This window comes from Manacus vitellinus, unplaced genomic scaffold (assembly GCF_001715985.3).
Source record: "Manacus vitellinus isolate BGI_N305 unplaced genomic scaffold, ASM171598v3 scaffold_18_pilon, whole genome shotgun sequence".
Taxonomy (NCBI): domain Eukaryota; kingdom Metazoa; phylum Chordata; class Aves; order Passeriformes; family Pipridae; genus Manacus; species Manacus vitellinus.
Genome location: NW_021939324.1, coordinates 11063242 through 11207420, shown reverse-complemented (window position 1 = coordinate 11207420; position 144179 = coordinate 11063242). Strand labels below are relative to the sequence as shown.

General features: G+C 38.7%; 2 protein-coding genes and 1 pseudogene across 2 annotated transcripts; 2 read left to right on the top strand and 1 right to left on the bottom strand.

The window, feature by feature from the left end:
• Positions 1-25826: 25826 nt before the first annotated feature.
• On the top strand, positions 25827-104694 carry LHFPL2 (LHFPL tetraspan subfamily member 2). Its single transcript, XM_008924713.3, has 4 exons — positions 25827-25886; positions 42494-42545; positions 88486-89271; positions 104043-104694. Exons 3-4 carry the CDS (start codon positions 88842-88844, stop codon positions 104297-104299), a joined length of 687 nt encoding a protein of 228 aa, XP_008922961.1. The 5' UTR covers positions 25827-25886; positions 42494-42545; positions 88486-88841; the 3' UTR covers positions 104300-104694.
• LOC103758473 lies at positions 104351-105536 on the top strand (annotated as a pseudogene).
• Positions 105537-111382: 5846 nt separating this feature from the next.
• Positions 111383-139512, bottom strand: SCAMP1 (secretory carrier membrane protein 1). Its single transcript, XM_008924714.2, has 9 exons — positions 139423-139512; positions 133832-133909; positions 129300-129398; positions 128918-129029; positions 122835-122963; positions 119883-120042; positions 118091-118192; positions 116292-116409; positions 111383-114859 (listed from the first exon to the last, which is right to left on the bottom strand). The coding sequence occupies exons 1-9, from the start codon at positions 139495-139497 to the stop codon at positions 114695-114697; spliced, it is 1038 nt and encodes a 345-aa protein (XP_008922962.2). The 5' UTR covers positions 139498-139512; the 3' UTR covers positions 111383-114694.
• Positions 139513-144179: the final 4667 nt, after the last annotated feature.

Genomic DNA, 144179 nt, shown 5'->3' with positions numbered 1-144179 from the left:
TGAAGATGCAAAATTAGATTTCAAATTGGAATTTCCTGTGTTTAGACAGGAACAAAACAGCAAAAAATTGAGCCACCTTGACTGGGTGGTGTCAGTTTCTTGATAAAATGTCAAGTATTGATTTTTATATTGAAAATATACCTGTTAAGGGGAACCTATCTGTCTTGTTTCAGCTGAAATAAAAATACTTGCTTCAAAGGTGTGCACGTTCACTTTGGTACCTTGAATTTTTTTATCTCCTATGTCTGGCAGTTCTTCAGACCCTGTATTTATTATTCTTTTAGTCAATTAATAAAGCTAATATTGAGCATTTGAGAAAAAAAAGAGTGCAGATAATAGTGAAAGGAGAGAGATATTTACTTAAGAGATCTATTGCTGTTTTCAAGGAAACATAAGCTGACCTATGTGCTGTGTATGTTAGTGCGTTTTTCATATGCACTTCATGTTTCTACATTTCCGCATTCTGAGCATTTGATCCCATTTTGTGGCACTTTTGATTAGCTTTTGGCATCAAGATCACATAAGTCTCCCATGTGCAATGGAGAACTCTTGAAATTTTATTCTTTTCCCATCCTGAAACACAAGTTTGCCTATAGGAATGTGATCACTGACCAAGAAATTGTCGTGCTTAAATTGGTGCTTCTTGCAGATACAGCACAGTGTTATCCTTTTTTTTTTTTTTAAGGTCAGTCTGACTTTGATAGAAGAAGAATGTTCTGAGACTGCCTGTCAGCAGCTTTGTAGAGGGCATCCAGCACAGGGAGGTAGTCATGAACAGGGCACATTTTCAATCACTTAACAAAGCCTAATTCCATTTATTTATTTTATTTACTTATTTATTTAATGGAGCATTGAAGGCACAAATGCCAATTCTTAAAACATGGTAAGTCTATATAACAGTTACACCATGAATTGTCTGTGATATACTTTCAGGTGTTTTCAGGAGACCTGTAATTGCTAGTGTGATAGGACACAGTTTTAATTTTGGGGTTTAAAAAACAAATAAAAGGAACTGGAATATGTTAAGTGTTGCTATGAGCATTCTGTCTACTTTTCTTTCTCTTCAGTAGGGATTGCTGTTTAAGGTTGTCTGGAGCTTATTTTTTTTAAGGCCGTAACAGTGTTCTTGTTGATGAGAGTTTGGGGTTTTTTTAAAGTTACCTCAGAAGTTGACTGGCATTTAAGAGATGCAATCTTCTTTTCCTTTATAAAACTCTGCCTACTGACTATAGAGGAAAATACCAGCATCAATTATAACAGGAACTGATGCTAGAAATTTAAGTAACTAGGAATAGCTATAGGCAACCTTTAGCTATATATTGATATTTCAAGTTTATATGAATCTGTTGATCTAAAATGGAAGAAAATTACTTTTCTCAAAGGTGTTGAAAGACAGATGACCCATATGGCAGTGATGGTGTTCCAATACCATAGATATCTGATTTCAGTTTATAGAGGGATTATGCAGGGTAAAAGGAAGTGAATTGAAATGTATGATTTCCACCTATCAAGATTATACAGGATATATATACTTAGGATCACATAGATGAGAAGAAATTAGTTCTGCATGTGCAGAAATGGAGATGGTAAGCTGGAAATTTGATTAAAAACCCCAATCCAGCATAGCCATTGTAGTCACTGTTAAAGCCCTTTTCCAGCAGCAGCTGCTCCATGCGGGTTTTCAGTTGTCTTAAAATTCTGAAAGAACATCCAGGCACTTTCTTGATGAATACTTTGAGAGCACAGAATTGCTAGAGGGCCTCTGAGTCCCAAAGTCTGGCCTTCAGCTGCTGAATGCAGCTATACAGTAGATTTTTAATTTTAAGAGATTTGCAGAGTATCTTTGCTCACCTTGACACACATCTCAGAATGCTTCCCAGTGCCACCTATTAAACTTTAGACGTCTGCTCATTTCTAGGATACACAGTGTATCTGTATTAAATCTGAAATACACAAGAAGTTTGATTTTTGCATTAATTCTTTAGTTCATTAGGGTAGGATAATAACCAGTGTTCTCAGAACTCAATTTCCTCCTATTTCACCTCACAGGTGACTTCAGTATTTGGACAGTGATGAGAAGTCAGCTACAAATCTTGTTTAGAAGAAGTCAAGACTCTGCCCCATAGGTGTGATTATCCTGACCGCTGTATTGAGGGCTGTTGAGTTTTTGGTATAAGGACTGAATCTAACTGCAGCATTACAGTTGGAGCATTACTCAATAGGAAAGGAATAACTATAAATGAGAGTGCAAAACCAACCTGTTTTCACAAGTCTATAACAAAACTGATTCCAATCCAGTAACTCCAGCCGTAACAGCATCCTTTAAAATCACCAAGGCCAAAGAAAGTATGTCCAGAAAACTTGGAAAAGCTGAGCAGTCAGTTCTCTGCTCTGTTAATGCTATTTACATCCCCATCCTCACCACTTTTCCTACAAATTTATTGAATTTTTTTCTTCTGGAGAAGTTTCAGAGACTAGAGCATGACACAAGTGTTCTGTCTCTAGTTTATTAGATAACGTGCGATGAGTTAGTGTATGACAGACTTGTGGGCTGGATCTGTGTTTTGTTATGAGCTGCTGGGGAGGAGAGGCTAGGAAGACAGCTGAATGTACAGATGTGTGAGTGATCTGTGCTGTCAGCCCTGAACAGTCGGAATGCTGTTGCTGCCTGAGAAGGTAAGAGTAGTTGACGGTGGCAGGCAGTGATACACCAGAAATGGTCACTGGCTCCCATCACCAGTAGTTTCAACCTGACCTTCTGCATCAAGTTGTGGTAGGCAGCAATATTTTGCTCCTCAAGGAGTGGGTGCTACCTGGAAGCCACACTCTTCTTCCTCCAAGGTGCTGGGTGGACTGGATAGAAATGCTGGAAAAACCAGATAGGGGGGAGACTGGGTTGTCTATGATGAGATGTAGGCACTGGAATAAGTGTATAAAACTGATACTAACTGTTACTGTTTGGGGAACATTTGTCTGATGAAATTAACTTGGTATTTTTTTCATGTGAAGTGACAAGTTCAGTTGATGAATAAAGGTGTAATAGGCTTAGGTGAAGTACTTAACATTTCAACAGCCTTTTGTGTTCACAAAGTAAATCAAAGCAAAATCAAAGTATCAGTTTTGACCTGGCTAACTGACAGATGTAATGCAACTGTAACTATGGAGCTGTTTGTTTACCTGGGTTTGCAGATAAGCTGCTAGCTCTTTGCTTATTGTTTTACTGGTGACATAAAACAAAAAATCACATTACTTGTGCGAGCCTCTGAAGAGTCACAAAACCAGAGATTGCAAGACCCTAAAGGACCCCTGTGGTCAGGCAGCCTGACTTTTAGGCGGCGGAGGCATTGGAATATTTCTGGATTAATTCTTGTTTAAAATGCAATATAAAAAGAGCATTCAAAAATTACCAGTGATGGAAAAAAAATCAACTCTTTCCCTGCCAGTGACAGAGCATTTAGTGGAATGACAAGGGAAAGAGATGGTGATGTGGACACGTTGATAAGCTGAATCTGGTTAATGACAATTCTGAAGTTAGTCATCCTGATGGGAAATATAAGTAGCTGCCATGGGTTACTCATGTCATGTGGAGATGTGGCACATGTTGAGGGTCACAGCAGATAATCAGCTCAACCTAAGTTCTCAGTACAGCAGGATGTGAGAAAACAACTGTCACAATTCCTGGGTATAAAAATGCGGTGCTCTGCCTGGGAGTAGAGATAATATCATGTATTTGGCACTGGTACAGCTGCTACTGGAATAACCTGCTAATGTCTATGAATCAAAGATGATGTTGACTGTGATCATAGAAGAGCAAGAAAAACCTATACAGTGGTTTGAGGTAAGGTGTCAGAAAGTTAGGGGCAATTCTAGAATCAAGATTACACTTTTTTTCCGCCTGAAAAATAAACTGTAATTCAACAATGAATTGTTTCAGGAAAGTCATATGGCTTGGGTTACGTGGCAGTCCTTCCTTTCTAGTTCTATAAGGTATGAATCTGGTCCACAGAATTGTAGAATAGTTTGGTTGGAAATTACCTTTAAAGGTCATCTAGTCCAAGCTCCCTACAATGGGCTGGGACATCTTCAACTAGATCAAGTTGCTCAGAGCCCTGTCCAACCTGACATTGAACATTTCCAGGAATGGGGCATCCACCACTCTCTGGACAACATGTCCCATTGTTTCACCACCCTCATTGTAAAAAACTTCTTCCTTATATCTAATCTGAATCTGCCCTCTTTTAGTTTAAAGTGATTACCCCTAGTAAATGGATATTTTACAAGAGCATGTCACTATATGCCCTTGTAGAAGTCCCCCTCCAGCTTTATTCTAGGCCCCCTTTAGGTACTGGAAGGCTGCTATAAGCTCTCCCTGGAGCATTCTCTTCTCTAGGCTGAAAAACCCCAACTCTCTCAGGCTATCCTCACAGGGGTGGTGCTCCAGCCCTCTCATCATTTCTGTGGCCTCCTGAGGACCCGTTCCAACAGGTCGATGTCCTTCCTGTCCTATCCTGTGAGGAACCCCATAGCTGGATGCAGTATTCCAGGTGGGGTATCATGAGAATGGAGTAGAATCACCTCCCTCAACCTGCTGGCCACACTATGTTTCTAGCTCTCTGTATTTGCATAGGGAACATAAACCAATGGTTTTCATGTGTCAGATTCTTGGCTTATCTGTACACCAGCACACTCATGAACACTTAAATCCCTCAAGGGCTTACTCTTCGGGAATTTGTCCTGATTAAAAAAAAAAAATGCTGCTGAAGTTGATTGAGCTACAGCACTGTTGTTATGTCAGTCAGGATCATCTGTGTTTTCTACCTGGCTGTGCTTTCTACCCTGGTTAGCTCTTCCACTGTGGATAGTCCCTCCTGCAGTGCAGTCACCTACATATCAATGCAGTTATTGACACATTTAGCTGGCCAGATGGACCCTACTAGTGCTTAACCTTGACAGCAACTGGTGGCCTAGAGTTTTTCCCCCATCACAAGCTTGAACACTTTTTTGGAGACATCTCCCGTGTGAAATAATTCATTCTTGAAAAGCTGAATGTAATTGAGAATGTCCATAAATCCAGATGATTTCTATAGGTATATTAGTCTTTGATAATAAATCGTGGCAGCTGGGGGATTGCATTATTTATACCTTCAATGTCATATTTCCAGGCTGAAATGCTACATAGGTATTTGATTTCTTTAGAAACAAAAAGATGTCTTCCCAGCTGCAATGCACAACTCCTTCAGACTGAAAGAAAGATAACTTTTTTTGAGCTTTTGTCATTGTCATTCTATTGTATGTCAATGATAGGTGCTAGTTTTGGCATGATCTCATTAGCTGAGCACTTCCCAGCTCTATTTGAATTTTAAGCCTTCTCTTTCTAGCATGACTTCTGCTGTTTCACACACACACACAAATAAATCACACAAATAAAAAAAGTAAGTAAAATTTTTGTCCTTTTTTGCCCTTCCCAGACAAATTATTTTAGTTTGAGATCATTTGTGGTATAGTAAAATAAAACCAAACCTTGATCTGATGAATGTTTTGAAGAAAATTCTGTGTACTGAGTTATGCTGTGAAATAAAGCCTTCATAATTCACTGATTTAAATATAAACTTCTAGAGACACATCTGGATATTTAGTTTTAAAATAGATACTTTATTAGCTGATGTAACCCATTTCACATGTCAAAAAAACTCCAAAACCCATGCCTTAACAATGTAGACTTACTATTATTTTCCAAAAATTGTAGTTCAAAAATGGGGTAAAAATGCAAAATTAAGTTAAAATGCTAGAAGTATAAAGCTGAACTGTTTTCAGTTCATGTTATGATTTTTCAGTGTGAGTGTGCAGTGGCTTTTACCTAATGAGAAAAGGAGTAATAAGGAGAAAAAGAGGAATAGTCAGTTCTTTCTAGCAATTAACTGATATGTCTGCAGGATGATAATTAAAATGAGTCATGGATGTAAAGGGAAACTGAATCTTTCCCTTGACTCATTTTTCTTCCATAAGTTTATTTTCAGAATGTCTTGCTTTCAAATTCTGCCAGAAATTGATATACAAGTATATTAAGTCGTAAAAGTGCTGGGTGCAGCTTCAAAGCAACTCTGTGTTCGAATCCTATGTAGCACTGAAAAATTTGCCACTGATTTATGTTACTTGATCTTAGAGCATGCAATGTTTGTAGAGTCGGTGGAGAAAACCAGAGATCTCCAAGGGAATGGTGAAGGTTGCAGAATTAGCCCATGGAAACAGTTGCTGCTTGTTGCCTGCCTACCTTTGGAGTGGAAGTACCTGGCTAGTTGGTGCTGGTCATCTCTGCCAGCATGGGATCCTCTCCTGAGGATGTGTAGGTAAAAGATCTGTGCCTGCCCCATAGTCCTACAGCATATTGGTTAAAGATGTAGTGCCATAACCTCCCTTGGTCTGCCAGTTTGGATGCTTGCACTGAAAATGGATGGAGCTGTATTCACATCTTTTTGCAGGCTGGGGGACCCACAGGCAGTCACCACCTGCAAGTGCTGTGTCTTCACCATCTCAGGTCACAGAATTGTCAGAAGGAGAGCAGTTGGGGAATTCTCCCATCTTAGTAAAGCTGACCCACTCATTTTGAGAATAAGAAAGCAATGAGGAAGGAAAAAATGGTCGAAAGAACCCCATTTTGTGGGACTTTTTAGGTGTTACCTGCAATTGGGAGTGGGAAGTTACCATTTCTCATCTCTATGCATAGGAGAATGACTGGTTTTAAGTGACTTCTTAAAAATATAAAAAACATAAAATGTCCAGTGGGTCTGGGGAATGTGAAGCATCACATCCATCTCATGATCTAATCAGAATTTCATGTTGTTACCTGTGACTGCTGATGATGGATGCTGTTAGGCTTCTGATACAGGAAAAAAATGCATGTGAAAAGCACCCACGTTTTGGCACCAGTGAAAGAAGCTCTCCAGCCCAACAAAGAGCTGCCTGCTGAGCTGTCAGTGCCCTGGGGGAGGCTGGCAGGCTGGCTGCTGCACCGTTGTCTCCTTAGATGTGTATTTCAGAAACAAACTTCCTCCCAGTTCTAGTTTTAGGCGTCAGCACGAGCAACTTGATTTTAACTTTGCAACTCTAACTGTCAACTCTGTTGAAAATTTCACTCACAGTATCATCAGAAAAACAGACTTAACTGCTGTTGGCTAGTATATTTTGGAAGTGTATCATGTGATGTGTCCTTTGTTTATCACTTAGATACATTCTCATAGTAAAGGCTTGATTATTTTCAAGGAGCTGAAAAACAGTGGATCCAGTGGCTTGCTATGCCTGACTGCTTTCTATTAAAGATCAAAGGGAAATAACCTTGGTTTACTTTAACATGCTAGGATTAAAAGTAAAATTCAGCAATTGTTTTGCTTTTGGTGCTTGCTTAAAAATCTTTACTTGGAGCTGTGCTAATATATGTTAGTTTTTTCAGAGAGCTTGACAGAAATAGATTTTTTTATTTTTAAGTTTTGCTTTCTAAAATTGATGTTCCTCTTCTGAAGGAATATAAGAAAAAAGCTCTGCTTTCTGTTTCTTGGAAAAATGAGATTTGTCCAGCAGTTGAGTTCAGATGTTTGACCGGGTGAATTTTTCAGAGATTGTTTTCTTGCTAGGTAAGATTGTAAAGACTTTATTTGAGAAAATTGGTTTAAATTAAATTCTTGGACCATAAAGAGTCAGAAATAGCAGACCACCAGGTTCCTAGTTATAATTAAAGTAAATATTAAAAAAGTTACTTTGTGTGTAAATGTTGCCATTTGCTAGTGGCTGTTGTGTTTATTTCCACATCAAAGCAAGTGAGCTGCAAATAGGGTTTTTTTAAGTAACTTTCTGCACACTGTAAATGTTAAAGTTTAAACACATGGAATCAAGGGGTTAACTTCTCTTTGGTTATTCAGACTGGTTAAATATTTTGTCAATTAAGAAGCAGCAGATTTTATCTGACCCACTGGAGTGGGGTGGGATTTTTAACGCTTAATCATTTATAAGCTACATTTGATGTAAGGGGCTAATGTTTATTGACTGAACTCTTGGGTTTAACAGAATTTTTTTCTGAAATACAGTGGAATCTAATTTAATGTTGTCAGAGAAGCATTGTGGGGTGTTTTGTGTGGGTTTTTTTGCTTTGCAAAACATTGAAAATACTCCAAGGTTACTGGTGCAGTTAACTAAATGTCTGTGAACCTTTGCTTACTAGAGATACAGATGGCAGATGCACACACAGAGAAATACATATGTCTTGGAAGTGCATTAATTTGATTTAAAGGCTGGTCTTCTGTGGATGGGTTTAAAATTTGAAATATCTTGAAGACTGTTTTGAATTTTCCTGTATTCATTGAGAACTGAAATTCACTGTATGTAGTATGTAAATAGTATACTGGCCACATGAGAATTAATTAAAAGTATGGGCCTGTCAGATTGCATCTACAACACCTGTAATAGGAGTTTGACATGGAGAGGAAAGCTAGAAGGAAAGGATCAGGTTACTTTTTTTTTTTTAATTTTGTAAGGAGGCTGGTTGTATCCAGAAAGAAAGAAAAAAACCATTTTCCTGGGAAGGTAGGTCTTGCTGGGGCTGGGTAGGAGCAAAGAAGTGGGGCTTTGCTAAACACATACAGAATGGATTTTTCTTGAGTGTTTTTTTTCCCTTTTATTTGGGCTATTGATCAAATTAAAGGAATATAACTGCAGAATGCCTTCAAGTGAACTAAAACGCCTTCCAAGTGAACTAAAACATCCCTTTATTTCCAAAAGGATCCAGTGCAGACAGGTTTCAGGAAGCTTGATGTGGTCAGCAAAGAGCCACTGACCTATTCCTTGATGAGCTGTGGCCACTGCTTTGTTCATGGCATGTATGCTGCTGGACTGAAAGCAACTTACACTGGTTATCCTACTTACACTGGTTTTATTAATATGCCTGTTTTTCTGTGCAGTTAACTTCATACATTTTTGCTACTCCCAGAATTACAGGAATCTTTGTGTCTTTTATTGCGTCTAGCAGAAGAACTATAGGATCTCTATTACCAACTTGTGCTAAATTTGTGATAACTAGGTGCTGTTCTTGAAAACTGGAAAATTCTCTATTAAAGGAAATTTTGTTAATTTGAGTTGTTGCGTTTTTTCCCCTAAGCTCTCCACCATCTTAAGATATGAGCTTGCCAGTTCTCTTACTACAAAAGAAGGATGCAAATGAAATCTTATCTGAAAAAAGATTTCTTTATCTAGATTGTAACAGGATGTTCACAATTTACCTTGTTACCACTAGAAAGATAAACATTTTTTTTCTGTAATGTCCAGCTCTTGATATGTTTATCAGGAGACAATTTGGCTTCGGAGAGTATTCACTATTGCAAATAATGAAATTTGGGTATCAGGTTTATCCTGACATTATTTTAGCACTCTCTTTTAAGTAGGCATATTCAGATGGTATGAGGCAAATAATTTTTTTGTTTGCTTTTTTGGTCAATTGACCATTGAAGACCTTCTGCTGGTGTTCAAAACAGTGGTGATAGGGCAGATTTTTTTAAGATCACCGTCTCTCTATATTTAAAAATCACAGGAAGGAAGTGCTATGTCACTTGGTGCACACTTCAAGTGATCAAATGTGTGTTCAGATATGGTCAGATAAATTAGTTTGTTAACTGAAAGATAAATTTAAGACATATAAATTCCTGTTCTTTAATTAAGCTTGTAATTCTAAACCACTGTTTAAAATACAAGTAGTATTCTAGGAGATCCTGAATGCTTGCATAGTGGAAGTAAAGCTGAAGGTTTGTGTTTTGTTGTAACATTAAGTATCCTTTAAAAGGTAGGTCAGTATATCATTAGCATTTATTATGTTATACTTTAAAATTAGTTTTCTCAAAACTAGTTTTCTCAAACAAGTGAAGATAGCTGTCAGGCACTAGGCATATTATTCTGTGGAAGAGAACTGAACTAACTGAACTGAACTGTGAAATGTGCATTTGACGCTGAAGTTGGATAATTTTATGCACACATTTTTTAAATACATCCATTTGTAGGTTACCCCACAAAATACTGCGAATACGTCTATGTAGAAATACTTAGAACACACAATGCTAGCCCTATTACTTAATTTACAGATGTTTTATTTTAATGAAATAGTGGGCTACAAACTTAACCGTCTTTGTGTTAATAAGAAAATGGTTTTGTTTATGTTAAACAATTGTACCCTTCAGTCAGTTAAAACAAACCAACAAGCTAATAACATTGTTAGGTAGGTCTCTCCTAAATCTGAAGAAGTTTCTGTTTATCTTCTGCCATGACTGAAGAAAGTTTTAGCATGAGCAATTACCAAGGCTGAGTATTTGTGCAGTACTGCAGTCCTAATAGAAAGCAGAGATGTCTGGAATAATCAGAAAAAAAGTGTGTGGGCCTGACTCTGGTCAAATGATATAAAAAAATATTACAGATGAGGCAAATTAAAGGTGTTCTAAGATCCCACAGATGAGCAACCTTTCCAATGGTTCTCAAAGAGGGCAGTCTTGGGAGCAACCCAGTGTCTAAATCCCCCAGAACTGAAGGGGGGCATAGATTGGCTCTTCTTCTGACGAGCCCTGTTCTTCCCCTCTCCCAAACTAACTCAAGAGAAAAAGTACCAGGCTTTTAAATGCACTGTCTTGTTAGGGTGGCCTGTCGTACACTCATGTAAGGGTGGGATGGAGATTGAACTGAATGGCCCTGTGCAAGGCAGAGGGAAGGGAGGGCAGGAGGCGAAGCCCTCTGCCATGTTTCTCTTCAGGTGGCAAAAAAAATTCAAAGTGGTTTGGCTGTTCCTGAAGCCGCAGCTTTGGGGTTACAGGCAGGCCTCTTTTTTCTAAGAGATGCTTTCATTTTGTGTGCAAAAGGGGCAACTCATCATTTTGATCAAAGGAGGTCAGTGAATACAGGAGACTATAAAATGTATGAGAGTTTTAGGAACAGATTTCAGGCTTGGCTGCCTGTAAGGCCATGACATGAATGATATCACAGAACTGGCCTTGCTCTGCTTCAGATCAAAGCTTTGCAATCTTCTCCCCATTTTACTTCTACTTCCAGATAATTGTGGACAAGCACAGCAGGGCACTGTCTGTCTGACACGTCTAAATAAATTCTTGATGCGGAAATTCCTGTTCAAAGCATTGCCCCATTACCCTCCTCAGCGGTTGTGTTTTGTAGATGGAAGGAAGCCATTTTGTTTTCACAACTTCTGTTGTTACTGTTTGATTCTCCCCTGGGTATCTCTTTTTCCAGGATTACAGTAGCAGTATGTTAGTTTTGGAAAGAGTAAAATAAACTGGTCTGTTCCTGGAAATCAAAGTAATGCTTTATGCAATGAAGAGAGACATGGTGCTGCAGCCCCTGTACGTAGTACTCTGGATTGAGGAGTGACTGGGAGACGTGGCACTGGCCATGCTGAGTGTTTCCAGGTACAAGGCTATGCCCAAAAAAACATAAATGTGTGAGAAAATTCTCTTCTATCAATTTATAGAAACGGCAAAAAAACTTTCGCAGGACAAGGAAACTTACAGAAAAGGATCCTTTATTTGCAGCGCTGGGTGCAGTCCCAAGCCGCCCGCCTGGAAAAGCACACCCCTCCCCGAGCCCGTGTCTTTCTTATACTCTTCAGTTACCCAATATCTTGAATATTCAGCAAGTAACAAGTATTTTACCTTAAAAGGGTACTTTTCAAACTGGCGGGTGGGTGTCACCCTCCCACCTGATTGGCTCCTCACTTGATTGGTCCCACCTGATTGGATCAGGGCATACCCCCTGTACAGCTTGATTGATTGGTGACGTACCCCTCTGTACATGTACAGGGGGACCCCCTTGTACAAAAAAGACACGTGGCTGATATTGTATCCTACCTCGGCCGCAATATTCCCTTGGTGTACAGCCCTGACGGGGCCTTTCACCTTACAATCTTCGCGAGACGCCTGAAATAAAATTAAATGGGAGGTAAGAAGGAAGTCCCAACACCCCGTTTCCCACTTACATAACTTTACTTATAATAAAACCAGATTATTTTATTTCTCATAAATGGAAGACACAGTTGTCAGCAGTGAGGATTTAAGTGATATCACAGAAACAAAGCCTAGCTGCTCCTGATACTTGTCGAAGTATTTGCTGTCTTGCAGAGGCAGATTGGTTGAGTTACAGTGGTTGAGTTACTTATCTGGTGGCTCTGGATGTCTCCTTTCTATGACCTCATCTGCTGTGAGGATCATGCACTTCCATATCTTTTTGCAGTAAAGAGCAATTTCTGTTTGAAGGAATCTTCCTGATTTGGCTGAGGCAAAGGGCATTTGAGGGTCTGCTCCATTTACATGCCGCTCCCTCAGGTGTCGCACTGCTCCTGCCTGCATAAATAGCCAGCATGTGCTGGTGAGTACATCTGTATTTGTTATGAAAGCTGTTCTTATGCCTGACCTGCAGAACGATTCCCCTGTTCCAGGGGAATAAGAGTTTCCCGTTGCTTTGTGAACTGTCCGTGGACTTCTTGTGTTTACATGAAGGAAGATGGACCAGCGCTTGTGTGACCATGCTGGCAGGCTCTCACAGCTCGGAGGAAATGCGTAGCAGTTCATGAGTCCTGCCAGTGGGTTTGTGATCTGTCTCTTTACATCTGGAAACTAGCAGTAAAACTCCCATTCTGCCAGCCAATATGTGAGGACACAGTGGGAATTGCTAGGGTTTTTTGGTGGGTTTTTTTGTTTGTTTGCTTTAAGGATGCATTTGGGTGGGTTTTTTTAATTTTACTTGTAATTTCAGTGATCACCCATAATGGAAAAAAAGATAGGACTGAGAGAGTGGCCCTGACACTTTTTTTATACATTTCTATCTGGAAAACTGCTGGCTCTTTGGTTTGTTTAACAAAACTCGAAAGCTTTGCAAATGCACCTTGGCAGAGGGAGTTTCCTGGTGAATAGCAGGCTTGCGTCTGGGTTTGTGTGGAATTAAAAGGAGTGTTTTGATGATGTGGTACATTGCTGAGCTAGGCTTCAGAAAGATGTCAGCAAGTGTTGTACTGGTGTATGTAAAATCCAGCAGTTAAATATCATCTTAAACATGTGAAGTATAACCTTAATGGCTTTTTGTGCAAGTTTGGGCAAAAGTTTATGATGGCATTATATTGATGATATTAACACATGTCGGAGAAGTATTCTCTGCAAGGTTCCTAGCATTAAATGGTTCTTTAAGGTACAAATTTTATTTCATCCCTGCAGTTTACAGATTGTGACTTCATTTCTCCCAACACTATATTAAAATGTCTTGCTGTATCTTGAGGTTTACTGAGTCTGCACTGGGAGATTTTATTTGAATTTAAGAACTTTCTTAGGAAAAATAATTGTTTCTGTATCATGAAACCATTCCCTATAACTGTCATGGCCATTAACTCTTCTGTATGTATTTCAAAATTGTTTCTCCTTCGTTTTAATATTTAGTCCTTTAGGAATTTTCAACCCTGAACAGTTGTACACTTCAAGTAAATTGTCTGTCAAGTGCTAGTTGAATACTGTGTGCTTTTATTTTTTTATGTTGGTCCTTATTTATTGCAGATGTTACCAGTATATCAAATATCTGAGGGAGCACAGGAGAATGAGAAAAGCAGAGGTGAAAAGAGCACATGAAGGAGAGGAATGCTCCATTACAGTGTACTGTATATCCACACTGGAACACTCTGCTCTGTTTCCTGGAGAAGCAGACTCTTCCTGACTCTGATCTGCTTCCTGGAAGCAGAAGTCCTATTCTAATGGATCTGTGGACCTTGATGTAAGGAAAAAAAAGAAAGAAAACTTTAATGTTTACCAGAAATTTTATTTTCTTTACAGGATCAACTAAGTCAGCTTAGCTAATCTTGCTAAGAAATGGAAATTGACACTTTAGAGTTTGAATTGCTACTACATAGAATATAGCCTATTTTGCAGAATGAGAAATTAATTGATATGTGTTTAAAATAATCTGTTATTTAGGAAAGCACTACTTACTGGAAAATACAAGGGTAATGTAGTATAACAACTTCAGAAAAAGTGGTGATATACAAGGAAAATGACCAGCCATGTTAACAGATCTGGATGCAAGTGAAAAGCAGGTATTTCAGACTTAATTTTCCTTTGTGGCAGGTTTAACTCTTCTTACATTGCTTAATGGTGAGGAATTCAATTCGATGTTACCTTTTGACTTTTCCAGCTGCACTCTTACTCTTGCTTAATTTGTGTTCTTCGTGGCTTCAGGCTATTCCAAGCTTCAATACACATGAGAAAACAAACAACCCCTGCCATCCAAAAACTAACCTAGAACAAAGCCCCTCTAAAAGAGTTTTCCTTGCCTTTTTTTCCCCTGCTGTGACATACATAATCTATCTTGATATTTAAGATATCATTATTTAAGTTTTATGTACTGTTTCTATCCAGCAAACTTTAAAGGACTAAGAGCTGATGCATGCTTAATTGCCCTTGCCAGTTAGGTGAGACTGAACTGCATCTTTGTGAAAAATTATAAGAAAAAGAGTTTGCTTTATAGTTTGAAAAAGGGTATTGATTATGGTAAGGAGAACTTTACATCCAGTGCCTGTAAAATTTCCAGAAATATTTGAAAGACACAGATAAATTTTGAAATGAAACTTTGGAATTCAAGTGTAGTATTCACAGTAGGACATAGGCACTATTCTGTTGTTTAAAATGAACCATTTGTTTACTTCTGGAAAATGTAAGAACTGTAAAGGAGCCAGTGTTGCAAATTTGCTGTAATCAAAACCCAATGAGACTCACTGGGAAAAAAACTCACCATATACTAGTGGAACAGAAGTTTAACAGATGGGCCTAGGAAGATTATTTTTAGACATGTAAATTCGTTGAGTGTTATCAGTAACACTTTCTCTTACTTGAACTGCAACCAATGGTTTGTCAGTTTTTTCTGCCTCGCCCCTCAAAGGTTAGGTTAGTGTTTTACTAATGATTCCTTTTCTGTCTATAACTTTTGTTTTCAAGATCTACAGATATTAAATAAATAATGAAAAAAATCAAAGTGGATTTTTTTCGACAGTAGAAAAGCAATGCAATATGCTGTTAAACAGATCCGTGGTGAAGATAATTGAAAGCTGTTGAGCAAAGCTCTAGAAAATCATTATACAAATACAATCACAGTCTTTTTCAAGCTTTATGGATAACCTACTTTTAAAATGGGCCCCAAGAGTAGAAAAATTTCAGATTAAAGAATAGTGTACTGTATGCTTCTATGTCTTTGGTTCTGTCTTCTGAAATCTGATTTTCCCAAAGCTCTGTAGAGATTTCAAGGAGTATACTGACTGTATTTTGGTTGCTATAAAAAAAAGCCCGAGGAATTTGAAAATACAGAAACAAGAAAGCGGCAATTGATCCTGGTGTTACACAGGAACATCTGTCTGGAGTTTCAAAGGCAGCTGGCTATCAGCTATGGCAGATTTTCTGGCTGGCTGTGCAAGGACTGTATGAGCTTGTTGTGTCTATATTAAAACTGCTATTGTTCTCCTGCTGTGAAATGACAGATGGACATGTCTATCCTGAGAGATCTGTGACTTTTGGCTGACTTGTAGTTTCTGAATCCATTCATAATAGAGCTTGCCCTAGTCCTTCAAGAGGGAAGAAGAACATAAATAGAAAAAAAAATGAAATTTATGGTGCCAGGCTATATTGTGAAATCATCAAAAGTAAATTCCTTTCTTCTTTTTGAAGGCAAATGGGTTGTTTTTCTAAATGGGAGCTATCAGGTTTTAGTTTATTTTTCTAGGGATATAACATATATACATACATATGTAGTGGATATTTTTCTTTGCCTTAGATAAAACAAGTTAGTGTAGTCACATAGAAAACCAGTACAAAGACATGGAATCCTGAAAAGTATGGAGATTCTGAGACTGAATTGGTTGAGATGTTGGGAGGGGAAGGTATCCAATTCACAAAGACATGATGTGAATTAATATGTCATCAGAAACACGTTAATTAGTTTTTTAATTATGTGGGCGCGTCTTAATATGTAGCATAAATATATGTTCATTGGGTAATAAATATATCTTATGTTTTTATTTCAACCAGTGTCTTTCTTTTTCTTAAACTATGAGACTGTCCAATCCAGTTCCTTCAACTGCCATGTTCTGTGAAAATTGATTTCTTTCTGCTAATATGTAACTTTATAAATCAAAAAGAATTAGTTCAATTCAACACAGTGTATTTGACGTCCAGTATTCAGTATAATTTTGATCCACATCCCTAAGGAAGGATTGCTGCTTACCTAAATTGATGATTGCCAGTGTCGATCAAGAATCCTTGCCAGCTGTGTTTCTGGATGAGTCAGATGTCATGTTAAAGACAGAGTTGATTTCAGCCAAGTCTTTTTTAAGACTGAATGATAAGGTATAAATAGTTACCACTGACAAAAAAAAAACCAAAACAAGTATTTCAGTTCTGAATTTAATTAATGAAATGTGGACATTTGTCAGGAGTAAGGGTTAAGAAATGAGTCCTCCTTCATCCATATACATTATTGTGATTCTCTATAGCATGTTAATATTCATTTCAGTTCTTCTAAATGGATTTTGGATAAGTCTTTTAACTGCTCTATTGATCTACTGTCTGATGAGACACATCACTGTATAGCCAAATACAGAAGGTGTGAGGCCTTGTACTTGCTCAAGTCCCATGAACATAGCAAATTGAAATTTAGCAGTAACTGTGCACAATTGATATTACGGGCTCCAAGCTGATCAAGCTAAAAATATAAATATGGTTATTTTACTGATGAATTGGATACTGGTAAAAGTATTATACTTTCTGGCTACAAATAGATTTGGAGCTACAATATGTGTATTAATCTAATCCAGCATCTGTCATGGCAGCTAGCATCGATGTAGAATGGAACCGAAGTGCGTAAATGCCAGAAATTATATGTGTTAACTGAGGACCCACTTTTTTGATTGGTGTCTCTTGCTCTTGGTTTTATTTTTCTTTAAAAAGCTTCCTTCTTTTTAATTTTTTTATTAAAAAAAGGAGAGAGAGAGAGAGAGAGAGAGAGAGAAGCACTTTTTGATGTGCCTGGATTAGTGTGACCTTTTATAGTTAAATTATTTAAGCTAGTGCACACATGATAGTGTTTTTTCTGGCAGTACCAGCAGGCCGCTTTAACTGATCAGTGTGTAACAACACATATTAGTGGAGTCGTGTCTTCTTCATGTGCTGAATCCAGTCAGCCTACTTTCTAGGTAACCTTACATTTCCATTTACTTCAAGGCAGGTACAGAGAAAAAGATTGCCTTCTTGCTATTCCTCCTGTATTCCCCGTGCCAGAATGGCTTGTGTCTTTTCTGCCCATGACAGGGTGAGCTGCCTCCCAGTATTATGGAGAATTTCTTAACTACAGGCCTTTTTAGGCATTTACATTTTGGGAAAACTTGACAGGAAAGTTACAGTGCAGACTGCAATTGAGAGCCGGCCGGCGATTTCCATTCACAGCATAGACTCCTACCTAGCAATAAGGAGCACCTTGAACCAGAACAATGGAGGCATCGGCTTCCTGGACTTTACCAGCAGTGCAGCTGAAAGCAACACCTCAGTAGAACTCCACCTACCAAATTAGGCCAGAGGGCTTTGCTAAGTTGTACAGAAGTGTTTTGTTAAACTTCTATTGAACCAGTCTGTTTTATTGCCCCTGAATAGGCTATTGAAGCTAATCAATAAGGTTTGTGGCTTAGACTATTTATTTACTATCTTTATTTAAAAGAAAAAAAAAAACAGCCAACCACAAACATTTGCTGCCTGAGGGCCTATCAGTGGTTCAAACTAGTGTTGTTTGTTTGTTTGTCTGTTTTGGTTTGTTGTTGGGGGTTTTTTGTGTGGGGTTTTTTTTTGTGTGTGTGAGGGGGTTGTTTTGTTGTTTTTTTTTTTAATCTAGATGGCCAGGAGTCACTCTTAGTAAACTCCACTTCTCATTACTTTCCCCTCTCTCCTATTTCAGCTCCCATGTCATCTCCTTACCTTTTGCTTTCACTGATTTTAATAGCTTACTGTGCTGGGTAAGAACTGGAAGATTGCTAAACTGAAAACTCAGCATTATCATTCTTCTCTTTGTCAGGTACTTTAGTCTGAATCTTCAGAGAGTCTTTGGGAGAGCAGGAGGAGACTCTTCAGAAAGCTGGGGAAGGGCAAATGTAAACCAACACTCCCTACTTCTTTCCCTTTTCTTATATATATATATTATATATATATATATATATATTCTAAAGGTGCTGGAGAAAATGAAGGGAATTTTAAGCTAATCAATAAAACCTGAAGGAGGAAAGGAATTACAAGCTGGTCAATGAAACCTTAATCGCCTCACATTTTTTTAACAAGTTATTAAACAGTTGCTTTATAAGCACCTCTGGAATAATAAAATTGATAAGCAACCAGTATAGATTTATCAAGTGCCGACTGTGTCAGGCAATTTTAATTTCCTTGCTTGGCAGTACAGCTAGCCTAGTAGATAAAAAAATGTGCAGCAAACAGATGAGGTATCCCGACTTTGTTACTTTTTTCCTGCAGTGACTGTGTGTGATATTCTTGACTGTCTCGCGCATCACTCATAGAAAATGGTGGGGAACTCCACATTAAATAGTTGTAAAGTGAACACACAAGTGGTTGAGAAAAGCTCTCCAACTGACCTTAATGGTTTATTGACAACTGAGAAGGCATTTCAGAGGGGTCTGTATGTTCTGGTTTTGTTCTGTATTTTTATTAGGTACTTGGCTAGTGGAGTACAGAAAATGTAGTAAATGATTACTGGTTGCTTATAAGGAGTCATGATGGGTAACTAACAAAAGCAAGTGTATTATCACTAGGTCTAAATTCTCTACACAGGGTCCTGTGCCTCAACTGGAAAATTTAAGTGGGTCTCACATGGCAAAAAGGATGGTTGAAAAGCAGTTGTTTTGGCAATTTGGAGAGACAATCCAAACACAATGAGTTGAACTTCCAACTTGTGATGTTTTGCAGACTTGTTGGAAGAGGAATAAAAACCTAAAGTAGTCTAGCTAGTGAAAATCTGGGGTTTATAGTTAGTTGAAGGACAAATACATTTGTTTATACATCTGAGATGTATAGTTAAGGAATGTCTCATGTAAGAGGACATAGCTGTTATTTTCTGTTTAGCACTGCTGAGGTCTCAGGTAGAGGACTCTGTACAGCAGCTGCTATAAAGCACTTTCATACTATAACCTTAAAAAGATTATCAAGGATCGACTTCCTTTAGTCTCACAGGGAAAACCCAAGATTTGTGGGAGACATCTTACGAAAAGTGAAAAACTTTATAGGAGATATTGTCTTCCACTAGAGGAGGGCAGAAAAAAAATGGTAGTATGACTTCCGGTGGATAATAGAAAAATATTAGATATACTAGTTTCTGTGGCAGCTGCCTAATACCCTGTGTCTATTACGTGGTTTATCCCTCTACATTTTCTCAATAACTTATTTCATTTGGTTTAATAGAAGGGACAGGTTCTCACATGTCACGTAAATGGAGATCAGAGAATCTCAGTTGCTAGCCATAGGCATCTGAGTCACACTAGGTTTCCAGGCTGAAGTGCTATTGTCATTTTTGGTGGCTATTGAGCATAGCAGTGAATAGAATCTGGGCAGCAAGCTCTGTCTAAAAGAGCAAAATCCTATTTCGTTATGAATAGGTGATGACAAAATTATATCTTGATGGGTTTGTTGTTTTCCCCAGAGAAAAGACGTCAGATTTAATATCACCCTCATATTTAGAAGTTTTGAAAAGTTCCTCCACACCTGATTCTTCTTGCAGTATCTCTTATACAGTAAATAACCATACCGCTGAAGAAACCCTAACAAATCCCTAAAACACCCCCAAAGTCACCACATTCCTGCACTTGATTGGCTGATTTACAGATTTCTGGATAAATCTGAAGGGACTGTTGATCCTGATGGAAATTTAACAGGTAATTAGTTTGAAAGCAACATTTTAAACATGAAGGGAACAGAAATCTTGGCCTAAATGACTTCTTACTGCTTATTCTGGGATCTCTGTACTGTGCTTGCGCATTTCTCAGTGCAGGGTCACCTGTCCCCTCTTTTTTCCACTGAATTAGAAAAAGCTTTCTAAAAGTGGACTAACACTTAACTGCTTTGTAGAATACAGCCTTGGCTTTTAAAACTGAGTATACCTAATTTGTTTTCCTGTTTAATAGTTGGCTGTGGATCATGGCTTGTTTCCCAGCAGAAAATAAAATCACACATATTGGAGAAGAAAATTAATTTTTTTATTTGTAATTTTTATTTCTCACAATAATTACACATAACTGTCTAAATCTGTTGTGTCTTATATTATGCCATGCTGCTTGCAGGAGTAGTGATTAATGCTGTTTGTGAAGTGGGAGAGAATTAAGAGTCTAATGTCTGCATACATTTTGTTCGTGTTGCTTTGTCTGCCTTCATCTGGTATTTGGCATGTCTGCCTTTATTTCATGAGAACAGATGACTAGCTGTGTTCTAGTCAGGCCAAGTGTCCATTTAGTTCCATACTCTTTCCAAAGGCAGTTAGTAAAGATGCTTGGGGGGAAAAATGTAAGAAATGCCTGAAGTATATGTAGTAATTCTTTCCCATGGCTAGGTCCCTTAATTAGATGGTTTAGGGACCTCCTTAGCTAAAGGTTGAAGCCAGGCATTTGTGTTTTAAATAACCATCAGTGGGTCTGTCATTCAGGAATTTAGGGATTTCTTTTGTGTCCATTCGTGTGTGTTCAGTGTCTTGCTGCAATGATTCCATAATTCAGGTATACATTGTGAAGAAAAAGCATTTCCTCATTTATTACAGATCTGTAATAAATAAGGAGAAATGGTTTCTTGTTGACTTTTCCACACATCAGTCATTCTGCCAGCCTCTGCATTCTTCTCCTTGGTGATTTTTCTTCTTTGCTGAAGACTTCCAGTTGCTTTGGTCTTGGAAAGTTTGACAGTGTTCTGATGCAAGAGTCAATCTTACAACACTGCAAAAGCACCACCATCCACTTGGTGGGGAACACACTGATTTTTTTCTACTTTACTGTCACTAAAACTGAGTTAAGATTTCTTTAATTATTGTTAATGGTTCTATGAATTATGGGTTAAATTACATATATTAATTAAGGAGGAACCAGATTGTAGTTTGAAAATTATGATGATTTCCAAAGTAGTATAATACTGAAGTTCCTCCCTTTGTGTACATAGTCATTAATGGTGGCTACTGTTATTTAATAAAAAATATTTTCGCAGGCATTTTTGTTTGCTAAAAACACTTGTAATAGCTGCAGGGTTTTTTATGGTTTCTTCTTTTATTTTTATGTAAAAATTTCAGAATAATGAAGGCAATCTTACTATAGCATTTTACTTTGTTCAAAAAGCATGTAGACAAATAACTGTTGAGGCTGAGAAACAAATTCAGTTAGACAAATTTCAGTTAAATAGGTACAAAATTACTTTAGAATTAAAAAAACTCAAATGCTTTTCATTCCAAAGAAAACCATACATGATCCATACCTGATCATGTATTGGATCTGAACTGTGACCCAGTCTGCTGAACCTGTAAGTGGATTCTCTCCAAGTGCTCTGGCTGTCCCATTTTGTCTCTCTCATTGCCCATCACCAAGCCATATGTGTTTGTTTATCAAATGCCCTGTTATGGCATAAGCTGGGGGGTTAGCTGTGCTACACCTTTATGGCTTGCACAAAGGAGTGAGAGTGTATTGGCATACAATGGTGAAAAGGACAGTTTGGGTGTATGTTGTGGCAGGTTTGGTTTGTGTATTAGCACTATGCAGTATGGAGGATTAGGGAGCTGGGTGTAGTGGGAAGGGCTGGACATTGCAGTGCTGCTGAATGTGTATTGAGCATGAGGTGGTGGATGGTGGGAGAAGCTATTGAAGTACTTCTTATTTTCAAAAATAGGGGGCCAGTTGGAGGAGGGACTATAAAAGATCCTGTCAGAAATCTTGATCAACTGTGAAGCACAAATCTGACAAGAGTAAGCTTCATTAATAGCAGAGCTCATGGATCTGCTTGCTTTAATTAGTTTTCCATAGCTAAGGAATTCTTTACCATATAAGGGTTTATTTCAGATGCAAGTTTTCCATTAGCAGACAAACACAATAAATTTTAACTAAAATAATTCAGACTTCGCTCCTCCAAAACTTGATGCAATAGCTCTCTTTGTTTTGACTGATTTCTTCATATATTGTATTGGGAGCCTTAGTGGTGAGAAGGATTGGATGGATGACTCATCTGTCCTTACTGTGTGCTAGGCTACATGAAAGATACTATGTATGTGCTTGTCTACAACTCCATTGTACTGACCATGTAATCATCTTCAACTGTTGTCTTGGAGCTTCTTACCTTGAAGAACTTTAGGGAAAGACTGCCAGAGAGCAGAATAGACCAGATTGGCAGGCAAAAGGTGGGACAAATATGTGGCCTTCTATGAAATACTAAACTTAAAATTAAGGGGAAATGTTTTATTGGTCTTTCCTCTGCACATTTGTCAATGTTGTTTTGAGTTACAGAGGTCAAAAACAAACCATAGGTTTGGTTTAGGTAGGCTTATGCTTTCTAACCCAGTGATCATAAATGATGAGCTAAAACATGTTTTTTAAAAATAAATAGCTTGTACTATTATCTAATAATTCACACTATGTTTAAGTTAGATTATTACAATCCATTGGCTCTTCTCATTTTAAATTGTAAAAATGTTCCTTTTCTTTAGAAACAGAAAATTCTGACTGACAAGGCCCAGTAGATCAAATTCATTGTAGTACTAAAAAAGTATATAAATATTTTTTTGTGTTTCAGAATTCAGTCATTCAGTAATAACTTAAAGTTATTCACACTGACATAAACAGGAGGAGTTGAATTAAAGCACTACTTAGCACTTTTAAAACTTATTTAGAATATATAACATTTTTGTTGTTACTCTAGAGTTTGCGGGTTTTTTTGTGTAGCCAAGTGATTTCATATTCATAATTTTATATTTGCTTTGTGTTGATAAATACCAGTCAGCAGTGGTTTGGGTGGGGGGATCTTTGTAGTCTTGTTTCTAGGCATTGTTCCAAAATACACAGCTAAATGCTTCATAGGTTTTGTTTAGAGCAGGGTTTTTAATGGAAAGATCACTGCTGAGTCTTTTTGATGCAATTTGCAAATACTTGAGTCTCGTTCTTTTCTTCAAACTCAACGTGACATTGCAGTGGTGGAGTGTGGCTGTTAAAAATACATGTGATTGTCTTGCATACTGTGCTTTAAAGAGGATCAGAGAGCCTGTCAATTTTTTTCTGAATATGTGATGCTTTTGGAGAAGTCTGGTAATGACAGAAAGAGGAGAGTACATGAGAATTAATTGTATTGAAGGCTCAAGATATCATCTTGCTGCAATAAATGTGGAGAACTTCCTTTGGACTGTTTGGAGAAGGTTGTACCCTGATCTGCTCCTCAGTGCCCATGAATTAAATTTGTGATGCATGGTAGATGCCTTTCGGCACAGAATGAGCAGTCAGCTTTTCATTAATTTGTAACAGAGAGACTGGTGGGAACGTTGTTCCATGCTGTGGAAAGCTTGTAGTGAATTCCTTCAACGTTAAGCAAGCTAAAAATAATTCTCTAGAAAATGTATACTTTAGCTAAGCCCTTTGTTTTCTGAACATACATTTGAACATTTGAACAGATGCGATGAAAGTAAAGAGCAACATGTATCCTCCCTCTTTTTATAGTAATTGTGAAACTATTAAGATTTAAAATTGGTCAGTAAAGTTTACATATCATTAGGGTATTTGTCTATGTGCAATTTAAAGATTACATTAGAAAACTTTGTAACTATTTTTACATATGTTGATTCTGCGAGAGGACTGGGGTGGAAGTCTGCAAGTAGGTAAGTTGCTGAATCCAGCTGCTCCTAGTAGGCAGAACGAAGGAAGGATTGCACACTAGATAAAACTAGATTCCTTTGCTGCTGTTTGGAGGCATAGTTTCCCGAAATTTTAGTTTCCACAGGAAGGGGAACAAAGATAAGAGCCACTGGTACAGCCATTTAAAAATTGTGGTGGAGTGGGTTGTGGAGGAAGAGTTACCAGAGTGGAGAGACAGAACAGCTGTGGAGGGAGCAGAGATATTGTAACTGAGGGGTGAAACACAGATGAAGGAGACTGGTTGGAAAGCAAAATAAAAGCTTTGAAAAAGCAGGCAGTGGTTGCATGTGAGACATCTTTGCTGTGCATTAATTTCTTGATCGGATTCCCAGGTACATTCAGGTATCGGAGAACAAGAGGCAGCAAACTGTCTGGATAGTCTATAATATTTCTGTGAAAATAGAATGTGTTTATACTGTTTTAAAAGTAAATTTTTAAAATGTAGGTCTGTATGTCTCTTCCTTGCCTCAGAGTGCAAAGATGTTAAATGCTGGATGAAACTGCATAACTATGTTTCAGACACTGCATCTGCTTGAGGGGCAAATGGTCCATGGAAAGGATGTTCAGTGGTAGAAACCTGTCCCCCATGAAGGTCTCACACTTCAGTTGCTCAGGAGGGAAGCCTGAACAGGGACCCTTTCCTGGAGATAAATTATTGCTTTTTCTTTTTTTGCAAAGGGGAAAAAAAGTAATTAGTGGAGTATTAGGATGCTGTTCTGCTCCCTAACAAATCATTAGGGCACTTGGTTGTGAAGGTGACTTTCTGTCCTTGCTGCAAGGTGGTTCAAACCACCCCACCTCTCCTGGCCAGAGAGGCTGGAGCTGGCAGGTCCACCAGCATGTGGCCACCTTCTCTGGTCCTGCTGAAGCTATGCCACTGCACAGCTGGGAGTTCAGCCCTCTTTGTGCGATGGGAAAAGGGAGGTTGGCCCTGGCTTCATTATTTGCACTTAAGGAGAATGTGGAGATCTCACCTCTGGAACAGAGGCTGTTCTTATGGCCTAAAACACTGAACAGTGGCAGACCTCTCTTTGGATCTCATCTTGATTTAAACTTTGCTTTTTGTATTTGTGTTGAGGAAGGGGTTGTGAGACAGGAAATTGCTGCTGACCTAGTATCACTAATTTAACCTGCTATGTGTGTCCCTGAAAGGGTATGCATTAGATGCAAGTATTCTGTTTTTAAACCATTTTTACTTTGCTAGCCTAGTTTTCCAGGGCAAAGTGTAGTTTTGAAATCACTATGGTAGTTAGTTGTGATTGATTTTGGTGGCTGCAGTATAGTTTATGTGTCTGTGAATTTAGGAAGAAAGAAAATGAAAATATTTAGTGTGAGGTCCAACATCATAACACATAAAATTAACTATATGCACATCAGAATATCTCAGATGCATTTTCATGGTTAGGTGTGTGAATAGAGCTTCTGTTTACTCACATAGATGAGGGTCTGGCAAACGTAAATCCTTAACTTTTTTTGGGGTAATACTAAGAAATAACAAAGGTGCATTTATCAGAAAAACCCTTCCTTAAAATTCAAGCAGGAAACAAATGGAAATCCCATTGACATTGTATCGAACCAGGAAAATACTCTTAATTTGCAGATACTGTTTTTACTAAATACAGGAATTTCTTTGTTTTGTAAAAGTGTGTAGAAGTACAGAATTTAAAAGCTGTTTGGGGCAATGTAAGCATATTACTTATCCAAAACACTTCAAGGAAGGAAGTGTGTACTTCATGCTTTTCCTTAGGAATTAATGTTTTGCTTTTAAGTAGTAGTAATTTATGCAACCTATATTTACAATAAACAATACAGACTATAAGGTACTAAATGTTTTTTTTTTGTTTTTCCTCTTAAGGAGAGTCTTTCATCTCTTTACTGCACATAGGCTCAGAGACCTTCTACATGAAAAACACTAGTAGGAATTTCATGTTTTCTTACACTTAGGGAATAGCATTAAATATCAGTTCATAGTCTTTATAACTTACATTAATGATGGCATAAAAGTCATACTTACCTGCTGCATAAAGAAGCTGCAAGATGCCCTCAAAGCTTTTTTGTTTGTTTTGTAGGAATATTAAAAATTTATTTTGGCCTCATAGTTGCCTGCACAACTTCCCTGTGCAAATCTCAAAGTTGTTTTCTTTTTTGGCTGAAAGCATTAAGCGTAATTATCATCTTGTGTGGAGTTTTATAACACGGACTTCTGTTTTATAATCTAGTGCAAAACATTCCATTTGTTTTATACAGACATTCGCAAAATGGGGAATTAAAGAGAAATATTGTTGCTTCTCTTTACCTTTATGAATAATTAAAGCATATTCTCCCACCTCCACTGTATTTTTCCTTCCCATTCTATTCTTTTAAAAAATAATTTTCTAAATACTAACTTAGGTCATTTCCACTTCAGATAATCTGTACCACAAATTGAAAAAATATTAGTCCAAAGTTAATGTTTAAAAGACATTTTGAAAACGGTTATCCTTCATATAGAGAGAAAAATGGGAGCTGCATCCCTATCAGGCTAAGACAAGATTCCCAAAGAAATGGAGGTTTTCCACGAAGCTGAAAGGAAAAAAAAATGAATTTTTGTCTGCAGCCAGACTGTTAGTGTGGAGGTGAGGAATTGTTTGGTCACAGGCTCTTTAGTACTGCAGCTCAGATTTCACCTGTCTAAAAGGCATTTTTGCCTTCATATCCAACCACTTCATTCCTATCAAGAAGCTCTTTGGCTTATCCATATAGTGTTGGATCACTGTTCAGGTCTGAAGTTGCAGAATAGCTTCCAGGTTCGTCTTCAAACAGCACCAGTTGGGCTGTTTGTTGTTTTCGCTCTTCAGCAGTTTTTTGTCTAGGCAATTTAGTTCTTTGAATGTGAGCAGACACTAAACAAAACACTAAAAAAGTTCTCAATAAGCAGGACTTTGCCTTTCAGCCAGATTGTTATGCTGGAATAAAGTCTTTGACCAAAAAAGGCAGACCAGACTAATAGGTTTCCCTGATTAGGCTTTTAAAACTGCATATTAGTATTTTTGGAGCTTGATTGTAGTGTGATCACAGAATCATTATCTATTATTTAGAAAGAAAATAATGTTGATGATTAGAGAAAATGAAGTAGGATTTAATTAATCTTTGATTCTAGTCATTAAAAAATGCTGTTTCAGGAGCAAGGTGCTTTTGATTGACTCTGTGGGAAGCCGTTGTATTAGGCACAAAGATTTGAGAGCCAAGCTTAATGACATTATATGCTGTCATCTCATCCAAACCTGCTTGTCTTTCATTAAAAGCAAAGTGTTTAGGCTGTAGGAATTAAAAAAACCAAAACCACCACCACCACCACAGAACCCATCTTTTATAGACATATAGTCTTTTAGAAGAACATGCTTTACAGGTAACTATACATGTACTATATGTAAACTGATATACGAGATATTAGTTCATGTTAATATCCGAGAGGAATATTACCCCTAGAAATTAACAGTATGTAATATTAGTTTCCATGACTCTCTTTTTTAGTTCATTTGGACTTTGAGTTAAGAATAATCTTTCATCAATGTATTTATGAGTATTCTCTCTCTAAAATCAATTCAGCATGTGAAGTGTTTTTAACAGGAATATCATAGGATCATAGGATGGTTTGGGTTGGAAAGATCCTTTAAAGATCATCTATTTCCAACCACCCTGCCTTGGCCAGGGACACCTTTCACTAGACTAGGTTGCTCAAAGTCCCATCCAACCTGGAATGGGGCATCCATGACTTCTCTGGGCAACATGTCCTAATGCCTCACCACCGTCCCAGTAAAGAATTTCTTCCTTACATCTAATCTGAACTTCTCCTCTTTTAGTTTAAAACTGTACCCCTTGTCTTATCACTATGTGCCTATGTAAAAAGTCACTCTCCTTTTTTATAAGGCCCTTGTAAGTTCTGAACGACTGCAAATATACAGTACTCAGAAGACAAAAAAAGGACAGGTACTGTTAATTGACTGAATTTTTTAAAGCAGCATTTTCTCTAGATGACTTATAGTTTTGGAAGCTGGAACACTGTACCTGGGTGCACAATCCTGAATGGCCATAGCTGAATGAATGCTGTTCCAGACAATGCAAAAAAGTTGCAGAAACTTTAGTGTTTATTGTAACTTATTGGTATCCTTTCTGGCCACTCGGTGATTGTGAAGTAGACTATCCTGCCTGTGACTTGTAAAGACACATATTTTAGTGATAGTGGAAAGTATCTTCCTCTTACATACAGCTCGTGTTTCTGATGTTCATCCTTAGTATCCATCTTCCAGCAGAGGCCGCAAAGATGACAAGGGATCTGGAGCATCTCTCTTAGGAGGAGAGACTGCAGGAGCTGGGCCTGTTTAGTCAAGAGAACAGAAGACTGAGAGGGGATCTCATCAGTGCATATAAATATCTCAAGGGTGGGTGCCAAGAGGATGCTGCCAGACCCTTTTCAGTGGTGCCCAGTGACAGGACAAGGAGCAATGGCCATAAACTAAAACACAAGTTCCACCTCAACATGTCCTTCACACTGAGGGTGGCAGAGCACTGGAACAGGCTGCCCGGGGACATGTGGAGTCTCCCTCACTGGAGACATTCAAAACTAACCTGGATTAGTTCCTGTGTCACCTGCTCCAGGTAACCCTGCCTTGGCAGGAGGGTTGGACTAGATGATCTTCTAGAGGTTCCTTTCAATCCTAACAATTCTGTTATTCTGTGATTTTTGTGAATCCATCATTATATGTAAACTAAGGGGTTTGTCATACGATGAATTTATTTTCTGATATGCTTCTGGGTTACTCCCTATAACAACCTGCTTCTTGCTTATGTCAATATTTTTGATGAATAAAAGACTGAAATTTGTAAGTCCCAACTCTCTGAGATGTGTTTTTGACCTTGATTAATAATTTGGAAGATGAAAATGGATTTTAGGATCTTAACAGTGAGTGCCCTGGCAATTAAAAGCATGTCTAAGATTTTTTTTAACTTGATGTTATTTAAGACTGTATAGATGAAGAGCAGTTCTATCTGATTTCTAGTGACCAAAAAAAAAAAAAAAGAAAAAACATTAAAGAAATGCCTTTATCTAATCTTTACTCTTCTATTGCTTCTTTTCATCTTTGAAAGCTATCTTTTTCTTTAAATAACTGGAAGAAAACCCCAAGTAAACTTCTGATCTGTTTCAGAAAGGCTTGGATAAGGCTTTTTAGTATAAGTAAATTCCTTGTTTTGCACACTTGGACGCTTGGCGGATGAATGTTTTGAGTTTCAAAGTAACTGAAGATGCCATTTTGCACAAGCAAGCAATTTTTCAAAGACTGAGTACCAGCAAGCACAAAATAGTCCATTCTCAAAAAGAAAAATTTAGAATAACTAGTCTTGCTGTTGCTTAGTTTGCTTGTTGGTATAATAAAAGTGGAGGTGTTAAGCATTTGACAAATTCCTCAGTACATGTGATAGTATACTCTCCTTCTGTGTTTAGTACCTGTCATGTTGTTTAGTTATGAGAGGGGGAATCAGTTCAGCTTTGCACATCAATGCTCCTTTGATCCAAATTCTCCTTTGTTTTTTCTTCCTTGTTATCCAAGGTATTGATATACAGTAAAATTAAGTTACCAACCACTGTTCTCCCTCGTGTAAAGTAAAAATAAACTCTTTTTCCTTGGTTCCCATTTTATTTCTCTAATTTGCTCTCTATTGCTTTGTGTTCATTCTTCCTTATTTCATAGGATACATTAAATACCTGCTGTGATTTTCTTAAGAAGGTATGAAGGCACTCTAATAGGAATTTCTTTTCTGTCTCAATTTGGTGGCTGCCATGTTGTGATGCTGTTCCTCCCTCCCCCACTGATGGAAACATGAGTGGATTAATCTAGCCCCAAATTGCTGTATGGAAACCCTTTGCTCTTAAGTCAAAAAAGTCAGTGCAAGTCTGTGAATCGTTTTATGAAAATACTGGATCAAGTTTCAAGCTTCGAGTCCCTGCTGATACATTAAATTCTTCATGGTATTGGCAGGGAAGAAGCAGGGGACCTTTCTTTAGCTAGATAAATAAGAGAAGTGTCAACTCCAGATGCCTTGAGGGAGAGACTCCAGACAAGCTTTTAGTACAATTACAGAAGGACAAAGTGGAAGAGACCCATGGGACTCCTGTGTGTATTGAATGTCATTTAGCTTTTTAGTACAACAGAGAAAAGCTCTATAGCAGTGTTTAAAGTAGATATGTTTGTAGTCTTTTGTGTATAAATATAAGTATATGGCACTTTTTAAAAAATATATATACATATATGTGTATATGTATGCTGTGGTGTTGTAGGAAATGGTATTGGCAGAGGGTACTAAAGCTAAAAAAAAAATAGAAGTACCTTTCTTTCAATGCCCACAGCACATGGAAGAAAAGTCAAGACCCTTCCTTAGGACTTTCCTAACATTTGAAGTAAGTGGACTCATGTGGGACTGGTGCACAGCTCAGCAGCATGGATGCTTAGTTTCAGTGCTGTCCAGGCATCAGCAGGGTTGTATGTGCAGGAGGGAATTTTGTTTGTTCACCTAATTTTCTCTACAATTAATGATTTGTCTTATCTTCCCTTCCCTCAGGTATTCTTTACATAAAAACATATAAAATAACAGAATAAAATTCAAAGTCATTATTATTTCCAGTTTGTGGATGGGTATGGTAATTATATCTGCATAACCTTCCTACTTTCTTTGTAAAAAAAGGATATTTGTTGTATTTTAATTTTTAGCCGACCCATACTGCTTATCCTTTTAATATTTCAGTGACTTGAATTCAGATTTGTTAAGACCATTTCTTTCAAAGCACAGTGCTGTCTGATCACATACTCTGCATTATAAATCTTCCCTTTTTGATATTCTTTAAGTTACATAATGGAGTTGGAAATCCATTATTATCATATGCAGTGTATCCTCTCTGTGCCTTCTTATTTATGGAATTGGTTATACTATGCATTTTAAATGGAAGCCTTTATTAAGTAATGTCAGCAATTTTGCTGAGCAGAATACTTTTGGAACACTGTCCTTTTCTGTAGAGGTCAGACTTTTCTTTTCTTATCTGAATAGTTTCTTCTTACATAAACTATAAGCATTCTGTTATTTGGAATTTATTTCTTCTGCACCTTTTCTCCATTTTCATTCTAGGAAGTTTCTCTGGTTCTCATTCACGTTCTTCATCTGTTTCATCCAGGGCGACGCAGTGTTTCAGCGCTGGCCACATGGTACTACCTGGGTTTGACCTGGTTTCCACTGTTGCCCGTATCAAGGGATTGTGTATGTGTGCATATGCGTGTGTGTAACAGAACTGGACATACTGTAAATATTTATTTACATATAAAGTGTTTTGGTTTGGTGTGTGGTGTTTGAAAACACCTCTTTCAGTGTGAGATAATCACATGTCACAGGTGTCTGCCATTTTAAGAAAAACACCAAGTATTGGAAAGTTTGCAGTGCCAAATGCACTTGGCAGTAGTATTTGGTTTCTTTGACTGAGGCATCAGTTTGGTGTGACTGAACTGAAATTTTGGGCTTTCTTTGAGGCATCCTCATGTATGACTAATAGTTACTTTAATCCCAGAATTAATTGAAATAAAGTTTGTAAAAACAGTGTATTTTATCTACCCTGAGCCCTCCCTGTGAATTTTTCTCAGTCAGTGTAGATAATGTCATTCTTTCACTTCTTATGTGTGGAGGTCAAACGAAGGTCCAAGCCAATGTTATAGGGCCATAAATAAAACAGTTAACCAGAACTACCTGGTAATAGCCAGTGGCCTAAAATACAGAGCAAATTTGCACTGATGTTTTCATAGTTTCCACTGCTCTGCATCTAAAGGGTCAAAGGAGGCATTGTTTCATTTAAGGCTGTTTGTGGATTGTTTCTTCATTAATTTGTCCCATTATTTCTTGAGCAAATGTGGAATTTAGCATCCACAGCAAACTGTGGCAGATTTCCTGAACGTAACTGCATCTTGTGTGGCAAAAGTGTTTTTTAGAGCTTAACATATCCCAATATGCTTTGTTGCTGCCTGCACTTGCATTAGCAAATACAGTGAAGAATTACTATCTAGTCTTCCTTTCTGTGCTTATCAGCATTTTATAGAGATCAGAAGAAAATACATCCTTAACACTTAAATCTGCAATCCATTCAAAAGATGCTGTCATAACTGTTATAGCCTGGAACATTCTGTCACAAGCTCCATGACAAAACTATATTTTCTGTGTTGTAGTTCTGTGGGATGTTACGACTTCTGCATAACTTTTAAAAGTTACCTGACAGGCCATAAAATGGATTTTTGTTCTCTGAGCAAACTACTTGGACATGAAATGATGACCTTTAGGAAGAAAATCTGGGTATTGCTTTGCCTTTAGAGTTATAGTCTATGACTTCTTAAGCATTTATTAATCATTTCCATCTGTGAGAGCATCTTATTTTTTTATCTTACTTAGAAAAGAAACAAAAACATTCAGCAAATAAGCTTCTTAGACTCATGGTGTTTTCCCCTAGCACTTTGGGATACTATTACACATGCTTGCGATTATCTACTCTGCAAACAATTGTCAGGAAACTTCAGCTGTTTTCCAAGTCCCACAGAAGAACAGATGTGGAATTAAATTTCAAACAATGTACTGTTAATCACGTACATGTGGACACAAAATGAACTCAGTGAGAACTGATTGGATGCTTTGTTAGCTGAGCATAGAGTGGAGAATTTGCACTTTTCTTAGTCTTCATTATCTGAACAGTCCTTGAAAACAGTACTAATATATGGAAAGGATAAGGGTCTGGTTCAGATATTTAACTCCTTCTAGAGAGCCAAAACCACGGGGGACCACCTGAATGGAACTGAATTATATTATGTATATGAATACAAGTAATTGTATATGTATGTATAATTTTGTTTTATTTGAGAGCACTTTTGATGCTGTAAAGGATATTGAGGAATAAAGTAGCTGCATATCATCAGTGTGCTTTCAAAAACAATTATTTAAACCAGCCAGCTTTGCCTGCAAGAGATTTAAAGTCCATGTTCAATTGCTGGAAAACCATAAGAAAGTAATTATGTCAGAAAACCTACTCATGCTGTGTTCTAAACCTCAGCCTTCCCTGGAAAAATCACTTAAAAAGACAGTCCATACAATTTTGAAAAGCTGTTTTGGGGGGAGAATGGATTAGTATTTAGGGACTCTGGAACTTAGAGCTTCAACTTTACATAATAATTATTCTGAATGAGTGCATTTAGACAGTCATTGAGACTTAAGGAATTGTTGGATTCTTGTTCTTGGAAATCTTTTTTTTCATTGGTAAGGAAACTTATGGAAAAAGGGTTCTTGATACTTGTTCTGAGTGTGATTGCCCTCACTGAAGTATGTATAGGTCTTGAAAAATAGTGCCTACTAGTAGGAATCTGCATTTCCTGCTGCTGCAGAATTGAAACTGTTGTTAAAATATGTAGCTTATATACATGTGATTATTTTCAGTTATTTGATCCCATGTAGCCTGGAAATAATTTGCCTTCCTGAACCTACAAAATAAAAAAGGAGGGGGGGTGAAAAGAGAATATAATGAATTTACGGCTTCTTAAATTCGATGAACTTGATTAAGCAGACAAGATTATGTCTTGTTTCAGGGTTTATAGTAGTTCCTTGGAATTTTTTAAACCCCTTTAGAAGTCTTAAAATTAGCCCTATCGTATTATATTGAAAGCTGTAAACTTGGCCGCCTGTGGTTTTTGGCTTGAAAATAACACAGTTGCCCCACAAGCTTGAAATAGGGTATGAGGACATTAGTAGTGATGCATTTTCCTGCCTCCCAGGTTCTCCATCTAACTGCCTCACTGGCTGTTCCTTGACTTCTCACCTTGCACGTTCATTGTTATGTTTATTCTGGTAGTAAGCAAATGGCCAAAGCCAATTAAAATGTTAATTCCTACTAAAATAGCAAATACAGTGTTTTGAAAGATGGAGAGAACAGAAGGAACTTTCAGAAATCTTTATATGTTCCAGAGACATGTTGTCTCTTAGCTTGACTTCTGGAGAGATCTGTGAAGGTTATATCAGAGTTTATGTATTCTTTAAAAAAAAATCTTTCATATGGATTTCCTGGGGCTGTTTTGCTTGTGCTCTGTGAAGTGACCAATTTCTTCCTTTTCTTTGTTTTTGGGGAGGTCTGCTTGACCTTAGTTTTTCATGTTTTCTTTCAAAATAACTTTCTTTCATGGATATTACTTTGTTTATGTGCTTTGCCAAAGAAAAAAAGAGATAATAACATTCAAAATAAACATCTTTATACCCCCATGTCTTGTTTTTTAGCCTTCGTCTAGAATGACATAAGTGGCTAAGTATTTCATGTTCTTTAAAACATGACTGTGAATGTAAATGATATGGACATTGTGTGCTCTACCAAGACTTAATAAGTGCAGTTATCTTCTGCCCTTAATAATCAAAAGCATGGGATACAGACAGTAGTTCTGTATGGTGCTAGTTAAGAAGAAACTATTTTTTGATGTTTAATACTTTGAGAGTATTTTAAATGGGCTTAGAATGCGTGTTTTGATTTAAACAATGGGGTTTGGGATGGCTTTAAGCTGTTTAATATGTACTTTCTAAGGGGTGATTGGAAGGTATGCTAATATACTTTAATGTATAGATCTTTGGATGAGAAGGCCTTTGTAAGGGAGTTCATTCCCTTGTTATTGCAGGCAGTCAGGTTGTGTGCAACTTGTTTCATCACGTCATGAGCCTTTAACTTGAAATTAGAAAGCTTTTTTTACCTCTGCTTTTGTTCTCGAAAGGCTGTTGCAGACTCTTGCTCTTTCATATGGTTTAGAAACCCTCTCTTAAGCTGCATCTTAAGTGTGTTGACAGTCAGATCACTGTTATTTTGTTCTTGCTGCAGTGTTGACTTTCAATTTAAATATCTCTTCTCGCTAATTAGCTGCCTACAGTAATGGTAGGAAATAATTACACTTCATTTTTTGTCAGCATTTTGTTAGGCTAAAGAAGACAAGACCTTATATCTTTTCTTAGCTCTCTTCCCTCGATCGGTACCATATTCCTTTCATGTTCTTAATCCGGTTTGGATGTCCTACTCTTCCCATCACTTATGGATTATAAGAATTCTTTACAGTGTTCAAAGTAAAACCCCCTGCAGTCTTCAGTAACTGGTAAGACTATCCTTCGGGTTGATGATAACTGATATAATCCAAGATTATACTGCCATTCATCACCTCCGTGTCATGTTAGAGGTATTGCCCAACAGGCTCAAGGTAAGTTGTGAGATACTTCTGAAGGTTTTCCTCTTCTCAAAACAATATAAACATATTAAACAACCATTCTTTAGGAATTCAATCTACCAGTAAACTTTAAAACTGACTTTGGTGAAGAATACCACCTACACTGTAAGTATGGTGTCTGGGTTTTTTTTTTTTTTATTTCTAATGAATTGTTTTAATTTCGAAAGTTATTGTTTAATGAGAAAGAATTTGGTAGGAAACACAGGGGGTTTTTTTAAAGTTATAGAACAAGCCCAAGTTAAGCGAACTCATCCCTATCACCATCTCAGTTTCTCAACTGCAGACATAAGGAAAGCAAAGAATCTTCCTTCACTCCTACAGTTGTTGATAAAAGTTAAAGAAGACATCAAAAAGGTTTTGCAGCAGACTTAAAAGTTTGGGTGAGGCAAACACCCTCTCATGAGTTTCAGAAAATAATCTCAAAACTGATATGAACGGTCTTGTACAACCTACTTTTGGGAATGTGAAGGTTAGTGAGTGGTAGAAGCAGGAAGCTTAAGAATCCATATTCAGGGGAAATATTTCTGACTAAAAATTACATTCAGTTACTTGGAGTTAGAATTACTCAGGTTGGAAGAGACAACTGAAGGAAACAGTCATTTTTACCCTCAACTGAGGAAGAGGAATAAAAAAATTTGCGTACTCTTCTCTGCCTTGCACCAGCCATTCCTATTTGAACTGAATCCTTCATGGATTATTCTGTAAGCCCATTTTTTTGAGCCTGAAGTTGACCTATGACACTCCAGCCTTGCAAGTACCTTTATACAGGAAATGGTAAAGGTGACAATCAATATGTCTTTTTAAAGAATTAATATAATCTTGAAAGGGAGAGGAGAAGCAGAAACTGACTGCTCTTTTTGCCTTCTGAATCAGGAGACCCTTTTAAAAGTGATTCTTCTCTTTGTGTGTATCTATATGTGGAGACAATCTTTCATAATGTTCTTTTAGGTAGTAAAAAGAATAGGTCTAGGGAAAATAAAGTAAAATGTAATCACTAGGAGCTCATTCTTGTTGAGAATCTATATCTCAGTTTTACTCCAAATGGATTTTGAATAATAATTTAAACAATTAATGAGTTTAAAGAATATTTAGAACTTCTTACAAAATATGTGCTGTGACAGTCTTCAAAGAGGACATTATTAGCTTCAGGAAAAGCTAAACCTAGACTTTATACTCCTTGTATTACCAGGACATTTTCTTAAAAGATTGTTTCTCTAGCAGCTTTTAAGTAAATTTGCTCCAGAAAAAGCTTAAAACGAAAAAAATTAGAAAGGCAAAGGAAAGCATCTTTGTAGTATACAAAACCAAAATTAACATATTTCTTAGTTGCTGTTCAATTCCCACCATTCCTGGGGCTAGCTGAGTCTGCTTTTTAGCTCAGTCATTCCTGAGTCTGCTTTTTAGCTCTTACCAAGCACTGGGTAGCTCATTTCCTCTTCCTTGGGTTAGCATCAGAGGAGTGCCTCTTTGTGGGTTTGTGAGCTTGTGTTGGAGAAATGTCCTGGATGGAGATGCCTCAGGACTTTCAGAGCTCTGTAGAAACAGCAAGATGTACTCCAGAGCTGGAAAACTGAACAGATGAGACTTGAGTAAGGATTTTCATTTCTATAACATGATTTCACTGACATGCTCAACAAAGGCACATGGAAAGTTGCTCAGGGTCTCATCTTTATTGAATTTTACTTACAATGGTTTTGGATTTTGGATTTTGTTTCTTAAGACTGAAAATGGATTCTGAGACATGATCTGGAGAGGAACAGAATACAATTTAATGTGCTGTAAGTAGTAGTTCTAGCTTTGAATTAAGGTCTTGAGTGCATAATAGGCCTATTCATTGGATAATGTTCAGACAGACCATTTTCAGTAGAAGTAACTTTGCTTCGAGGCCAAATTGAATAGCCTAAGCTCAAGATTTTGTCACTTAGCAAAATCATTACATGGACCACTGAAGTGTTTCATGATTAAAAAGCAGCTTTTCACTGGTAGAAGGTCACAGGTGATACCTCTGGATGCTTTAATTAGATAAACTACTATTTATGTGTCTTCTTTTATTGCATTTGTAGAGATGAAAGCTGTGAGAAAGGTGTGGAAATTAGTTCAACATAGAAAATACATGTAAGGTGAACAATTTTGTTTTCCTGACACCGCAGAGAAGTCTGAATTTGTATTTTGAGGACTCTTAACAGCTTGTTAGTGTTTTGGTAGGTCAGTCCCTAGTTCTGGGTTTGGTTATTTTGTTAGATATCTTGTCTTAAATGTACAGGGAGTTTGAGTGATAAATCAGGTCTTCTTTTCTTTGGAAGGGAGAGGAGGATTGCGTTTAAGGCATTTTTTTTTGTTTAGGTTGAAACCACAAAACAAACAGGTTCCTAATTCAGTCCTGGTGCAGGATTACTGAAAAGTGCAGGAATGTTATCAGGCAATTTGGAGATTGTAGTGATTGTTTCATTGACTTGTAATAGTCACAGCTTTTGTCACCGGAATCATACTCTGACTGTAACTTTGGCCTGAGAAGGAGGTGTGGGATTGAAAACCAAACAAACCCTGCAGCTGTTGATTTAAAGAAACATTTGTGAGTGGGTAGAATAGAAGTCTTTTTTTTCTCCAGAACGGCATGATGGGATAGCTCTGCAGCTTTCTACAATGGGCTCAAGATGTCTACTGATTAAAGAAAACAGTGCATTAATTGCTTATGCCTTAACAAAACTCCACAGTTGACACCTCTAGACCTTCAGGAAAAGATAACTGAGCTGTCTCCCTTGGAGACATTTTCTTCCACTTCTGCCAGCAGATGGCTTTGTTTGTAAACTTAGCGTTTTGCAGGCCAGCATTTGGTAATCTGGGAGCAGTAGTTTGAATGCTAATAATACTCATCAGAAATTGTTATTTATTAAGCCATCTGACATTTATGAAGAATAGCCTGAGCTTGCCAAGTGTTTCTAGCTCATTGCTGAGGAGCATGCCATGAGTTAGAGCATTTAATTAGCAACCCCATGTCTGGGCCCCTGGGTATTAATGAGCCTCAGCCTCCCCTGGGTCCTGCTCCCACTCTTAGGTGGGCCCAGAAGCCTGTGTCAGACCAGCCTAGTGCTATCAGTCTGTGTGGGAGCTGTGTTACCAGTGTGCCTGTTCCAGTCCCAGCTGCTGTGGTGTTGACCTGGAGCCTACCTTTGTACCATGACTACCAGGCTGCTCATGGGACCTGCTTCTCTTACCACCCATGCAGGCAGCAGGTCACTGAGCAGTGCTGGTCCCAGGGTGAAGCTGCTTTCTCAAATCACTTCTTGTCTGGTTCCTCTCCATGGTGGCCAAGCTGCAGCCACCTAGAGCAGCTTTATGGCCAAACTGGAGCCAAGAAACAATTTCAGTAGCTGTAGATATACTTATTGGAGATGCTGCTGCAAAGCTTTGGCTGCCTTGAGTTGGCAGAGAGAAAGGGTTGATGAAGCAAGACCCGAGCACTGACTTTGGTGGAACTCCTGGTGCAGCTGTGGGAGAGGGACTTGCTGCTTTGCTTTACAGTCCCTGTGACACAGAGATGTGACTCAAGAAGCATGTTGTAAAGTGAACTTGTTAAGTGCTTTTACAATGCCTTTAAAGTAAACAATTTATGTCCTTTTATCCTCATGGATGACCCTAAAGAGCTCCCACTGATATCTGTGAAGGTGGGATCTAGCTCCTGGCTGATGTTCCATATTACTAACTTCAAATAAAGATTTATGCTTAGATAAAATAAACTTTAGAAGCCAAAACTAATTTTAGAGAGTAACTTTACTAAAAATAAATTTGCATATCTTTGGTTGGTAATAAATGGCTTGTTTAAGAAATGTAATTTGATTCATCTATGACTCAGGTGTTATTGTATTAGGTAACAGACTAAGAGGAATCTTTCATTCATACTGCAGGTCTCTTAATGCTTCTGTATTTATTCTGCTTAGTTTTGTGAGAATTGATAGGATTATAAAAGTGTAATATTTGCTTTAAACATTTTAATGATGCAGGTGCATTTGAGTAAAATATTTTTTGTAGTGTAAAAAAGTAAGTTTTTTTTCTTTTGTTCTCACTGAAATAGCTTGTAAATTAAGTTGCTCTATATGGCTCTTTTGAATTTACTTTAAAGTACATATGTACAGATATGAAGGATGACCTTCTAGATTGAACAAATTAGATATATAATACAAAAAACAAAACTGGAATTTTTGTCTCCTGTAGGTTTGCGAGAAACAGAGAATAATAAGTCTGAGAAGAAATTTTTAAAAAAATCTGGTTTATATCTTGAGCTGTTAGCTTCCTGTAGTGTTTAGCATTGTAATAAATTTAGAGGTTGGTTTCATTTGTTGGATTTTTTTAACCCACTAGAAGTATATCCCTAAAGAAAATACTTTCCTTTTCTTGTTTTGCTGTTATTTCTGAAGGTAGCCTGGATGACGTCTATGAAATACTACTTTTTTTTTTAACATTTTATTTTGTGTTGTTCTGCATTGATAGCAAAAGACAAAGAACCCATTGAATGCATTATTTCTATTCATAGTGACATAATTGGTCATACAAACCTTCCTGAAGTAAGTAAATATTTCTTTGATTTGGGTAATTGCTGTTATATAATACGTGGAAGTATCACGCAGTAGTATACTGAAGAAAAAGCTACTTGAAAAGGATGTTTTAAGATACAGCGGATATATCTGTATTCTTTTTTATATTTTATTTCTGCTGGGTAGCCTAAGTATACCTAATTCCTGTTGTCTACAAAGACAGAGTATGTGACGTGGGAATGTTATCAAACCAGTTGTGTTCTCTTATCAGTGTCCAGCCTATTTGATTCTACTGTTGACTGTAAATAAAAAGAAACTTGAAATCAATGGCTCTGCTTGGTATAGAGACTCTTTCTCCCTGAATTATACAAAACATTTCTCCCTTCTCTTGCAAATGAGAAGGGAGCTAAAACTAAAGAATGTAATGTTTTCACCTTTCCTTTGAGGGGTGGGGCTGATGCAACCAAATTTACAGCTGGTCGAGTAGAAAGAAAGAAAGAAAGAAACAGATTTTATGTATTTTTGCCAACTGTTGTAGAAATCCATCTGAGCTATTGCAAAATTTGTAAGAGTTCCTGAGAGAAAGAATGAGAGCATACATGTGTTTTTCTCATTCTGATTTGTTTGAAAGGATTTGGCCATCTGCAGCATACAGGAAGTGCGTACTGCCTATTGATGGTGGGATAGGGGAAGGCACGTAGAGTTTCTTCTTGTTAGTTTGGTCACTAATATGGTGCTAAAAGAGGATTTGTTTTTTAATATAATACATTCTCTCCTCTTTTTTGAATTTTTTCTTTAGTGTCTTGTGTGCAGGTGAAGAACATTGCTGTGCCTTTGGCAGGTGGATGTCTCTGTGAGAGAAGGCTTTTCTACAGCTTCAGCTGTGGGCTATTCCTGTCTTACCCAGCCTGTACTTCTCTTTCTTAGGGACCCCAGACTCCAAGCAAGGAAATTTTCCTTAAAAGCACCAGTTAATGGATTGCTCAGACAATTAGATTTGTTTACACATATTTAAAATTGATCCTTCATTTTTTGGTACTTCAGTTTTAAGAAAATAATTTGGCCTTTTTTGTTCTTAAAAGTAGTCTCTGTCTGTGCTAACACTGCTATATTTTCATTGCCATATTAACTTTTCGAGACAGAAAAGTTGGAGTAATCACAGCTAGTTGGTCCAGTCAGTTGGTTTTTTGGTGAGTTGTTTTTGTTGGTCTGCTTTTATTTTTTTCTGGAGTAATATTCTATGTGCCAAGAATTCAGAGGCTGTTTTAAGCTGTGCTTGACTTTGCAGTGCTCCTGATACACTTTCATCTGTCCTCAGCAGCACACTTTGTTAGAAGTTCTGCACCAGCTTTTCTGTTGTTAAACCATCTTCAGCAAGGCCAAATTATCTCTCTTTGTTAGAGTATACTGGCTTTCTGACTCACTTTGTTCTTTTATGTAAGGGGAGGTTCTTCATATATCCTATCCTGATGAATGTATAAAAATGCAGGATTTCTTTTTACTGTGAGAAATTCTGTATTTCAGCATTGGTGAATCAACCTCACCTTATTTTTATCACCTTAATTTATTACTTTTTGGTACTGGGGATCCAAAACTGGATTGCCTGTTCCAGATGCATATTCCTGGATTGATGGCTAAAGGCAAATAATAGGCTATTAGTGGAATCTTAGCCTGTAGATGTACTCCAGGATATTCTTGACACTCCTTACTGCCTTACTCATGTTTAGCCTACTTTCTGTCCAGACCCCCAGCTCCTTTTGGACAATGCTCTCAGGTACGTGGTGTGATTCTGTGGGTTGACCTGTGCAGAGCCAGGAGTAGGACTCAATGATCTTTGTGGATTCTTTCCAACTCAGGATAATCTGTGATTCTATGATGATATTTGTAGTCCTTCACTGGACCCTCTCCAGTAGTTCCTTGTGCCTGCTGCACTTCAGGCAGTGTGGCTGGAACACTTACTGGTGAAGACTGAGGCAAAAATGTCATAGAGTATGTCTGCCTTCTCCATGTCCTGGGTGGCCAAATCTCCCATTTCCTTCTGAAGGCCCACATTTTCCTTAGTCTTCCTTTTATCAATGAAATACCTATAGAAGCTTTTTTTGTTGCCCTTGACATCCCTGGCCAGGTTTAATTCTATCAGAGGTTTTGCTTTTGTAACCTGATTCACGGCTACTCGGACAATTCCTCTGTAATTCTTCCCAAGCTACCTGTCCTTGATTCCACCCTCTGTAGGTTTCACTTTGTTTGTGTCTGTCAAGGAGTTCCTTGTTCATCCATGCAGGCTTCCTAGCATTTCTACCTGACTTTCTTATTGTTGGAATGCATTGCTTCTGAGCTTGGAGGAGGTCATCCTTGAATATTAGTGAGTTTTCTTGGGCCTTTCTTCCATCCAGGACTTTATCCCATGGTACTTCACCAAACAGATCCCTAAAGACACCAAAGTCTGCTCTCCTCAAGACCGTGGTTTGTGGTTTTTCTTAGCTCCTTAGTGGTTGGAGTGATGTCTAGAATGCTGCATTTCTAGACAAGCAGAAGTGTCCTGGTAGCAAAATATTACTCATGTGCATGTAATCTCTTACAAGCAAAGTTTTTACCATTCCAGCCACCTATACTAATCTTAAATATTGTTTATCATATTTTTGGCTCTGTACCTTTCTTACATTTTACATCAATTATTTCTCTAGGTATTGCCAGGCATCTGAAGTGGTTGACCAAGCCTAAGGACTTGGAACAGTGGTAAGTAAATGAAATTCAGATTATATTATCTGTGTTTTCACGTGCTGTCTGACTCTGAAGTTTGACTGCTGCTTGAAGGATGGAAGATGTGCAGTAGGTTATGGCTTTTGAATGTTTTCTTCTGAGCATCAAGTTCCTTTTCAGAGCATTCACAGATTTTAAGAACAGGATGTAGTCTCAGTGATTGCTTTTGATAAGTGAAGCTTCCTCCCCACACCACCCTGACTTAGAAAAAACTTAAAATATTTTGGGTACATCAGTTCAGTCTATACTTGTTGAAGTGGTAACATGACCCATTATATTAAAAACTGTAGTGTTCTTTGTAAAATTAGATAATTTTCTTGATTCCCTGTGCTCATTGCTGATTTTTTGCATCTTAGGTGCTAATTATGTACCATTTTGACTAGAGAAGGATTCAGGAAGGATCTAAGGAAGAACTTTAAAAATTTCAAATACTTTAAAAAGGGAGTTTTATAATGCATTTATAAATATATTTTTTGTGCTTCCTTATCTGTAGGTATAGGCTGGCAAGGAGAGCCTTACACAGGCAGAGATAAACTCATCAACTCTTAATTGTATTTAATAATCATTGAATACAATAGAACAATAGAATCATTAAGGTAGGAAAAGACCTTCAAGATAATTGAGTCCAACCTTTGACCGAATACCATCATGTCAACTAAACCATGGCACCAAGTGCATGTCCAGTCAATTCTTGAACACTCCAGGAGTGGTGACTCCACCACCTCCCTGGGCAGGCTGTTCCAATGCTTAACCACCCTTTCAATGAAAAAATTGTTCTTGATATCCAACCTGAACCTCCCCTGGTGCAGTTTGAGGCCATTTCCTCTTGTCCTGTCACTAGTTGCCTGGGAGAAGAGGCTGATAGAAGAGGAGTATAATAATACTTTCAAAAAGCAATTGCATTTTCTTGCCAAGAGATAGGTATTTGGAATAATGTCATATTTCTGTTTCTCTAGTTTCCATAGTAGAGCCAGTTTATGTGAAAAATTTCATATTTATATTAGGAGATGTCATTTGATTTCAGTGCTGTTGGCAGCAAATATAAGTTTTTAGCACCTATGTATTTGGTTCTATGTGCTGTTGACTTTGGTGGCCAATACAGTGCAAATAAAAACAACCCTTGCCTTGTTTTTATTATTGTTTGCTTTAGTGACCTCTGAAAATCATGCTTGTTCTTCATTTCTAAAAATACCATTTAGTTAAAACTGAAGGAATTTGTCAGTTTAGAATATTAGCACTCATGTAGTTCTATATTTACTATGTCCTTTCTATTTGTGCTTGTATTTTGCCAGGAAAAGCAAATAAGTGAATTTGTCAGTTAGTTTTGGACAATTCCTTTTTGCCTACTGTTTATCTACCCCTGTGTCCCTATCCTCCAGTGCCTGACAATTGTCAGGACTGAAATACTGTATTCGTAGTGTCATTAGTGCACAACTGGAATGAAAGCATCATAGACAGTTTATATATCTTTATTCAACAAAAAATATGGGTATTCTTTCTTTCAAGTTCGATGCTGTTTAAGAAGTGGATAGTTAAGAATTAAAGAGACTTATTATTAATTTAAAATTGATTCTTGGCTAGTGTTACAGATAATGTAACTTATTTTAAGACAGTGTGTCTCAGACCAGTTAAGAGGGGAGTCCTGTAGCGCTTAGCAGTATAATAGAAACACTAGTACATGCATTAAGGTGAAGGTAACTTAAACAACAACTTGAGCAACTGTCAGCAGCAGTTGCAAGCCAACATAGAGAGTTAAGTGTAGTGGTGATTGATAAAATTGCACAGTTGATAAGATTAGTTCTGTGCAGATCTAATATGTTTGGAAAAAACCCTGAAATTATAACTTTTTCTTCATAATGAAATATGTAAATAATATAATTTCTCTCCAGATGCACTAATGAGCACAACAAAGGCTAGTTGTCTGGGTTTTCTTCAAAGGCTTTGCATAATTTGTGTTGGGGGAACATTTGAAAATATCTAAGCAGTTCATTCCCTAAAAATCTTCACTTCAATCGCAGTTAAATAATTCATAAAATTGTAACTGGAAGCAAGAAATAAACAACAAAGATAAAGATTTAAAGGATCAAATTACCTTCTGATAATCTCTTAAAGAAATCTTTGGTATTTTGATTACTCTTTCCTCTTCTTTTTCTCCCCAGTGTTTCAATGTAATTATAAGAACATTCCCATTCTTGCTGACTTGTATGTGTGCTCCTTTTGTTGCAATATGACTAGGGTAGAAGCTTATGATGCCTTTTCTAATAAACATGAAAGATAGACTGATATGGTATTACGCAAAAAAGGACCAGTTATTGTAGTTTTCCATATAATGCTACTAACCAAAACTTGATTGCTTAGTACGGGGCGGTTAAGATCCTTCCAGGACCTGCATATCACAGCTGATGGTAATCCATGCTCCAGTGAGATGCCTCAGCAAAGGCAGAGGCTGGTGTTGAACATCTCTGGAAAACAGCGGGTGCTTGGGGAGTGTTAGCCTCAGGACTCTGATGGGTGACTGTGAGACTTGTGTCTGAGGATTTGGAGGTTTGATCCTCTCTTTTAATAGCTGAAGTTTCATCAGCCACTTGCTAGTAATTTTGACAGAGGCTGATGCAAAGGTGCAGTTCTTGGACTGTGGACTTTTGTCATCCCAACTGCTCTGAAACCTACCAGATGATGTGACAAATATTCTTCTGCGTTACATGAAAATAAATGTTTTGACTATCTAGTCCTGTTCCTCTTTAGGTGATAATACTTATCTAACTTTCCTGGATAGGGTCCAGGTTGACACTGGAGGATGAGGGTTATGCTTTCTGGCCTTGGGAACAACTGAGAGAAACCAAGGTGAGAGAAAGCAATTAGAGTGCCTTTCTGAAGGTCTTTCCTCGTGTTGTGTTAACACTCAGAAGAAGGAATGCTGTGGTTTGCTCAAGCTTTTCTAGCTGTCATCTTATATATGTGCTGAACTTTGCCTCATGATGGTAACTTCAGGAATTACATTTTTTTGTTTCTGATAAAGTCATGCCATACTTTAGCTGGAAATAGAAAATTTGGTAATAGTTTTGAGGCACTAAAGGGTCTCTGTTAAACCCACACAGTTTACAACAGAATACAGATAGGGACAGGGAGTAGATTTTTGGGCTTTTTGTTTGGTTTGGGATATATGGCTTTGTTTATATCAGTACAGTTTTGTACTATGTACATAATGGCACAGAGACAGGGTGAGTTTTTACCTCTGGAATTGAAAAATAGTGTGTGGCCAGTATTCCTGATTTGACTTGGTTTTGTTAACAGCCAGAATAAATAGGAAGTTAAATACTTGTACTGCTTTTCCTCTTTGAATAATCTCCTTTCTGTGTTTGCGCTTTGCCTTTTCATTTTTATTTTTCATATAATTTATCTTTGTGTACTCCTTCTTTAGAGAACTTCGAGGTGATTTTAAAGCACTAATCACAAATTACACCCCACTTCTATTTAATAGAAACAATAGTAGTGGACTTTTTTTCCAATTTCTTTCCTTTTGTCTGTCATTAGAGGGAAGAAAGGACAAGTTACTGAGTCTGAAAAATATTGTGGTTTCAAGTTCTTTCCTTGGGAAGGCACTGGAAACTTTCAGATGCTGTAAACCACATTGAACTGATAATTTGCTTATGGAGTAGAAAAAACAATGGTTAATTTTAATGTTATTATTTCTGGAACTTAGTGCAGTTCCTGATGTGGAGATGCCATGCCACAAGCAGTGACTAAATAGCAGTTGCTGCTACAGGAAGAAGTGTGGTGTTGCAGATAGAACTGCCTGTCCTGACTCCTGCTTTCGACTTCTGCCTCTGTTGTTAACCTACTAAGTCATATTAGGAAAGGTAATTAATTTCTTACTCTTTTTTTTGGCTTAGATTGCAAGGCCTTTTGTCCAGGTACTGCGTCTCAGTTCATGTCACTGTACTTTGGTGCCTGTGGATTCCTTCAGTTGCTATAGTATTACTATTGTTACTTGCAGGGTTTCTCATTAGCTCTCAGGAGCTCACCCTGTGACATGGAATTCTGAAAACACTTGAATATTTGTTCTATGAGAAGAAAGCCAGTAATACTTTTCAGAGCCTTGTTTAATAGTGCATCTGGTCTTGCACAGCTGCAGGCTGATGCCAAAAGGGACAATATCACTTCAGCCTGTTCCTTCCCTCTTGCATCAGCCCCCAGTCCCAAGGTGAGCTTAAGGTAAGCAGCTAATTCAGAAAAAAAAAAGAACCTAACTGCCTGGGAAGGAAAACTAAACCAGATAACTAGCTGGCTTGGCTTGTCCTGTGGCTGAGAAATTACTAGATGTAACAAAAGGGACAAAGATGTAATAAGCAGCTGGAATTAGGTGGGGAGAGTAGTACTGTTTCTTTCAGCAACAGGTAATAAATATACCAGATGAGACATAGCATGGAAACCAAGGCTTATTAAGAGCTGCATTTTACAACCAGATTTTGAACACAGCAGAAGAATGTACTGTGTTCAATGCATGTGCACAATGGATGTGACACCCCAGCTTCAGTTCTGCTGATGTTAGCTGCCAATATTAGATGTTCTTCACAAAGTATTTTTTTCTAATACAGCTTTTAATTGTTTTTTTTTCCCCTCAAGTAACAGTCATCTTTGTGATCCACAGCATAATTTCAAGGCACATTTCTGATGCCTAAATATAACTTTTATTTAATTTTAATTGAAATTGAAATCCACTTAATCTTGCAAATTTAGCTGAGAGAAGTAGCTCTTGATGTGATACTTTCTAAAGACCTTGTATTCATAATTTCCCCTTTAAAGTCTGTCAAGAAACTTGATTTATCTTGAAAATGACTTATGTAATTGGAGTTGACTCTCTGAAGGACATTTTTCAACCACTGCCCTTTCTCTTAAAAATGTATACAACAGATTATATTGGTTTCTTTGATCTTACTTTCTTTGTGAGCCTTATGTAATAAGATCTTGTGTTGAAGGACCTGTGTTTTCTTTCCCACTCACCATAGGTTTCCATGAAATAAAGAGGGGTGAGCAGGACCAAGGATGAGAGAAGCAAAATGTTAAAATGATTTTGGAAAATGTAGTGACTAACTTTAATTGAAGAGCCTTTACATACAGCTCACACATGCTTATGAGGACATGAATATTTCTTGTCAATTGCATTCATGGATGAGGTTGCCCAGTAAATTAAGCCAAGCAAGAGCAACAACAGTTTAGCAGCAAAAAAAGCAAGTGTGTCTCTCAGAACACTGCAGCCCAGCAGGGACCTTGGCTCTCAGCTTAGCTGTCTGTACAACTGACCTAGGCAATGATGTTGCTGAAATTTCACATCTGTTATTTCTTACTGCCCACTTCTTTGGCAACAGCCAATCTTCATTTTTTCCGTTATAGGCAGCTGCTGGAACTAAAAAGAGCTTGAACTCATTTTCAGATGTGCTAAATAGACTATGTTTTACTTTTCTTTTTTCCCCCCTTTTTTCTACTACAGCACACTCACTTGTTTCAAAGGTGCGTGATCTGTGAGTTCCATGCTGTGTACATGTCCGAAGATAAGCAGATCTGTTAGCCTTATGCATGGAAATAATTCCTTAGAAATGGGGCCATCATAATGTCTGGGAAAAGAGATGTTAAAAAGAAGCTGTCAGTGAAAGAAGAAATCTGTATAGATTGAGAAGGACTGTGGTCAGGAGTCACCAATATTATCATTGAAACCCACTTTCTCCCCTGGCTGTGACTGACATTATGCAGAAAGTAGATCAGTGCTCAGAGCTCAATGGCGGAGCCAAGAACTTTATGACCAAGTAGAACTGGACTGCTTGAAATAAATAGTTCCTTTTGCATTTCTTGAGGCTGTCTTACTCTTTGCACTCAATGTCTCATAGAAGAATTCTCCTGTGTCCTTCTGGCCCTCTCTAGCTTAAGCTGTTGAAACTGTCAGACTATTTCCCAAAGCTATTAAATGGAGGGAGGTATTACAGCCTCTAAGCAAGCTTGCAAATAACCTGTTGAAGGCTGTTCAAACCCGTGTGTCTAAATACATTGTAGAATTGAACCATAAGAATATAGAATATTTTTTCCCAATAATTTATGCTGGCAGATCATGGAAAAAGCATTGAATGAGAGTTATGAACTGAGAACTGGCCAGCTTGGTGAGCAAAAGTTTCTGGCTGAACTTTTTTTGAATACCAGAGAACCACCAAAATCTCTATTGCACTGATTTTTAAACCAGCATGAGATATGACTTAATCAAGGACATGTACTAATACATGAAATCAGGAATCCCTGACAGTGGAGTGCAGCGATCTGATCATGCTGCTGCAGTTCTGCATAGGTGCAGTGCTTCCCTCAGTCTGGTAGTAAAAGATCACTGGAAGGTAATGCAGGACTTGGGACAAGGAGTAAACAGCAGAATATTACTGACTCTCAGTGCAATGGGAGGAATGGATGGGAGGAGGTGAGGTAACATCTGACCCAGAGGTGAGTATCTCCTAAAATACTTCAAGATGCCCATGAAAAATGCCTTTAAATTTAGTATCTTATTTTTCTGAATATTAGAATGGTATTCTGGTGAAATATTGGTAAAACTCCAGATAAAATTATATATTGTTGTAATTGAAAACAGAAAAGCTATACTAAATGTAGGCTGATTATTTTCTTTCATTTTGCAATTTTTATCTCTTTTAGTTTTTTTTTCTCTAAAGCAAAGTAGTTTTGTCTAGTTGGTAGAATGTTGCTATTGTCCTTTACAGTATGATTTTTAAATCCACCTCTTACAGAAATCATACAGGAAAATAAATATTTTCATAAAGATTGTTTTGGGAGTAAAATTTAATGCAGTAGACAAAGAAAAAAATTATAGTCTCTAAAGATTTATGGATTTTATTAAATGAGGAAAAAATCCTTCCCTGCAGATAATTTTTTTTCATGTATTGGAAAATTTGAAGCTGAGAAGAACAAAAAGAAATTCTATACTAGGGAGGTCGAAAACATCCCTTGAAATCCAACTAGTTTTCCAGATTGTGTTGAGCATATTTCTCTCTTGAAATTGGCTACTGTTCATATTCCTTCCTGAAACTGTCAAATCTGTTAGAAGTATGATAATAAAGTACTCTTGCATGCACATATGTCAAGACAACATTATACTCCATGAAATTAAAGCATTTTCTGGGTCTACCTTCCTGGCATTCTCACCAATCTGTCCGCTCATGGATGTTTTTCTTTGTTACGGAATTTTTTTTTAATGACTGTTTTCCTGGCAGCTGGAGGGACTCTACTTCAGAGGTACTCCTAGCATACTAATGATTCTGAAATATAGAGGGGATGATGCTTTTTCTGCATGTAGAATATCTAAGTGAATCAGAAGAAAATTGACCAGATGCCATGGCTCTTACTTAGGAAAGACCTTATCCTATTTATTTTTACTTCTTTTAATCAGCAATCTGTGTGTATAGCTCCTTCTTATTAAAGGCAATCTATGAATAGTAGTAGCACACTTTAATTTGTGCTACATTTCACCAAATTATTTCAAAAATTCATCACCTCTGTTTTAGGATGGTACTCAGCTAACAACAGTAAAATGGGAATTAGGATTACCTGTGCAAATTCATATTTTTTAGCATGTTTTGCAACAGTCTGAAAGATTGCTGTGTTGTTTTTTTCAAATGTGTCTTGAGACACAACTGAAAATTTTATACCTATGGAAAACCTGTTAGGAGTTGTGTGTGTTTCCAGGTATTTGAGCATCCTTAGAAGAAACCTGCTTACGTTGGCACACTGCTAATAATTTTACATGTTAGAGCATCAAATACCTCTACATACTGAATAACCTTCTAATGTTGCCTGAGTTTGATTAGAAATCATTATAAAGTGTAATTAAGATATTTGAAGTGTAGTGCAGTCATCAGAGAAAAGGAATTATATGACTGATGAATTCTTGGCTGATGTTATGGAATGTATTAAGTGTCTGTAGTTGTGATGGTCTAAGAAAACATCCAGAAACGGAAAAAATAAAAGGATTTTTACATCTATAGACCTTCTTCAGTAATACTCTGGAAAAATGAAAAGTTTCTGCTTTCACTTAAAAGTACCAAGTTTCAATTTCTCTGTTAAAAACGTTTCTGTTTAAAAAGTTGACTTTGTGGAATTTCACAAAGGTTGGTGAAAATTAGAGGAACATATTAAGAAAGGGATGAATAACAAACAAAGCTGTTAAAAAAATAAAAGATGGTGGCTAGAGAGTTCTTAAAAAACTAAGGTTGAAAGCTGTTAATTCGCTGACTCCCACAAAGTAAATAACACTTGTTGTTCCTCCCACACCCTAAGACAGGAGCTAGTAAATGAGGCACATTACCTGTTAGACTATTGCAAGAGATTGAGGAACTTCTGAGAGTTGTGGTGTCTGCTCAGTGTAGCACTCTGCTCAGCTTTGGGTGTAATGCTGTGGTAGAAGGTATAGCAGAGAACGCAGAGCAAAACCACTTTGAGAAGAGTTTTACTAAGTCATTCTAAAACTAGACTGTAGAAAGGATGAAAAATTAGCTGTAATTATCTGGTGCACTGGAAGAAAACTGCAGGGGCTTGCTTACTCAGTGTGAGATGTTTGGACTTAGATATCTACAAAACTTGTGATGAAGTCTTAATTCCTCTGCTTAATACAGTAGGCTGATGATACTGAGGATATTACAGCTCCTGGTCTGCAAGCTCTTATTCACATTGCTTAGTGGTATGAAAATTCCTTTTGAAGGTGACAGTCTGCTGTGAGTACACAGAGAGCTGTCCTTAAGTGTCTGCAGAAAAGGTCTGATGCTGAACTGGCTATTGCTTTGTTCCATTTTCACTTTTTCTTTAAGGAAGAAAAAAGGAGTTACTTCTACTTGAAATCTGCTGAAGTGTTTTGCATAAGTAAAGACCTCAGTTTGCTCAGCTGTTGCATTACTTCCCTTTTTGTGAAAATATTTTGAATCTAAACAGGGACTTTGATTCCACTTTTTTCCTTGTTATTACAGGCCTACTAAAAATTGTTGTCATAAGACATTATGCTACAATTCTATTTACACAGTTCTTAAATCCGTATTTGCCGTGAGTAGTCATACCTTCCACCAGGATTGTTAGGTTTGATGACTAGAGAAGTTCAGCAGCCTTTGGTCCCCCTTTATGACTGCTGTTGTGACAGAGCAGCTAAAAAGAGCATTGAGCTCAGCCCACTTGCTGAGGCCATCACCTTCATCTGGGGCTTGTTCTCACAGCTTAATAACTGGAGTTTGGTGAGAACTATTGAGTCAAATGCCATCCATTTGTTCTGCTAAGAGCCCAGCTGTGGATATATAAAATCCCCTTTCTCTGTTGCTTCTTGCAACAACAGATTTAATTGTTACGGGCTCATAGGAACCAATTAGATTAACAGATGTTGAAGGGAGCCAGTTTCAGGTCTTAGTGGGAAGCAGTAATTTGAGAAGCCTTGTGTAAGGGCTCGCTCACCGAGGTGATGAGTGTCTGGGTTTGAGGCTGTGGGTGCCATGGGTGGGAAATGAGAACAGAAGATTTTTTTCTTCTCTTGTTCCTCTACTGATTTAAACTGTTTTGGTCATTGCTGAATAGCAGTGTCTGCTCTCAACAGTGGTTAGAATTTACAGATGTTTATGTGGATATTGAAAGACAGTGTGTTTATGGCACTTGCTTTTCCTAAACTTATTAAGAGTTTCAAGGATATACAGAGGAGCTGAATTTTAAAATGTGTAAGCATGTTTATACTACAAGACTTTTATGCTTTTCCTCTCACTGTCTGATTTAGATAGTGTTGATTCTTGCATGCATTTTGAATAATATTTGAATGGTCTTGAAATTATAGAATAAAATAACAGCTTTTAGCAACAGAGGCCCAACCAGTGTTGTTTTCTTCCTGATAGTACTCATTAATTTTATTGGGTTGATAAAGGAAGAAAAAAACAAAAAACAAAACAAAACAAAACAAAACAAACACAAAAATCCCCAGACAATTTAGCTTTATCTATGTTCCTGCAGTTTTTGACTTGTTCCAGCCTATATGTGGGTGGAACGTCATACCATTGCTATTGTAAGCTGTCCAATAAATAAATACTTGTTTTTCTCTGAAAGGAAAAAAAAGGGAGTTCTCTCCTTAGGGAAAGTACACAAGAAAGATGACACTTTGGAATTTATGTATGTGGATCTTAGTGCACTGCCACTCAGAAATTATCATTAACAGATGAAAAACACCTTTGTGGCTGTCTCTTGGTTTTGTTGCAACAAAATCTGATACCAAATAGTCTGACATGTTACCAAGGGTGTCACCTGCATGCTTAGTGACTTGATGCATAGCAGATTCCTCTCCCCCTCACTACAGTAATGACATCGTACAATGTAATTTTGGACACCATGGCTGAGGCTCCTAAACGTATGACTCAAGGAAAACACTCATGATAAAATCACAAAAGCTGGAAATCATCTGAGCTCTCTTGGTTTCGATAGGTATCAGCTATAGTTGCACATTTCTTTACAGGATCATGCTTGTAGATTCACCTAACAGCATGTTTTTGTGGTATTATCCATGCTAATAAAAGTGAAATTAATAACACTGGGAACTGTGCAGTGGTGTTTTGAGGATGGAACTTTGTTTTCTGTGCCAACTGATGAAATAGTAAGTATTGATTTAAGTAATTATGCCCATACTTCACTAAGGGACTATATAAATTTGACTTCATATTCGCTAAACATAGTATATTAAATAATATGAATGGAACTTTACAGTTTAATTCATTGGAAGCTAATGTATTATAAAATATAATGCATTTAATAACAGGATCACTTTCCAAAATAGGTCCATAAAGCTGGGCTTTCAATATTCATATGAATATTTACAATCTTATGCATGAGAAACAGAAGTCAGAATAGCAGACTCCAAGGTGAAAAGAAAATGAGACCATTTTCCACTTGAGTTTAATCTGTAGATCAGTTCCATATGCTCAGCTGTTTGTGTGTGTTAGCCCTGTTTCCTAACTGGCAAAGGGTGCAATGATGCAGTGTCTATTGTACAGGTCCAGCAATTTGTAGCATGCCTAAATCAGTGAGCATTATATGAAGTTATGTATTTTGTCAGATTTTCCAACCAGGGTGGCCTAATCCACCCAGTTTTTTAAGACATTTTTAAAATGTTGGCGATGTTCAAACTTGGAATTACCAGCACAACTGTAAGAGTTGTTACATGATCCACCTGGATTTAATCCTTGCAGTGAGAAACAGCTGTGGCTTTTTCAAGAGCTATTCCTTTGTGTGCATGCAGTTAAGTTTAAACAAGGAAGGGTGTCTCCGTATCTGTAGGAACATAGGTACACATCTGTCCAGTGTTCGCTGAAGGTAGGTGAAAAACTCTGGTTGGCTTCAGTGAGCAGTAACTACACCTTTAACAGTGGAGTATATGTTGAAACACACTGAAACACATGCACGCTAAAAGGCTCATCTAGAACTTCACAGAATTTGGCATATTATTTGAAAAATCCTGCAAAAAGGTTGTTCCCAGAGCACTACTATGTAGCTTTGTTTCTTTCTCCTCATTATATTTGAGGCATTTTTGTCACCTCTAGAGTCTATAAATCGCAGGGTTAGAAGAGGCCTGGAGAGTAATGTAACAAATATTAGCCACAGACATTTTGAAAGTTTTGGAAAAGAGGAGAGCAACAGAGAACAGCACATAAAACATTGTACCTTTTGTCGGTGCCCTAATTATTTTGGAACAAAAATTGTTTTAATTCTGTGATTTAAGGAAGAAGGAAAAGACCTAGTCAGATTCAAATCTGTCTCTCAAAGCCTTAAGTCTGATATTTCTATGACATAGTCTAGAACAAAGTCTGTTGAGTAAAATATTTATTATTTGATCTAAATTTATTACAACAAAATAGATGTTTTTGCCATGAAAAAGTTATTTAAGCAGTGATGGAATTAAGTTGGTTTGCTGACTTGTGATCAAGTCCATACTCTAGTAAGGAACATATTATTTTAATGAAATGGATGCACAAGTCTTTGTGATCTTATTATTCTGATCATCACTTGATAAAGATCTAGACTGAGTTTTCCAGTTGCTAAAGCATTTTGATGACTTGTACATGATGGCTTACACAATAAGGGTTGATGGCTATGCTGATTAACGTCCTGCCTTTATAATTTCAAGAAAATAAGAGTCACTGTCACAGATCATTATTACCACCTTTAATTCTTAAATGTTAGCATTAGTGTTATCTAGTACTAGATAGTAGTCACATCTGTTAGTTATCACTGAGCGGAATTGTCTACTTGCTCCTTTCAAAAGGTAAATTGAATTGTGCCCCTTTGTTCCAAGGCAGAACAATTGCAGTTTTGGTACAGAGCAGTCCTTCACAGGCACTTGTCCTTTCTGAAGCACAAAAGGCTAAGGGGAGTTGTGGTTTTGCAGACGGAAAAAAGGAAAACTTGGGATGCTAAATCACACAGACATTTGGTAAGTTGTGTGCAGCATATTGAATACTAGTGAACCAAGAGCAGATTCCAGCCCTTTATTTGCTGAGTGGAAAGCCTTCCTGCAGCGATATTCAGAGAAAAGCATTGTGTTGCTTAACTTCTGCTCCTTTTTAGCCAGTGTTGTAGAAACTATAAATTATGGAGCTTCTGTCAGTGCAGTATTCTAGCACTGTATTTTGTTTACCCATAGTTACCACCTTTGAAATGCAGAGTTGCTTCATGCAGTTCTTTGTTGTTCTAAACTGACATTTATATGTTATAAAAAATAATCAGTATTCAAACATTAATTTTGGGTCTGAGGGACAATCTGTAATTCTTTCTCTAAAAAGAGGGTACTGTTATGCCTTTAGTGAGAGCAATAACTTTTATTCTGTAATGGTGTATGACTGGAGAGGGACCAGTGAAGTGTGATCTGTAAGTTAAAAGATGTTCTTCCTGAAAGTCAGCAATGGATTTGTTGTTTTATCTTATTCCAGGATTAATAAGAAAACATTAGTTCTTGCAGAGTCTGTGGTCTCAGGTTTGAAGTCTTACTGCTATTCTCACATTTTAAAGATGACTTTAGCTCAAAAAGGGAAGGAAAATAGAGAGCTGCTGAGCAGATGGGAGGCTCATCGGTAAGCTTCTATAGCAACAGTTTGAATGTTGCTATAACAGTAATAAGTACACCATGCTTGTTTGGAAAAGGATATTGGGCCAAGACACATTGAAATGTGCTTTCATGGAATCTCTTTCTAACTTAGTATATTCTCCAGAATAGTTTGCCATTGTTTCAACTTGCTGTCTCCCAGCTGACACTGCCTGATCTCAAGCTGGTGAGGAATTTTCTGTGAACTTTCTTAAAACCTGAAACTTTATGAAATCAGTATTTTTCACAGGCCTGTACTACAGACATTGCTGGAATTGCTGGCACAAACTAGAGACAGATTTGTTTGCTCTGAAACAGTGAACAAAAAAGTAGCTGGCCACATTTCAGCCGAAAGCCCTGTGGTGTGTCCTTGTTCAGTAATATTAGGTCAAGATCCTGAAAGTCTTGTCTGTGGTTGAGGTGATTAACTCTTGTCATGGTGGGAAGTTTGAATGATTTCTGTTTCTCATATAGAGAAATATATGTCTTTTATCTGTAGTGCATAGGAGTTTGTTGTTGTTTTGCTTTATTTTACATATTTTTGGGTTAGGTTTTGTTTTGGGGGGGATTTTTTTTTTTAACAAAGCAGAATTCAAACTTTTTTTCCAGGAGGGGAAAAAAGCTGTTTGACAGACTAAAATATATTGCATACTAATGTTAAAATTGCTAGAATACTTCCAAAAAATCTTCCTGCTATGTTGGTTAGAAAACTGAGTCATGCTTCAGAAAACTGAGTGTGCTTCATTGCTGTGGTTTGATTTATATTGCCTAATTGCAGCTAGATTTCCGGGGCTTTAGAAATGGTCATTTCATTAAGAAGAGCAGTAGTTCTTTATTTAAAGAAGAAGAAAAATTTCTGGCAGGAGGCAAGAGAGTCTGTAAATACAGATTGCATGGGACCTTTTTTGTGTGTGCGTATCTTTGTAAAATTGTCACTGAAAAATAAATGCCTATATCATAATCAAAGGCCATTGTGGGTTCCTGGCTGGAAACAATTTGAGTCCTTGGAAACCATTTGAATAAAATGCAGCAAACACTGAAGCTGAATTCCTCAGTACAATCTGTTTTGTTTGGGTTTATTTTAATATGTTTTTAAAATAAGAGTAGAATAGCCACATATTCATTCTTCAATAGGAATGGGATATTTGATAAAGAGTCTTGGCAGGGTTTCATTTTATAATAAAACATGATTTGAAAGTTTGGGGGGGGTGAGTCATATCTTTGTTTCTCTTTTGTGTTCAGATGACTTCTTTGGAAAATAAACTAGATGAGTTTGCTTGACGGCAGCGTAGGATAGAATAGACAGAAAAAAGTTGGTCAAGTTTATGCTGGGGTGAATTTTCACTGAATTTTAGGGTGTTGAGTTCTGTATCTCATTCATGCTGTCAGACCTTACAGATAATGTCTCCTCGAAGGTGATAGGCATTAATGTCAGACCAAGCCTTAGCTCCCCATTTTGGTGTGGGAGCTTGAACAGAATGCTTGGCGCTAGGAGGAGGCAATGTAGCCTAGTGGCTTGACCATTGCTGCTGAGTGTCAGGGGTTGTCTCTGGTATATGAGAGTGGTGATCTGGGGCCTTCTGCAGCACTTTTATTTGCTATGCTGTTGTTGTGCATTGTTTATGTTAGGGCAGCAAATCTGTTTTGTTGTGTACAATTCCTCTGCGGATATCAGAAAAAAGAATTGTGAGGAAAGAGAAATTTTTAGATCATCTTACTTCTGTAAACTTCCTGGTTGTTTGTATTAATTTTGGAGGAGACATCTGGAAACCCTGGCTCCAAAAATGTTAAAACTCAGCAGGCAGCAAATAGCAAATGTACAGAAGGGAACATCTGCAGCAGCCACAGGATGACTTTCTGTGCCTCTCCTCAAGACTTCCTCAATGACATCTTCACTGACAAGCTATCTAAGACTTTGATGTAGAAGAGAAGAGAAGCATATGTAAGATATGATCCTTCTGAGTTATTAGTGGGTATTACAAAGCAACAGAGATGCAAGTGGCTTAGCAGATGTTTCCAGTTAACCATGACTTCTTGTGTAACTGGTGGTGATGCTTTAATCCAGGGAGAGAACAGAATGGGTTACTCTTCCACTAATACAATGTAAATACTTGCACAGAATAAAAACAATTATGCAGAGCATTATTCTGTGAGGTTGTGGTTCTCAAACATAGAATCACACTGGTTATCTTTCTAAAAAAAAAAAATTGAAAATTTGGTAGGGCTAGGTGATTCCATCTCATATATACATGAGCTATCTTCATGATGTTTTCCAAGCCATTAATATCTCTATATTTCTTTATTTCATCCACTTTAATGCTTTGTTTTCACCATACATTCTCCCATCTTCAGATAAAGCTAACATATTGTCTCCATTTGTCTTGTTTTCCTCATCAGTTTGTCATAATTTTCCTTTGTTCTTCCAATGCCAGCCATAATGGAGACATTTGCTTCTTTTATCTATACCTAAATGTTATGGATCTCAACAGTGAAAGGGAAGTATGACAGGCAGGCTATGACAGGTGAGCTGTAGCTGCTCCAACCTGAGAGCATTCATGTGATGAGTTTTGCAAAAATTGGATTTGCCAGGAGCAGCAGAGCTTTTGTTTGGTACATGATTACAAAGAACTGACACCTTTGCTTAGAGATTGAGAAAGTATCACTGGTTTTCTAGAATTTAATGTAGGATCTCTTGGAGAGAGGGATCTTGAAGTGGAAGTTTGCTTCTTCCTAAGGATATGTTGCAGACGTGTTGATAGGGATCAGACAGATGACTGTCTGTGATACAAAGTGTTAAGGGCATGCACTGGCAAAACATTAACTACTTGTTTTGTCTTGCTACCATTGTGGTTCTATGGTCCATTTTATGATTATACTGGTAGACCAAGGTCAAATGCAGGCCTCCAAAATTGTATGATGACTTGTATGATCTGGTTTTTTAAGTACCTTTCCACTGGATCTACATTCTCCTGCTTTATTTATCTGTTAAAATGTTCTCATACTAGTTATCGAAGGAGGCAATTTAAAATTTTGACGAACGTGGCAAAGTTCTTCCTATTGTCAGAACTGACTTCTAGGCTTCAGATGCAATTTTCATCAACTCATAAAACAGCATAAGGAAAATTTAAATTAACCTTGCATCATTCCTACTTAAAACAGAAATCTGACTTGAAACATCAGCTTTTTGTGTAAGGAATTATGTTTGACTTGCCAAAAGATTGTCTTAAAAAGATATAAAAAGTTTTCCCTTGCTCTTAGGATGATACTAACAACAGTGATAAACTGAGAGCCTGTAGATTGCACTTTGTGGGGGAGAGGTGAGTGACAAGCAAGGGAGGGGTAAATACAAGTACTTTTCTTTTCCCCTAATATTATAACTCTATAGGAAAAAGCTATTTAGATGGGAATTGAAAAGTATAGATTAAAATGGCAATGAAACAGAACAGGAAAACCAATTCAGCCCACATCTGAGAAGCTCCATTATTTATCTTTTTAAAAGAAAGACAACTACCAACAGAATGAATTAATGTTGTGCTAAAAACATTAAAAAGTTATTCTCACTTAATAATATATCTCATAGCTGGATACAATTTACTACACTAGAGAAGAATTTCTTTTCAAACTACTGTACCTATTTTTTGTATGTTACTTTCTTTTAACTCTGTGAGATTAGAGAGTCTTCTCTATATGCTCAAATGCAAGCAGTGCAGTGACGCTTGTCTGAGGTGGTTAAATTTTGAAAATCATTTTCAAATTTGTTTCAAACAGTTGTCAGCTCTAGCCGATGGCTGCAGTTGGAGAATAACAGATTGTTTTCAGCTTTGTGAATGGTGTTTTTCAGCAAGCATTGAAATTCAATTTGCAAGAACTCTTCGTAGCAAGGAGAACCTTTCTCTAAAAATGGTTGTTTATGGTTGTTTTTGTTTTTTTTTCAAGTAGCCCACTATAATCTTTAATCCTGCAAAATAGAGATTCGTTGCTCTGTACACAAAACTCAGGCACATTTGTATGCTTATTATGTAAGTAACGACATTTAAAAAAGAAGCATATTTTTATAGGCTACTATGTGAATTATACATCCAGAACAAGTGGTGGACCGATCTAGCTGAAAAACTCAATTATGCACAGATACAGGTGATCACAAAGGTTTCTATGAGGCCTTGAAAACAGCATACGGGCCTACGTACCAGATACAAAGCCCTCTACTCAGCGCTGATGGTCAAACACTTCTGACAGATAAAACCTCCATTCTGAATCGATGATCTGAACACTTTCAGACTCTTTTCAGTACCAACCGTGTAGTCCAAGACTCAGCTATTCAGTCCATCACACAACAACCAGTAAAGTATGAATTGGATACTGCTCCCACTCCATCACACAACAACCAGTAAAGTATGAATTGGATACTGCTCCCACTTTAGGAGAAACCCTCAAGGCCATACAGCAGGTGAAAATCGGTAAGGCAGCTGGGGTTGATGGAATTCCACCCGAAGTCTGGAAACATGGGGGCCTTGCACTCCACACCAAATTTCATGAGTTCGTGGTGCGCTGTTGGGAACCAGGTGAACTACCATCAGACCTTCGTGATGCAGTCATCATCACTTTGTATAAGAAGAAAGGAATTAAATCTGACTGCTCAAATTACCGGGGTATTACTCTGCTCTCCATTGCTGGCAAAATCCTGGCAAGAATACTCTTGAACAGACTAATACCCACTATAGCAGAAGGAATCCTTCCTGAAAGTCAGTGTGGTTTCAGAGCCAACAGGAGCACCACAGACATGGTATTTGTTCTCAGACAACTGCAAGAGAAGTGTAGGGAACAGAACAAAGGTCTCTATGTAACCTTTGTCGACCTCACCAAGGCTTTCGATACTGTGAGCAGAAAAGGTCTATGGCAGATTTTGGAACACTTAGGTTGTCCCCTCAAGTTCCTTAAAATGATCATCTCACTCCATGAGGATCAACACGGCCAAGTCAGATATGGCAATGCACTTTCTGAGCCCTTTCTAATAACTAATGGTGTGAAACAAGGCTGCGTTCTCGCACCAACCCTATTCACAGTCTTTTTTAGCATGATGCTCCAAAGGGCCACGGCAGACCTCAATGATCAGGATTGTATTTACATTCGATACCGTACTGATGGAAGCCTTTTCAACCTAAGGCAACTGAAGGCCCACACCAAGACCTTAAACCATCTTGTCCAGGAGCTGCTTTATGCTGATGACGCCGCCCTTGTTGCCCACACAGAAGCAGCTCTGCAGCGTTTAACATCCTGCTTTGCAGATGCTGCTGAGCTCTTTGGGCTGGAAGTCAGCTTAAAGAAGACAGAGGTTCTCCATCAACCTGCACCTCAGGAAGTCCCCCATCATCCCCACATCACCATTGGCCAATCAGAGCTCAAATCAGTCCAGCAGTTTAATTACCTTGGTAGCCTCATCTCCTCAGATGGTAAGATTGACAGAGAGATAGACAACAGGTTAGCAAAGGCATATAGTGCCTTCAGAAAGCTTCATAAAAGAGTTTGGCAAAATAAACACTTGAAGAAAAGTACAAAGATCAGTGTTTACAGAGCCATTGTGCTGTCTACTCTTTTATATGGATCTGAATCATGGGTCATCTACCGCCACCACCTGCGTCTCCTAGAAGGCTTCCATCAACGCTGTCTCCGTTCAATCCTAAACATCCACTGGTCAGATTATGTGACCAATACGTCTGTTCTTGAACAAGCAGCAATCACAAGTATTGAGGCCATGTTGCTGAGAACACAGCTGTGCTGGGCAGGGCACGTCTCCAGGATGAAGGACCACTGCCTCCCTAAGATCCTGCTTTATGGTGAACTTGCCACCGGCTACTGCAAGAGAGGAGCCCCGAAGAGAAGACACAAGGACTCCCTGAAACAGCATCTCAGCCTGGGCCATATTGATCACCATAACTGGTCCACTCTGGCCTCCAGTCAGGAGGTGTGGAGACACACCATCTATAACGCAGCTGTCTCCTTCGAGAACACACGCAGGATCACTCTCGAGGAGAAAAGGCAACGCAGAAAGAACCGTGTTCTGCAGAATATATCATCTAAGGAGTCTTTCTGCTGTGCCTTTTGCAATCGGATATGTCTATCTCGTATTGGCCTCATAAGTCACCAACGTACCTTTAACAAATGTGGTTAGAGCCTTCCCAAATCTTCGTTCACGAAGCCCAGCCATGATGTGAATTATGTTTTCATTACAAAAATGAAAATAAGGAAGGCTATTGTACTTCTCATATTACTGTCAAAGGCTTCTGTTAAGGAGAATGAAGTGAATGGTTGAGAAAATATCCCAAATATACTGTGAAAACTTTAGGTTTCACTTAGGATCTTACTCTGTTTGGGCATGCTAATGCATTAACCTGGTAATTCGGGCATCAAATGGCAGTTTAACCCACCCCAGAGCATTTCCCGTGTTGTCATATCCTATGCACACTTCTTGCCTGTGAGAAATAAATAATTGTGATTTGTGAAACAAGTGGGTGATTACATCAAAATAAAACAAACAGATCGTAAAACTTAATTACACCCCCATAAAGAAATAAAAAGACCCTTACAAGGTCAAGGGGTCCTAAAACCTCCCTACTATCCTAAGAATAAAATATGGTAGAACTTTAAATCTTTAGGTACCTATTCGTCCAAGAATGCATGAATTGTGACCGGTTGTAGAGATAACCCTTTTAACTTTAGCTGTAAGAAAACCCATATATTAAATACTTAGCAAAAACCTGTAGAATGTATATGTATATGATATAATTAATATGCATGAAGTAGCGAAGATAAATACTAAATGTATCCTGTAGTAGGCGTGCAGATTTGGGAAACTGGTCCCCATTTCTGTCACCCAGCTGGCTGCTTGCTTTTACCATATAATAAACTCTTATTCAAAAACTTACAGAAACTCGAGACTTTGTTTATCACGTTGCCAATTAGCTCTACCCAACACATGCCCCTTCATTTCTTTCAAGGTTTTTTTGCAAATTTGATTCTTCAGCCTCTATTACATTGTGAAAGGCCCGGAAGGGCTTACTTCTGTCTTTTGCCTGGGTGACTAAAACCAGATTTCGGTTAGAGAACCTTAACATGTAGCTTAAGTAATAGAATATTCCATCAATGACTGCTTTTTTTCTATTTTGGCATTCTATTTTCAATCTCCATGGCTGAATAGTGCTAAAAGCTTTAACAAAATCTGCCTGGCAGTATAATTTATGATTAGACCTGAGGGGTGAAGGCTAACTCTGCAGTGTATTTCACATAAACAAGTCCTTAGAATTGTGAGTTGGAAAGGCAATTTCTCTGGCATATAGGTTATTTATGATATTTTCAAAACCTAGATAAACTGAGACAATGCAAAAAAAAAAAAAAAAGGAGGGAATATTTCATACTTTGACTTGTAATTTTAATTGTTTTGGTGCTTTTGTTGTTCTCACATGCCAAGTTAGCAGCAAAAGCTTACTGTTCTTTTAGCTACATTAGACGATCTTTTGTAATGCATCTGAATCCAAATTCGTAAAAAGAAATACTTGCTTTTGGACTGTCTGAACTCTTCTAGGAACAGAAGCAAATTTTTCATCTCAGAAACATGGTACAATAAGGGGGTCAAACCCAAATCTATCTCAGGTACTTCTTTTACAGCTTTGAAATCTGAAGAATGGCTGAATATGCTTCTCTCTATAAAGTATTTTGGGAAGTGGGTTGAATGGATTAAGTCTGCTTCTGGTGTAATTGAGTGTAAACTCTTACACGTCTTTCAAATCTATATTCACTAGTGTTAGATTAAGTATAAAACCTATTTTGATGGTAATGAGTACATTCAGTTTCCCCATGAAGAATGGGAATACTGTTGGTTGTCTGATCTCAGGAAAAGAATGGATCAGAAGGAATTTTCTGCTAAATTTCCATGTCCTTCCCTCTCTGACCTCCAATTTCTTTGTTGAAATAAATTAGGGGGAGGGGGGAAAATCATATATCATGGCTAGGCTTTGCAAATGGAGATTTGGGAAATAATTCCTTGGAATTTCAATTTTTGAATCAGCCTTCAGGGCATCTGGCTTAGAATATGGTAGGACTTACAAACTATCCAGGAAATACTTTCACATTAGAAAAATCTCGTCATCTAGCATGTGCTAATGAGTAATGAGTGCTGAAAATAAATGGCAGTTGAGCAGAAGAGGTTATTACATGAAATGGAACCATCTGACAAACATATCTGAAATGTGTATTTTGTACAACTATGCAGTGGAATCTCTACTTCAGACTCTTAACTGAAGTAATTTTTTCTTATCCTTTTACTTCTCCATCCAGCGCTTTCAAGGGACTTCATTTATTTCTCAGCTCACATTAAAACAATGGGGTTTTAGGTTGAAAATAATTGGGAAAGTGACTTCAGATATTTTACTAACAGATTAATGGGTAATAGCTTTACCTCAAATAGATTTTTATTCTGTGTTTCACAACTGAATCCATAAATAAACTTCCATAGTCTGCAATTTAATCAAGCCTAATCTTTCCCCCAGCACCCACAGGAACTGCCAGTGATGCAACCATTTGAGAATTGTAATCGAATATACAGTGTTACCTAAATCCTTTAATCTCTCTTGGGAAAATTCTTTCCTGTCTTTTATCTGACAACCAAATTACTGAAGTTAGTATCTGGTCTTCCTGAAGGGAAAAAAGAAAACAAAATTTCAAAAATACAAATTTATTAATGCTCATATTATTGGGAGGAAGTCTTGTTGATTTCTCTACTGTGTGCACTTATAGAAACCTTACAGATGCACTTTATTTTTATGTGATACACATTTGCAACATTTTTAAAGTAAATATTTATTGCAATTGGAACATTTAGATATAAATGTTAACACTGATTATTTAAAACTCTAAGAGGACAGGTTTTGTGTTTGGGATTGTGTCATGGTTTGAAAATTGCCCCCCTGGGATCTGGGGGGGCCTATAGGTGAGGTGATCGGATTCCAGGGCAGTCTTCCCTGGAGGGCCAATCACTGCTCGTTTTATTCATTCCTGTGAAAAATCAAATATACGCAACCGCCGGAAGTTGTTGGCAGTCGGTCTGTCTGTCTGCTGCTGTGTGGGTGTGTGGGTGTGAGAAGGCCAAGGGGTGGCAGGGCCCCCTTTTTTCCCCTCTGGAGAAGGGGGGGCTCTGCGGCCCACAACTCTGGCCTAAGCCAGGGTTGGAGGCAGCATTGGAGAGAGTGTGTGTTGTGAGGGAAGAGACTCACAGCACCTGAAGGTAAACGGGAGAGAGGAGCCAGGCCCTCTTCTCCCCCCCCCCCCTTCCAGCTGGGCTGCGGAGTGGGGGCTTCTTTCCCCTCTCACTGTAAAGTGGACGGGAGGCTCAGCATTGGAGCAGAGCCAAAGTGGATGGCTGAACACAGCCCGGCGCCAAGGACATAACCCCAGGTGAAACTGGACCAGAGAAAGGCCTGGAGGATGTCCTTGCAGTGATTTAAATGGAGGACAGCTGAAAACTCGGAGGAATGAAGATTCCAAGATGCGTACATGTGATAAGCCGACTGAACTACAGCAGCCTGTGGAACCGAGGTATGAGAGAGAGAATCACACAGCAGAGACTGACATGGAACCAAGGGAGCATGGACTCAAAACTATTTTCTTGGACTTCGTAAGGAAGAAGAGACTTCAGTAAACAACTGGAGGTTGGTGGTGGGAGTGAACCCTATCCCCTGAACACTCCCACGAGAGAAAGACTGGTTTACCTATCAGCCTGAAGGGCTTTTCCTGGACTGAATTGAGGGAGAAGCTTAAAGGGACTGATAGAAGTGTGTAAAATAAATGTATATACTTCCCCTTTTCCCCTATAGAAGCCTCTGGCCTGAAAGTTTCTCTTCGGTGTTGAGATAAATTGTGGGAAGGGGTGGGGGAAGCCCGGAAATTGGATTTTGGATTTTTGTGGTGGCTCAAACCACCACAGATTGGTATACCCAACTCTAATGATTGTGTGTAAAGATATTTTCATTTATGTGTGTAATAGGAAAAGCATTTGGCAGTTGACAGTCTAGAAAGAGATGGAGTTCCTCAAAAAGTGTATTGCACCTTCCAAGAGCCCAGAGAAGCCTCCAGCAGAGGCCTCCTGTCATTAATCCTATGTTGGGATGTCGTGTCTGTAATCCTGTGTTGGAATGTTCTGGTTTCAAAAGCATCCTGCAATAAAATAAATGTATTTAAGATAAGAGTAACAGGCTGAAACAAAGTAGGTTGCTGAAACTGGGTAATTAAACCAACTGGGAGCTCATTCTTTGAGAATTTACTTGGACAGTCCGTGTAAGTTTCAGTTTTTTAATGTGCATTTGTAGCTGCTGTTTCTAACTGTTGAGTTCCCATGAGGAAATGAGCTTTGAGATGGAACTTGGAGGGTGGTCATGGTAGATGAGGTCAGGAAGAGAGTTCAGGCCAAAAAGGCCCTGAATGCATCACAAGAAGAGTGTGATGCAATAATCTTTGATTCTTGCTGCAGACTGCTCAGTGTGTGGTGGAGGTTTGGTTGCTTTTCCTTCTTTTCTCCAGTGCACAAGTCTGATCTGTCAGCTGGTGTGATGAATGGTGCTAGTCTGTAGCTGGAGGGTGGTGTGGCAATCCCTTCCCCACTCCAGGGCACTTCATGCTGCAGATATGTGATGCAGACCCAGCTCTGTCCAGAAGGACTGTGGAGTGGGAGAGGCCACAGGCAGGTCTGTCTGTTTGTGAAAAAAGGATTGACCTGCAGGGAACCATTTGGAGAGCTAAGCTGTGCATGTCTTTCAGCATGCTTAGGACATGTCAGTAGCTTCACATTTACAATTAGCATCCTTCCTCTGAGCCCATGGCACGAGGGAAGCTGCCCTCCCTGGGTCTCTCTGAAACTTCGTGGGGTCTTGCCAGCACTTTCCTATGGATGTCTTGGGGCTGGTGAGACCACAAGGCTTCTTGTGTGCGAGCAGCAGGGTCACTCTCTCTGGTCGCAGCAGCCGACCTGGTCAGTGTCAGAGCCAAACAAAGGCTGGGCTGTTTAGTGCAGAGTCAGAGGTACTGCTTCCCACTGCTGTTATTTTCAAACACAAGTATTACAACTGGGAGCTGGATCAATGACCCCTTTTTTGAGATGGGTTTAGATGTATATTTTTGCAAGAATTCTCAGGATTTGGGGTTGTGGTAGGGTCAGCAGGCTGTTGTTTAGGAAAAAGTTGGTAGAAAGGAAACTCCTCAAAACTTTGTCTGGAGTGTAGTGTGTGAATGTGAGTTGAGTTGTAATGTGTGTAAAGGAGGAACTTTTAAGGAAAACAGAAGAATTATTTTTCTAGTTTTAATCTTGAAGTGGGCCTGGTGCCCCTGGATACAACTGGACCAGTGTGACTGAACTACAGAAAAATGAGAGCGACTAAAAAAACTTTATTGTTTTTAAACTGCATAGATATGAGTTAAACAATAAAACTGAGTTCCTTATGGGTAATATACTGCACACCAGCCTGTGAGTCACTGAAGCATTGCTGAAGTGAAATAATTTCAGCATGTGACTTTGAGTAGTGTGACATGTGGCATGTTTGGTATTTTCCTCCCAAAGAAATATCAATAGTTTTGTCATGTTTTCTGGAAGAAGCTTCTTTTACTATGGGCCCTGATTGATGGGGAGGTTTAAACAACTGTTTTGTCACAGTGTAATTTTTTTGATAAATGTCCTTCAACTTGTGATGCTGAAAGCCATTACCTGAAAAGAAGAGAGTCTTGCTCTCCTCCCCCCCACTCCCTGTTGTTTGGTCCTGCCAGCTGGGGTGCATCTCATCTTCACTGGGAACCAGTTCAACTTTCTCACTGAGAAGATGCTTGTGTGCTTGCTTCCTGGGTTTTCTTTCCTACCCTTCTCTTCTTGATTCAGTTTTTGTTGGGTTGGTAGATTCAGTCACCCCATGGAGGGATCCAGTGGCTACCAGAACAGTCAGGGGGAGAAGAAGGAAAATGTGTCTGGGATTGGGAAGAAAAAAGTCAGGTTTAGTCTCCAAAGAGTCCCTGCTAGGCTGGCTCTGCTGTTACATCTTAAGTTCACTCTTCACAATGTGTGTATGGGCATTGTAAAGTAGTGTTTCAGATGCAGAACAAGAGAGCTTTAAGAATGTTGTCATACAGAGTTTAAAAGGTGAGGAAATATCAGATTTGAGGGTGCTTGTGCAAAATAAAGTCTATACACTTCTAGGTGCTTTTCATCTCTTACTGTTCACACCCACTTGCTGTCCCTGAGTAAGCTGATTGGGGTGTCCCCTGAACAGACCCTGTCTGTTTCTTCATCAGCAAGTCCTGTCTCCCTGATCCAGTCTCTCCATCTTATTCCAGCTCACTTCATTCCTTCAGCCCACCCAGTCTCCAGCTGTCGTGTGGTTGTTATTGGTTTTGGTTTTGTGTGTTTGTTGGGTTGGTTTTTTTGGGTTTAGTTTTTAAAGTTCCTTCACTGCCTGGCCTACCTGGCCCTTTGCATAACCCAGTCACTGGCAGGAGAGAAAAGCATGCCCTGCCTTCAGCTCTGATTTCAGCTCTAGTTGGCCATGGTGCACAGCTGATTGAAATCACATGCTGTCTCCCAGGGATGGTGACTGCTCTGCTCTTCTGGTCAGGACTCCAGCTTGATGGAAAGCTGTGCAACGTGAGGGTGCAGACTGTGGAGACTTGAGTCACTAGGCAAACTTATGAAAGGCTTACAGCTGCCAAATCAGAGTAGATGTGCACCTCTCAATGTCACACACCAGCTGATGGAGTAGAAGATTTTATCCACTATTACAAGTCTTTCCTTCTCGAACAGAAGGTCACCAGAAGCTTTTAATACTGAAAAATGTATCTTCATTTTCTAAAACATCTTAACTGTTTGGCTGAGACTTGTGCAAAAAAATTCAGCCTCAGGCAGGCATCTAGTGTGGAAAGTTTCAGTCCAAACTGCTATTTTGGTGAAGTTGTTAGCAATGAAAAACTGTTTTAAGAGTGGAAAGTGTTGAATGATCTCTAGTCTAAGGCAGAACTTACATCTGGTGGATAAAGGGAACTTGTGATGGAGTTTTAGGCTGAACTGCAACAGCTTTCATTCCCCTTTCCTGTAAGGGGAAGCCCTTACCCAACTTGAATTTCTCCAACAGACAACTGTTTGCTAACACTTACGTAGTTAGTACCTTACGCAGCCTTAGCTGTTACCAAGGGAAACATGAAGAAGCTCTGTGCTAGCATTACTAAAACTTCAGAAAAAAAGTAACCTTGGATTGTGATGGCATACAAAGCTTTTTTTGCAGGTTCCCACAGCACACTGCTAATGTCGACAGGAAGCCAAGCAGTAGGTTTTGTTACAGGATCCAGTTTTATAATTACTTCTGCACCATTTTGAGCATGTGCATCACCTAGGCTGGAAGTTACTGCAAACCCCCTTGGGTGTCTTGCATCTGCATCCCAGAGGATGTGTTTGAGAAACACAGCAACTGCCCTGCACATCCTGTTTTGGTTTGGTTGATTTATTGTCTTGTAATTTATAGACTGGCCATGTGAAGGGCATGAATCTCAAGTTTGACTGATCGCACTGTAAAAGAAAGCTCTTTTCAGATCACCCTGAAATTCTTACCACATTTCTGCCCAGCCATGCAAGCTTACCACAGCCACAGCTGCTTTCATAGCTCTTGCTGAAACTTGAAACTGAGAGAAAGGTGGAGAAAGTCTGTATAAGATTTTTTTAATGGTAACCCCACACTGGATTTTTTCTGTTCCGTTCTGCTTTCTTATGGCTTTATTCAGCACTACAGTTGTTTTAACGAGTACCCTAATAAGCCTCTGTCTTGTGTTTAAGGTCAAAATTGTTTGTTGGGTGAAACATTCATCTGTGAAGAGTTTATGAACCAATTGTGAACTCCGTTTCTAAGAGCCTAGTTATATTACTCCAGTTAATATCATATTATGGATCTACTCTTTCATGTGAATTAACACTCCTTGGATCTTCCCTTATATTGCACATTTTTAAGATCTCTGGCCATTCTTGTTTCTTGTTGCTGTCCTCTGATCTCTCTTGTCTTGTCTGCCTGCATCTTTTGCTGAAATGTAAAGCAAAAAGCTGGATGCACTGAAAGTGCATGGAATCACTGCCTTGGTAGGAGTGCTGACAGATCTTTGAATTATAATGTTTTAGTTTTGCTTTTGTCATTGTACTTTTAACTCCTACTCAGTTGTGACCCATTTTACAGTCACTTCCTTTTCTGTAGTACCGCTAGCTGTTCTTCAGTCTGTATTTATAGACTTAATTTCTCCTTCTTGCTATTGGCCTGCATTGAATGTTGTCTTTTTTGATTTCATGCTATTTTATAGCAGTGTTCTGCTATGTCCAGATTCCTGGATGCTTCAGTTATTGAAAAAAAATAAAAACGAAACTTCATTCATTATCTCCTTCTGTCTGAGAGGGAGAAAATGGAATAGTTTTGAAGTAGAATTCTTCCTGATCCCACCCCCGTCTGCTCCCTCCCCCTCCTTTTTTTTTTTTCCCCATTGCCAGAAACATTCCAGATCTGTCTGTCTGCAATTCTCTGGACTTCTGAGCACATACATACATTCTTGAGATATAGCAAAAGATTATCTCCTTCTCATGTACTATTTCTAGCTGAGAAAGCAGCAAAGCTGTTTCAAAGTGCGTCAGTATCCTATTAGCCCTTTTCCTCATTTAATCTCATTGGTCTTAGTTAATTCATAGCCCTTGATATATACCAAGTCTTCAAGTTCATTGTGTTTATGATGTGTAATTGCTATAGGCAGATCCAATTACTTCCAATTCAATTTAATAAATTGAATTCCTCTACTTGAATGCCTCTTGAATTTCTTTACTATAGATCATGTCTGCCTTACAGTGAAAGGTTGTAAGGGTTATCTTTGATTTAATCAGTTTTAGCTCACTCTATTTTTTTTTTTCATTGTCTTTTCAGATGTGTCTGTTTCTTTGAAATGCAGTCTGGGAAAGCCCCTAATTGTTTGTACCTTCTGATAGCTGCTTGATGAACTTAGTGTAAACCAGTGTCTCAGCTCACAATATGGCAACACAGCACAGGAATTTTTTGACGTAGGTAGTCTTGTAGTGTTAACAGCATATAGGGGCAATGTAAATGTAACATAAGTATGGAGTTTAATTGTGAAAAGGAAGAACAAGCAACCCTGCTTTCAGGAGAGAGACAGTGCTCAGCCTTGTTGTGTTCAAATTTAAAGTCAGGATGTGACAGGTATGCAGTGATACATTCACCTTCAACTAAATTTCTCCATCACCTGTTTTCTTTAAGAAGCTGTTTCCCAGTGATTTCATGATGCATGTTTATTCTTCTAGACTTTTAAAAGGTCACTCATCATTTGAAGGGCTCTCTCAGATGATTAGTAATCAGTCTCACTTCCTGAATACCAGCCGCTGGAAGTGAAAACATAGTAACTGAGTGACTTTGTTATTTTGTTTCCAAGATTACAGTTGTAGATGCATGTTAATTGTCAAAAGAAGCTTGTGTTCCCTGTGATCAAATAGCAAGGCAAGCCTCATGGAAACAATAAGTTCATAAACTGTTGGCAATTAAATTAGAATTTTTAAATTATACTGAACATTTCTAAGTATAACCTATGAAAACTTTCTGCTCAGAAGAAAAAAAAAATCTATGTAAACATATTTATCATTTCAAAAGTTTTGCTGTAGCTGAGAAGCCTTATATGTCTACAGCCTTGATGTTGTGTATTAGTTTCTTCTGGGAACTGAATTCAGAAAATGTCACTAACCAGAGAGATTTGTGTCTTAATATTCTAGTGGGTACGTGAAAGCACTTTACTAGGTCAAAGATCAGTATCATAGTCTGTATTTGGTTTGTGCTTTAAGCCACAATTTTATTTTAACTAGGAGCTAAGTAATATTATGCATGGCAAGTTAGTGCAGAATATATCTAGCAATTTTTTCAAAATGAAACAGAACAAAACACACACCCCCATCACTTCACCCCTGTTCAGTGAGCATTGCCTGAATTTTGTTATTGGAATCAAATTGGCTTCATTTTCTCACTTTCATGGCTGGGGGAAAAAAGTGGGTGGGGCATACTCTCGTCATGGTTTGAGAGCCCCAAAATCCAGTTCTCGAGTTCAAGCCCCCCTCCCACATCTCAACCCAGTGCGAGATGAGTTTTCCAGACACCACATGAGACTCAAAATGGGGGGAAGGGAATATATATTACAATGACTGTACAGATAAAATATTACAATACATTACACACACAATCTCAACTATCTCTACCATGACAAAACAGTATTTACAATGGATCAAATCTCTTCTCCCTTCCAAATAAAAGTCCAGGAGGGAAGAAGGAAGAGATCCTTTCTACTTTCAGAGCAGCAGAGTCTCTAGGGCAGCAGGCTCTTTTCTCTCATGCAGCAGCTGTAGCTGGATCTCTGCCAGTACACACGAGGGGGTATCCAAGCCCTCTTGGCCACTCGACGCCAAGCGAGGGTCTTCTCTTCTGTGGGCTGCGTTCACCCGGACAAAGGTCACTTCACCATGTCATATCAATGAAGTACAGGGGTCTTCGTGATGGTCTGTATCTTCAGGGGATTCAAGCCCCCTTTGCAGAGCTCTGTGCTCTGTCTCAAAGCAGCGGGGGGTAAAGGCCCTCCTCTGCATTCCTTTGGCCGTCCCGGTCCAGCTTCCAGTACACCTGAGCTTCTCAGCTCCTCTCTGTAGTGCTGCTGCACTTCACCCCTCCTTTCTAGGAGGGGTCTCCAAGGAGTTTGGGGGGTTTGTTTCAGTTCTTACCCAAACTCTACCTCTGTCTGTAGAGCTTAGTTCTGCTCTCTCTGCTGCTGGCTCTCTCTCGGCTCTCTCAGACAACTCTGTCTTCCTGCTCAGCTGCATGCTTGTTGCTGCTTCTCTCTTATCTCTTCTGGCTCTCTGCCACTTTTCCTCGGTCAGTGCTGTTCTGCTGCTGCTGCTGCTGCTGCTCACGGTGGAGAAACTTCTACCTTCTCAGCTACAGATACTTAGCCCAGTCTTACACTGTTCCAAGTCCCTGTAGCCCCCCAGGTTGGGGCTGGGGGGGGCTCAGCCCCCAGTGGGGCTGGGGGCCCCTCAGCTTGTGGCTTTCACAACTTGGCCACCTCTCCAACAACAACTACAACTACGACTTTCTTTTCCGGTCTGCTTGTGATATGTTTATATTTTGCAAAAGCGCTCATTGGCTCAAACCTCAAGGGTCACCACCCCCTGGGGGTTTACCATTTTATAACTTCAGGGGGAAAACTGTTTTCCCCCACCACATCTCTGTTTTCTCTCTGTCTAGTTTTTACAGAGCACTGGTTTATCTGTGTTGGGATAATACTTACCTCCCTGAGAAACTGTAATGGAGCACTGACTTTGAATTAATTTAGATGTACGTGTAGTAATATTGTCAGACTTAAAAATTTGCTCTATGCTAATGCTTAATTTTATCAGGTTAAATATAAATATGTTTTAAAAGTACATGTTCTTTGTATGCTACCTCACTTAATCAGCTGAGATATAGTATATTTTTAAATCATGTGCTTTTATAAAATCACATGCTTTTCAAAACCAGTATCCCTGTTTTTTCATTATTGATGCAAATGTGGCTTGTGTCTACGAAGACAGGAAGAAAAAAAAGGCAAAGAGTGGTTTTCTTTGTTAATGTTTTCCATTCTTCATTTGTCTTATAAAGAAATTGCTTGTTCTTGAGTGAGAAGTGTACCTAAGTACACTACCAGTAAGCCTAAATTAATGCTTTTTGTCTCTGCTGTATCAGAAAGCAGATAGGAAAATGGACAAGTCATCAGTGCTTTTCTCAGTATTGTGCTGCTAAACACTTGTTTTTGAATGGTTTCAAAATGAAGCTCAGGGTGATTCCTGCTTTCCGAGCAGTGTTAGTGTTTGCTCATACTAATCTTCAGGACATGACTGCAGAGTGATGAAAAACTTTAGTGAATGTTAGTAGCTGTATTGAGCTCTTGAGTGCTGTGATCCTTCAGTTACATGACTTTCAGTAGAATCCTACCCTTAGGAAACTGGATTGTTTGGGATTTTATAAAAGGATGTATCCAGATTTAGTCTAACTCAAGTTGTCTTCAGCAGCATTTTTCCGTGCATTGCTTCATAGTATTTTCGGGAGACAAAATATAATTTTAATTGTACAGAGGAATAACTGCCTGCTTGCCTCAAGATCCTTTTTGGTCTCCTCCTCCCAAAGAACTACTGTTTTGAGTTTTGAGGTTTAGCCTGTCATTCTACAGGAACAGTCCATTTAAAGGTTAGACTTATTTCCATAATCTCATGTGTTTAAAAGAATTGCTTACAGGAGTTAATAGGTGTCGTGTTTCTTGGTCTTAGTTGAGGCTGGTTGATTTTTTTACCCCCCGGCACTGCGTTCTTCAATGTTGAAAAATTACTGCTGTTCGATAAATTTCAGGTTTTTATATAAACTTCTTTTTACAAATTCCCCAAGAGTTTCCGAAGTTTAAGCCATCAGTGACCATTCCTTTGCACACGTTTTAATTATTTGCTATTCCTTTACAGCTTCTTATAAAATTCAGTATCACTTTTCCTAGGTAATCATTTAACATTTGTATCATAAGACTTCTGGTAATGTCATTTTTTGTACTGGTGAGTGGTGTAATGCATCTGCAGCTCAGAGGTGCCTGGAGCAAGGACTCCTTCTTGGGTCAAACCTGCCACAGGCCAGGCAGACTTTATTTTGCTACACTGTTTGTCAAGAAGTGGTGTTGCTGCTGAGCTGACCTGCTGGTTTTGTTGGAGAATGGAGCAGGCTTTCTGAGTTTGCTGTCAGTAGCCAGAGTCTTGGAGCAGGAGCGAGTATCAGTCTCTACCCAGGTACAACAGAATATCCATAATTTCTGTTGTTCCTCTTCATATTTTAGCACACTGCCATTGTCTCTGAGTATGGTAATACTGCATTGGCCTGCGCTTATGCATGCAGCTTTCCTGCACAGGTTATTTTAACAGCCTGTGTTTTCATTCCCATACTATGCTTTATTCCACCACTCTCTTCCTCTCTCCAGCTGATTCCTATTTACTTATTTTCTTTTTAAGTATATTTGCATAAAGACATGGATGTTTTACTGTTACTTTCCTTCCTCAGCAACTTGCAACTGCTTCAGATTTATTTTTAGTATTTCACCTTATCTCTTCCTTGCATTTGCTTGTGGTTTAAGTACTTTCTGCTTATTGTTTCTTTTTATAGCTTCCTGTAAAAAAATCCTTTAACAAAAAGATGGGTTTGAAAACAAGGGAAAGGAGTGTTTTACTAGGTATAACTGTGACTAGAATGTTAGTTTTACATTTCAGACACACACATCTAATCTAACCTAACCTGTAATGTTTGTTTGTTCACTTTTACAAACCAACCAACTTGACAAGTTGCATATAGTCTTGTTGTAACAGCTCATAAAGCCAAAATCTGGTACACAAAAGTTTTACTACCTTTGGGTAAAGGAGCTATATGCATTCTTGTTCTTGTATATGCATATTTCATTGCAGTTTCAACTGCTTTTAAGCCCCTGTGCATACAAGGCAGTGTCTGTGGAATACAGGGAATCAGGTGTGCGCACATGCTGGAAGCAGTATTTGGCTGCAGTTTTTGCAGCTCCTTATTTCAGCCTTGTGGCAGTTTGAGCCACATTAGAAATCTAAAATCCAATTTCCAGGCTTCCCCCCCCACCCCTTCCCACAATTTATCTCAACACCGGAGAGAAACTTTCAGGCCAGAGGCTTCTGTAGGGGAAGGGGAAAGTATATACATTTATTTACACAAATAAATATATTGTACAAACTAAAAGCAACTATATATATATATATATATATATTTACATTTCTGTCAGTCCTTTTAAGTCCCTCCCTTTAACTTTAGTCCAGGAAGAGCTCTTCAAGGCTGCTGGGTAACCAGTATCTCTCTCTCGTGGGAGTGTTCTGGGCCTGAATGTTCCCCCCTCACCAAGCTCCAGCTGTTTGTGGAAGTTTTTCCTCCTCACGAAGTCCAAGAAGATAACTTTGAGTCCTTGCTCCCCAGTCTGTGTCATTTCTGCTGTGTGATCTCTCTTTCTCAGTCTCATACCTCGGTTCGTGTGCTGCTGCAGTGCAGTTCAGCTCATCAAGCGTCCTCCAAGTCAGTTTTCGGCTGCCCCCGGTCAGCTTCGGCAGGGCAACTCCCGAGCTCTTGGCCCATCTCCAATTTCACCTGGGATTCTCCCGAGCACCGGGCCTCCTCCTCTGGCCTGTCTCTTGGCTCAGCCCCAATGCTGAGCCTCTCCTCCACTTCACAGCGGAGGGAAAGAAAAAAGCCCCCCTCCACAGCTTTAACTGCAGAAAGGAGGGGGAAGAGAGGGCTTGGCTGCAAAGCCTGCCTCTCTCCTCTTACCTCAGGTGCTGTGAATTTCTTCCTTCACAGCACACACTCCAAATGCTGCCTCCAACTCCGGCCCAGGCAGAGTTGGGGGGGAGGAGGGGCCGCAGGGCCCCCAGGAGGGGAGAGAGGGAGCCCAGCCACCCCCTGGCCTTCTCCACCTACACGCGGCAGACACCAACAGCAAAACACCAAGACTGCCCACAGCTTCTGGTGCTGTGATACATGATTTTGAGCAGAAGCGAACAACATGGATGGTGACTGGCTCTGCAGGGAACACTGCCCTGGCACCCAGTGACCTCTGAGCCCCCCTGAACTCTCGGGGGGGGGCATGTCCTACTCTTCTCAAAGTCTTCAAAATGCTTTAGAATTTTTGTGATAATTTATTAAACCCCCTGTAGTGAATACCAATGCCCTACTTTTGTACCTATGTATTTTGTAAAAGCATTGAAGAGTTCAATACAGCTGCAAAGAATCATGGAAGTCTTACATCACACTGCCAGAGTCATGATCATGATGAGCAAATACAAATACAACTTACAAGGCAGCAATTACCCTAAGTTTGGTTTTGAAACTATACAAAAATAAGTATTGACTTCTCTATCTGATCTGCCTTCTATGTTCCCTTCCCTAAATAGGATAGTAGATTTTGATTGTAGCGAAAAAGGAACAAAGTAGTTATTTCCTTTCTTGGGGAAAACATGCGCAGTAAACAAATGTGAGTGTTCTTGAAGTCAAGACACACACCTTGAAAGCAGAGAAACACAATTGCCACTACTCATCTCCCACACCAATCTATGTAGGTCTCTTCCAAACCAGAGAAGACAAGCCTGTGACTTTCGATAAAAGATAAGCCATGTTTTCTTGTGCTCTACCCAGAGTTCTCAGGCAGCATCTTAAAATATTGCTGCAAAATGACTCAATACCAAAACAGGCATCACCAGCAGTACAGATGACACCAGCAATGAAGCCAGTGGTGACAGCTCCACTATTAAAGCCTGGTACATGGTGAATTTTTCCAAATACAAAGCTAAGCAGTCAGCATGGATCTCTGACCTACAAGGGCAGAACCATCAAGGGCACAGGGCACAGGTTACAGCTGTGCGAACACAGCCTGCTGCCAGGAGGCTCCTGCATCACTGCTGACAGCTCTGAACCACTTGTTCGCGTGCACCAACTGGCCTCTGGTCACGTCCCAGGACCATCTGCTTTAAGAGCCTCTCACTTTTGCCTTACAACAAAGCCCTCTTTCTAGGAGAGCTGCAGAGGAATCTAGATTTTGCAACAGCAATTATGTCATCTCAAGCAAATTGGTATTTTCACAGCTCATTCAGATGAGATTATTTTCCAAATGATGTCAGGCCAGTTAAATCTTTTGTTTTGGCTATGCTGCAAATGGACCAGGCTGCACCAAAAAGCTTTGATAGCTTCTTCTTTGTAACTCCTGCCATCATCACAGCTCAGAAAAAAGTGATTACAGGAGCAAGGACTCAAATAGTTGTTTTAACCTGTTTGTGTTTTGTTTTTTTTAACTTGGTAAGTTCTGTTTTACCCTAGTGCACAAAATGTAATGTACACCAACAAATGTATTATTGGAATTTATCCTATGCAGGACAGCAATTGTATCTGTCAACTCTCATTCTAGATGATGAATTAAAGTGTAAAAGATAAACAATATCCCAAAAGAAATAACCCCTTACTTTTTCTAAATATGGCATTCAGTGAGCACAGAAACTTTGTTTCCAGTTTCCTGTAGAATTGTATTCCCTGACATATATATAAGAAAGGGGAGCCTGTTGTGCCATTTTGGCACAATAGGTGCCAAATTGATGATCTACAAGTGTTCACGCAAACAGTGTTCATCCAAACAGTGCTTGGAGACTGGTAAGGTACTGAATGTGCATTGAAGCTGTTTTGTGGAATTTGTTACAGTTTGGACTTTTTTCTTAATGCTTTGAGATGATAATTTTGGAATTTTACCTTTTATATAAATATTTTTATGGTTAACTATAAATAAATTAAGAACTTTGGTATCCCTAATCTTTTCACTGCTAAAATAGACAAATCTCCTGATTCAACTTTTATTCAGGAGGAATCAAAAGTGATTTTCCTTAGGGAGAAGTTTCCAAGCCTTTTTACTATATACATACTGAAGACAAAACTTTTAACTCTGTCAGATAGCAAGATTCTACACATTGTCAGAGCTCTGAAGCTTAATAATGGGTAGCAGTTATTGGAAAGCATTTCAGTACACTAAGCAATGCTTGATTAAAAAAAAAAAAAAAGAAAAAAAGAGCAGACCAAACCCCTCCTTTAGAGATTATAGTGTTGGTCTTTTTATTTCTACCAGCATGTTTTTGTCCTCTCTGTGTTTAGGTCATTATTTTGATGAAATGAGTTGTTTTTCTAGGAGGGCATTTATTAGTAAATGGAAGATAAAATTCATAATTTGCAAACATGTATTTTAAAGAACCAACTAATGCTAAAAATTAACGTTAACAATGTACAAAATACAGTGCACTGTTTAGAATTGTTTTGAAAAACTGATTTCGATGATGGACAGTTAAACTATTTCTTGTACTGTGTACTTACACTGTACTTTTAATTTTGTACCAAAGTTTTACGTTTACATCGAACTTGAAATGCAACAAGAAGATCTACTAGCTAAGCTGATATTTAAAGATCATTTCCAGAATTCAGTTAAAATGTTTGAAACTTACAGAGCAGATGGATTTCCTTAAGGCTTGTAGTATGCAGGGACTTTCATCTTAGTAATAGCCGTCTATCTATGCCTTGGGAAATCTTCAGATAAGCAGGTTTGATTTTATTTATTTGCATTTCCCAGTGGGGAAGACATAATCGAGAACTTTCCACCTTTTGGCAATAGTACAATCAGATGTTACCTTCACACTAGTTTTTAGACTGCATTTGCTTTCAAAAGGATTAATGTCAGTGAAAGCTTTAAAAACAAACTAGCCAACCCAATACATAAAAAGGTGGTCTGTCATGAAGTAAGTGTCCTCCCTGTAACCTCGTGGGACCTGTGAATATCTCCTATGGCCCTATAGCTTCATCCTCTTCAGTAAGGTATACATGTGGGAGAATCATCCCCTAAAAGTGTTGAGTGAATTTTTGGCCTTCTTTGAAGCAGAAGTAGAGAAGGCTAGCCAATAGACATAAGTATATTCCTTTGAAGGTGAGTTTTTATTTCCTGATAGGATGAACAAGCTGTTGTGGCATGTTGCTGTGGGAATTATGTTTCAACACTGAATACTATAGGAAAAAATTACAGTTTAATAACAAAACCGTTTCTCAGTGAGCAGAAAATCAAAGTTACTATTGGAGATGGGACTGTGTCTATGGACATACTTCATGGAGGAGAGGTACCTTTGCAGGTGGTGTGTCAGGGCTGGAGATTCAAAGTGACACAGGAATAGCTGAGGTTTGTGCTTGAAAGATGACAAGAAAAGTGAGTGGTACAGTGCATGACACTGTGGAGTATATTCAACCCCCAGAATTTTAGGGTTTCTAATGGCAACATCCATGTTCAGTTCTAACTGTTGCTACAGACTTAATTATATGACTGAGGAACGTCTCATTTGGAGGACTGGGATGGTTAAGAATGCCTTCTTCCTTTTGTTTTTCCTGTATATCTAGATGGTATTACCATACCTATATGCATATCCCCACACAGGTCCAATTTTAGTTTGCAGGAAGTGCTGCTATGACACAAACCACAGGACATCAGAGGCAGAGGCATGATAGAGCATTTTCAGAGAAAGAGAACCTCAGAAAGGTGCAGAATTTTTTTTCTCGTCTAGCCCTTTTCAGCTTCAACAAACTTTTATTAGTTATCCATTTTCATGGTTGTATACATTTTAAATACAGAACAGGGTTGTTAGCCATACCTAGTCTAGCAAGTTAAACTGCATAAAACAAGCCAGAATTTTGCACAGGGCTCAGCTTGTAGATGTATGTCCAATCTTGGCTTTAGAATTGAATCAAGGTGCTAAACTAGATCATCTGTTTATTTTTGTTTCTTGCTCTAAAATAAGTTGTCCAGAATTTCAGTTATTAGTCTAGATTTTTCCAAGCTCTCTGCAGTGAGCTTCCATTTTAAAATTTAGAGATCCCAGCTGAACACAACATTGCTGTAATTAGTGATTCATGAAATGCACAATATCGAAAATATCTCAGTTCTTCTCTCTTTGGCTATGATTAAGAGGTTAACCATTAGTACCAGCTAAAGCTCACATTCAGTAGATGTTCACAGAGATATGCCTGTCTCTCTCTGAGTACATTGCCTTTTCCCAGACCAAAAAAAGGGGTTTTCCTGCACTTTTTTCAAGTTTGCTGTTGTGTGTGGTGCCCAGGTACTTCAGATGTCGTTGTCAGAATGGAAATACGGCAGCTCTGCTACATCAACAGTCCTTTTCAGTTACTTGAGCCACTAGTTCTCCTCAGCTCTAGTACAACCAAAAGTCAGAGTTTGGTCAATAAAGATGTTCCTGTCATGTACATGAGTTTTTTGCATTCTGTGCTGAGCTGCTTGTCTGTATTGATTGCTTTTGAAGGACATTTCACTTTCAGTTTGAATTAAGAAGAACAGAAATTATTATGTACATTTTGAAACACAATAGGTTCTCCATCTCATCTGTCACTGCTATCGTAGCTGTAGTTTGCTTAAGCTGTGTGGCTTGGGTCCAAAGATCCAAAGTGCATCCTGTTCTGCCAAATGTGTGTCCTTTCCTCACTGTGGGAATGAATCATGAACCTGGGGAGCAGTCGATACCTGTGAGGTGGTTTTCCAAGTGGTGGCTTTCTGGAAGGACTGATCTAGAAGATTGTTTACAGGCATTTGCAATGAGTAACAGTGCAAACACCTGTGGGTCCGTCCTGCTCACAAAGGGCAGTCCTTGGGTCTACAGCCTTAGATCTTGCCTCAACAGAAGAATGACCCGCCCCTGGCTGTTCAGACAGGCTGGAGAGCCACAACCTTTGTGGTTGCTAATGCAGCCACAAATGTGAAAGGAGATACTGCAACGGTTTCCTTTTGAGAATTAACTGAAGCAGTGTTTCCTTCACACAGGGAACCAAGGCTGTTTGCAGGACTTTCTGCTTTGTCTAAAGGCAAATGAGGAACCCAGTATAGTATCCCATGTTGGCCTAACTTCAGTAGGCATCTCTGATAAGTGCCTTTCTCTTAAGCTTGTTTGTCTAAAACAGCTTCTATTCCTTTCAGTTTGAAAGACAGTTCCTTCCTAAACAGTCCTTGGATCTTTGATCTGCTGTGTTTGTGAGGCTTTTCCTGACTTAGTATTGTCTTTTTAGTAAGCAATTCCCCAGAGGTTGCTGAACAGTATCATAACTGAGTCATTCTTTCCTTCCCTGCTTGTTTTTCTCCCTCGTTTCATATTAAACAATAACCAATATATTAGTATAATAAATATCTTAATACAATATTAATAAATTATTAAAAGCAGTTCCAAATTTGTCATGATGAACTCATGGGAGTGAATTGTTTTTTATAACAAGCACAGATTCCAAGTTTTTTTGGGCTGACACTTTAGCTGATGCACATACTATTAACTATTTAAACATCCATAGCCTAGCCTCCTTTTAAAGTAAAAAACCTTAGAAAAAAAATAGGAAGGATTTGGTACTACCAAAGATCAATAGTTCTTTCCTTTCGACTTCCTACTTTCCTCCTAACCTCCCTTTCTTCCGATCAGACTCCTTTAGAAGCTGTAGTTAAGAGTTTTAAGAAGTAATCACAATACAATTTGGGTCTGCTTGACAGATGTGATAACGTAGATAACCACGAAAGGGGGTTTCAGATGAGACTTTTGAAGATTGGAACTTAAGTGAGCTAGTGACAAATCAAAGTAGGAAAAGAAACTCATGATTCTACTCCCAGTTGGTAAATTCCTGAGCAGTTAGACTATGATTACTGGTAGCCAAGATTGCTCCCTTAGTGATGATTTTTGATGTGATGTGTAATTTTCTCCTGAGATAGCAACAATAGAAATACTACACATTAGCTTTTCTTAGCATTGTAGGTTTTAATAAATTTTGGAATTACAAAAGATCTTGAGTAAGTTTTCAAAACACGACGTAATGGCTGTAGTTTTAAGGAATTTTGTAAGTCAATAAATACAGAGCAATGGAACAAATCTCCTACTTGAGAATTTATGCTTGAGAGGCAATGCTGGAAATCTCAGTTAGCTTGATCTCCTCTTAGTGGGGGGGCAATAAGCAAAGTTTTGTCTGGATGAGGGAAGAGGGAAATGAATCCTGTGTTTAAACCTCCCCTGCAGTTGGTCTGAAGATTTGGAAACTCTCATTCTTGTAGTGATTTTTCAGTGATGTACTGGCCTCATTAAAGTCAGTGGGAGTTTTGCCATGGTTTTTAATGAGGTCAGAAAAAGAAGAGTACATTTCAACTGCCTCTTTTTTTTTTAAGTTGGAAAGAGGTTTTATATTTTTCTTTTACAGTGATGTATTCTGGAAACAAATCCACCTGTAATTAAATAGCATTTTCCATAGCAGTTGCAAGATGAGATGGAATAAACATCTTGTGTAGCTTCAGAAGAACAACATTCACTGTCAGCATTTTTTTAAACTTTTGTTTTTATATTTATTTTTTACTTGTTGATGTACATAGTATTTGGGCACATGTAGGATAGTTTAATTTAAATTTTGCATCTTAAAGCTCTGCCTTTGGTAGGAAAAGGCTGAAGTAAACAGAGCAATTCAAATGAAAGGCAAGGAAATAGGGATTTGATTAGGATACTTCAGTGAGTTTTGACTATTTTGCAAAATATTTTAGTTTTCAATTCCACATCTTATATTGTGCCAGGAGGAACAAGACATGATGCATTGTAAGTCTACATTCCTTCCATTACCAGTGAAATTCATCTGTCTATGAACAGATTTTGACATGTTTTCAACCACCTGTCACAATAATGCACTCATTAGTATGCCTGTGCAGGTTTATAACAGTTAAATATTTATGAGATATGCAAATATTTTCTCTCTTTCTTTAATTCACAAGTGATGACTAATCAAAGCTTTGCTCTATGTTCTTCAAGTAAAAAGCTCTGCTCTGGAATGTTGTTTTAGTAGGCAGTATTCGGTGAAAATATGAAGGGGGTTGGAGGGGGAGGGAATCCTTTGCTATTCTCTGCTATTTGTCTGAATCTGTGCAACCACTTCAGCTTTAAAGCACCTTCTGCTGTTTTGTTATTTGACCCTGAATATTTTTGATGATGTTGAAATGTGTTGTATTTAAGAAAACAAAACAAAGACCCACTGAAGTATCCAAGTGTCCTTCCCTCTTCCTGGTCCAGGTGCTTCCTGTGGTGAGTATGCACTGCTTACCAGAAACCAGTGCCAGCTGAGCTCCTTGTGTTCTGCAGAGAAAGACTACACCAAACCTTTTAGGACAACTGGTCTTTCCTTACATACTAAACCTTGTCCTTGTTCTCTTGTGATAGGGTAATGTGATGAATATACCTTTTCTTACATTTGCAAGTCACCTCTAGGTGTGTGTGGATAGAAATGCAGAGGTGTACCTTTAGCTAGGTGAGTTGGTGTTCATCAGGTTCTATCTCCTGAGAAATGCTACTTGTTGTCTAGTCCACTGCTTTGAAGACTGCATGGAAGTTGGCAGAATCCTGCCATCTCCTCCTGAACGGCAGTTCCTGGAAGAATGGTGAGAGGACCAAATGGGAGTAGAAGTTTATTTACCCACATTTATCACTCACCCAGAAAATTAGTAATCTCTAATGCTCATACCACATTGTCTTAAGTGTAGTCCCTCCTGTGTCTGTGGTTTGATGGTTGGTTCACTCTGCCAGGCAGGGTAAGCTCACAGTTGACCAGCTTGCTTGTCCATCAGCACTCATGGATGAAAGCTGCTCGTGTGGACCTGGGTGAGGGTCAGCTTGAGGTAATTGAGTCTTAGTGTGTGAGCCTCTTTCTGTTTGTTTTAAACAAGCAGTCTGCAAACATCAACACAAATAGGAGCCCCTTACACTCTCACAGTTCAAAGCATTTTCAGAGAGTTTATAACTGCTAATGAACAGTTTTAGAGAAAGCAGATCTCAGGCTTCCAAGATTTGCACATTTTGCAATATGAGATGCTCAAGCTTGTGTATTGTAAACAAGGTTTAGAAACTCCTCTGTGTAGTGGTGCTTTGGACCTCACCAAGCTTTAGAAGAAAATGTCTAACTGTGCCTGGATTTATTTTATAAACCAGGACGGCTTCAGCAGTCTGTGTGGCCTTCCATTCAGCTGTTTGCTTAAGTCAAGCCAAAAGCCACTTATCTAAAGATGATTTATTCTCACTCTTGAGCTGAGAGAACTAGGCTGGAAAGGGTGAAAGCTGAATCATAGGTTTTAGTCTGAGCCTCTGTCTTAAGTCAAATCATAAGGGGAGCATGAAGGACTGACCATGACATTGTTCTGGAAGGTACTTGTGGTTCTCTTGTACATTGCTTGTCGGACACCTTTTTAAAATAAACAGCCATGGTATGTGATTGACTTAGATTTGAACTTTGCAGCTGTTCCTTCCTATCTGCCTGGTATGCCAAAGCAAAGTCCTGCAGCTCAACATCTCTAAAATAAAAACCTTAATTCAAATATTGTAATTTGGATCAGCTTTCTGGTTTTGGCAGTGTAAGCAAAATGGAGACAAGTGTGTTTCTTTGTCTAGTTCAGAAAAATAGATGTTGTTTATATACTTTGTATGTAGGAACATTGTGTAGTAAAAGGCAACAGCTGAACAGTCCTCACTAGAGATGTGAAAGTATGACTAGAGGCAGTGTATCTGGCTGTCAAAATTGCATCTGAAGAGAAAGTAAGTTTTAAAGATGTTTTAAGATGGTTGGTTTTGTTAGATTAAAACAACCAAAAGGTTTTTGCATTTGAGAACTTCAGTTGTATTCTCTCTGGATGCTGTGAGGATCTGATGTTCTTGCTAACATCTTCTCACTGTGTTAGACTTCATGCAGAGCCTTACCATGAGCATGGTTCCAGTAGCCAAGTAAATGAGGCTGAAGGTTATAGGTTTGACCCATTCAAGAGCTGTGCTGTCCAGGCAAGGAATGGTGGATTATATGGTGGGGCAGGATGGCTCTGCCAAGACCCTTGTGCTGCCATGGTGTGCAGCTCATGTGGGCATTTGCTGTGCAGGGCTGTTTCTCTCCTGGGACCCTTGCTTCCTTGCATGGATGGCCTCCTTTCTCTCCTGGGCAATTGAATGCAACAGTAAAAGTAAGGGGGGGCCCAAATGGCTAAGAGGTGGGGCTACTTTTTGTAGTCCGCTTCTTCAGCAAGAGTTAATACCAAAAGGGTTAAAGAACCATTGTATATATCAAATTTGGGTTGTCAAAGCAAATATTTTGACAGTCGGTCAGAAATGGATATTGAGGGGCCTGCTGTGAAGAACATACAGTTCTGTTATGGAAAAAACTTGTTAAGGGATGGGAAACTGAGTGGAAGAATAAACAGCCAGTTTTCAGCCTTGCAAGGGCCTAGCTTGAGTTTCTTTTGAGCAAAAATGTTAAAAAAGGGGGTGAGTAGAGTGCTGGAGTGAGGTTTCATGAAGCACAGATGTTTAGCACAGCCTGTTGCTGGAAAGGCTTCCAGGAATGACACAAACATGTTGTTGGAGCCATGGGATGGTTGGTTAGGTTCATTGGGAAAGCCAAGGTGGGGGAAGGAGGTTGTTGGAAGGAAAAGGTTAACTGCATAAATGTGACTGAACTGTAACTTTTCTCCAGTACTCTATCTGCAAGCTTTCCTTACTAGATCTCAGAAAGAAGTGCCTCTGCCCATCCTCTGGGTTCACCATCCTGCTTTATAAGTTTTTGTCTGTCTGCTAACAAAAAGGGGTTATAGGTGAATGGCTATCTCATTTCAGGGCATCACTAGTGAAAGAATAAACTTATGCAGCAGTTCTCGCATGAGTAAGAGTACATTGCTCTGCATATGTTTGCACCAGAATAAAATACTCATTGCTTGGGAAAAGCCCAATCGTGAAGGTTTTCATGAAAACCAAAATATATTCAGTTCTGTACTGAACTGTAGTTCTCAATGACATCTACTAACTAACTTTTAGGTGCTGCAAAGTTTCCCTGTGTTGCACAACAGGGAAGTATATGCTCCAGTGAATTCCTAAGATTTAACGTGACCTCTGTATCACCTTTAGACAGGCTGTTTTGCTTATGCAGTGACTTTTCTGGAGATACTGTGTTTTAAAATGTTGATGCAACTTATTCCTGCACTTATGTTTCAATTGGAAAAGAACCCTATGGTTTGGTCTTTTCTTTTAGTATAAGATCTCATGAGTGACATGCTTTTATGACTGTGTTCATTTGGAATTTCCACCTACCTATGTAAATATGAACTTTGTTCTCATCTGTGTTCAATAAAAAGTATTTATCATTCAGCAGGTACAGAGTAGGCAGTAACAGCTATGACGGATATTGAGCTCTCATATTCCTTGCACCTCAGTTAAAATCCTAGAATTACAAAGATGAGGAATGGATGTAGTTCTTGCGGAGAAAACCAGATTTTAGAGCTTTTTGGAGCATCTCTTAAAAAAATAAAGACATTTGCAATTAAATTCTCTTTAATCATGCAGATGATATCAGAAGTATGTAGATTTGTAGTGGACAGTTCATATATTCGAGTCATTATTTAAAGTGGAAATACTGAGCAAATTAACTTTTTTTTTGGCACTTTCCCTCCAAAAACCAGAAAATTAGCTGAACCGTTATCTCAGTATGTCTAAAAGCACAATTAAATATGTTTTGCCTTTTTTGAGGCAATGCCATAAAATTGAACTAAGGGAGACAAATTCCCCTTTACAGCCCTTTATAGCAAGGGAATCTGCAGATATAGATGATTCACTACTAGTACAGGAGGGAGTAGAAATTGCTGGATGAAATTCTGAATGTGTGAAGTTGTGGGTGTGTGTTTCAGTTTGCATTCAGTGGGACTAGTAGTCAGCCACTGGACTCAAAACTCCTAAGAAATTAAATACCAACCCCATGACAAAGCTAAAAAAATACCGGGGATGTCTGTTTTCCTGGCATCTGCTGACCACTTAGCGTTTGGCAGCAGGGCAGCAGTGAGGTCCAGATCTGCTTCTTGACTCTCTTTCCTCCAGTTCAGTGTTGGTATTTTGGGTTTTATGAGGAAAACTTGGAAGCCTTATGTTCTCACCATGGAAGGGGTAACATGAGGGCGTTTCCTGCTCCCACCCTTGCTTTCAGGCGACTCTGTTTCAATTCAAGCACAGAGGCATGTGCGATGACCCGTTTGTTATTTTGAGGCTGATATTTGGAGAGGAGTTGGAAGTATAATGGTCTCTGCCTCTTATACTAAGATGAGTGTAACTCTGGGAATGTCATCAGCTACTGTTGAAAGGCAGCAGTAAGGCTTGGGGAAAGCCCTGGGGAACATTTTGCTGCAGTCACAGCATACAGAGAACTGTGGAAGAGGGGAATTGAGAAGAGTTAGGAAGCCCAAGGCTCACTGGCAACCCCTCTCTGTGGGGCTCTTGGACACTTGGCAGTGACTGGGGCACTTTTCCACAGATTCTTGTTTACGATGGTATAAACCACTCACCAGAGGCTGCCTGCGTTGGCATCAGTTCAAGATGAGGTGTGTGAGAAACCTGGATACAGAACCCAAGAAGCACTGCTCCTGCAAAATCTAGGCTTCAAAGGGGTCACCACATCACAGGGTGGACTGTCCTCAGCTGTAATCCTGTTCACGTGCTCTTGAGGCGGGGTTGGCTCAGCTGTCGTCAGCAGAAACCCAGAAGGTTGGAACAAGGTTCCTTTATTGCCCTTTGCACCCAGGTGCTAATGGCATATGGAGCTGTGTCCAGCTTCCGTCCCGGAGGCATGCCATGCCACCTCCCCAAACTGAAGGCAGGAGCTGCACATCTGTGAAACTGCTTAAACGTGTCCTAACATTTTGCTGGATGACTGCCAGCACCCTTGGTAATTTCGACGAGAAGATGATGATGGGGGTGTGGTGGTAGGAATGGGTGGGACCGCTGAGTGTTACTGAGACCTTTGCTTGCAAAGTGCTTGACAAACACCCGCAGTGGGATAGGGCACAGCAGATACTGTAAGTATAAGTATTGGCAGTGGTGGGGGGGAGATTAATTACTCCCCTGGGACATACCAGGGAGGTTTCCAGCAGGCTGTTTGATGTGCCCTTGTTAGAGCTTTCATATGTTGATGTGGATTTGTGCCGGATCTTGGCTCTTTGTGGAGGTGGAAATGACTTTTCTCTCACTGTAGATGTGTTTTCTCTTTTTTCTTGTAGGTGTGTGATGTCAAACAGTGCGCAGTCCTTTCAGCCTCCCCCACCAGCCTGCAGTGTCATATGCCAGTATGAATATTAAGAAAGAAAACTGTATTTCAGAGCTCAGCATCCCAGAAGGAAAAAAGGAGGAACTAAACAGAAAGAACAAATGACTGCACTGCTTGCAAAACTTGAGGCTGTTCATTTTTTCTTCTGAGAAGCTTCATCTTGGCCTTTGTGAGAGAGTTGAAAGAGTAGCCGGAGCAGACATAGTAGTTTTCTTAGGGTCCTTTTTTCCTTTTTTAATTTAATTTTTCCCCCCAGTGCCTGGATTTTAAGACTGTCTGCTGCACTGATCACAAGCACTGGACATCAATATGTGTCATGTCATTGTAACGTGTCGGTCAATGCTATGGACTCTCCTGAGTATCGTGGTGGCTTTTGCAGAGCTCATTGCCTTCATGAGCGCAGACTGGCTGATTGGGAAAGCAAAGCCTTCAAGCTCCGAGGATGTGGACAACAGAACAGGGGGGTCGCAGGAGCCTTACCATCCAACTCTGGGCATCTACGGGCGCTGCACCAGAATCTCCCACATGCAGTTTTCTAGACGAGACACGCTTTGTGGTCCTTACGCTGAAAACTTCAATGAGATTGCCAGTGGGTTCTGGCAGGCGACCGCTATTTTCCTAGCCATGGGAATCATGATTCTCTGTACCGTGGCATTTGTGTCTGTCTTTACTATGTGTGTGCAGAGTATTATGAAGAAAAGCATTTTTAATGTCTGTGGGCTGCTACAAGGGATTGCAGGTATGTGCACTTTGAGAACAACTAACATTTTTAATTTTGGGGCTATTCAGACGAAGAAATACAGCAATTCTCTCCTGTCTGCAGACAGACTGCCTTAGGCAGACGCAAAGCAATTCTATATGCTGATGTTTATTCAAACACAACTGAAATTTATAGCTATACAGCATGTAATACATCGACACTGGCAGCAGAATTGCAGCCTGATGTGTGCCAAAATGAAATGACCAATGTTGCTTTTGTTTGCTGTTCATCTTTTCCCCCTCCGATTTCTTTCAGTTACAAAAACTTCTCTCTTTTGTTACCAGCAGAGGACAAAGTTAATACTCACGTTAAGGCAGTCTGTCTCCCTCTCGCTACTTTAGTAATTTTTCCATGGACAGAAGGCAGTTCCCTCTGTCTCAGAGGCTTCATGGCTGTGGTGAGAGTAAATACTACCCTAGGACTAAGAACTGCCAGTAGTTGCACACCCAGTTCCTGCAGCATTTCATGCTGAGCAGCCTCCTTCAAAGCTGACAAGTGATAGCCTTGTGATAAACCCTTCCTTTAGCCAGCTTATTGTTCAGTTGGAGTTACACAGTCCACTAAGCTTATCTTTTCACTGTCAGAGGATCAGCTGTGCTTTGCCTGAAAAGATAAATTTGTTCTAGAGATTTGGTGTTTCTGCTTAAACCCCGAGATTTTACAAAGATTAAATGACTGTTAGCAAACCAACCCTGGACAGCGCTAGTTAGAGAAGTATTCAGCTTTCTGTAGTTACCAGCAAGCATGGGGAGAACCTGTCTCATACACAGGGTTTTATTCTTTGTATTCTGTGTGTGTGTGGTCATCTGCAGGAGGAGAGTGGTCTTCTGCCCTACCTCAGGGAGCCCTCAGAGACTGTAAAGAAGGAAGGAATGAGCAGGGACACTTCCTCTTTCTCTTTTGGTGGTGCTCTCAAGCAGATGTTTTCAACTCACAAAATTATTTCATTACAGCAAAAATTAGGAGTTTTAACTTGTTTGCTTTAAATATGAATCCAGCTTTCCCTCTTCTCCCCTCCACTGAGGTGGCCAAACATGTCTGTGATGACTGTACCTAGACAGGAGGTGTAATGATAGGTATTCAGAGCTTTATGAAGCTGGTTGGCTTCATTTGCTTGGTTGAGACCTAAATTAATCTTACTCTAAACACACATGGAGAAGTAGGTGAAAACTGAATTTACTGACTGCTGCAACCCTCCAGAGCCAGTGTTACAGGCCACGAACTGGCTGATGCTGGCATCTGAAGCACTAGCATGGCAGCTCTTACCGTTGTCTGCCTCATGTGAGTTCAGTATAAAAGTGTAACACTTACTTCATGTCACCCACAGTGTGAGGTTTGTGCTTCAGAGCAGGATTAGGTCCCTAAATTGGCTAAAGATTCTTCTGCTCACATGATGGCATACAAGTAGCATATTGTTTGTCCTTTAGATAAACATGACGAGTTTTCTGTAATCACTCCTGGTTTACAGAATTTACCAGAACCAGTATGACAAGGAAACAGCTTGGCAGTGCAGATTAAGCCAGAGGAAGTTGTTAGCTCCTTGCTTTCCTACACTATACTTCAGAAATAATCCATGAAACCATTTTTTCAGGATATACAATTATTGGTTCTTTTCTACTGGAGGGGTATTTGTATGGAAGAGATTGCTTAGCAGCATAAGTAGATCTTTGGCATGTCTGACTTGGCTCTGTTGAAAAGATAGCTTTACTTACAACTCTGATACCATCTCAAAACAGCTAGTCTATCGTATCGGATGAGCAGGAAGTAGATTCTTGTATCTTGGTGTTCTGTAGACCATGTATTTGTGAGAAAATACATGCAAAGACAGTTTTATGTTTTATTATCTATCCAGCTGCACCTGTAATGGGACTTGAGGCCGAAAGGATTGAACAATACAGTTGACAAAGCATTTCTTACGTGTTAAGGGATAGATCAGTCCTTCTTGAGCTGTACTGATAGAAGCACTTCTCTTCTTATAATTCGGATAAATGACACAGCATGAAACTGGGTAATAGAAAGGTCACATTACTGAAACTGTTGCTATGAGAAGTACGCCTGCCAACATTTGCAGCCAGGCGTCTTGTGACTCACAACTCATTTTCATTGGGTCCACTGCTACTTTTGTGCCAGTAGCATTACAGCATCTGATTACTTAGTTGCAATTATTTTCTTTATGACTTATAATGGTTGTTAATTTCAGGTTTCTCAGTTCCTGAGTTTTGAAAAATGTTTAAGCAAGTTGATCAAGAGGGACAGTTGTCAGCATGTTTAAACCATACAGGGATTATGATAGCTAAACTAATGCCCTGACCAGAAAACAAGATACAACCCTGCCTTAATCATTTTAAGCATAACATCATTCTTTCAAATGTGAGCAATTATGTTTTTAATAAGCATAGGAGAAGAATTCACAAAAGAATTTTGTTAATCAGTTTATGTCAGTCCAATATTTGCAAGTATGTCAAACATCTCCTTTTCAAAGATGAGATGCACTCATCTACAGAGTCTGTAGACTCTACATCTGTAGAGTCATCTACAGGAACTCAGATCTTGCAGATTTAATCTCATTTAAAATCTCTGTATCTTTGCAGTGGAGATTTAATATAATTAGAAACATACAACAAGTTAATTTATTCCTGAAATTCATCATGAAAAAACAATAACAGACACCGGATGTATCTTTCCAGTGTAGCAAGATTGGTTGTGACCTGGATGATGCCTACGGTGAAATTACAGAACAGAAAGCAACATCTCTTCTGTTATGGCCCTTGGACAAACATGCAAACCCTTATTTAGACCAACAGGAAGAAGCCATAGACGTATCTGGTCCATTTGGACATTTTTTTTTTTGTGGCAGAAAATGAGAAATACAAAGCTATAAAGGAAGAAAATATGGCTCTTGTTTAAACTCCTGTAATTCCTTTGTTGTAGAGCAAGATTTTCTACCACTTACTTTCAGATTGCAGTACCTTTCATTCTGCAGCTGGAGAAACAGTAATCAGTAGCTCTGGTTTTGGAGGCATTTGAGGATTGTTTCATCTGGAAAAGCATCTTTTTTCTGTATTAAAGAGTGCAGAGAATGGAGCCATGTAATTGAATAGATAATTACCACTCAGCAGCAAGAAGTCCACACAGACTTTCATTTGTATGTCTTTTTGGGGAAAGTATTCTATTTTTACAGTCCCTGAATCACTTGAAATGCAGAGGCTAGAAGAGGCAGGATGTTATTACCTGACAAAAATCAATTCAAAGTAAATTTTCACAGTAATCATGTAGTTATAGGAAATAAATAATTAATTATCTCCTATTGACATACCTTGGTATGCATATAGTGTAGTTGCATATGTGTTTAGAAGTCTTATTTGGGCTGGTGTACTTTAGTACTAAGTAATATAATCTAAACATAACCTAGCCTCAGAGGAGGGTGGGGTGAGCTTAGGATAGAGCCTAAACAAGGTTCAGCTTCCATCTCAGATAGTTTATGAAGTTCATAATCAACAATTTTCTTGGCTTCTTTTTTTAACCTGTGTTGTGGCCGGGCGGACAGGACCCTTCCCCACAGCCAGCAGCTGCCGGACTTGCAGGTGAGCCCAACCTGCCAGCAGCACCCTGACTACATGCCTGGGTGGAAGCTAAATTAGCTGCACAAATATTGTGTCAGCCACGGAACTTGAGCAGGCCCCTGTGTTTGATTGTGGGAAGCTCGACACCATGTGCCTAAAAAGGCCTTGGGAAGAGTGGTGGGGAAAGGTTCCTGACATGTCAGGAAGGCAAATGGGTTTGGGAGTTCAGCTTCTTTTACTCCTGCTTTGCCATGCTGGAGCACATTTACCAAAAGGCGATAAAATAGCTCCTCTTTAAAGTCTTTCCAGGGTGCTGAGGTCTTCGTCTGGGAGGCTTCTCAGAGGTCAGCCCCTTCTCGTCTCTTCCTCTGCTCACAGTCGACTGTCTCCTAGCTCAAACTTGACTAAACTGGTTTTGGGGGAAATAAAAGCCTGTAAAAATTGGATTGCATCAGTCAGAAAACCAGCTGTTTCCCAGCTGCACACTGAGAGGTGTCTCTGGTTTACTCAGGTGAATGCATGGATGCATTTTGCTGTCTTGTGGCTTAGGTGGCTGTGCCACTGCCAGTTACGTCTTTACCAAGTAGACATCCAGTCAGCCAAAGCTGTTTTCCAAGGCTGCTGCAGGCAGACTGGGAGAAGTCTGTCTGCTTGGGCCTAGATGCTGCAGCTTTGTGCCTCCCTCTGTCACCTCAGTAATTTCTCTTCCAGCATTGCTGGGGGATGACTCAGCTTTTTTCTTTCCAGGATCTGAGAGGCTTGTTTTTTCCCCTTACACGTGTCCTGCTCCAAGCAAAGTCTCTTCCACAGTACTTTCTCTTCTCAGGTTTCTCCCAAGCTTTCATCCCAAGGTTCGTTCTTCTGACCTTACCATTATTTCCCTGTATTACTGTTCATGTCTTCTCCTGTTCCCTTCTGTGACATCTTGGGGGGTTCCTCCATCAGAAACTGCAGCAGTACCTTGGCAATAATTCAGTGCCAGGAGTGCAGCTTTACCCTCAAATGCAAGGAAACTTCTCCACAATTTTCTAAAATGAAGAGGTGAAATTCAGTTCAAAGCCAGCTGTGTGTAACAATCTATCTTTCCTGCTGAAAGAGTTTGTTTCACATCTCTTGCACTGAGAAATAGTTCAGCCTGTTATACTTACAGGGCATCATTTTCATTTTGGGAAGCTGGATTATTAGGAAGATGGCCTGAGCAGAGTGGGATGGGAAACATCTGAAGGGAATGAGGATGTAGAGCTGCTTCTGAAGGTGGATGAAGTAGGATCCAGCTGCACAGGGTGGGCTCAAGGTGTGTGCAGCCATGGAACTGCACAATCCTGGCTGCTGGAACATAAGGAGGCCATTGGGAATTGCAGAGCAGGAAGCAGGAGGTCAGCCAGACCTTTCATCAGAGAGGGTAGAAAAAGCAGAAGACACAAGCTGTGGTGGAAGCGACATGAGGCTGCTATAACTCTTTGAGGATCAGATCATAACATGAAAGGTTGTAATATTTGCAGCACAGTTTAGGATATTTGGTTGTAGGTTGCATCATGCTGTAAAAAGGCATTATTTTGTCTGAGAAAGGGGCAAATTGGCGAGCAAGGAAAAAAACACCTTGTGAGCTCACGTTGCCCGCAGGTTACAGAAGCTGTTGAGCAGACAGCTGTTGAGCCCAAGCAGTAGTAGAGCAGAGCAAGAATGGTTTTGCCCTCGAAGGCAAGGAAGCTTCTTGTTTGTCTTTCTAAAATGCAGAGCATGCATTTTTCAAAAAGCATATTTCCTCTTTGGATTGAGCTCAGAGTTTTTCTTTTCTGATGCCAGAATTCGGAATTCTTGGGGTGGGAAGAAAGAAAAAAGGGAGGGGAGAGGGATTTCTAATGGAAATCGTGATAGTCTGAACCGCTTTTGCTGTCTGCGGTATAGTGCTTCCTGTAACCTATATGGCCAAATGCCAGCATGACGTCTAATACACACTTGGCTGCTGAAAGTTCAAGCAAAGGGGACTGCTGCATTGGAATATACCAGGGAAGGAAAATTGAATTCAAGTGCTAAATTGCTATTGAGCCTGAGGGAGAGCATTAGTAACTTCAAAGAAATAAAATTAAGATTTCAGTATTTTTTTTAGATTTGTTGGTCAACTCATTTCCTGCACTGTCAAGGTGAGCACTTGGGAACCAGTAGACACACAGCAGATTAAAATGAATAGAAAAATAAACAAAAATTTCATGTTTTCAGTGATCAAGTTTGGCAACTGATTCTCTTGGCAAGCATAAATCTCTTCCATCCAACAGCCCTTAGGGGGGACTTGCACACTACCCACTGAGAAACATTTTACTGTGGCACATGTGCACACTGAGGTTCCTTACCTCTACCAGCACAGGTGAGATGCTGTGCATTTCTTTACATCCCCGCCCTGGTGATGTGGGAAAGAGTGCTGGTGACCGAGAGGGGCCAGGGGGATGGCGGGAGGGTGGCAGGGCTGCCGTTTCTGTCAGATTTTTGCTTCCAGGCATCAGAGCCAAGACAGATGCTGTTGTTTGTATATAGGATGCAAACACTAGGAAAATATTCAAACTCAGCAAATGCTGTGTTTTTTACTGAAACACAAGACAAAAGATGAAAGGAGCTCTTCTAAGACTGGGGGGTAACTTTCGCTTATTTCTTGTCTTTGGTGGTCCTAGTGTGGTAGTGAGGAAATCTGTGGCTTTGAGTTTTGCTTCCTTCCCCAGTACAGATACCCTGCACTCTGCTATTGTACAACAAATGAAGCCACATGAAATTCTCCCCTTCCTGCATCCCCCTTTGCCTCTTTCTTCTGGCTGAGCCTTAGTTCCTCTGCAGCTCCTCAGTACCACCCCTGCATCCCTGAGGTTTTGTTTGTACTGCGAGATTGGTATTGAGGAAATGTAATGCTGTGAAAAGGATGACTTGCATCCCTTTTACCTCTGCTTGAGTTGAGGCAGGTTGTTGCTTTGTCCTCCCTTACAGAGCTGTGGTAATTTTTCATTCCATTTCTGCTAATTCAGCACAAGCAGTAGTTGGTTTGAAGGACATCACACTCACTGGTTTAACAGCAGTGGAAAAGGTTATGGTGATTGGTGTGAAATGTATTGGGTCTTCTCCTCTGTTTCTTTCATGGACAGAGTAATTGACTTGGCCTAATACTTCCTTCCCTGACTCAGGAACCTCCCGAATTTACCATCCACAACTCAATTTCTCATTTAGCAGCTTAGAGGGAACCTTTTATTTGGTCAACATAGATTAAAAATACTCAATGTTTATTGGCTTTTAAGGTAAAATGTGAGAGGTGGCTGTGCCTGAGCAATGGCCCTATGAGTGGACAGTGTTTGTTTACCTCTATATTGCTTGAAAGCATTAGGCTATTCCCCTATAGGGTGCTTTGTTTTGACTTAACTGCTGGGTTGACATCCATCACACAGGAGCCGCCCTATGTTTTTCTGTTAAAGCAACCTGTATCAAGCTGATAAACAGACTTATTTTTTTGGCTTTCTCAGTAAAACACAGTGGTTGAGTGTTCCACCAGTAGTTCCCTGCACTGTACTCCTATCACTGTTTCCAGAGCCCAACACCAGTAATGTCATCAGTCGTTTGCATATGTTTGCATAAGTTTGGTTATGTATGAGCATCTTTGATTTGCATAATACTTGGGAAAAGAAATGTGAGAGTAGGGATCTTACCCTCTTCCTCATCTTGGTGAAGGCCGTGGTTAGGGAACTACTTTTTCTTCTGGTAACTGAACACCCTTATATCATCCTAAGACAATTTTAGAGGGGAGAAAAAGCTCTGTGCAGGTTTTGAGCCATCACCTAGTTATAGTTTTAAACTATTGATTCTCCTGCCTTAGCTTAGGGTATCCCAGATACACTGAAATCTGTATATGGGAGAGTCATCTCCAGTGACTCCAGGTATGAAGGTATGGACCTTGCCTGCTGGCAGCCCGCATCCTCAACACCCATGCTTCTAACTTAGGCCAAATCATCTCTGCTTGTATGAATCTGCACTGATTGTGGTGTCCAGGTAGGCTTTTAAGGCATTAATCTTCTTAAGGTTATGAATTTTTCCTTTGTTGGATCTGCAACATTTCCAAGCGGGCCAGAGGCCATCTCCAAGGCACTAGAGCGTGCAGAGTCTCCCCTCTTTTGGGGCAAAGACTTACTTACCTCTGGTCAGCTGCTTGCATTTGATGGATCTGGTAGCCATCCAGGGGGATAGAGAGCAACTGCAGAGGCAGGTCTGTGCCCTGTGCTGTGGGTACTGTCACAATGCTCCATTCAGCATCGCAGCAATACCCTGGTGCTTTTCCTATAGCCAATGTGGAGTGGTGGGACCACCATGTCAGATGGCCTGAGCCCACCTCGTGAGCCCTCATCTGATCAAAATGGTATTACTGAATCATTTTACAGGGCTGAAGGTGTCTGTTGTGCAGCTGCTGAGTTGGAGGCCATCACTTTGCTTGTCGGTCAGTGGGTAAAGCGATCAAAAGTGCACAAATAGTGACCTGGTCGTATCCCTGCAGAGTTTGTCAGGGAAAGTTTGTGTATGTGAAAGCCTCCTTGACTTAGGCTAGAGCAGTACATTTGTAGATATATTTAACACCTGAAATTGTTCAGGTAGCAAACTGACATATGGAAATATGAGTAATAAAGGCAGGGCGCCTGGCTGATGCAGTGTCCCCGGGCTGTGTCTTAATCTTCTGTGGTTGCTCAGAAGATGAAGACAATCAGGATCACTGTCACTGGGGTTGAGGCCCATCTGCACTGCACTGCAAGGTTAGTCCCTCCCTGCCTTTACCATTTTTCTCTTCCTCCCTTAAAATGTTGTTGCTTAGTTGTGCTGCTCCATGGGAGCCTGTTGCAGTGCCACCTCATTGATCACAGCTGCTTAATTTCCTGTTTCTTCAGCACTATTTAAAAGCTTTTTTTACTATTTTGCTGGGAAATGAGTAGATAGTTTGAGGCTTTGCAATGGAAATTGGCTTTGTTAGTATATACTGTTGTTTAATATGGCAGAACAGCAGCTGCACAGGAGACTGTCAAAATTAAATAGCATGCCTTCACTTAGTAAATAAGCATCTGCCTAACTCCTGCCTCAAGGGTTGCTTCCAGGGTCGGAATGAAAAAGCTTTTACTCAGATCTGACCCCAGCACATAATGTGGTGTACAAATGCCCACAACAATAGACTGGTCTGTTGGTTTTTCACAATGTTGACTTGGCAGCACTACTGCAGTGTATAAAAACCAGGAGCAGTTGCTTGATGCAGGTGCAGGCCCTTAAAAGGGGAAAAGTTCTTGGTGCACAAATACAAAAAAAAAAGGAAAAGCACTATTGAACTGTCTTCAAAAACATTGTTGCACAGTGATGCAGTCTATTGATATTGATATTCAGTGTGCTGTAGTGTTTTGCTTTAGTGTTTGAGGAGACATCGTTTTAGTATAGAAGGCCTGATGTTTAATAGGCTGTTGTAATCAGGAAATAAACAAATAATGACATTAAAATCTAAATCTCATAAAGGCTTCTTTTTGAAAACGAGTAATTACAGCCTGATAATAAAAGGTTATGTGACCAAATTGCCTTCAATGAAATATGGGAAAATGTTCTCTGCTGACAGACTTACACCAAAGGGGTAGAGATGAGGTCTCTGGATAAAAAAAGGTAATTTGAATAGTTTGTGTTGTCATTCCTAGGCATCTGACAACATTTTGTGGCATTCTTTCAGATCTCTGTTTTAAGGAATCCCAAGAAGAAAGGTAACTGAGAACTGGCAACAAATAACAAAAAAGAAAATGTAATTATGAAAAATTATCATACTGATTTCAAAAAGTGGGATAGAGATAATTAAGAAGTAGGAACAAAAGTATGTGTACAGCAGAAGCTGCACTCTCGGGAGTGCAGCTGTGCTTAGAGAAGGGGTTAAATCTAGAACAGAGCAAGCCCAAGCTCTGTGAGCCTGTAGAGGAGCACACTGGAAAACAGCTTGTAATGTTTTCAAAGTGAATTTGTTTCTCTCAGTAGGGTGAACAAACAGCAAAAATTCCGCAGGTAGATTAGCTGTGAATTAAATATCATTCACTGTACAGCAGCATGAAGAACTGAAAGGATTCCTTGCAGAAAACTTTTCTTCAGACACAGCACTCAATTCCATCTCTTGAACATTGGCTTCTGTTCAAAGCTTCTCTTCAAAGACAGAGGGACAATAGCAAAATCTGATTTATTAGATAAAGAAATGTCTATCATTAACATTTACTGTCCTCCCACCAGATATGTCTCAAGGCAAATTGTCAACAGGAGATAGTTGTTGCTTTATCAGATTCTGCTGACATAAAATCATACAACACAAAACTGAGCTTTGTACTGCTATGGCTAACAAAAATTTAATTGCTTTAATCTTAATTTATATCATTAAATGGCTTAGAATGCTGAACAATACAGACTAACTACAGAATTAATATTTGAATGAATCAAGTGCAAGAAAAAGTGAATGACACTCAAGTAACTTGAGAATTATAACAGTTAATCAATCCAGAGAGCAACTTTTACCACAAATCACAATTGGTGTCCCCCAGGGATCAGTATGGGGCCCAATGCTATCTAATGTCTTCGTAAGTGATCTGGAAGATAGGATAAAGACAAAGTTTTCTGATGAGACCAAACTGAGTGGGGAAGTGGGCACCTGGGAAGGGAGAAGCATCCTGCAGGAAGACCTTGATAGCTGGAAGAGTAGGCTAACAAGAACCTTATGGAGCTCAACAAGGAGAAGTGTAAGTATGCTTTTCCCTCTGGAAAAGCATAATCCAGGAGTGCAGCATGGGCTGGGATCTACCCTTTTAGGGAGCAGCTCTGGGGGAAGGCACTGGGGGTCCTGGTGGACAAAGCTGAGTGTGAGGGACTGTGTGCTGCTGTGGTACAGCAAGGTGACAGGATGCGGGGTGGCATGAAGGGCATCACCAGCAGAGATGAAGAAATCATTATCCCACTCTAATCAGGGCTTTTCAGGCATCACCTGGAATACTGTGTTCAGTTCTGGTACCTGCTATACAAAAAAGATGTGGACAGTCTGGAGATGATCTGGAGAAGGGCCACAAAAGATGATCGGAGGCCTAGGAAGCCTGCCATGTGATGAACAGCTGAGAGAAGTGGGTTTGTTCAGCCTTGAGAAAGGAAGGCTTACAGGAGACCTTATCCCCATGTTCCAGTATTTAACAAATGGCTACAGAGAAGATGGAGACTCCCTTTTTACAAGGAGTTATACGTAAAAGATGAGAAGTGATGGGTACAAGTTACTGCTGGCAAGATTCTAATTGGACACCAGAGGAAAATTTTTCACAATGAGAATGATCAGCCATTGGACTAATCTCCCCAGGAAAGTGGTGTATTCTGTAATGTTGGACACTTTTAAGGTTCAGCGGGAGAGGGTGCTGGGCCATCTTTGTCTAGAGCATGCTTTTACCAAGAAAGGTTGGACCAGATGATCCTTCGGGTCCCTTTCCAACCTAGTATTCTATGATTATATTATTTTATACACAAATCTATAGATTGTATTAGAAGCTGGTCTTGTGTTCTTTTGCCTTGCTGGAACAAATGTACACTTGGCTCCCCTTTCCAGCCCCTTGTAAGCCTGGCCTCCAGGCCATGCTCTCTGCTGTGTTTCATTCATGGGCAAGATACTTTACTTTTGGCTCTGTGCAGCCCATCCAGTGCCCACCTCCATCTTTCTCAAGGGACTCTTCAAAAAACAAAACCGAGAGACCACTTGCTGGTTTGTGCTGTCCACAAACAACTGAAAATCTCTTTCTCTTCCTTCCACATTTTTCTCAAGACTCTCTTGTTACAGAAGCTGTAAGAGAAACACTTGGTAACCAGCAGGCTATGGATTTGATGAAGTTATTGTTGGTATCCTGTTCAGGGTTATCACACTTGTGCCCTGTGCTCCATCTCTGTGTGTCTTGTCTGAAAAGCAGATTGTCAGGTATTGGAGGCAGAAACTGCGAGCACAGATCCCAGGTTGTGTGGTAATGCAAATAAATAACCAAAGCAAGAGAGCTGCATACAGGAGAGTCCCAGGGACTAAACAGCAGCTACAGAAAGGCAGGGTTTTATGCAGTTAGGCTTAAACTTCTGTCAAGGAAACAATGAGATGTAATGGGCCTGGTCAGGCTCTGCCCCATGGACAGTGGTATGAGTAATCAGCGCTGAGAATTTACAGTGTTTTTTCCCCTTGTGGGTCATCTCACCACTGACTGGCCTCTAAGTGGTTTTTGCTCAGCTTAGCAGCTCTTTGTACATGTGTTTGATCTAGATCAAGGCTACAGTGTTATCTGTAGAAGCAGCCCTCTGGCTTTTTTGTGTTGTGTGAAATGGTTGTGCAGTGCTCCTTAGGGGTGGAAGAGCACAGAGACTGATGAGCTGTTCCCATCGCATTTAACAATTGCGCATATTTAAAAGCAGAACAAGACTTTCCAAGTAGCATCACAATCTCTCCTGCCCCTGCTATGTCTTACTTTGTTCTTTCCACATGCCATTTTTTCCTTCTCATCCCTCTGCATCCATGTTCCCAGGAACAGAGAGATGGTTCTTTTTCAGGCATTTCTGATAGCAGGTAGTTGAACAGTTAAATGCTTTGATTTACTGGCTTCTAATGTAAGCAATGGTTTGCTCTGCTGGTGGGTGGTAAAGCATCATCTGTCTGTTTTGTTCAAACTGCAGGAGTCATTAAGATGAGCTCTGCAGCCTGTGACTGTCTCTTCTGTAGTTACTGTGAAGAGAAAAAGCTTCTTTAATCGAGCACTACTTTCTGGGCAGGTTGGGAGAGTCAGGAAGGGACCCTGCACAGCTCAGCCATTGCTTTGAGTATTTGAGCATTGAGATATGTTATGAGAAGCTTGTGCCTCTCCACTTCCTATTACCATGAAGTCAGAGTGTATTGCTGTTGTGGGTATGTTGAATTGGCTTAATGGAATAATCTTTGTTCACTTTTCCTGGCAAACAGGAGGAACTAGTTATTAATTAAATAAAAATGATAAATACTAGTGATTGTGCTAAGAGGCACATGAGAAGCTTTCTGTCTGCCCTGAAATGGGACTTGTAGAAAGGAGGTTTGGTAGTGAAAATATTACTTTTTTTTAATTATTATTATCATGCTGGGTGTTTAAGAAAGGACTCGACATGGCATGTAGTGCCATGGTCTAGTAGGCAGTATTTGTTCAAAGGTTGGACTCAATGATCTCAGAGGTCTTTTCCAAACTAAATGATTCTGTGATTCTGTGAAATTACGGGCTGTAGTCAGTATTTCTCCAGGAATTTTCTGTACTTTTTAAAAAAAAGTTCCAAGTCAGTAAAATCCTGATGGCTACATTTGGCAGAGCTGCTACAGCCTTTTGAGGGCCTGAGTTTTGGGTAATGGCTTTTCAGCTTGGAGCATACATACCATGAATCAGTAGCTTTCAGAAGTTGCTCAGTGCTCTAGTTTTGGTAAAAAGAAATGGATATATCTTCTTGGTCCTGTTTCTGACTCAGCCCTAAAGGCAGGTTTGCTGTTAAACAAGGGCTCTAGGTTTGTGAATGATGGAGAGGTAAACTTGAAAAACTTCCTTGTTGGCAGCAGCTGCATTGGCATTTCAGATCCAGCTTCTTAATTCAGTGATGTTGGTTTATACCTACCAAAGGGCTTGTGATCTTTAGAGAAAATGGCAACTGGCCCAAACCAATGTACAGTCAGAAAGATACATAGTATGGTCATGCTGGTTGCGCAGAACAGGAAATAGTGAAGAACAGAGAAGAAGGAACTGCTGGTGTTTAGTCTGAAATGGCTGAAGGGCTCAGCAGGATGAATGCACAGCTTATGCAGGTCTGTCCAAGATAAAGCAATACTTTATATTTAATGTAGTTTGGCCAACCAGCCAGGAAACACTGCATAAAAGTTGTCAGTAGTTCTTAAATGTAGGCAGTGATGAAATCCCTTCACAGAGAATGGATATCACTCACTAATGGATTATGCTGCCCCAAAGAATTTAGGTCATTCATGTCCATGGTGTTGTGTCATCATTAGAAAAATGCTGGAGGAAGGAATTTCTTTTGTGAAATGTCTGGCATTCATAGACATTGATTTTAGACAGTTGGATGATGGTTTTTGTGGTTTGCATAAATTAACTGCTTACTAGCTAGGACCCACCTTTTTGTTCTCAGTAAGGAAGATTTCTTGCATCTGGCTGAATTTCTTTTAACAAAAAATTAAGGAAACATAATGTACTGCAGAAAACCTAACTGAATGGAAGAAGATGTGAACAAGTCTTCAGAGCTGTTCTTGGTAATCTCTTAGTATAGCACATAACTTTCTGCCCACTTCTAGAAGGTGGCAGCACTTTTAGCAGCTATTTTCGTCAAGATGCCAGTTTGAATAAAGGGTTTTACAGTGTGGGACAAGTTAATCAGAAATATTTTGGGGATCTGAAAGGCTGTATTAATTTTCTGGATAAACTGGTTGTGTTTAAGCAAAAACTGTTTTTTTGAATTCTTCCTGTTCTTCTAAGTAAAATTTCAAGGAAAACAGAAACCAAATTTTGATAACTGTGAGTTGTCCTGATGTTTAGCTCCTTCCTACATACCTTGTACGAGGGAGATGTGTGTTTAATTCACTGTGATTTTTTTTAGCAGGCCCCCAAGAGAGCATTTTAGCCATTAGCATATTAGGCATTTTGATTAAATCTCCTGTCAGACATTATATGTGCAGGGACACTAAGGTGACTTGTAATTTCTTTAATTAAGTCCTTCACTGCTTAGAGACTGGTCCTCACAGAGAAAACTGTGAACAGAAGAGACAATCAGATGAGTAAAACATCTGGTCTGAGCTTCTCAGTTCCAAACTGAGGTGCAGCAGGGTGTTCAGGCAGTTCAGTGAGATGGGAGTTGAGGCTTTTGCTCCTGCATCACTAGAAAAGTGAACTAGGAACTAGTTAGTGGTACTAGGCCATTATCATATAAAATAAGCCTTTCACAAGATAAACCACAGGGTAACTCCAAATTCAGTTAAAAGGCTGCATGGCATATGGCAGGGAACAATAAGTAAAGGAGGAGCAGTTTTCTCCTAATCCTGGTACTTAGGAGTGTGTAGTGACCATTACTGCATGTGCTGCATTTGGTGTTAAACTGACTGTTTGTTAAACTTCTTTCTGTTTTTATTTATAGGGCTCTTCCTTATCTTAGGCTTGATACTTTACCCTGCAGGTTGGGGATGCCAGAAGGCAATAAGCTATTGTGGACCTTATGCTTCTGCTTACAAACTAGGAGACTGCTCCTTGGGCTGGGCTTTCTACACAGCCATCGGTGGCACTGTTCTGACGTTCATCTGTGCAGTCTTCTCGGCGCAAGCTGAAATAGCCACGTCCAGTGACAAAGTGCAAGAAGAAATAGAAGAAGGAAAAAACCTTATCTGCCTCCTTTAACTACAGTGGGGGAAAATACCAGCGTCTGGATCTTTATCTGCTTTCCATTGACTGGACAAGCAGATCTACTTACCTGTTTTTACCATTTGTGTGATTGAGCCCCATGCATTCCAGCCCCGAACTACTGAAAGGGTCTTTCTTCCTTGCTGGGCAATGGGGATCAGAGAAAGGATCCCAAGAAAGCAGAATGTAAATACTTGGGGATATTTTTAGTTTCATTCTGTGATCAGGACACAGTGGAATATATTGATCTGACTGGGGATGTGAGTAAACACCTGTATATAGCAGGAATGTTGTTATAACTGACAAATTCTGATCGATTGGATTGCCTAACCCACCCTGGTCACTTTGAAGAATTTGGGTTTAAAATAATAAAATATAGCACATTTTTTTCTTTTCTTATGCAAAAAAGAAGCCTATTTTACTGAGGTTTTGTTTCCAAGGGCTCCCCTCACTGGTGAATATTTCTTCACCACCACCTGATTTGGTACCATACTTTTCATTGAGGTGCTTTTTGATACTGAACCTGGATAGGAAGTCTATGCTGGAGAGAGCAAAGCTGACTTGATGCAGTTCACACCAATCCTTAAGCATTTAGAAAGTTAAGTCCCTGCCAGGTTTCTCTGTCTTGAAACTTAAGAGTGCAAGGTGTGTGCCACTTGTTACTTAGCAGGTAAATTATTTTGTTTCCACTGACTAGACAGAAGAGTTGTTATTGCACTGGCTCTCACCTCTCACCTGATTCAGATAAAATTGAAGTATTTCTACAGCCTTTATTAAAACTTCTGAACTCCCAAGCAGATGACAACTCCCCATGGCACCAGCCTGACCTGGGCTACAGCCTCTCCTACAGCTGTGGATCTCATGTTTTACTTCAGCAGTATTTCTTTTTCTGTCATCAATGAAACCTCATTCACGGTCTACAGATCAGTCTGTCTCATGACCCAGAGGCACAGTAGTCTTTGGGAAATCAAAATTTTTCAGGAAGTATGGCCAAATTCTACATGGCTGGGAAGATTTTGTCTTCTTTTTTTTTTTTTTTTAATTGTGTGTGGTATGGACCTTTTACCAGTTAAACCAGCAGAAATTAAACAGACCTTGCACAAATGACATTCCTTTCTCAAAGGCAGTTGGTTGTGTTACTTGTGATATTGCCTCACTTACTAGAACTATTTTGGAAAACAAGTTTGAAAGGTATTTAAAAAAAAAAAATATGTAGCTGTGCCATAGGAGCATTGGGGATAATTCATCTGAGAATAGTCCTAATGAAATACTAGGTGAATTTTAGATTCCTCTTCTTACTTCTAGGTAGTTTAACATTATCCAAATGACAGTGTTGCTTCACTGTGTAATGTGGAGCAGAGATTCTTGTTGATGTGTGGTCAGCCCCTTAAAGCGTGCCATTATTTATAGGTATTAAAAAAATCATTGCTACTGTACAGGTAGATAGCCAATTTCAAGACACTGCTCAAGTCCTTTGCAACACCAGAGCTGCTCAGCAGCCCTGACAACATGCCCAGGGCCAGCCTCAAGGAAGGGGTGAACAGCCACAGAGTTGGGGCCCTCTTCCAGCACCTGCCATGCCCTACGGACACTGTGGCACACACAGAGCAGCTCCCAGCTTGCGCCTGTCTGTGCCTAGTGCTCCTTCAGACCATGTGCTGGACGGATACAGAGGTGACTTCTGAGACACAGTGCAATGAATAAGGTCAACTTTTGCCTATCTGCAGAAAGGGACTGTTTTAATCTAGCCTCTTCCCACATTCACCTGCTCCTGCAACCCACATCCACCATCTTCTAATTTAAAACGGGTAATTCACTTCTCTTTTAAATATTTATTTTAAACACACCCTCCCTCAAAAGTTATGGTCTGGGACCATTTCTGCCAACTGCCTGCACAAAGCACGATTTTAACAAAGCAAAATTACCAGCACAAAGCAGTGCCCAAGGATGAAAATCACAGCCTGCACACTCTGTCCACAGCTGTGTTTGTCTCCTTGGTTTTGCCTCATAAACACACCCCCCCACAACCTGAATGGCATGCACTGGGCTTGTCCCCGGGGTCCAGTGAGGCGTCCTCCAGGCGTCCCTCCTGAGCCCCCACTGGAGCATGTGCTGGAGCCTGGCTGCCAGCTGAGCTCTGCTGTTGGGAAATGGGGGGCTAGCAGTTGTACAAGTAGCATATAGCTCAGTTAAAAATTAATGAATAAGTAGATTTACTGTTTTAGATTTCCTGGGTGGGTGGCAATCCAATGTCCAGGTCACCACTGCCAACAAATCTTGACACTATATTAGGGTGAGAAATGCTGCTTTGGCTTGAGCACTTGATTAGTCAGAATCAAGTCAGTTCTTCCAAAGGTATAGAGGGCATACACCGCTCTGGCTGAGACGCAAACAATGAGCAATCTTCACTTACGTTACTAGCTGACCTCTGTTCTCTGCTGTGATCTACACAATGCTTAAAAAAATTTCAATAGTGCATTTTTGGGTTTTTTTTAAGTACAAAGGAGATATTTTCAGTGGCATATTTTGCTTTTGTTTGCATTTGTAACCAAGAAGAACCAGCTTTTCTGCTTGTTGCTGGTATATTATCAGCTTGCTCTGCAACAGCATAATCAACTAACTTGCAAGAATACCCACATTCATCACATTGCAGAGACAGAAGACAGGCTGGGAAGAAATACAGAATAAATATAATCAGAATTTCTTTTCTCAGGGTTCTGTTTTTCTAGCAAGTGATAAGATGGTATATACTGCAGATTTTTTTTTCCTGGATGAGGTTTTCATGTGCAGGAGGATGCACTCAGTAAATTTCACAGCTGTTTAAATTGCTCCTGAAGTTCACCTCAGCAGCAGCTTTGGGAGAAAAAAAAAAGAAAGAAAAATCAGCTTAAAGCTAATTTAACTGATTTCATGAGTGGGCTGCAGAGTGTAACTGCTTCTTACTGTACATGCACTGCATAGATCTAGAAAAATTTGCTGTGGATTCTTTCAAACCTGTGTGCCAGTTAATTCAGTTTAACTTTGTTTTTGTGGTATTGAAGAATTCTTCAAACATCTGTGGTTTCATCAACTTCTTAAACTTGTATTCAATAAAGTGCCATAGACCTCTTTAACTGTAGCATATTTAAATATAAATATATATATATGTGTGTATATATATGTGTGTAGATACACACATATATATATATATATACAAACTTGTGTGAGATGTGCAATACCAGGAATAGATTTTGTGGTGGGCTTTTTTGTTTTTTAACTTTAGTTTTTGCTTTTAAACAAGTGATTTGAAAAGGGACTTCCCAGGGAAGAAGTGGCCGGAATTTGGTGGTGTGGATATAGAGTAATGCAATAGAATCACTGATGCTGAAGATTAATACAACAGTAGTAAAAGCAGCTTGAGGAGTTAACAAAAATATCTTCTAGACTGATTTGAATTACTCAGATCTATGTAATACAAACACTTCCAATGTGAAGTTGTGTCCACCTCTGGCCACACTCTACAAGCTGAAAAGGCTCAGCAAGGTTTCTTGATGTGCTTTATTTGTAATGCAGCACTGCAAAAAAACATTGCTACTGAGCTATTGTTTCTAGGTTGTCTATATCACCTTTGTATCTATTTTACTTAATAAAGTTCTCTGGATTCTGAGATTTTTTATTTTTTTTCAGCTAAATCATTTCCATTTTGCTTTGTTACCCCCCATCAGAGTTTCCTATGTCCTAGTGGTAAATGGAAAGGAATTCAGGCCTTCCTTGAAAGCCATGGGCACTGGTGCCTACCTCAAGGAAAGGACAGAGTCCAACAAAAGCAGAGCACGGCAGCCACACAGACACCACAGCTCCTCTGTATAGGAAGTGTGGCTGCACCAATCCAGCTAGAGTAGTTTTTGAGCCATGGTTTATTTGTGGTACTATTTTTCTGTTCTTGAGTCACCACTATGTACATTTGTTAGCATGAATGATGTAACTAATGCCTTATTTTTAATCTAAATTTCAATTAAAATGTGAGTTTTCAAACTTTTAACAGGAGTCTGACTACCTTAATTCAAACATATTGTACAAGCTGAGCCACAGCCAGGTAGCTTTAATTGTAGCTTTAAGAGCATTTAAGATCCCAGCCCAATGATATAGTTCAGATTCCCATCTGACTTGAACAATTCTTACTGCTTACTAATCAAAAGCATGTGATGTGAAAATTGTAACTGTGTTATACAATACAGTTGCATTAGCGAGACTTTCTAATTGAATATAGGTCTGAGAAGTGTGTTTCATTTTGCAACAAAAGCACTGCAGTTCCTTTCTCATGAAAAGGGATAACAAAGGTTGTGAAACAAATATTGCTTGATCACACATGGAGTTTTAAAATGGTGTTTGCCACTGTGTGTCTTACCTTTCAATAGTGACTTGGCAAACACTAGAGAAAAGCTACAAAGCCAATCTACAGCAGAACCAGGAGTAAGGTTTTCAGCAGCTGAAAGAAAAGTCAGGATGGTTACTTATTTCTCATAGTTGCTAGGGTCCACTTGTATTAAATTTATATATAATTAATTGCATGTAGTTCAATTACACTTATAACAGTTTCCAAACTTCCAAGTAGCACTAGGTTAAAACTTTGAACATTTTACACTGCAGAAGTAGTTAGGGAATAGGTGCCACTCAATACACCACTTACCTTAGTCACCTTTATGAATTTCAAAGCAGATATAGATACAGCAGTTATTCTATAAATAAAAAAAATACTGCTTGAAGAAATTATGAAGTACTGATTTGAATGGTTAAAAATATTACCTTTATATTTCAGTGAAGTTAATCAAGTTGGCAATAGGGAGCACAGAGTTTAAGTCACTACTTGTGTGTATTGTTACAGATTTCTGTATTCTTCCCCAAGCTCCAGCTAGGTTGAGAAAGGTGATGCAATGACAACGTGGATGTGTATTACCCATATCAGAGGAACAGGAATATAAAGAAGTTGTCTTGTTCTATGATTCACTGAAAGCTTGTTTTCAAATAGATGCCTTTTATTTGGAGTATCTTCATATTGGTGGGATTCTGAAAGCATAGTCCCTAACCCGCTTTAGGTATCGCTCAGATGCAGTGAGATCAGTAATTTGGTCTGACCAAGGTAAAGAAAAAAGAATTCCCAATTTAATGACACAGGTCATAGGTGTGACTTGATGATCTCAGAGGTCTTTTCCAACCTAATTGATTCTGTATTCTGACCACTTCCAATTGTTCTCTTACGTTGGACAAAAAGTATCACTGCAATGCCCCATCCAGGATATCCACTTTTTCTTCTAAAACTTCAAAAATACATGCACAACAAAGACAACAGCTCTGCACTGCAAAACAGCAACCGTGCTTTGGCACGTACGCAATGACTACGGCTCAGGCATATGCAACTATTTAATTAGCCTATAAACATGATAAAATCTCCTTGCAGCACTGTCAGCTGGAAGAGTGGCAGAGCAGCTGATGCCACAGAAGCACCAGTGGTCAGAGGCAGCTGTTCTGTACAGTGGCCTGGCCTCCAGCCACTGTATCCGACCCAGCTCCAGCTGTACATGGTTGAGAGCAGAAACGCTGAGAGTATGGCCACAAGTAACTGGACTTCAAATGAGGCTGTTTTCCAGGCCCCTGCACTAGCCCTGTTCCAAGCATACTTCCAATTACAAATACAGCCCCAAACTTTATCAAAAATCAGTCCCTGACATTTCCCATCTTTCCAGCTGGAAGACTCCCTTCCTGAATCATGGTATAAAGAAGTAAAACCTGGTATTTTCAGCACTCTAAACAGAAACTCCTCTGAATTTGTTTTCCTTCACCTCTGAGTGATGTAACAGCAACATGCAGGAACACTCACTGAAGCAGGACAGACATTTATATATATATATATAAATATATATATATATATATATATATAAAATTACTCAGTCATATGGCAGCACTGAGTGTATTGAGACACAACAGAATTAATTAAAAGCACCACTGTTTGATGTAATCACTTTCATCCAACAAAAAACACATTTTAGATGAGCTGTATATGCTTCAATTAAACAGCTGAACAATTATTTTTTTTCCAGAACAAAATGTACGGCAGCATGAGCCACAAGTGTTTCATGCAATGCCTTTTTTCTCCCCATCAGTAGTGTGTGATTCAGTATCCAGTTTAATCCTTGCATAAAGTAGAACTCACATTCTACTGCTGAGTTAAGAAATCTGCACCTACTTCCTGTGTAAATATTCCTGATTTTTCTACTGATGAGATTAATAACTACTTGCAGGCATAAAATTAATTTGTAGAAAAAAAGTACAAACTAATTCTCACACGTTTTAATGTGAATCAAACCTAATTGTTTTAATTATCAAGCCTACTGTGCCTTACTACTGATTCATAATCAGAATACTCTAGGTGTGTCCCTTTTCCTTGGCAGAAATATATTTCCAGAAGTATCACTGAATATTTTTAATCACAGTTCTCTTCCCCCATGCTTTTCTCTTGGGGTGTGTGTGCCTTCCCAACTCCATGCTCACAACTTCTTGAGGAAAACTAGCCTTAACAAACCAGAAGAATTATTTCCCCACAACAACACTAAAATTGTGTAATAATTCTAACCATAAGACATGACTGGATCATACAGCACAACCATACTGACATTTACTAAACCTGTTCATTTAGTCTGCTGCCAATGCCACCCTGGATCTGTAAATTACAAAGAAATAGATCAAGTTGACAGAGCATTTCAATACTGATTTGTATGGATGTGCAAGTGTCTTCAAAAACTCATGTCTGCCATCTCCCAAAATAATCCTGACTTTCCCTGTTCTTTGTACTGTGCATTTGCAAACTTAACTACATTACAGTGGTCTAGATGAAGTTGTTTTGCCCTTCAAAGAAAACCCAGTATACCTGAGAGCAGGTGCTACAATTGACATTACATGAAAAAAAAAATCAACAGATTGTGATAGTGCCTAAAAAAAAAACCAAAAAAACCCAAAAAAAACCAAACCAACAAGACACAGCAGTGACACAGAAATGTTGATCATTGACACAAATTAGAAAAATAAACACTACCAAAGCAATGCTGTTTTCAGCAACTTCATTTTACTTTCAATATTAAGAGTCACTTAATACCTCTAGGATTTCATTCAGACATGACAGAACATGTTAGATTTTACCTCTCGTGAGTTTACAGCACAAGAAAGTGAACTGCAAGTATTCTAAAAATTTTCTTTTTAACAGCTGAGTAGACTAATTCTCAATAACCAGATTTATTGATAGTGGACTTTTTGCTTCCCCATTTCACAGTAGAATTACAGCATCTATATACAGAATTATAAAAAGCAAGTCAGACTTACACACATCATCCTCCCTGCACATAATCCTGACAGTTAGAAGAAATATCCCCATATTGGTTGAAACTATACAGAGCAAACACCCAGGAAAAAAGTCTTTTTTTATTCTATGACACTGTGTTAATACAATAAATATACAAAACTTCTGAACTACTCAGACATGCAACAAAGGGACAGAAGTGCAGAACCATATACATTCACCAGGATGGCAGAGCATTGTTAGTAATTTACAAAATATACAAACATCTTCGGATAAATAAAAACAACTGCTAAATTACAGATCAATGACTACTGACATTCCAGTGTTTAAACTTCATACTTTTTACTCAGTTTGTCACAATACTACAAAATGACAACTCAAGTGGGCGCCATACTCTGATTAATTAATAAGAGATTGTAAAATCTAGTATTTGTTAGGTACAAAATATTTTAGCCAATCTCAGCCTTCTGTTGTCAAAGTTAAACAAACTTCTCCCTCCTTTTTGGGCTGCAAAGTGTCAGAGATTTGTGGTCTAAACAATTCATGTGTAACAGAACCTTGAATTTCACTCAGAAGGCTTAAATCCATACATCCAACTCACAACATTACAAATCAACAATTCTTAGACACAGAACATTAGATACGTTTCCTCAAGGAACCTTTAAACATTTAAGAAAAAAATCTACCTGTCAAATTCAGGTATTATTCCTAATGTGTATTTTTCCCCCCATAAAATATTTTGGTAATGTATGCTATTATGCCATCTTCAACTTCAGTTAAATAGTAAGGATGATGTCCCTGGGATTCCTATCCAAGAAATACCGTAAGAACTGCCTAAATTTAGATTTAACAGTAATCCATAGCAGAGTTCCTACATACAACTCTGAAGTTAAGTTTAAAATATTATGAAAAGAACAATCTTGATATACAGCTGCTAGAAGGATGGAGCCCAATCTCAGCAGAGAACAGTGACTTTTATCTGTAAAGCTTTAAAACACTCCACACAAATTTAAGTTCACTGCTAGCATGTCCACTAGTATGAAATTTTAGTGGCCTTGTTACACAGAGTATTTAAAGCAAGTGGATTCATTAATATGAACTTCAGCATAAGTGAAGCTATGACATTTATCCAAATTCAAGTTGGATTTAAAGAAATTAGTAAAAGAAAGGAGACTAATAGAGGACTTCATGCTAACAGTATACTACTGATCCAGGGATTAAGCTAGGGGTGTATTTTTTTTAAATGATCTTCTGTTATTATGAATAGAGTGTAGTGAAAAAGAATCCATGAAATTCCGTTCACATTCAGCACATGGAGGAGGCTTAGAATTTTACACTGTCTTACTAAAGGTGATTCACCTTAAGAGCTGAATTAATTTCAGCCATGGTATGTACTTACACAGGTTGTGGGATGTTGTCTTTCCTGTTTTCATTTTCTAAAATGGTTTGAAAAACTGCCCAAGTATTGTATGTAAGACTCATGAAGCAATCCAAGAATATAAACAATCTTCAAAGGAGAGAAACATGTCACTATACTAAAATCTGATTATATGATATTCTAGAATATTACGAAGGTATGTGCCACCCTGAGAGTAGCTCAGTTGGTCAGAGCATGGTGCTAATAACACCAAGGCTGTGGGTTTGATCCCCATTATGGGCCATTCAGTCCCATATGGACCACTAACTTAAGAGCTGGACTTGATGATCCTTTTGGGTCCCTTCCAACTCAGAATATTCTGTGAAATTATTATGGATTGTTCGGTTTCACAGCACCAATTTAACCTCTCAGGCCTCCAGTTCAATGAGTAAAAACTTAACTTTAATAGAGATGAACATTTCTCACTTTGCCAATTCAAAATAGTTTAAAAGCTTTTTTCCCCACAGCTTAAACCACACTACAGACATGGCTGAGTTAACATTAAAATTAATTCAAGTGTCTGTTAAATGCCATTGCTTAAAGGGCTTGGTTTTAGACAATATTCCTGTTAGAAAATTAAATACTGTATATTTAGGGGTTTGGACAAGCAGTAAACAGAGTGACTGACCAGGCTAGAGATTCAGTACCACTGTTAAACACAAATCTATACTTGAAAAAACAAAAAACAAACAAACAAACAAAAACAACAAACCCCCAAAAAATCCCAAATAGAACAAAAAACCCACTGCACATAGAAGAGGGAAGGCAGACAAGAAACTAGTGTTCTAAAAGTCAATATTGGCTTCTTTTCCAGCAAAATTATTACCCCAATACATGAACACTGAAATGAAAAATAGTAAATACATAATCATTTAGCTCTGCAACTGAAACCACCAGTTAACTTCCTTAAACTGTACACTGCATTACACATTCTATTACAGAGAATGCTTATGCACCATAGTAATTTCTCACAGGTAGAGAATACTATGTGGAAATAGATACAAACAAATGCTATAAAGTGGCGCAGGTAAATTCTGGACCAAACAACTAGTTAAACAAATTCAGATAACAGTATTCATGCAAACTTACAGGTTTATATCAAAAGACTTACCTTAAAAAAAAAAAAAGTTATAGTCTCTTCCTTACTTGTATTTCACCTCCACCAACTGCTGAAGTTGCAAAAGCAGTAGCCAAACCTAACTTTCTATATCTCTCAGTTTACCCCACTTCTTATAGTAGGAATTGGGAAATCAGTTCTTACGCAGAAAAATAATTGATCCAAAGTGCTTTCCTGAAGTTAAAAAAATACTGGAGTGAACCACTAAAAAACTTGTTAATACAATTATTTGATCATTATGTACCACAGTTCATTCTCAGGCCAATTGCTGAAATTATTTATCCTCCATGACATATGGAAAGCTTTTTTATTTCAGAACGCAACATCTTAAAAAGAAGGGCAAAAAATGGTTTTCCTCTTAAAATAAATAAATTTATAATAAAATTAACCAATCATTTCCCATTTTACCCATGCACAGCTGCAGAAGAGATGAACATGCTGTGTGAATTTTGATCTAGACTTTTAGGGAATACGTAAGCGACTGGAAAACAAAGTACAATCGAAGCGAACCGTGATGACTTTGTTCCCCTACATCCGGTTACCCTTGAACGCGTTCTGGGCTGCGCTGGTGGCTGCTGTTGATGCGGCATTGGCCGCAGCAGTTTGTACAGTTTTGTTGGACATCACTCCTGTTGCAAACTCCTGCTGCGCCTTCTCAAAGCTGGCACCAGTCGTGCGGTAGAGGCCGTGCACCTGGGGAGGGGGAACAGCAGTGAAGAAAACAGTGCCACACATTGTGAGAACTTTGACTGCCCTGCTGCACACACAGTTTGACTGCAGGGGATACCTGTAATTATCTGCAAGTTCAGAGAGGTCTCGTAAGATTTACTAAAGTGTGTGATGTACATTTCGTGACCTTTTTTCTACATCAATATTTAGAAACATTTTAATTACTTGACTGGTTACAAGAACAAGTTATACTCTGACTGAATATAAAAAAGTATAAAATATCATAACTATACAGATATGTATCTGCTAAACTAGTGTGATGACCAATAACTCAGCATAATAACCAGAGGTATAAACAATATGATTTACAGGTGTGACTTACAAACCCAACAAAACCAGACAAACAAAAAATCCGGAGCAACTTCCAATTACCCAAGTATTAAAATTCAAATGCTATTTCTGTCTCTTGCTCAGTCAAGTCACAATAAAGTTGTCAAATAATATTGCACAGACATTTTCATTCCAGTGTAGCAGGAAAATTAATGCTGAAATTTTTTTCTTTGTTATAAATGTGACTACTTCTCATCCATAAAGATACACCAGGTCACATAGGAGTATGCAGGTTTTTGGAAAGAATCTAGATGCATACAATAACAAAAGTGTAAAAAAATATTCCACCATACATTTTTCTTGCTTGTTTCTTTCTCCACTGATATTTATACAGAAAACATGAAAGGACATCTCCAGGCAATACCTAAAATTTCTAGTTTACTGTAAACAGCCTAGAAGAGTTTGTATATGTGAAAATCTTTAAGTCTAATTCTGAAGTTGAATTATTCGAATTGCCAGCACATCATCAGCAGAATTCTTGGTTACATTTCATCTCAATGACATAAAAAATTTACTAGCACATCAGTATCTAAACTTACATCTTTTGGATGGAAATTCACCAAAAGTAACCATGAGAAACAAGAACCTTTCTTTGAACTTTCATGCTCTGGAATCATTAAATGGCAATAAAATGATAAAATAATGAAGTGGAGAAATAAAAATCCTTTTCTGAGGTGCTGGGACCCCTCTTTTATTGATTTTAATAGGAATGATTTTGATAAGAGCTGAAACTTAGCAGTCACTTGAATCACACTTCCCTGTGCCTGATTAATCACCACAGATTTCAAAATTACAGCCTGGCAACTACAGCTACAATCACAGTGTCCAGTGCATTCACCAACCCCTTCACAATTTCTCTTATTCAGAGCTATCCTTCCCCATTTCAGTTTGCAGGACATATGTCCACTTTGTAGGTCCACAACAGTATAAGCAAAATTATACACTTGTTAATAGGTAAGGCTTGCCTCCAAGAATGTAATTTAATCCCCACTTCTTTGTGAAAGAGTGCCTCTCTCAAGATAGAAAGCAAAATCCAGATCAAATATAGAAATAATATGTAACTCACCTTTTTAAACATAACTAATGAGATAACAGCAGATGCTGTGAAAAGTGCAGCTATGATTATCATCATAATGCCAACAGGAATACTCTTATTAAGTCCAGTTAGAGATGAAATCCACCCACTGAAGAAAGAGAAAGGACACACTTTACTAGCACAGCAATGAATCATTCAACCAAAGGTATCCACATCAAAGAAAACTTAAAAACTCTCATCAGCTTTGAATATTTTTGAAGAAAAAGTCATGGGAATTTTACATAAGCATATTTGGTTCTATAACATGCTTTTATAGTTTAGTTTCCATTTTTTCCCAAAGAATGCAGTGAAACTATATGAAAAATTGTAGTAAAGATTATTATCCTTGAGCAGAATTGTGATGAAATTAGAGTTGCTCATCAACTTCTTCAGATTTTTTGTCATACTGTCATTTTAGATTAAGACTACATGAATTCAAAGAAGAGAAAATATCCCTAAAAACATAGCTTCTAACTTCTATAAATGTAAAACAGAAAGATGTCACACATACACAGCTTCTATGTGGGAAGACTCAATTTAACTGTATCTACACAGTGATGCTTTCTCAACTGAGGTTAATATGATAATTTTTTAAGCAGATAGCATCAGTTGAACTAATAGACAAGACTGCTATCTCAGAATCTACTTCAAACATTTCCCCATTCTTCAGAATTGAAACACTAACAGACACCAACAGTATCAGACTTGAAAAGTAAAAAAGCAAGTTGCCTCAAGACCAAAAAACCCTATGTTAAGATGGATTCTTCCACATTAAAAAAAGCAAAAAAATGTAGTGAATTCTCCCAATCTTAAAAGTTTCCTCTACCTGTTTCAAATTGCTTTGATATCCTCTATGTGCCACTGGAATCTACCAAAAACCTCCAAAATCCAAACTGTACTTATCATTTTCTGATGATCTGTCTACTTTCCATACCCCTTCCCCAAGCATGCTTAAAAGCACACAGGCTTGGATGAAAAAGCAAAATAGAAGATTCCAGAGCAAAAATAATAAAACAGGATCTTTCCTTACACAACAGTTCTAAACCCAATGCTGTTCTGTCTGCCTTACATATGTCTGGAGGTTCACAGCAAAAAGTACTGATACAGAGAAGTGTAATTTTCCAACTACAGTACTGCCAGTCACAGGTCTCCATGTTACCAGCTGGCTACTACAACCATGCTTTCAGTTAATTCCTTTTTTTCAAAGACAGTGATTGATTCCCTACAGCTTTTCCTTGTAAAATGTAAATATCAGATGTCACAGGCTCAAATAAAAGATAAAATACATACAAGATTCACGTAAAATCAACTTTTTACAGAATATGGAGATGACTCAGACAAATGCACTTTTCAAATATCAAAGATATACCACTATATTTACCCAAATACATTGTTGATTCATTCTTTGAATTTTAGCCACAAATTTCATCACTAAGTAGTATATTAATATAATTAAAATAACTAATGAATACAAAATAATATGCAAATATACAAATTTTTTTTCACTTTCCTTTATCTTAAGTAGAGAATGAGTAACAACTCCTCATACCACCAAAACAGAGGAGGTAATGTATAAAAGAATAGTTCAGTACTTCAGACTGTTGGGATGAATTTCACCCACTTCTCCTAGTTAAGAGCACTCCAAAAATGCTTTCCTTTGAATGTTAAATGTAACAGTGAACACAATGTTCTTATGTATGTTGTATGTTTCTTCTAAAACATACAACTGTAGTCAAATATGAATGTCTGTCTTACAGACAGTACAGCACTATAGCAAACTGAATACTTACCAGTTTCCCCATCTTTGAAATCCTGCAGCTTGAAGTACGTGTACAGCAAACTGACAGATATATACAAAGAAGAACACAAAGAACCTGAATGAACTGTCACTCCTGAAAGAGGCGGGGGGAAAAGATTAAAGCAGCCAGAATATTAATTATAATTTTTTGCAAGTTCTATAGTACCAATCTAACTTTCTTCTGTATTAACTAGAGGAAAAGTCCTTTCATTTATCAACAGTGACTTGAAATGAGCAATTCTGTGGCTTTGTAGAGTGTTTATTTACAAGAGCTGCTCTTTCTTCTTTAATATAGTATTTTTGCCACCTGCACCTCTATGAAAGGTGAGAACAGTTCTGTTCAGCACACAGCAGGGTCTCTTTGACTAAACATGTAAGTCTGCATGAAGAACAGAATTCTGGTCCACTTTTAGACTGAAATTTACAGTGGGGGCAAGATGGGAATAAAATATTTTACTTGTAAAAGAAAATAAAATCTCATATGGATTTACTGAAACATAGTACACACCAGAATAGTGAAGCAGCTTTTACTTTGAAGTAATATATACAAAATAGGTTTGCTGTTTAAATTACTAAAATGTCAGCTTGACAAAGACTGAAGGTAAAAAAAAAACCCGGACACATATAAGTGTACAGGCAAAATCTCAACAAAGACTCCATTTATTGCTATCAAAACTAATTATCATATGATATGCTTGCTACTGGAGTCCTTAAGAAAGCAGAAATCACTTAGTTAACTCACAGTATCAGATTTTGCCTTTAATAGCTCTTCCTGCAGAAGAGAGTTTGCTAATTTCTATTCAATCAGTTCAGTTCAATAACTATTTCGTTTTCAGCTAAGCAACTGACTGAAAGTTGAATATACGAGTAGTAGTTTTCCTTTTCCAGCCAACCAATATTCACTAAGGAAAGCTTGGGATTTACTACAGAGCAGATGCAAGGTAACCTATATGATTCCTCCAAGATTTGTGGGCACACCAATATCCCCCTGGTTAGCAAAAATAAACATCTCATTTAGTCTAAGTGTTACACTTAATTGCAGTATCTGACCATCAATCTTTCTCTACAAGAATAAGGGCATTTTAACTCAGAATATCCTGAATCACTTCAATGTTAAAAAAAAAAAGTTCCCAAGAAATCCTATAAGAGTACAGGATCTGGAATCTCTGCATCCTGATCTTCACCAAAAAAATTCAATTTTGCATGAAACACATCATTCTACTCTTAAACACAAACCTGTCACACACCTTACACTTATGAAGCCTGCAAAGATTGCTACAAGATAGGAAAAATACTAGTTTGTTTATTATCTACCTGTTCTATTCAATCTTAAGAATCTCAGGCTACTTCAATTACAGATACTGTAGGTGTCTATCACTTAAAATTTTAAGTGTAGCTGTTTATGAAGTTCATTCAGGAAGCCAAAAATTTAAGACACTCTTGACTATTAACCTACTCAAATTCTTGCTGTGAAGGGACAAGAGATTTAATGAGAATTTTCTTTACAACTGTTATCAGTCCTTACTAACTTCAACAAAATTACATATTTCCTGCAAATATTTTGTCAATGGTAGAAGCTGTAAGTACTTTAAAGGTTATTCCATGACATTACTAGCTATTGCCATGTATATTTCAAATTCAACAACTGAATCAATGGCAAACATACTACTTGTTTCTAATGAAAGCATATTAAAGGATTATCATAATGATAATTAAGCAAATTCTGAAATGTTAATGCATTTTGATAAGCTTTTAAATATCCCAAGTCAAGCTGAAGTTGTTACCTGAAAGCTCCATAAAGTGGTCTGTACCAGCAGACAAAAGAACAAGGGGTAAAAAGCAAGAACCAGAGAATACTCAATCCAAAATCAACCCCTCGTGTAGCATCAACGTAAAACCAGGCCAAACATCCAAAGATATTAAGAAACAGTGTCACTGTATGGACTGTAGAAACAAAAGCAAAATAGTCTTGATTAGGTTATGTTTATACAATAAATTATTACAATTATTAAATTAATATCCAATTTGAGCATTTTAAACAAAACATCAGCATGTGGAAAATAAGCAATACCCTCTCAATGCTCTCAACAATAAACAAATTTTTATATAGTTTTCTAACTTTCAGGTAAACCTTCTCTTCACAAGTGAAAGTACTGAACATGAAAATTCAAGTACTATGATGTATAAAGCAAAAATTCTGACATTTTTGAACATGAAATGATGAAAAAGGAGGTTTCTACAGCTGCAATAATTGGTATTTTTCTACAGTAACAATTGAATACAAATATTTAATAGACTAATGAATATTTTTTGAGACAAAGCTTATAAATGACATTAACTGCATCACAAAATAAGCATTCTAATTTGAAAAGAAAAATTTCCAAAAAAATCTTTCAATGAAAACCTCTTTGTCTTCCATATGTTAAAACAAACAAAAAAACCATTTTCTAAAAATGTTCCTCAGTAAAACAAGATTTGCAAGAAGTTGTTCTAATGCTTTAACGCATTTTACATATTCAACTATTTCTTAGAACACTGGTCTAAGGCAGACCATCTGCCTTTTTGGTGCTCAATACTATCATTTTCTCATTGGCAGACCTTGTTACAGGTTAACTATTCAATTCCAGCTAAAGAAAATGCATTTGGATTACGACTTCACATTTTATTTCAAGTAAGTTTACTTCTCAGAATAAGATATAGCAATATTAAGAAACATTACAACTACTACCTTCATGCTATCTGGCAGAGAGAAGTTAGTTACTTCTGCCAAAGTTAAAAGATGAACATGAATTTTTCTTTTTTGTTCAGCAATAACCCGTGGTTCAGGAGCAATTTTGCTATCTCAGAGGACAGTTTCTGTCCTTGTGGACGAGAATAAAGTAGGGTATTTATCATTGTGTGTGCTCAAGCTGGTCCTGACAGCAATGATTTTTTTTTTTATTTAAGTTCAGAGAAACACTTTAGTCATTCCACTGTAAGGTAAGGTCAACAGAAGAACTGGCAAGATACTAACGATTCTGAAAATAATACTCCTCTTTGCTGCTGCCTTAACCAGTACTTAAATAAGCTCTAAATCAACTCAGTGGGAAAAAAAAATCTTAAAAGCAAAATGCACAGATCATTGCACGAACAGCTGATAAAACTCAAAACACTTCCCTCAGACAAATCACATTTTCCTGTAAGAAAATGCACCAGAATCAGGTGCTTTTAAATGAAAGGCAATTAATGCACCTACATATCATAGCACTGCCCCAAAAGGTCAGAAAAGCAACTCATTTCAGAATTTGTGTGTGTGTGCCTCATAAAGCACAACAAAGGATACAAACCCCAGTTCTTGCCTTTTGACAAATATAAGAAAGGTGTATTCTCTCTTTTTCTAGTCAACACTGGAAAAGAGGGAGACACCCTAGATTACTAGAAACGTTCAAATTCTGGTGGAGTTCTGGTTGAAACCTCAGGCTACCTAGAAGATGAGCTGTCACACCAGTATAAAAGCACAGCTCCCATATATTTTGAAATAATATAACATTGTTGCTTCCTTTATTTGTTGCCATAAGAAGGAAAACTAAAACGAGTATTAATATTCCAATTCTCCCTGCCCAACTTCACTTCCTGTTTGAAACATACACACTTTCAGAATTCAGTCCTCCAAATGGCCAGAATTAGTAACCATCCTAAAATTCTGAGTATTTCATCTTAGATTTCATATAAATCTTAATTACCTGTCAGCTTTATGAGAGTGACTAGTCATACATTCTACAGTTGCTTATTTGAAGATTAATGACCCAACGATGGGTCATTCCCACAGAAAGCTGTGGATTATGATGAAATGGAATAGACTTGATTCAATGCCATCTGCTCATTTTAGGTATTTCAATTACGGGGCTCAATCACAGCAATAAGATTACTAGAGCAACATGTAAAATTATGGAGATTTGCTAACTATGTCTGAAGCTATGAAAAAATACAGAAAATGTCTGAAATTCCCATTTCCTTATAATGTTAAAAATACATTAAGGGCATCAAAGTACCTAAATCTTTGCAATTTCCTCAGTCTCAGAGTATTTATTAGGCTTTCGTCACACTGGACAAGGCAGAAGAAACAAGAGTGGATCTGTACATTTGTTTAATCCAACATTTCTCTAGTCAAAACACAGCATCAGAACGAGAGCAAAATTAATCCTACAAAGATGGTGTAGAGCATTCTTTGGGTACAAAGAGAGTTTTAACATGGACTGATTCTTCAGCTAATTGACACTATTTCTTAAAATAGTCTAACGTGATACTAAGCCTCTGCTATAGATTAAAAACTGTATTAAACTATATAAAACTATGTGTATTAGATTAAATGGATATTACACTTCTTAAACTCAAAAGTCTATTACACTAATTGTGAGTTATAGTTCTTAATATATAAGCTGATTTTAAAAACAGTGAAATTATTTCTAAGTTAATAAATGGTCAAAGCTCAATTTACAACAACAGAGAAACTCAAATTAGAAAATTGCAATAAACTAGAACAAAACTGCCTTAGGATAATCCTCCTCTTTTTCTGTGGAAGTTTTTATGAAATAATTCAATACTTTTAAACCGTAGCAAACCATAAGATTTTGTTTCAACATTTGGTTTCTAGATTTAAAGTAATTTTTCATTACAGATGTTAAAAAAGCCAAAGTAGTATGTATCACCAAGTGTGAACAGGCATTTAGTTTTTTTCTTTAAAAGAAAATACTTACACATCCACAAATAGTACATAATCTTTACTGTCTTCTGGAATTCTACAGGAATGTCTACTGAAAAATCCTGGTAAAAACAAGGACCTACTGGAAAATTCTCAGGAAGAGGTGGCCAGTTATTTTTTCTACCTGCAAAACAGAAAATAAAGAAAAAAAATGGTGTTTATAATATAGTTATACTAGAAAGAGATATACATTTGAACTTGTTCAAACTGTTTTATGCATGAGTTTTTTAAGTGGATGGACAACTTGAGCTACCAAAACCCCTGAGTTTTAAAAGCAATCCTTACAAGATACTGAAATTAAAACTACAGAAATAAAATACAATTAAGTATAGACAGGTCAAGGAAAGTTTATCTACATAAACGACTGAGCAAGCATCTGACAATTCCTATAAAGTAGTAAGAAAAGAGAATTCTTCACAAAAAAACTCAGATATGAGCAGAAAAACAATTTCTCAGAGTTCCTTGACTTTTATATTAATATTTTCCATAAGTCCCATCATACTCACATACTTTGTTGAATACAAAGACAGGGGACTGAAAAGCATTCTTCATTTTCAGAATTGTGGTATTTTTAACACCAGACTATCTCTAATAATTTGATCTAGTTTCCAATATAGTTTACAGTCAGAACTTACCTAAAAGGCAGAAAATCTCAAGAAAGACAGTTACTGAAATGGTCTGTAATTACCTTTTTCTTACAAGAATATCCCCTACAGCATCAATGTATTTTGGTACAGTTGTGTGGGTATCAGACACATGGATTTCCTGTACTATTATCTAATCACAGCCTCTGTTGAATACAAGTCATACCAAGCACAGACTCAGAGATTCAACTGAGACAATTGCTGCAGCAAACCTTTACCATAGCATTTCAACCTCTGGATTCAAGAGATACATGCCCAAATGAAATAGCTGAAATAGGAAGCAGCACATGCTCAAATGCAATGCTGCTCAGGACCCGAGCAGAGAAGACTGAAGGCATTGAGCTGAGGTGGCCTACCAGCTTGAAGATCTTTCACTGTAGTCAATATGACAACACATGACAACAGTGTCCTAGATACGCAGCCAGCATCTTAAGGCAATTGAATGCAAACAGCTAGAGGTTTACAAAAGACCCTGTCCTCCTATCAAGACAACTCTACAGTATGTTCAAAGGAGTTCAAATGAGTGTGCAGATCAGAGGATCACTGTCAGTCAGTGGGGCAGCAGCAGAGGTGACCAAGGTGAGTTCAGGGCTGAGTGTTAGATCGAGTTGTAGAGGGGGGTTCCCAAGCTCATGGACACCTGAGCAGCAGGACAGCATCAGGAACTGGTAGTTCTCACAAGCCAATCAGGTACAGAGGGGCCCATTGCCAGGAGAACCGTGGGAGATTTAAATGGCTCTAGTGGAGCATGAGTGAATTGGAACATAGGAACCGAATGTGGTGCAGCAGTTTGCATAAGTAGGGTAAGCAGGGAGGGTGCTGCAATCTGCAGGTAGGTTCACACCTCAGGTAAGTGCTAAGTGCTGTAGGTCTCTGCCATAATGGTGGGCACTTGTCTCAGAAACAAAATGAGTGTGTCTACTGAGACAGCCCCTGAGAAGTCTGATGCATCCACCCAGACAGAACTGGTAAGGAAGGAGACATCAGTACAGGTGGTAGCTTGCAATGAATGCCCAGATACTTCTCCTGGAGGAAAGGCTGGTACCTGAACAAGTGTGCAAAGGTTGATGGCCTGTTGCAGCAGGCGGACAAACTGCAATATGCTACACAGTATTAGAGGGGCTGAAACAGAGATAGATACATGGTCCAGAACCATACATCTACAATGGATACCACTGAGTGTGACACATGTTGGACCCTGGTGACACACAAAAGTAGGGCTCCAATTCAACCTCCACCCTCCAACATTCAGATTAAAAATAGGCATGATGTTTTAAAGGCCAAAACGGAGAACCTGCACATGTGGTTACCATACAAAGAAATGACGAGTTATTGTAGTGGGCAACTCTCTGTTAAGGGGCATCGAGGCACCCATCTGCCAGCCTGCCATACAGCTGCAGGAGCTGTGCTGCCCACAGGGGGCTACAATCTGTGATGGTGCTGAGAGAGTACCGAAGCTTGTCAAGAGCACAGGCTATTGCCCACTGGTACTTTTTCACGAGGGTACAAATGACACCAAAAATGGGCAGGATCAAGGGAGACTATAAAGCCCTGGCAAGGTAGGTGAAAAACATCAGTGCTTCTCATCTATCCCACCAGTTAGAGAAATGGGGACAGCCAGAAACACAAGCTAGTGCAGATCAACATTTGGCTTTGAGGTTGGTGCCATCCAGAAGATTTTGGCTTTTATGACAATGGATTGTGCTTTAATCATTGATTACCTCCCCAAAATGCCTGTACACAAACGCGCAGCATGGGGAATAAACAAGACCTGTAAATCTACGTGCGGTCATAGGGCCATGATCTCCTTGCAAATATGGAGACATGGTGGAATAGCTTGCATGACTGGAATGTTGTCACGGATGGCTGTGTACTTTTTAGAAAGGACAGGTCAGAGAGGCAAGGTGGTGGAGTTGCTCTTTGTGTCAGAGAGCAACTGGAATGTACTGAGCTCTATCCAGGGACAGTCAAACAAGTTGGGAGTTTATGGGTGATAATTAAGGGACAGGCTGATACGGTTGACACTGTCGGGGGTGTTTACTATAAGCCACCTGATCAGGAGGAGGTTAATGAGGCTTTCTATGGGCAGCTGGAAACAGCCTTGCAGTCACAAGCCCTGGTTCTCCAGGGGAACTTCAGTCACCCTCGTATTTGTTGGAGGGACAACACGGCTTGGCACACTCAGTCCAGAAAGCTTCAGCAAGTCATTGATAACAATTTTTTGATGCAACTGGTGGAAGAGCCAACAAGGGAAGGTGTGCTGCTGGACCTCGTACTAACAAATAGGAGGGACTGGTTGAAGATGTGAATGTGGGGAGCAGCCTTGGCTGCAGGGACCACGAGATGGTGGAACTCAGGATCCTGTATGGTGGAAGCAAAGCAGTAAGCAGGACTAGAACTCTAAACTTCCAGAGAGCTGCCTTCTGTATCTTCCTACTTAAAGGAATCCCACAGGATACGGTTCTAGAAGAGGAGTCCAAGAGACTGGTCAATATTCAAGCATCACTTCCTCCAAGTGCAAGACTAGTGTATTCTCATGACAAGAAATCAGGCAAAGAGGGCAGGAGACCTGCATAGATGAGCAGGGAGCTCCTCATAAATCTCAAACACAAGAAAGAAATTTATGGGATGTGAAAAAAGGAACAGGTCATGTGAGAACACTATAGGAACATCATTAGGGTATGCAGGAATGCAACAAGGAAGGCCAAGGTCCACTTGGAATTGAGTCTGTCAAACAATATCAAGGACAACAAGAAGCGCTTCTACAAGTACATCAGCAGCAAAAGGAAAATCAGGAAAAATATGGAGTCACTGCTGAATCAGATGGGTGTCCTGATGACAGAAGACACAGAGATAAGGTGAACTTATTGAATGCCTTCTTTGCCTCAGTCCTTAGTGCTGAGGTCGGCCCTCAGGAGTCGATACCTCAGAATTAAGAGAAGGACAGAAAAAGGAACCCTTAACCCCCCAGATCTTGACCCCAAGATCTCCAGTTGGTCACAGAGGGTGGGGTTAGAGACTGGCTACACAAGACTTCACACCCTCCACATATCCTGATGGGATGCACCCACAGGTGCTGAGGGAGCTGGCAGATGCTGTAGCTAAGCCACTCTCCATCATCTTTGAAAAGTCATGGAGAACAGGAGAGGTCCCTGATGACTGGAGGAAAGCCAATGAAGATTGGGATGGGAATAAGGAGGACCCAGGAAACTACCAGTCAATCAGCCTCACCTCCATCCCTGGGAAGGCGATAGAACAGACCATTCTGGAGGTTATCACCAAGCATGCAGAAGAAAAGGTCATAAGGAGTAGTCAGCATGGATTCACCAAAGGGAAATCATGCTTGACCAATCTGATAGCCCTCTGTGATGGCATGGCGGGATGGGTTGATGAGGGGAGAGCAGTGCAATAATGTGTACCTCGACTTCAGCAAGGCTGTTGACATTGTATCCCACAACATCGTCAAAGGTAACCTCAAGAAGTGCGCATGAGATGAATGGACAGTGAGGTGGATCACGAACCGGCTGAATGGCAGAGCTCAGAGGGTCACAATCAGCCAAGTGGAATCCAATTGGGGACCTGCAGTCAATGGTGTTCCCCAGGGATCAAGACTGGGTCTTATTCAACTTTGTATCAATGACCTGGACAAAGGGATCAAGTGCACCCTCAGCAACTTCACTGATAATACAAAACTGGGGGGAGTGGCTGATACACCAGAAGGCTGTGCTGCCATTCAGAGGGACCTTGGAAGCCTGGAGAGTTGGGTGCAGAGAAACCCAATGAAGTTAAACAAGGGCAAATACAGGATCCTGCACCGGGGAGAAATAACCCCAAATACCAGGTCAGGTTGGGGGCTGACCTATTAGAGAGCAGCTCTGCAGAGAAGGACCTGGGAGTCTTGGTGGATGACAAGTTGATCATGAACCAGCAGTGAGCCCTTGGGGCCAGGAAGGGCCAATGGTATCCTGGGGTGCATTGGAAGAGCGTGGTCAGCAGGTGGAGGGAGGTGATTTGACCCCTCTACTTGGCCCTATGAGGCCACACCTGTAGTGCTGTGTCCAGTTCTGGGGTCCTCAGTACAAGAAAGACAAGGAGCTATTGGAGGGTGCAGCTACAAGGATGGTACAGTGAAGGGCCACAAAGATGATAAGGGGTCTGGAGCATCCCTCTTATAAAAAGAAACTGTGGGAGCTAGGCTGTTTATCCAGAGAAGAGAAGACTGAGGGGGGATCTCATCAGTGCATATAAATATCTCAAGGGCGGGTGCCAAGAGGATGGTGCCAGACCCTTTTCAGTGGTGCCCCATGACAGGACAAGGAGCAACGGCCATAAACTAAAACACAAGAAGTTTCATCTCAACACAAGAGAGAAATTCTTTACATTGAGGTTGGCAGAGCACTGGAACAGGCTGCCCAGGGAGGCCATAGAGTCTCCCTCACTGGAAACATTCAAAACCCATCACAATGCATTCCCATGTAACCTGTTCTACGGGACCCTGCCTTGGCAGGGAGATTGGACAAAATGATCTCCAGAGGTCCCTTCCAACCCCACACAGTTCTGATTCTGTGATTCATTGTAGGTACCTTCCAACTGAAAATATTCTATAAAATTCCCCAACAACTTAAATTACTAAGAAATTACGCAAATCAGAATTGTAAAAAAAGACCAGTACATATGAAAATAAAACAGAATTGCAGATACAACTGAAAAGACCAAGTGAAGTCAACCTTGCAGACAGTGTTTTATTTTGTTGGGTTTTGGGGTTTTTTGAACTCCAGTCTGAAGTTCTTCCTTTTGAAAAGGAATATTCCCATAGATCTACTTGTAGCAAATTATCTCCAGTTAAGAGGATGTAAATCTTCTCACTTGTGAAATTGCTATACAAAAACTGATGGTTTTGCACAGCACAGAGTTTTGTGGCAAAATGAGATACTGATTTTAACTATGGATTCCAAAGTGCCATAAAAATTAATAAAAGATTAATAATGGAATAGATCTTTCTGCTATTTGTATAGTGTATTATGTTTGTAATACAGCAAAAAAAAATTTCAAAACAGAAAAGTTCTCCTATAGCTATAAATGACAGATGAAAAGTTAAAGAGATGTTACTTAGGAAGTTACTTTCACTTCATCTCAAAATGCTCCATTTCTATTCAATAACATTACTCAGATACTAATCTAGAACAAAAATAGCTGATAGCAAATAATAACATGTAACAGAGGCCACATTTAAAAGTTTTTCAGGGAAAATCTGCAAAGGACAAACTAGTTTTTATTCACTACATGCAGTGTCTCAAGGGAGATGAACTTTCTTTTCCTGAAGACATTACAAAAATCCCTCTTTGATTTGCTTCACAACGTCACTGTCAAATTAATACAGTTTCTAAGAAGAAGTGAAATTTCTGATACTTAAAAGTATATTATTCATGCATACCCCCTTGCTGACTGAGACTCTGCATTTCCCTTTCTCTGCGATCTAGTTCAGCTGCTTTTCTTTCCAGTTCTTCCTGACGCTTTAGCAGTTCTGCCTGGGCCAAGGCATGCTCCTGAACAAAGCAAGCATCATTAGATACTGTTAAAAAGTATGAACACAACATAAATATTCCAAGCCTGTTTGCTACAATTAAGCATCTCCAGTTATGGCTGAAGATTGACCCAATATTGCACAAATTCACATAGTAACCAATTACTTAAAAGCAGTATTAACTTTAATTAGGAAAGCAGTGCTTATTTATAAAAGACATAATTCCAGAAGTGTATTTAAATAATTATAACTAAAAAGAACCTAAAAAAGTGCCTACAAGTTGCAGACAAACCTTAGCAATTTGCGTGTAGGCAGGTGGTTCTTCTGTTGGTTTCATTATTGCTGGCTGGGTACTGGGTACATTAGGCATTTTCACATTTCCTGGAGGAGGCTAAGGAAACAAAAGACAATTATTGGAAAACAGTCCCCTTTTCTAATAAATTTCTCTTCATTAAACCTGTAAGAAACAATCAAGTTTTTTTTAAAGGAAGTATTACTGATAAACTGAAAATCTGATATGCTGCCTGCAATATTTAAAACCTTCAGGAATAAGATGTTAACTGTACTCTGTGGTGCAGTGTTCTGCTTACTTCGTTTCACATTGCACTACTTATGATAAATACTCATGGAATTTTATAAATCAGTCAAAAGTAAAGAGAATTTTAATTTTGTTCAGATATGAATATGAATATGGAGTTTCTGTTTCAGAGAATTGCAGCATTTAACAGTGATCTATTCAAATTCTGAAAAACAATGCCATTTATTAATAATGTCTTCCAGAGCCTTCTACTTAACAAAGGCTTGTATCACCTGGCTAACTAGAGAAGCAATGTACCACATTAAATTTTCAGTTCAAAATCCATAATCTATTGTTTGACTATTTCACCAGCATGTACCGTAGTACCTGGCTGGCAATTCACTCACTTGGTTACCATCTATAAGAAAACAGCTTATAAGGAGTTTTCAGTGGCTCAGTTTTTGATTTTTTGTTTTAATTTCTCCCCTCCTTATTGCCATTTGCCATTTTCTCTGATTTTCTCCACATTTTTTTATCACACACAATATTAGCCTGCAGCTATCAAACAAATGAAAAAGACTGAAGTTGCCTAGACTGACGTTATCAACTGAACGTGACCAAAGCAGATCAGTATAGCGTTACTACGATGAATTTTATTCTTAAATAGGCTTAGGGGTAAACTACAATTCTTTGTGCAGAGCTTGCAACTTGAAAGACTTCCCTGTTCTGTCATCTTGTGAGACAGAGAACCACTTGTTCCTAATAAGACTGAAATCAAGAACAAAGATACAGTGAGGACTGTCAAGTTTTCAACACAAAAGTACCTCAAAAGACAGCAGGAATCAAACAATATCATTAACTTGGCAAGCTATGACTTGAATCACATTATTGCATCTTTTCTTACCTTCTTTTAAAATATACAGATGCAATACACTGAGGAGGAAATATGATACCTGAGTGAACTTCACCTCTGTGTGTGATATTGCAGCACATCGCAGCAACAGCATTTGATTCCAGCATTTCAAAATTATCTTTTCATCTTATACGTCAAATATTGAGATATCAGAGCAATCTGATTTCTCAGAAATAGACAGGATAATGGTCTTCCTTCAGCCCTCAGCCCCTAAAACACCATAGAACTGTATCTATGTAATAACATGAAGGAGAATACTGCATTTCAAGCACTGCAGTGCAAGCAAACGGCTGCCCTGAGTCTCATTTTGTTAGATCTGTGTGCTACAGTCCATTATTTAACACAGGAATGAAACAGCAGTCAAGACAACTTTCATGTCTGCTTGAAGATTAAAGCCTCTGTCTGTGTACGGGTCTGCTAAAAAAAACCAACAAAATAAATCCCGAACAAACAAAAACTCCAACCAACCAACAAAAAATAACATTTATTATTAGTAGACTTTACTCCCCTGCTCCTAACTGCCCAGCAAAGAACTTGTACCTCCTGACTTCTTAATTTCTTGAATATTTTTAAAACCTTTTTTCTATAGTATAGAAACAAGCTGCCCCTGTTTCTTCCTCTGGTATAAAGTCCATTGACATAAATTCCAGTTCACGCTTTAGCCATTTTCCATCTTAGTTTTTCTTAACAGTCAGCTCACTACATATTTCCACCAAGCTGTCACTTCTCACAAGTCTGTTCTATTGAGAAATCAAGTTTAAGACACTTACCCTGCAAAGAAACAATTAATTTAGCTTTTTCTTAGATCATTATTTTCTATTAGTATTCTTAAAATCTTAAAGGATGGCATAAGCTTCCTGATTCCAGGAAAGAAAGTTTCCCAAGTTGTCCAAATTTTAACTCAGAGCTTTGAGCTTGTGTTATGGTTTCACACTTTGGTGAAGTTTAAACTCCTAAGCTTTCTTTGAAGACCGCTTCCACATTTCCAAAGGCTGTCCTTCCCCAGTAGCACACTTGACAAAGCAGCAAAAAGCCAGCATGATAAGTCTCTTTTTATGGTACATCTAAAGAAGCTATTTCTGAGCTACAGTAAGTATGTCCACACTATTCATGAATGTGTAGTATCACTTATGATTTATTTCATATCACTTGATGGAATTCATGCACAAAGTACACAAAGAGCTTATAAGTGAATCAGAAGTAGTACAGAAAGGCAAGAAGAAGTCAGGTGTGGATAGTCAATTCGGTTTCCTACAGACTCATCACTGTTCAGATGCAAGACAGAAGGTGGGGAGCTACCCAGGAATTAACTGGGAAAAAATTCCACTGAAATATATCTCCTGGGGAGGAAAAAAAAAATCCACTAATGATTTTTTCCAATTTTTTAATGCAGCAATTTGAAATTGATTGCTATATGCATTATTGTGTATAGGTATATATGGCATACCTATACACACAGAGTGCTCAAAGGAGTTAAAAACTGAGAAGCAGCAAAACTTTAACAGAGTTTCATTAAATGATGAAGCAGAAATACTAACTGTCTTATCTCATCTGTTCCTTGTTGATTTCAGATAATGACAAAAGACAGAATGTAATTTCCATGGTGACTGTTAGAGGTGGAGACAAAACCACTGAAAAAGCACTTCTGTTCCCCTTTTTCCAGAGAGCTGCACATTAAAATAAGTGCATAAGTAATATAAAAAGTCAGAGTAGCTCAAGATTATATTTTTTTAAACAACATCTACTTTCTTTATAATAAATGGTCATTACAAAGCAATTTTGAAACTCCTCAAGCTTCCGAAAACTAAATCCAGCATAATTCCTGATATTGTGAGCTAGGAGGAAAAAAATTTGGAGACTTACTTAATATTGTTGCTGGTTGTAAATATTCTGCTTTAAACAGCTGATCCTAGGCATATCCAAAATGAAACTTCTCCCAGCATAGCATTTTAACACTGTATGAAACCTTACTGTTTCACCGCTGTGATGGCGTGCTCTCCCTGCCCCCACCATTTCCCATAACTCTGCTCAAGGGGTTATAGCCAGTGACAGTTGTAATGGATCCATCTGGCCATGAAGTTTGGAATAAACTAACTCCTGTAATGGGTATGCAAATATGACTACAAGTCAATCATCTTACTCCATAAATAGTGGACAGCCCAGGGCCCCTTGAGCTCTCCCTCACAGCAGTGGGCAGCACACCAGGATCTCCCCTTGGGTAGGGACACCTCTCAAGGTTACTCCTCGGAGCTGAGAGACTCCTTGCAACAACATATTCTCAGTAAGTGATGCTAAACTTTGACATCTTAGTTAAGTGATAGAAGGATTTACTGTGCACATATAATCCTTCAGACATAAACCATTGACTAAGTCTGGATTCATACACACCTAAGCTCCCCTCAGGAAGGAGTTCAGGATGTAATGAGGTCCCTTCTGAAACTCATGACCCTCAATGAGAGGGCCTTTCTGACAGTTTTGTATCCTCTAGGCAGTAATCAAATGTACCTTGCCATCGAATCTTGTTAAACCACTGTTGCATTTATTATTTTTTTTATATTTTTAAAAATTATTTTAATTTTTGTTAAATTGCTGTTTTATATCAATTAATATATAGCTGCTTCTCTCTTAAGAGTGAATTCTGTCTCTGTATCCATGACATTGCAAATACTCAAATATGAACATTCCCCAACAGCACTACCAGATTTGCCACAAGAAATAAGACTATATTTTAAACATACAGTATTTGACTGTTTATAAATTATATTGACAGACAGTAAACAGCCCTAAATTTTGCTAATATTGCAAAATATCTTCACTGTCAACAACAGCCACTCAAAAATGCTGTTATCTCATCCCTTGTATTTCCCCCTGCAATGGATAAAAGCAGTGCAAGGTATATTGGAACTATATAAATTAGAGGCAAAAAACTACAGTGTATCTTTAATGTAAACTTTTTTTTTACTGCTGCACCACAGCTTGTGGACTGTTACTTAAATACAATGTTTTTCTGATTCCAAGCAGCACCTGCATTAAGTGAAATAGAAATCAAAATAAAGACATTAGGGAAGTGTGCCACACTCACAAGCTTTAAAGCCAGTGAAATGCAGAAAAACATAAGGACAGACTATCAGAAATCTTACTAAAGAGGGAAAAAACTCAATTCTATTTTGATCCCTTCTCAGGGAGCCACTCTTCCTTAACAGGTCAAAGTTCACTTAAATCAACCTTGCCACTGAATCCTCCAAATACTTAATGGGACTATTTATTCTTAACACATCTTCCACTACCTGTAGCTAGCCCACTACACATATTACAGCGTCAGTCCCAACTGTGGAAACAATACCTCAGAAATCTAAGATAAACAGCATTATTAAGAAATTAATGTACTACTTACTGTTCTTGAATCAGAGAATGGATTATACTCATCTAGCCCTGGAGGAACATTTCTTGTCACCTGTGTAACAGAAGGATCCTAGGAGAGAAAACAGTTGTGTAAATGTATGCACATGTATATAACCAAAAAGTAAACATACATATATTATAAAAAACTCAGATTTTATTTCAATGTAAAAAAAGGGTTTTTTCACTTAAAAAGTCTGTAAATGTCCACCTCTTTGTCTCCAAAATAACATCATTTCATTAGGAGCTTCTTATAAACCTTGATTACACAGTAAAAAAAAAAGTTCATTTGTTGTCATTTGTTGATTTAAATGGAGAAGAGCTCTCATGAGAGAACACAAGAAAACTCTATCCTGCTATGCTGATCACTGGACTCCACAAGTACACATTCAAAAAACACACCAGAAGAAAAGAGCTTTCTCTAATTCTTGGATGTCTCTACCCAGAAGCACACCTTCAGGAAGAGAAAAACCATTTAATAAAAATGAACCTGAGGGAACAGGGTCTCATAATGCTAAAAGCACTTCTGGTTCAGCTTCTACCTGAACTATCAAAATTTAGAAAAGAAGTACATTTTTTTTCCCCTCAATTAACTATACAGTAAGAAAGACTGCTTGAGATATATCTTGAGAAAATTATTTCATTTCTCAGTGCTAGAGACAGTTAGGCTTTTTTGACTCAGTCTTTAATGGCGACCTCTCTTCCCACACCCTTGAGTGGGAGAACAAAGTCCTTCCCACTGTTAATAGAAGATCAGGTTCATGACCACCTAAGGAACCAGAAGGTATGTAAGCCTACAGGACCCAATGAGATGCATCCCTGAGGGAATTGTAGTTGCCAAGCCACTCTCCATGATATTTGAAATGTCATGGCAGCCAGGGGAAGTCCCAGGTGACTGGAAAAAGAGAAACATCATACCCATCTTTAAAAAGGGTAGAAAGGAGGACCCTGGAAACTACCACCCTGTCAGCCTTACCTCTGTGCCTGGGAAGATCATGCAACAGATCCTCCTGGAAGCTGTGCTAGGGCACATGAAGGACAGGGAGGTGATATGAGACAGCCAGCACAGCTTCACCAAGGGCAAGTCCTGCCTGATCAACCTGGTGGCCTTCTAGGATGGAATGACGACATCAGGAGACAAGGGAAGATGTCATTTGTCTGGACTTCTGTAAAGCCTTTGACACAGTCCCCCACAACATCCTTCTCTCTAAATTGGAGAGATGGATTTGATGAGTGGACTGTTAGATGGATAAGAAAGTGGTTGGTCACATCCAGAGGGTAGTGGCCAATGGCTCAGAGTCCCAACGGGCATCAGTGACAAGTGGTGTCCCTCAGGGGTCCCTACGGGGACCAGTGTTATTTAATATCCTCATGAACGACATAGAGGGATCAAATGCACCCTCAGCAAATTTGAGGATGCACCAAGCTGAGTGGTGCAGCTGACACACCTGAAGGACAGGATGCCATCCACTGCGATCTGGACAAGCTCTGGGAGAGGGATCATGGGAATTTTAGGAGGTTTAATAAGACCAAGTGCAAGGAGCTGCACCTGAGTCAGAGCAGTCCTGATATCAATCCAAGCTGGGGGATGAACAGGTGGAGAGCAGCCCTGCCGAGAAGGACTTGGGGGTGCTGGTGGATGAGAGGCTGGACATGACCCAGCAATGTGCACTCACAGCCCAGAAAGCCAATTGTATCCTGGGCTGCATCAAAAGCAGTGTGGGCAGCAGGTCAAGGGAGGGGATTCCACCCCTCTACTCTGCTCTGGTGAGACCCCACCTGGAGCACTGCATCCAGCTCTGGGGTCCCCAGAACAGGAAGAACATGAGCCTGCGGGATCAAGTCCAGAAGAACAACACCAATTTGATTAGAGAGACAGAGTACCTCATAGGAAAGGATGAGAGAATTGGGGTTGTTCAGCCTGGAAAAGAGAAGGCTTAGGGGTGACCTAATTGTGGCCTTCCGGTATTTGAAGGGAGACTACAAGATAGAAAGAGACTTTTTACAAGAGCATGTCATAACAAGAAAGGGAGGATGGATTCAAACTAAAAGAGAGTAGGTTTGGATTAGGTATCAGGAAGAGATTCCTTACTGTGAGGGTGGTGAGACACTGGCATAGGCTGTCCAGAGAGGTGGTGAATGCCCCATTCCTGGACACGTTCAAAGCCAGGCTGTTTGGAGCCCTGGGCACTGTGGTGTAGGGGAAGGTGTCCCTACCCATGGTGGAGGGGTTGGAACTAGATGACCTTTAAGATCCCTTCCAACCCAAAACATTCATAATTCTATAGAATATATGTCTAATTTTTTTTAAAAATACAGTAAGTGACTTAATCTGCAGTTAATATAGAAATTATTAAGCTAAATAAAATAAAAATAAATTTAAAAGTAAAATCTAGTTTCTTAGAATCAGCATCTATTAAGGTATTAGCTTAGTCTTATCAGCAGTAACTTTATCTTCAGATGCAGGAACAGTATTTTCTTCATGGTTGCTGTCAAGCACAATATCAGTCTCATGAGACATCTACTCAACAGCAGCCATTTTCCAAAAAGCAGGAAAAAGTGGTCAAGTCAAATTCAGAAGAGAAATCTGTATTCAGAAATACAATATGCACACAAATAATAAATATCTGACGAAAGAAAGCCTTTTTTACTCCACGTGTTTTAGAGAAAACCAGGGGCAAACAGCTTCTCAGATCTCTTCATAGAGCTATTGTGACATTCTAAAACTGACAAATGAGAGGAAACGTGCTGAAACAAACAAGCTGACAGCAGAAGTCTTAGTACTCAGAAATAAGCTGTACATTTTAATACACACAGGAAGTAGAGAAGGAAGCCCTCCATCAGAAGTCCATTGCCATTTTGAATTAACAATTGCTATAATTCTGTCAAATATTGCTATTGTTTGCTACAGATGAGCAGCTCTGAAAAAACTGAATGACTCAGAGGACATCCAATAACAGCTCTATTCAAGAAAAGTTTCATTACCTAGTTAAAAAAAAAAATTACAGTTGTATTGAAATACACACATTGAACCCCACCATGGCAAGTAGCATTCAAATTCCATTCTCAGAAAACTTGAATTAAACATTTTGGACTTCAACACAAGTTTGCGACCTGATTCTTCCACAAGCAGAAAGACTTAAGGAAAGGTAAACCAGAGTTCACAGGAAAAGAGTAATTGCATAGTTGCAGGACGTAAGTACCAACCTGGAGATTCATCCCTCTTCTATACTCCCTCATTGCTATCTTGTTTAATGCTAGACCTATCCTCAGCTCTTCCCAGACTGGGTGCCCAGGTATAGGTTCCTAGACTAACTGTCTGAGTACCTACACTGCATTAAATGACTGATGACAACAGGAGCTGCACTTCATATTTCAAAACACTACTTACAATATTTCCAAAGAAATTAGACCTGACATCCCAAGGAACATAAGGAATTGTTTTGAATCATTTGCCCTACACTCATTGCATCTCATTTTAAAAATGGAGCAAATGCCAACTCATGTAAATACAGTGATAAAAACTGTGAATCACTCATACTCACTGCTGCAGAAAAAAAAAACCATTGAATTTAGAAATTGTTCAGGGTTCACATTCAGTAATGAATGTGAATAATAAATGTGCAGGACCACATACTCAGAGAAGAAGTGGCATTTAAATTAATGCCATCAAATTTCTATGTTGCATGACACATATTCTAGCAGTTAAAAACAGTGAAAACTAATATTCCACAGGAACAAGTGAATCTATGCTGGCACAACTTATTTTCCATATTTGATATTCCACCCAGCCTTATCTGACCCAAACTCCTGCCAGTTCAGCCCCTGAGTTTTCTGATCTTTTTATTTAACTATTAGTCATTCAACTACAGAACAGAATTAAGAACAGACCATTTTTCATACCTGGCTACTGTAGCTATTGGTGCACTTAAGTCACAGTCATTTCACATGGCATTTTTAAGACATGAATAAGTTTAGGAGACTGAAGTTTTAAGAAACTAGCATAACTTAATTTAACTGTTTTCCATCTAATCTTTCATTTTACCTGCTTCTTGCAGTCTCTCTCCTATAATGTCAATCTCAAAAGCAAAGATTAGCATCACGCATTTTTTTATCTCAATGAGTCAGGTACAAGCAGCAACCTATTTTTTAATATCAAGAATGGAAAAGTCAGGAAAAAAAACCAGAGAACAAAACCAAAACAAACCCAAAAAGTACAACTCATTTGTATCTCACATTGGCAAGAGTACCTACAAAACTATTAAAAATATCTCCTGTAAGTTAACAAATTATTATTACATCATTCAGATACAGATAAAATTAACTGAATACCCAGTTATCACAGAGAGTATACAAACACAATTACCTACAAATGAGAATGTTTAAAATGGAGCAGAATAATCCATTCTACATGAGTTTTTACAGCTTTTTAAAAAACAAATTGAAGGCAATAGACCTCTGTTGTCTAGGAGACCAAAACTAGTCATTAGCTACCAGCTTCACTACTACAGAAGAGACTAGCAAATTAAAAACTGAAGTCGTAAGATACATCTATAACAATTCTTTGCATTACTGTTCACTGGAAATGGGTCCAGAATTGTTCCATTCTCAGTAAAAGGCTTTGATAGCACACATAATCCAGTAATATTCTGGAAAACACCATCAGCTAAGTTTACATTGGTAGTTGTGATTTGGATTTAAGTGAATAGAGTGAACTAGGAAACATCCCCTCCAAACTGTCATTTGGGTTGTCAAAAAAATTTTTCACTGAGTGATACCCATTTTTCTACCAAAAAGACAAAAGCATTTATCATATGCACAAAAAAACTAACATGGGGAAAAAAACAGGCTTGCATTGCATTCCTTTTTCTTCCTGAGTGGAATTAAATTAATGGCATCAGTGCTTTGCACAGAACATTTAATTGCTCAGTATTTTTCAGTTTGCTCCCAAGGACTAGCAGAGAAGTAAAAGCAGTATCTTATTGCAGAGGTCAAGAAACAGGATTTATAAACACTGATTTGGATAGAGATTATAATGATTTTACAACACATCAGCAACTGAAAACAAGTTCAAGTAAAAATCTCTTAAGAAAAAAAAATAGCTGAAAATAGGAACAGGGAAAAATGCACAGGATACGTTTACAAGGAAGAGAACAGGAGGAACAAAGGTAACTACTAAGAAAATGGAATAATTAGGTAAATTTTTAATCCTCATTGACAAAGGCAAGAAGGCAAGACAATTAAGTATCTTCCAAATCCTCGATAACAAGAGTATTGTACATCAAAAGAATACAATAATCACCTTGTTTAGGAAAAAAGCATAAAACTGAAATTATGCAAGATTAAATTATGCTTAAAAGTAACAGAATTTTTCTCTTTTGTTTCTTTTTTCTTTTTTTAAATTTACATGGAATTCATAGGACAGTGCCAAACATCTGAGTAAGCTGACAGAAGTATCCCTGGTTAGTCCTAGGAAAAAAAAGACTAAGTAGAAACAATATACTATGAACATAAAAATGTATTTTAAAAGAAGCAGATTAATTATTTTTAGTGAATGAAATAAAAAGAAGAAAACATGGAAAACACCTTATCAGTTATACATCTCCTTTGGTACAGCCAAGGGAAGAATGAGCTACTGAAGAAGACTGTAGAAATCTTCATTTTTTTAGTTCTAGATTAACAATGATCTCTTAATGACTGGAGTAGTTGCAATCCAAGCCAAGAAAACAGTTCTCCTCATCACAAAAGCTCTTTAAAGAGAGCTTTGTATAATTCACTGTATCAACCCTATCACCTCCCTCATCAGTCACTGGCCACCCTTCAGCTCTGCCATTTTTCTCTTTTACTTCAAGATTCCCACATATAAGGTTATCCAATCTAGCTGCTTTACCAGTCACTGACATCACCAGTGTGACATCACCATCACTTCGCAGCTTCTTTGGCATTTACTGTTCCACAACCCTACCTTCACCTAGCTATGCATTTTCACTATTGCTTTCTGTGCTTGGAAGGAAGTTCCAAGAAAGCAACAGGCACAACCCCAATCTTATCTTCCCAACTACTCAACATGTTGGACTGAATCCAGACTGGTGAATCCACCCTGTGGAAATCATGAGATCAGTTCCAGAAATCTAGCAAAATCAATCCTGACCAATTAGGATTTCTTATCCCTACCTACTGAAGGGCTTTGTTTTGCTACATGAAAAGGATACTCTCTTTCCATTTCAAATTAAATTCTCCATGGATTATGACAATTTATTCCCTATTCCCACTTCATATTAGCCTTTTTTAAAAATGCAAGCAATAGTAACAACACACTTTTCAGCAAGAGTTTAACCTGAGGTTCTGTGGATTTTGATTTGGGGAGGGGCGGAGGGGGAAGGGTGTTACAGTAACTGTTGTACTTCCTGCTCTCTGTGGAGTATTTCCTAAGAGGACACCACTGGCTCAGAAAATTAAGTAAAAATGCAACACAAAAATGCCTGAAACTATGTTTGTTGGTCTGAGCTTTTTGACTCCTTGACCAAAGAAAAAACTATCCATCCCAGCTTTCATAAATGAGTTCTGGGGAGCAATCATAGTTGTTGCTGTTTCAGTTGAAACTGTCCATGTGATACACTTGGCTTTCAGTATGTCCTCGAGAGCATTTTTGGGAAGAGTTTTCTGACAAAGCTTGCTTTTGAGAAAAAAAATTATTTGGCCAGTGCTGGATATCAAAGCTTTATTCCTCCTGTGTTAACTGCTGTGTTTCAAGTTTTAAAATAGGACCCAACACTTAAAACAGATGATAAGCCTGCACATGAAGAATGTGTTTCTCAGTCCTGTAACACTCTGCATTTAGCCGGAGTGCATTAAGCCTCTGAAATTGCAATTTTCATATGTTCAATAAACACTTGGTATAAAGAAAAAAGCTGAATTCTCCAAAAGCTTCCTCCTTGCTCATGCCAGAACAAGTTGCACATGGAAAAGTTAAGTTTCAAGAAGCTACTAATGTTTTGATGCAGTGTCAAACACTACTGGATCTTCATACTTTATTTCTTCCTTCATCATCTCAGGCCCAAGAACAAGTAAAGGTACAGAAGCATCACAAACAACTACTGAATTGAGATTTCATGCTTCACTACCCTAATAGTACATCAGCAGTATAAACAGTTTACATTTAACAGTATAAAGGAAGCTTTAATGCATTGCACCTCAATAATATATTTTAACCTATGATTAAAAACCTCTTAGTACAAGTTGTCCTAAAAGGTTACACATGTAACACCTGGAGGAACTAATGAATTAAGAGGCAAAATAAAGACTATTTCTGTACTTAGAATAATAAAAAAATATCTGAGTAGCCACACAACAGTTCTTCCACAATTGCAAGTTTAACATCTCATTCACTGACCATCCATTTTCCATCCCTCTTAAAAAATGACGTTCAAAAGATTTTTACTCCCACACTGCCAGAACACTATTATTAAATAGGGTAATGCAAAAGTAGCCAACTCAGGTTTCTTAAACTTGGCTTTCAAGCAGTGCCTGTTATATGCCACATTCATCCTATGGAAGCAGAGCTGTAAAGGGTTCTGAGCTACTGAGCAAGGCAAGTTCCCAACCCCTGAAACATAAAAGAACTTCAGAGGCTGACAAGGCCAAATTTGTCCTAAAGCTTATACCAGCCTCATCTTGCAATGGAGTACTGGATACCTAACAAAGTATCACCTCCATCTCACAGCTGTTCTCAAATTGTTCTCCAATATGCATGTTATGTTCCCCTTCGAAATGTTAACTCTTAATATGTAGTGGAATAATATCCTAATGCAATATGTGCTGTTTACTGAAAATCTGGGGCTAAAAACTGCAGCTATAACAGATACTGAATATCTATTAAAAAGACTTTTTAAAAACAGTTTTAATAGACTGTAATGCAGTTACAGCACTGATGATGCACTCTTGAAAGCCAACTATCATGTAGGGCAGCTAAAGGATACTTCCACTATCGTGATGTTCAGCATTACATTATGCAAGATTTAGAGGAATTTATAATTTTTGAAGACATTAAGGGGACCCAGGAAGTAAAACTTAGAAAAAAAAAAATCTGTATTTTATGTCCTTTACTAATTTAAAGACAGACAACTTAAATCAGTATATTTTATAGTCCGACAAAAGAATTAAAACTCAGTTATGTATACAGGCACACAACAAAACTTTTTCATTCTAAAGCTGAAATGCTGCAGAAACACTTTAGATATTAAGGGTCCCAATCCTTCAAAAATAATCAAGACTTCTTTCTTCCTGTAAGTTTCTATAACTTTAGCTTCACTTCAGCAATCAAAGTGTAAATTTTATAGATTCTGCTGCCACAGAAGGTAGCAGTCACTTGCACAATTACCTTCAGCATCAAACCTTCAGCTTGTACTCCCTGCCAAACCAGACAGGAGATTAATTTGTGCTCATGGGAGTCAAGATGAAGTGTAATATTCAATTTATAACTGGAATTACTTCTGTAAATTTAAACTCTAACATATACTTAGTTCTAGCAACTCAAATAATCCTGTGACCTCAGTGGGAGTAATTAAGGTGCCTAATACCATTTTAGACCATTTCAGCAACCCATACAAGAAAGTCAGTCATGACAGAACTACTTGTGTCTTTCTGGAGCAACAACTCAAACCTAACCACAGTCTGGACACCTAATCCCACCCAAAGAAACTACTCCCATACTTTACATACATTTGAGGTTTTCTCTGATTCTGTCATTCCACACTAAAACTGAACAAGATAAAAAAAATCTACATATCACATATTAGTTTGGCCTTTCCTTGAAGGTCATCATTCACATTTGAATAGAAATCTATCTTAGTTTTCAGTCATATCATAATTTCTATAGTGTCAAATACACACATCTGCTCAGAGCTAAACACATCAGATGAACTGACCCAACAGAATTCATTACACTACTTGGTCTTTGAAGTTCTGCTTCTACAGCCACCCATAAATAACTGTTTCATATTTTTGGGTAATTAACAGTCAGCTCTCAAACCTTTTGCAGTCTATCAACCAGGACACAAATACCTGCGAAATTCATAGCCCTACTTAAAAGAACTATAGATAATTCAGTTCTAAAAGGAAAAAAAAATTCGAACCAAGAACATAGAACCAACACATTTTTAGATGAATTGCTGTTTCAGAGTAAACAAAACTTATACTGAACTTTGAGACTGCTATTTCAGAACCTTACTGTATCACCTCCCAAGACAGAAGAGTACAACTATCACCTAGCCTATGATACTAAAAAAGAAACGGAGACAGCTACATTAGATATGTGCCTTTGTTTTTTCATACAAAATTTATTTCATGATGGTTTAGTCTATTCAAGATAAACTGTCAGATCCCTGAAGATTCCCAAATGCCTCCTAGGTGGTCAGACCCCCCCCTTCATCACTAACAACTTACCTGGTCATCACAGGATTGTTGGCTGACCCTGTTTACTTCCACTGCCTGTGATTCTGACCTTGACTTGGCTTTTTAACTTGGGCTCAGATCTGTCTCCTCTCTATAGTTGCCCAGCACTGAACGCAGTTACAATCACCACACCTGCTCTGCTCACCCTGTTTGGGTGCTGTGGGACTGCACTGTTTGTTGGCGAGAACTTCACAAAGTGTGAATTCACACTCACAACCTACGACAAGTGCCTCTTAGTAAAAGAAATTAAACAAATTTCATTACTAGACTGCTTTCATTCATGATACCTAAGGTTACATCAACTGTGTTATTCTTCACACTGCTGCTATACCAGATTATAGCAGAATTATCACATCTTCATTTGTATGGTACATGAATGCATTTTCTTCTGCATAACTCTAATGAGATCAGAAGTTTTTTAATGTTAGAGTGTTACTTATCTGTTTGTTTCATTATCTTTTATCTTCCAAACTAAAACATATCTAGGTATAGCACTGCTGGTACAGCATTAAGAGGACAATTATTTACAGATGAATACTAGGACTTCAAAAGTGTATTTGCCTTTGAGTTCAGTTCAAGTTTGTTGGTTCTTTTAAGAGTAAAAAAATAAAATGCAGAGGTTAGGTAGCCAAAATCTCAAAGTCTCAAAATCTACAGTGTTTTATGATCAATCCACGTAAGCTAATACTTGAAAAAAGAAATTCCATTTTACAAACTAAATTTCAGTTTTTCCAGCAGGTAAGGTAATTTTAGACTTCTGAAAGTATCAACTATCCAAAATACTGAGCAAACTAGATGTTTCTGCTTTACCTTTATCTCTCCAGGGAACATTTTTATTTGAGTCAACATCAGGCAAGAAGCTCTGCTCTAATCATTTTATAAACAGACAT

Coding starts and splice junctions, on each gene's coding strand:
- LHFPL2 (XM_008924713.3), top strand. CDS start 88,842: ATGTGTCATGTCATTGTAACGTGTCGGTCAATGCTATGGACTCTCCTG. Junction 89,272..104,042: donor GCTGCTACAAGGGATTGCAG/GTATGTGCACTT, acceptor TTTTATTTATAG/GGCTCTTCCTTATCTTAGGC.
- SCAMP1 (XM_008924714.2), bottom strand. CDS start 139,497: ATGAAGATTTCTACAGTCTTCTTCAGTAGCTCATTCTTCCCTTGGCTG. Junction 129,030..129,299: donor CCTACACGCAAATTGCTAAG/GTTTGTCTGCAA, acceptor TGCTTTGTTCAG/GAGCATGCCTTGGCCCAGGC. Junction 116,410..118,090: donor TTTCAAAGATGGGGAAACTG/GTAAGTATTCAG, acceptor CTCTTTCTTCAG/TGGGTGGATTTCATCTCTAA.